We start from the raw sequence: 144,179 nt of genomic DNA on the forward strand, positions 1-144,179 counted from the left end.
AATGTTACAGAGACAATAATGTAGGCAAAACACCCACACAGATAAAATAAAAATAAATACATCTGAATATAAAGAGAAAACAAAAAAATAAATAAAAAGAAGTCAAATTATCCTGATTTGTGGATATTATGTGTAAGAGACCCTCAAGATTCTAGCAGAAAACCACTAGAAATGATCAACATGTTCATCAAAATGTTATGTTATAGAATCAACATACAAAAAAAATCTGTACACTTCCTACATGTGTGCACACACGGACGTGCGCATGCACACACACACACACATATACACACAGACACACACACATACACACACATGAAGCATAATAAGGAGGTATCATAAAAAATGCTCCCACTAATAACATCCTGAAAAGAATGTCTAGGAAAAACTCTAACCAAGGAGGTAAAAACTGTAAAATTAAATTATTAAGTCTCTGAAAAAATAAACTAAAAGATGGGAAAATGTCCCATTCTCATAGCTTGGTGTAGTTAATGTTGTAAAAATATCCATTTTATCAAAAGCAGGTTATAGATTAAATGTAATCCCAATTAAGATATCCAGGATGTTTTTTATAGAGACAAAAAATACCATAATTCATGTCATAAAAACTTTCTGCAATAGCAATTCTTGGTTGCCAACTTGATTGTATCTCAAATTAACAAAAGGAGGGCTTACCTGTGACATGGAAATTTCTGGCTATGTCACGTGATTCAGGACCCTGTGATATTTTGCTGAAGCAAACCCTTGAGAGGGCATATGATGTTCGAGAAAGTATAGTAGGACCAAACAGGCAGTGACAGAGGACTTGTGTAGCTTGCCGAACAATGCTTAGTTGCTCTTGGCTGAATTGCACTTGAGAGAGGCACAGCAGAGAGCTTCTCTGGCATTCCCACTGGTTCTGGTCACTCAAGCTGCTGATGTGGTGGAGGCCTGACTGTTTCTGCTGGATCCTGCCACTGTTGTTGCTTTGTATTTGGCAATACTTTTTGAACTGGACTGTTGGTATCCTGATACTACTGAACTGGACAGCTGGCATCCTGACAAGGAAGATTGGAATTGCCCTCAAAGAAATATTTGGTCTATATCCATATTGTTTTATTACCCATCTTTTCTCCCTTACCTTTGGATGGTGGGCAAGAAGGTGGATTGAAGTGTTTGAGAACCCTTACTATAGTAGGTTTTGAAAAATCAAAGCCTACATAACTGTGAAGTATTTCTGCTTAGTTTGAAGTGGGTCTATCTACTTCTAGTCTGGATCTTTGAAATGAGAAGTTGCACATTTAATCCAGATCTTGAGGTCAGAAGACTGACCCTAATCTGGGCCAGGCCTTCTGCTAGAAAACCTATATAAATACCTGGAAGAACAAAGTTTTTGCTATCTGCCTGCTTGCCTTTGTCTTGCTAGCAAATCAGTTCTTTCACTGCCATTAGAACTTACTTCTTCTGGATTCTACCTTATACTGCAGACTAGCTAAAACATCAGAATCATGGACTGAACAAATACTGTATTCTTTGACCTTCTGCTCATAGGCAGCCATTATTGTATTAGCTGAACCACAGTCTGTAAGTCATTCTAATAAATCCCCGCTTTATACATATAAAGAGATTCATTCTATAAGTTTTGCTATCCTAGAGAAATCCAAAACAGTTCCCAAGTAGCCAAAGCAGTGAAGAGCAGAGAGCAATTCTAGAGGGGATGCTTTCAAGCTGCATTACGGAGAGCTACTAAGAAAACTACAGACATAGAAATAAATGGACCAAAATGGACCAAAATGGTAATCAAACTATGCATACCTAAGATCATATGATATTTGACAAAGATGCCAAAATCCCACATGGAAGAAAGGGATGTTTTAAACAAATGGGGCAAGGAAAACTAGATGTTCACATGTACAAGAATGAAATTAGGCCTCCATACATTGCCTGCACAAAAATCAACACTACATGCCTCAAGGACTTCAATGGAAAACTTGAAACACTGACAAGTTGTAGACAGAAAGTATATCTTGCAAGATGCAGGTGCAAGAAAGGACTTTCTGCATAAAATTCCATTCATTCTTGAATTAATGCCAAAAATTGGCAAACAGAACCTCATAAAACTAAAGGTTTCTGTGCATCAAGGGAAATAATCAAGTGAAAAGGAATCCCACAGCGTAGGACATCGTTGCCAGCTATTTATCCAACAGATGATCAAAATCCAGAATACACAAAGAAATCAACAAAGAACCAAGAAAGCAAATGAATTAATTGAAAACTGGGTTATAGGTCTAAACAGTGAGTTCCTAAAAGAAGAAATAAAAATAGGTAATAAATTCAGAGTGTGCAACATCCTTAGCCATCAGGGAAATTCAAATTCCATCTTCCTCTAGTTAGAATGACTAAGACCAAGAAAACATGTGACAACACTGCTAGTGAGTTTGTTTGGAGAGAGGAGCCTTCATTCATAATTGCTTGGATTACAAAATGGTTCAGGCAGTATGGGAAGCAGTATGGAGAATATTCAAAAAGCTAAAAATAAATCTACAGTACAACCCAGCCAAACCAACCCTTGACATATATCCAAAGAACTAGATATCTTTTTTCTTTTATGGGATATTTTATTTATTTACATTTCAAATGTTATCCTCTTTCTCTGTTTCCCCTCTGGAAACCCCTTATCCCATCCCGCCTCCTCCTGCTTCTATGTGAGTACTCCCCCACCCATTCACTCCCACCTCTCTGCTCTGGCATTCCCCTACACTGGGGCATCTAGCCTTCCCAGGACCAAGAGCCTCTCATGCCTTTGATTCCCAACAAGGCCATCCTCTGCTACATATGAGACTGGAGCCATGGATCACTCTATGTGTACTCTTTGGTTGGTAATTTAGTCCCTGGGAGCTCTGGGGTGTTTGATTGGTTGATACTGTGGTTTCTTGTTCTTTCTATGGGTTTGTAAACCCCTTCAGTTCCTTCAGTCCTTTCTCTAACTCCTCCATTGGGGACCCTGTGCTCAGTCCAATAGTTGGCTAAAGATCTAAAACAAAGATACTTGCTTAGTCTTGTTCATTGCTACTGCATTTGCAAGAGTTAGGAAATGATAGTAGTTTAGAAGCCTGCCTTAGTTAGACTTTTACTGCTGTGAACAGACACCATGACCAAGGCATCTCTTATAAGGACAACATTTAACTGGAGCTGGCTTACAGGTTCAGGGCATGGCAGCATACATGGTGCAGCAGAGCGAGAGTTCTACATCTTCACCTGAAGGCTACTATGAGAAGACTCACATCCAGGCAGCTAGGATGAGGGTATAAGTCCACACCCACAGTTACATACCAACCCAACAAGGCCACACTTCCTAATAGTGCCATGCTTTGGGCCAAGCATGTACAATCCATCACAATGTCCTTCAACGGATGCATGGAAATTGTATTACATGTATCCAATGGAATTCTATTGAAACACATTCATAAAGGAACATGAAATCATGACATTTTCAGGCAAATGGATAGAACTGAACCTACTACCACCACTTCCCCAAACCAGTGTAAATGTTCCATTTCATTCTAAATATATATCCTTACACACACAGATAAGTGTAGCTCTCAACAACCATTAAAGAAGCTGCTCTTGGCAACAATCAGAAATCATTACAGAAAGCCACAACTGGTCAAAATACAGAGAAAAACTCAGCATACAGTGGCCAAGATCAATCAGTAAATCCCCAGCATGACTCCTACACTTCCAGCTCAGAAAACCTCATTGATGGTTGGAGGAAAACTTTTAAAAATGCAAATGCAAAGAACCAGGACACAAGTTTGAGCAAGTGTATCTCACACATCACAGGGATGCTGTAGCTACTAATCTCAACAACATGATTAACTAAACCAGAACCACAGAACGACCAACCAGTAGCCCTGGCAATGTAAATAGGAGAAACTTTACAAGGCCCCACCCTATCTCTTACACATATTTGTACACATCATAAGCACGCATTGCTGGAACACTAGTGGACAGACTCCAGAAATGACAAACATATAGCTGCAGTTAATTTTCTAGGAAATTGTTGAGATAATTCACTGGAAAGGCTCCTCTTATCAGTAACTATGACATAGTTCTCTTTAGAAATCCCTGGGGGTATTGTTTTTCAGAACTTAGGTACTACAAATAGTATGTTAGGGATAACCTTTAAACTTCATTATTGTAGATATAATTATATCATATCTTATACTTCTGTTTCATATATGCCTGTGCACATTGGCCTTGCCAAAATCGCTCTCACATTTGAATAGCTTTTTGTAGATTTTTACATGTTGACTATTGTAAAATTAAAAAGTTTCCTCTTGCCATTCTACATGTATTTTATGAACAATTATGTGTGCACGCATGCGCATGAATACACACACACACACACAGCCTGCTTGAGCTAGTTAGGAACTCTAACATAAGGTAGTATTTAAAAAAGACAACTTTGAGATTTGCTCTGATTATTAGAATAAAGGACTCAGACTTGTCATTAACTGTGGTGGTATCTGTAAATTTATTCAGGTTGCAAGAAATTTAGTTCACTAAAAATGTATTAAAGCTGCACTTTAAAATTTTTCAATTGTTTTCTATATAATTAAACATGTTTTCTTCTCTTCTGTAACTGCAACTATTCTGTCAATATTTCCTTTAATATTAAATCAACTTGGCACTCCTGAAAGAAAATCTCACTTGAAAATGTTGTTTTTTCCATGTATTGCTAGATTGAATTCACTAAGATTCTGGGTCTGTGTCTGTAATACACAGGCCTCTAGTTTTCCTTTACATTTTTTGTGAGCCTTTGGTAGTGAGGACAATATATTTATAGTGTTTCCTTATTCTTTTTCTGAAATCAACTTTAGAATTTGAATTGCAGCTTTCTTAAACATTTTATTGCATTCAGCAGTGAAGAAAGTTGAGCCTGTGCATGAGTGTCTGTATGTAAATTTGCAAGTACCTGTTATGCATGTATGTGTGTGTGTGTGTGTGTGTGTGAGTGCAATATGTTTATATGAGCATGTGTTTGTGTGTGAGAGCATGTGATTGTGTGTTTCTGTGTGTTAAACTCAATCCTCCAAAAATAAAGAAAACAGGTTTTCCATGTAAGCATAGATTTACAATTTGCATTTACAAATAGCTTCAATGTATATTGTTGTATTTTCACAGCATAACATGGTTAGTTTATTTTTTGTTATTGAGTTTCCAAGTTATGTAATAGTAACCCCTTTATCATCCTAGGACTTGCAAGTTTTTATGCTTTCTTTAATGAATTTTATTGATCTTTTAAAATAATCAACTTTTTATTTCACTTATATCTCTATTTCATTTAATGTTGTATAGCTTCTTTTTTAAACTGTTTATTATTTCTTTCTCCTACATCTTTTTCTTGGCTATTATATGAACATTTTCATCACTGTCTTAAAATATTTTTCACTTCTCACAATAAGCATTAACAGCATAAATATAAATTTTCTCAGCACGAATTGGCTGTACATTTAATAGGTCTTCTATATAGCATATAGTGTTTAATATATTCTTTTTTTTCATTTCAAAAGATATTTCATTTCAGAAAATGATGACAAACGCAGTCAAAATTCACTGAGAGATGGAATTTTCTGTCCTGTCAAGAACTGTGATCTGCAGAGTCCTCCCTTTTTCCTCACACATTCTTGTATCGCCTAGCATTTTGAGATTTGGCTGGGCCAAATAGTGATAGTTACTGGAAACTCTATCCCAGCACTGTTTCTTAAAAGCAACTGAGGTTCATGGAAGGGCTCTGACATCACAATATTGTGTAAATAAGTTTTACTTCATCATGTTAAGTCAGCGTCAGTGTGGTCAGGACACAGAAATAACTATCTAAAGGAGAAAATGCAAATACAATACTGTAATAGGAAACTATCATGAAGCTACAAGAAAGAAGATAGCACTGTGCTACTAAGGAGACCAGCATTTAGACTTGATACAGGGTATGTAGAAGGCTGACAGGATTACAACAATCCAGATTTACCAGTCAAGACAACAAATTTCTGCAGTGTAGGCAAAAGCCTATCTTAGGAGTGGCACAGACTTGGTTTTGGGTTCCACTGTGGATGTGAAACCTAGAAGATGCCACACGCAAAAGAAGAAATCTGTTTTTAATGTAGATATTCCACAGATTGTGGGAAATTGTCTTAGCTCTGGTATCTGAATGAATCAACCTATGGTCCTGATTCTGAGTTAGCCTACAAGGTATAGAGATGCTGACCTTCTTGCCAAATGCTGCCTTAGGCCAAACTACACTCTGCCCTCTCTGAGACATAAAAAGAAGTGTCTCTACCTAGTCCTGGCAAGGAGGAGCCAATATCAGTGCTTGCTCAAATGTTAAGTAGCTAGGCAGAGGGGGATGGCACCCTCACATTTTCCTGGGTTGGATCAGAATAAAAACAGAGGGAAGATTATGTTGAATGTCATGTTTCTTTGTTAGACCCAAATGGTTCTCATTTTAAAGCATAAATCATGCATGCTGTTGAGGGGAACATAGAAAATCACAGAAAGGGAAATGATTGATTCTTTTCATAGAATTCCCATTCAAAAAGATAGAAAAGCCAGTGAGGATGGGCCCGGGTCAGGGTGGAATCAGAGTATAAGCACAACTGCTTAACAGAAAATGAGAAACTACTGAAGCAGATACTTTGTCCCTGTTTCCCTATTGTCCTTCATTCTTTCGGTCATTTAAAAAGATGAGAAGGCACACCAGCCAGGCAGTGTCAGACCACAGAGACGAGAGGCTGTGCCGATGCATGGATGTCTACAGAGACAGAAGAGAGGAAGATAAAGGGACAAAGGAGAACGTGGTTTTGAAAGACTGAGTGAAGACAGTAGGTGAACCTGTGGGAAATCATTTTAGGACTTCTGGCAGACTAAGATGTCATTTTCAGACTTCGGAGATCTACAGTTGGCTAAACAATACAAGTTATGTTACTGTGAGCTTGAAGCTGCACACTCGGTTTGTCCAAAAGATGATTCACTTTGAAAAGAAGACAAGAGTCTAATTTTTCTTAATGAACATCTTCTGATTTTGAGGATACGCTTTTTGAAAGATGCAGCCAGCACCTAAGATGCGGAAAAGGCATGCAGTGTAGGAAGTCGGCCACCTACAAGGAAGATCTGTAGAGGGAAAAAAAAAAAAGAAAACCCTCCAGTTCTGCTAATTTAGTCTGGTCTTGTACTAAGGTTTTCCAGCTTCCGTGCCAGGCTGCTGAAATGGCAATATAAATAAGATGTAATTACTGGTTTGCCCATTGAGAATTACACTCCTGCTGTGATGAAAGGAAAGCAGCAGGAAAATCACAGGCCTAAAATCCCAAGGTCACAAACCCAAGGACCTACTGAGGTCAGAGTGAACACAGAGGGGTGGGGGGTGGGGGGCTGCAGACACTGTGGCAACACAGGATTGAACCCATGCAAAGTCACAGAGCCACTCCCGGTTCTATGGTTCTGTTCTTACCCTGTGACCCCTCAGACTCCACATGGCCAATTCCCCTCTGAAACTGCACACATAGGTTATGAGTAAAATTGCTTAGATTTTTCTTTATTATTTATCTTTATAAATTTTAATTAAAATAGAAATATTCACTTTCTCCCCTCCTTCTTCCCCTTCCGGTCTCTCCCAACTCTCCTCCCTTGACTCCCTCCCACACCCTCTCACTCTTAAGTTGGTAGCTTATTTGTCTTTCATTATCATTGTTACATACGTATACATTTATGTGTATGTAAGAATGTATATGTGAAAATATATAGATGATATATAGATATATACATTATACAGATGCAGATGATGTAGATATTAATATAGGTGTAAATACAGATGAAGACAGAGATAAGAGATATAACCTACTGAGTCCATTTAGGTTGTTTGTGTGCATGGGGTTTCAGGACTGCCAATTCTGCACTGGACAAAGGTGGCACATATCTGGGAGAGGTTAATTCTTTTCTCAGAAGTTATTGGTTGATTGTATTTCTTTGCCTAGGGGTGGGACCCTGCAAAAATATCCCCTTCCAAATGCCATTGTGACAGTCTTGTTTAGGTAGTCATTTCTAGGAGTGACTATTTCACATCTGATTTTCTTGTATTCTGAAGAAAAATTTCGTAGTGGTTAAGTGTTTAAACCTTTTTAACTATGAGAATTGAGGAACGAAAGGATGGTTAGAGACTTCCATGGATGTAATATATATTGCTTCCATGGGCTTCCACAGTTCTAAGCCAATACACGTATTTCAGATGAGGAGTTTGGCCTGGGATGAAAACAGGCTTTCTGCCTGTTCACAGACTGGTTAATAGCAGGGCCAACATTTAGTATGAAGACTCCCTTGTTACCCGTTCAGGGCCTGCCAGTTTCTGTTGATTCCAGTGTTCCCAGAAATCCACACTGAACACTCAAAGCTTTTTGAACTTAAAGAGAGCCTTACTTGCAGTTCTTGTCTTTGCTGTTTAGCTGAAAATCCACCACACTAACTGTTGTTCCAAAGCCAAGGTTGCTGTGGCCTATCAAATACACTTTCTCCTGATTTGCTGGAGAGGGCTAAAAGGTCCCCGTGTACACAGATAAGTACTGGAGAAGCCAGGAATGTTAAACACAGCAGATCTTTCCAAAGAGAGAAGATACTCTCAGCTGTTCTCCAGGAAGACTGGGGAAAATGTAACTTGGTAATACTTAACTCACTGTTGAGTCAGGTTCCACCCATATCAACCAGAATATTATGCTTATCCCAGACCTTTTCTCCTTAAAACCTTGACCATTGTTTCTAGGCCATAAAACTCATCCTTGTAAGAGATGACATTTCTGTTTTATACATTTAATTCTAGGTTATGTTACAAATTTAATTCTGTGTTATTTTAGGGCCAGACCAACTCCCAAAGGGATTTTGCTCACCTTTGCCATTCCGTCTAGACCCTTATCTTAAGCATTGCTTCTAAGTTGCCCAGGGCCCTTCTCATGCACAAAGTCTTAAGTACTGCAAAGAGCTTCCATATAAACAACCCTGAAGCTTTGACATACTCATGGGGAAAAGTTAATTGTTATATGAAAACTTTTTCCAAAATCATGCTGTGCTTAAATTTGGCAAAAGTATACAAGATGATATCAGACCCCAAGAAGTCTTGGCCCAGCACCAGTTACCTGAATTGGACTGAACTGTGCCTCATTCTTCCCTGAACCTGATCATTTTCCTACCAGCTGCAAAGCCCACAGGGACCTCCTACAATTTCAGAGGCAATTTGGAGAAGGTGAATGCCTATATATTTTATGGTAATCTGAGGTGTTATATGAGCAGAACATAAGCCTTTGATCTACACTAGCCTAAGGCTATATAATCTTTCTGCCCACTTCTTATTGCTAAACATTTCAAATGCAGTGGTGATGTGCATCAACCAGAATACAAAAATGTGTTAAGTACCTTAGATTTTTATGACTATTCTAAATAAATTTGGGATTTTTGGAGCTCAATGAAAAGTCACCAAAATACAAATTTGCAGGAAGGCTCTTATGGAGAAGACCATGACTCTTCAGGTTGAAATAGATCTCATGGAAAATAGAAGGGATCCAGGTTAAGAAAGGATTTCCTCTTATTCAGCAAAGGTTGACAGTGCTGGTAAACAAAGATGGATGAACACTGATGAAATTTGAAAGAAGCCTGACTCTCATATTGAGATCTTGTAGTGGAGCTACTACATAAAAGACATGTTACACCACTTCTAAAAAGAATAAACAGAAAGGAAAGAATGCAATGGCTGGCCTGGATTGCTTTAAAGTGTATAAAAATCGTAAAAATTAGTCCTTTTTGTATCCTTCTCTGAATGTGGTGCTGGAGTTATCACGGTCACCTGCTTTGACTAATAGTGTTGTGACAAGTGTCTGATTGATTGCTTCAGCAAACCAGAAGACAAAGAATTGTCTATACATTAACAAAAAGTCAGGAACTGATGGGAAAAAATTAACAGAAAAAATAGGAAATAATGTATACTGTGCAGAAGCACATAGAATCATCAGGTACTTCAAAGTGAAAGCTCAGGCCCCTGCTGTGCAGATGTCTGCAGATGTTGGAGAAGTGGTTGTTTCCAAATGGCACTCAGTTTGCCGTTCAGAGAACTGTCACAGTTGTGAGTAGTCTTTATGACTATTGCTGGTTATAAATAGTATCTATGTCTGTTTTTAAGCCACAGGTGTCTACAAATACTGGAAAAAGAAGAGGAGATATCTGTTGATACTTGAGAGCATTGGACATCTTGACTGCTGACCCTTGGTTAATTGACACTGCTTGCTCTTGGGAACTAGTATTGCTATTGCTCCCAACAATTCCCTGTACTTGCTTAGAGATTTCAGTAAAATCACTAAGGAATTATACATAAATGCAAAGTGCTTTTATGTTTTCTTAGCCACCAACATTACATTAACCATGCTTCAAACATCTTGTATTCTTTAACCAAATCTTTACACTTGTCTGCTGTTATTTACTGATTCAGTCAACAAGTTCTACTCAAAAACATTTGGTGGGCCAAGATCTGTGTGTAGCATTTACTACTAAAACTGATGGGGTGGGGTGAGGGGCATAGGTCAACGGGACAGCGAAATGGTATTTTCAGTAGATTTTTCTATTCCATCATGCCACGTTCTGCTTTGCAATAGCCAAATCTAATTTCAGAAATTTCACTACCACAGAAGAAAACACACAAGTCCCTGCAAAAATCCTTCCTTCTGAGAAAGGCTGAGGTTGGGAGAGGAATGGACCTCCCAGGATAACTGATGGGTGTGGGGCCCTCCTCCCCCCAGCTGCTGCATCACTGAGAGGGAAGCTTCATCATTCAAGAAGTCCCCTGCTCTGTTATTAGCACAAACCCTCACACAAGGCTTCATTATGCTCTGTCAGTGGGTGAGGTCTTTATCCAATTGTGTGTTGGAAAATGACCACTGTTGTACTGCAGATCCCCATACCTGTCTTTTTATAGGCAAAGCCCACTCCTGAATCTTTGGCTCATCCTCTGGCTACAAGAATTCATCATACCAAACAAGCTTGCCACATGCCCTGGATGCAAACCTGCTTTTCTCACAGTAGAAGGAGTTACCAGTGACCCAGTTTGTTGTTCTCTCTCTCTCTCTCTCTCTCTCTCTCTCTCTCTCTCTCTCTCTCTCTCTCTCTCTCTCTCTCTCTCTCCTCAACCGTGTGCATGACAGCAAGTAGGCATCTATTTCCTCATCCACTTCAGTTGCCTACTTTGCCAAGTTTTCTTCACACTCACATATATCCATGAGATATTTATTGTCATTTATCACTACATCTTCCTTACTGAACCTATTCTATATTTCCAACTGAAATTATTTCTATATAAACTGATTTCTATATAGGCTTATAAAAAATGAAATGCCAGGCAGAGATACAGCCCAAGAGGCAACAATTTCTGTTGTATAAGCAAAAAAGACAGAGTTCAGATTCATAGAACCTGTGTAAGCTGGATTGGGGGAGGGAGTGAAAAACAGATTCCCAGAGATTGCTCACAAAACAGTCTAGCTTAAAAGGTGAGTTCTATATTCAATAAGAGCCCTGTCTGGAAAAAACAATGTGAACAGAAATAAGCAACACAGGATGACACACAAAGTGGATTTCAGCCCTCCGCAAGTGCAAACATGCTAGTGAACCCATGCAGGCACCCTTTATACAGCAGGCACTCAGAAAGAAAGAAAATAGATACATATAATGTTGATGATACCTCTGTTCCTACACACTCATTGCTCTCAAGGAAAAAGTTTAAACCCTGATTTCCCTATTGACATTGTTAGAAATTCTAAATTAAATCTCTAAAATAAAAATATAATCTTTTTAAACATATCAACTATTAAACTTTAAAAATATACATAAAATTGATAAATTTACCAACAATCAAAATTTGGGCTGGAGGGATGGCACAGTAGTTAGGAGCATGCACTGCCCTTACAGTGGGTCCAGGCTCAGTGCCCAGCAACACTGCACAGCTCAAAACCACTTGCAACTCTATGTCCAGGATTAGTGTCCCCCTTTTCTGTGGACACTGTGTTCACATGCACTGCCCCTGCAAAAGACACATGCATACAAACATTATATGTATTATCTAAAATATAAAAATGTAAGCTTGCCATTCAGTAAAAGCCACTATTAGAAATGTCTGGGATAGGTTAAAATATGAGTATGTTTTCTAGATATATAGGAAACTCCCAACAGCTTAACAGTAAGAAGAAAAACAAGAAAGTTGACCAAGATTTATACAGATGTTTTCCAAATGAAAATATATCTAAAGATAATAGATAGATAGATAAATAGATAGATAGATAGATAGATAGATAGATAGATAGATAGATAATAGATAGATAGATAGATATAGGTATACATAGATAGATAGATAGATAGATAGATAGATAGATAGATAGATAGATAGAGATATGAATATTTTGTCTGCATGTACATCTGCATGCTAGAAGATGGTATCAGACAATTGTGAATTGCCAAGTGGGTTTTGGGAATTGTATTCGATATCATTGGGAGGGAAGTGAGTGCTCTTAATCACGGAGCCATCTCTCCAACCCCATTGTTACTACTTTATTTATTTTTTATTATTAATTTTTTTTTTTTAGTTTCATATTTAACATTTGAATTTTTTTTATTTGATATAATTTATTTACATTTCAAATGATTTCCCCTTTTCTAGCCCCCCCCACTCCCCGAAAGTCCCGTAAGCCCCCTTCTCTTCCCCTGTCCTCCCAAAAATAATCCTCTACTACTGGCCCGTACGGGGATCGAACCCGCGACCTTGGCGTTATTAGCACCATGCTCTAACCAACTGAGCTAACCGGCCAGATTATTAATTTTTAAAAATAATTATTTTATTTATTTAGAGCCCATATATTGCCCCTGTCCCAGAGTTCTTCATCCCATCCCCCTCTCCTTCCTTCCTGAAAGGGTGCTCCTCTGCCAACCCCCTTGGCCATTCCCCTTTCCTGGGTCATCACATATCTACAGGATTAGGTACATCCTCTCCCACTGAAGGCAGACAGAGCAGTCCTCTGTTATATATGTGCTGGAGGCCTCAGACCAGCCCATGTATGCACTTTAGTTGGTGGCCTATTCTCGGAGAGCTCCCACGGGTCTGGGTTAGTTGACACTGGTGGTTTTCCTATGGGGTTGCCATTCCCTTCAGCTCTTTCAATCCTCCCCCTAACTCTTCTGTTGGGGTCCCCGACCTCAGTCCAGTTTTTGGCTAAATGTATCTGACTTCATTTCCCTTTAGAATGAAATCAAAGAAGATGGAGAGATCTCCCATGCTCACGGATTGGTAGGATTAACCTAGTAAAAATGACCATCTTATCAAAAGCAATCTGAAGATTCAATGCAATCCTCATCAAAATTCCGACACAATTCTTCACAGACACGGAAAAAGCAATTCTCAAAATCATATGTAAAAACAAACAACCCAAGATAGCCAAAACAATTCTCAGAAATAAAAGAACTGAGAAATCACCATCCCTGACCTCAAGCTGTACTAACAGAGCAATAATGATAAAAACCACATGATATTGGTACAGAGACTGACAGGCCTATCAATGGAATAGAATGGAAGACCCAGAAATAAACCCACACACCTATGGACACTTGATATTTGACAAAGAAGCCAAAAATATACAATGGAGAAAAGAAAGCATCTTCGACAAATGGTGCTATTCTAACTCGAAGTCTTCATGTAGAAGAATGCAAATTGATCCATATTTATCACCCTGCACAAAACCTCAAGTACAAGCGGATCAAGGACCTCAACATAAAACCAGATACACTGAATCCAATAAAAGAGAAAGTGGGAAAGAGCCTCAAACTCATTGGCGCAGGGGAACATTTCCTGAACAGAACACCAATGGCTCAGGCTGTAAGCTCAACAATTGATAAATGGGACGTCATGAAACTGAAAATCTTCCGTAAGGCAGAGGACACTGTTAAAACTTTCTAAACAGAACTGCAGCCCACACTTGCCTCAGATTTTGGTCTATTGATAAACATCTCAAAGGAATAGTTAGATCTCAGGGCTGCTTTCTATTGTTGCCCCAGAAGTGTGTGGAACAGCATGGAATTCTCAACAGCTTGCTTTCTTGTGTAGTCACATTTCTGAAATAACTGGGCTTTCTTACCCCAGAGGATGACTTTCATAAGGATAATCTCAAACTAAAATTGTATGGGATTTAACAAACAAATGTGGAATGATTTTACTTTAAAAAAAAAATCTATCCTCAAATCTTTGCTTGCTTTAATCTTGACAATCTAAAACCTTGTAACTTTTGTCCACAGTACATGGTGCACAGGGGTCGAAATTCCAGGGTGTTACCAAACATATTTAAAATTCCATTATTTTTATTAGCACAGACTTTTTGACTACAGTGGTACCCCCACCTAGGTCAGTCTGGGAATGGATCTTTCTACTTTCTATCCTTACTACATGAGCACACGCTACACACTGATATTTGGAGAAGTTGACAGTAAAACAAATAAAGACCAGACCTGTTATGTAGAAGTGAAATTATTGACAGTATTAGTTTTCTTATACTGTTAGTTTTCATAGCGCCAGCGCCTGCCAAAAACACAGCCAACTATGTAAACTGTTTAAAGACGAATAAACTGTGGTGTCGGCCAAGTGCCCAAGAGAGTGTCCATAACATGAAGTTTCCCAGAAAGTACAGTTGATCCCTTAACAATGCCCAATGAATGCTAGTGCTAGATATAGACAGACACAAATATGACCTTGCTGTTCTTGTGGGTATGCCGAATTACTGGCTTCAGTTCTTGGTTTAACCTAGGGACATAAATTTGCAAGAAATGTTACTATGTTGTCAGATTTGTGGAGAGAAAACCCAAGGACTGTCCACGTAGCATGGGCTGCTAATGGTGTGAGCTGACATATAGTCAGAACTAGATTAGAATGTAATAAATGTATGAATATCTTTAAATAGTGATTCCTGGCCAACCAATGACCAAGTCTTTCCTTCTTTCCTTGTTTATTTACACTTACAGGATGTATACAGTTCAAGAACTTGAAAATCCAGTGAATTCAGAATGATGTTCCCATGTGTACAAGTTTGAAATTCTTATGATTTCATGAAACAGTTATTTTATTGTGACAAGGGTCTTTCTAGCTTGTGATTTCCCACCACTATATGGATCCCAAGGATCAAATTCATGTTTTAAGCCTTAGTGGAAGCCACCTTTACTTGGTGAGCCTTCTCACCAGCTCACATTTCCTAAATGTTATAATAAATAGTAAAAAAAAAAAAAAATGAAACCGTCAAATGAGAAAAAGAAAAGTAAAAGTTGGATAAGTATTTTGCTGAAGGAAAAAGGCAGGTTAAAGGAAAAATAAAAAAAGCTTTTAGATAAGAAAGGATATAAGATTACAAATTAGATACAGCCTAAAATAAAGGATTGTTCCAAAGTTGAAAATATAAGATAAAGACAAAACTAGAAAGTTAGTCATAAAAATACCATAAAAGGTAAAATTTAAATAAATATTAAGACTAAATTGACTATAATTAGAAGTCATTGAAACTCCCAAGGTCAAAATTCAATACTTTAATACTGATATGGGGGCCGAATTTCTGTTGTGAACATCTCTTTCTTATAATATTGTTCTTTTAGTGCCCTGGAATTGTTAAGGGCAGAGCCTGGGCTCCACAAGTCTGTGAAATTAGAATCAGACACACACCCTCAACAGGCCAATTAAAGAGACAAATAATAGTGAAACAAACACACACACACACCACCACCAGCAACAACAACAAAAAAAAGCACCAACAGATACAGAGATGAGATTCTTTCTGATGCGAAGAGGAAGAGTAGTAAATAACTCCCCTCTCCCATCCAAAGCACCTCCCCACAACTCCTGCATTGGTATTTTAATGAACAAGAGACACTAATTGTTAAACTTCATTGAAGACTTCAGTTTCCTTGGTCCAAGACCCTCCCATTAGATCTTCCACATGACCTGTCCTTTATAGGAAACATCCATTATCTCTTTATACAGTAAGTGTTCAACATTCTATAAAAATATGGTCAAAAGACTGCTAAAGGGAGCCACAGTATTCTATTATAAGGAAACTTTAAACCTGATAACTAAAAAATCGGACTTGATTATAGAATCTTTCCACTGAGAGTTCCCAGACATTAATATTTTAAAAAACATGGGCTGCATGCAGTTGCTTTGATCTATTGGAAAAAGGAGAAGAGTGCCAAGGCTCCCTTCAGCCTAGAGGGAAAGGCCACAGTGGTGCTTCTAGCCACCTCCTGTGCTCTAGAATATCAGGAAATAAATCCTTCAGTCCATACATTTCACCTCACGTTTGTGCTGAGTTCTTTGAAAACACAACTTCATAGATTTCAGAAAATCTGAGCAACGTCAGCTGCCCTGACAACAGCACACTCCAATTGTATTTTCTTATGGACAATTTGTAGCCAGATAAAATTTCATTCCCTACCCAATCAACCCTACAACTTTAGAGTTGCTTACCATTTTTTTTTGAGACAAGTATAGGAAGCTATTGAATTCTATTTTACTTTGTGGTTTTAGTTTGCAGTTCTAGGTTGTGGCCATATTTATGAAAGGTGATTTTTCTTCCTGCCTAACATAATTTTTCAGTCTAGCCCTGGTTCATGACACCTAAATATGAGCAAGTCACATCTCTAATGTATAGACCTGTTTAGAAAGTTCAGTCTTGTTGGGAACTGGCGAGCTTAGCTCAATGCCCCCAGCTGAGCTGTTTGCACAGGTTTCTTGAGAGCAAAATATCTTGTGGCTTAGCTTGATTCCTGCCTTCCTGCCCGCCCCATGTGGTAGGGACTTCCCAGGTGCCTGACCTATGGCTATAAGTGTTTTTTCCTGTTCCCTTCCCTGGCCTCTATTATATGTATATATGTATGTATGTATGAATGTATGTATGTATGAATGTATGTATGTATGTATGTATATATGTGTGTATGTATATATATATACATATACATATATGTATATATATATATATATTGCTGGTCCCTCAGTAAAGCCTGGGGCATTCTCCTTACAGAATGACCTGTGTCTGTTTTTTCTGTTAATCCCCCAGGCCTACACCCGATACTCGGTACTGTGGCGGGGCACAGGCGTTGTCAAGTCTAAGTTACAATTGCATTCTGTAAAACATTTTAACCTGAGTAGCAATTATGACTACAAATATTAAAAATTGTGACCTTTATTAATGTGTGTGTTCTTTTATATGGTTCATAGATATACAGATAGATTCTTAGTAGAACTTGCAAATGACAGATTCCAACAGTTCAGAGAAGTTTGTGATTTGTTTCCTGTGGTTCTGCAGCACAGAATGGTGTCTACTTTATGTTTACATCTTCCAAGTCCATGGACAGGTCACTCATTAAGGGAAGACTGCAAGTGAGTGAGTGTGGATGGATGGCCAATGAGGAAGGGTTTAAAGGCTTTGCTTAGAGAAAGTGCTCAGAGTGTGGACTGCTCTTTCAGACAGTCACTGGCACCCATATTCTCTCTTCTTAGATGACAAATCAAATCACTACGTCTTCAGATGATGCTACCATTTTATTATTTGAAATTCAATTCATACTAAGTCCAGATGTTCCTTGGATAAAGTGGAGTTATATCCCAACACAAAATAAATTGAAAAAACCTTAAGTTGTGCTCCACTTAGCACAAGCCTGCCATCTGAACACAGCACTGCAGAGCACCCGGCCTGACTCCAGGCCTCTTGGGAAGCTCAGCACACAGAAACACACTTTGCAACAAGGAGGCAGTACTATGCCCAGCAACAACCTGAAAAAAGATGACAACATTTTCATACTTCATGTGCATTACTTTCAAATCATCAAAAGTTAGGAAAAAAACTAAATTGGTAAGTCAGTGTCTATCAATTTATATCTTTTCCTGTTGACTGTTATGTTAGCATATTGCAGGACAGGTTAGGGTTCTAGAGTGCTAAGAGTCCATCACCCTCAAGAGTGGTGAAGCATGGTAGCAGGAAAACAAGGGAGGCTGGAACCACTGAGAGCTCACATCTGAAACTGCAAGCAACAAGCAGTGGGGGGAGGGGGAGAAAGGAAGGAAGAAAGGGAGGGAAAGAGAGAGAAACAGAGAGACAGACAGAGACAGAATGAACTGGGAGGATTTTGAACTCTCAAATCCTGATTCAGTAAGGCATTTCATCCAGCAAGGCCACACCTCTTAAGTTTTCCCAGACGGTACCAGCTCCTGGGGATCCAGTGTTCAAGTGTCCCAGAACAAGCAGAACATCTCGTTCAAACCACAAGTTACACTGCAATAAACTGCGTGGCAAACTGAAAAGTCTCAGTTACTTAATTAACATAAATCAAGGTCAGTTCTCACACCGATGTCCTGGATGGAGCAGCACTCAAATGTACTTATTTCCAAGATCAGGCCTCTCCAGGGTACATACATGGCTTAAAGGGTATCCCAAATGGGTGCTAAATGCTTGGAAGTAATCTACAGAGTCACATGACCCTGCCTGTGACAAGCCAGGCAATCTGGAAGCACATAGGACTTAATGAGTACCGGTACCTATCACAAAACTGAACTATCAACCGTCAACCAGGGCCAGAAGCATCAAGAGCCTTCACCTATGTCACAGAGACAATTATGTATTTTAAAATTAGCTGTGTCCTCATTTTAGACCACAAATAGTTTAACAATGAACTAATTTTTTTTTGTTACAAAATGTATTGCAAACACTCTTATCCAAAAGACACTGCTAAGACAAATGTCCCAAATTAGTAGAGGAAGGCTATTTAACCAGCATCAAGCAACCTATGCGTTCATGTCAATTTTCCACCATATCTGGTGGGTAATAAAATCAGATTATTCCCCTAGCAGTGGTAGGCCTTGCCTTTAATCCCAGTACTCAGAAGGCAGAGACAGGCAGAATTAGAGGCCAGCCTTGTTTACATAGCTCATTTCAAAACAGTCTGAACTATACAGAGAGACCCTGTCTCAACACACACACAAACAAACACACACACACACCCTACACACATACCCTATACACACCATACACACAAATAAAAATAATCATATTTCCTGAGCCCTGCCTACTCTATGATCTTTGCCATTACTTTACCCTTGAATTCACTGCAAGTTCTCTTTACACATGACCAACTCACTTATAGCAATTGTACAGTTAAAAATAACATGTTCATACTTTTACAAAAATTACTATTTTCTAAGTTTGTATGATTCACTAATATCTACCTTTCAGCCAAAAGAGTTACTAAGTTCTAGTCTTTATTTTTTTTTCCTTTTCTTTCGACATTACTCTAGTTTTAACTCTCCTAAACAGTATTTATCCCATTTCGTAGACCAGTCTGAAAAGATGTTGAAATGATGTTTTGGTCAAATCAGTCAGCCAAGCAGAATGAGCAAAGCCATCGGTAACCAGGGTAACCATGAGGCTGCAGTAAACATGTCAAGGCCACTCTCAGCCTTAGCATCTGAATCCACTCTCTCCACTGGTTGCTATTTTAGAACTGTATTTTACTTCAGAGTTAAATGGGAGCTTTTAAATAGTTTTTAGGCATAGCACTTTTTGAAATACATATAAATACTCCCTGTTTTTTAAAACACCAATTCATTTGGTATAAAATGCCTATTGGAAGTCTACCACAGGTCCCTCTGTGAGCAAATCGCTCATAAACTGAATAAATAAGGAGAGGAGAGATGCCAAGGTCTTGTTAGAGTCTTAATGTCCTACTCTCTCAAACTTGGACAATATGTACACAGCTCTCTATTCTCTGTTAGGTTCAAAGCATCTGCCCCACCCAAGCCTCTAGTAAATACTGGTTCAAACACAATAAAATTTTAGAAATAAAAGCACCTCCCAACTACTCACAGTTAAGCACTTAGTCGACTTCAGACTGGGTGGCCAGCATGCATGAGAGGCTCCAGAACTGGAAAGACTATTGAGGGAGGAGGAAGCCTTTGTTTCTGCCCCTGGGAAGCTCGGGGTCTTGAGAGGGAAATGTAAATGGAGAGCTCAGAGAGTTCCCATGGAAGCTTAGTGGCTTACGACGGTGTTAGCACTCTGCTTTAACCTCTGAACCTTCTCTCTTCTTCTTTTTTTTTTCCGAGACAGGGTTTCTCTGTATAGCCCTGGCTGTCGTGGAACTCACTCTGTAGATCAGGATGGCCTCGAACTCAGAAATCCGCCAGCCTCTGCCTCCCAGAGTGCTGGGATTACAGGCGTGCGCCACCACTGCCCAGTTTGAACCTTGTCTCTTAACATGTGACTTGGCTTGGTGGGTGCTCAGCTTGGCTGGCAGAGCTTGTAATGAACACTGAACCTGGACTCTGGAGACATCTCCCCGAGAGTCACTGAGCAAAGAACTAAAGCTGTAAGTTCTTCTGGAAGCTACACAACCACTTCTGGATGGCCATCTTTCCTTTCTAGAGTGCCCACATGGATTTGATGTGGAGGGCAATGACTTCCCAAGGGCCCATGTCACTACCCATCTAGAACCACTGCCACAAGCATCCAATCCTCACAATAATACATGTATTTCCCATTCCTTGTCCTTGAGGTTCAGAGATGAGTGTACTGATAGCTTAGGCAGTAGTTCTCAACCTGTGGGTCATGACCCCGTTGTGGCCCAATGACCCTTTCATAGGAGTCACCTTAAGGCTATCACTAAACACAAATATTTACATCATGATTCCTAACAGTAGCAAAATTACAGTTACGGAGTAGCAACAAAAATAATTTTATAGTTGTGGGTTACCGCAACATGAGGAACTGGATGAAAGGGTCACAGCATTAGGAAGGTTGATAACCATTGTAGAGGATGCTGGGTCCCTTTGGTTCGGTCAGATAGCCAAAGCACAGGAAAGGGTGGTTGTGAACATGTGAGCATGAAAAGCAGACATTCCTAAAAACTATGTCACTTCGGTCTCTCTCCATTTACAACAACATCATTAATTAAAAAAAAAAAATGCAGACATTTTAACTATCAAAGTCTCAATCTTCCAGTTTCTATCTTTTTAACCACAGTAACTTGTCTTTAGTTTTATACCCATGAGCCTTGTGATGAGCTCTCACAATTATTATTTATTTTTTTCATACACAGTAATTCAAAAGATTTTCCTTTGTAGACTCCTATGGACCTCCTTCTGTGGTGGGATAGCTGGAACTTGTGCATATCAATATTTAATCAAATGTACTTGTATCTGACCCATTCTTTACAAGTTTTATTAATAACACATGCTAGCAGTCTTTACTGAACTTAAATGAGAAGACTACACTGTAGGTTAGAATTGAGGACAAACCATTTCATTAGCATTAACTGGAAGCAGGCCCATTCCTTTGAGCATAAGGTGTTTTAAAACACTGATAAAGAGCACAGCAAAACATTTTTTTAAAAAGAGCTGTTACAAATCATCTCTGCAATCTCCTCTTGTACTAGCTTTAAAGAAAAAAAAGTGCTCAGGAATAACTAAAAGGAAATTCAAGGTTTTGCATTCTCACTCTGATAGATCCGACTCTATCATCCGTGGATTCTAGCCACAAGGTGGAGCTGTGATGTCATAGTTTGCAAACACAAACCATGTAAACCCTGATGAAAATACTTTAGTAAAACACAATGTAAGAGGCGAACTTAATTTTGAAACTATATTCTTTTGCCAATTAACCAATTATGTACCACTGGTGCTCAGGGTGAAATGTGGTCCCACTTGCTTGGTGCTGCCCTGGCTCTAGGAGCTACCACGTGATTGGCTTCCCTTGCTCTTCTAAGAGATCCTATTACAGTCTCAAAGTTCACTGAACAGCACTGTAAGGAACGCTTTTAAAAATTATTTTAAAAGTTATTGTGCAATTATGCACAGACCAGTTTAATATCTACCACAAATTTACAGGAAAACTTCTCTATGCCTTAATTCTCAGTGACAAAGTTACATTTACTTGTGAATGAGGCTTTGGAATGGTAACCCTTGTGGCATGCTATGCCAATTTTTTTATTCAATATATTTTTATTTACATTTCAAATGATTTCCCCTTTTCTGGCCCCCAATTTTAAGTTAATGACTCATGCTTTTTACTATTATATAGACAGAAACTCCCAAATTTACAAAGAATATTAATATTCAAAAGAAGCCACTTATTTTTCAGCGAAGACAAAACATGCTAGTTGGTTTCTTAATGTACAAATAAACAAATGTGAACATCGTCAATTGGATAGCACAAAAACTGAACACAGGGTCCTGTACCTCTACGGCAAGAGCCCATCCAGTGGCCTCTAAGACCAGTGCACAGCTCAGTTTTCATTTTAGAAGCATGTGTCCATGTAGTTTTGTACTCTTTTATTACTTCTTAATTTGAATCCAAGCTCATTTCTTACACACACACACACACACACACACACATACACACACACAGCTTCTGTGTTCCTCCGATGTCTTTTTAATAGCCGTTCCAAGTCTGTACTTGCTCTCTGAAAGGCCACAGCAAAACAGTGCTGACAAAACCTGCTTGCACCATGTCCTAAATAATTTAATTTTCCAAAAACAGCATCTAGTGAAAGGAAGTTATTTACACAGACTGACTCTCTGCTGTGAACAGCAATTTTAAATTCTATTAGATTTGTTTGCAATTTAAAGAGATCCGGTGTGTAAATGGTCCCAAACTCAGAATGAATGACAAGTCCAAACACTCACACATAAAATGTGCTCCGGTGCTTAGCCAGCAGGCAAACTAGCAGGAATGTGGGCTGCTTCTGTCACTAAAAGCCCACTTACTACATCTATGTGTGCTTTTCCAGATTTTTACTCTATGAAATTACCAATAAAATGCTAGTGATTTTAAAAGGTAAAGCATAAGAGCCTGAAATATTAGAATATAATGATCTATCCTAGGGGAAAATACTCATACTGATTCCCATGTGCATGTTAGCGAAGGCAGACATGAGGTGTGTCTAATGAACCTGAGTGAGCAAGAGGTACCAGTTTCAAACAGGAAAGAAGAGGAAGAAATAAGGAGAAAAACAACTTGGAACAAAATAACTATCATGAGGATTTGAAAGCCCTCTCCTCTTACACATGTAAATGGTATCTTTTTACATTTTCTTTCAATAATGCCTAAATGCATTTTCAGAGCAAAAGATTTCAGTTGTAAGGAAACAACAAATAGCACAACAACCACTTACTATTCCAAGGTCTCACAACTTTTTGTTCCTCTCTAGAATATTTCACACACACACACACACACACACACACACACACACACACAGAGAGAGAGAGAGAGAGAGAGAGAGAGAGAGAGACTGATTTTTTTTTTTTACATATCCAGTATTGCACTCCATCACCCTGATGTTTTCCTCATACACCTCTCTTGCAGAGACATCTGTCATTTTGTTATTCCTGAAAAGAATGCATGAATCATGGCTCCGGGAACTCTTCCCATCAGGGTCTCAGTAGTCCGTTTTTTCTCCACCTACCCTATCCTACATTTCCCCATCTTCTAACTTCTATGATCTACTTGTGGGAGGTTTACTCACTAATTATGATTCTAGGATACACTGTGTTCACAAAAGTGAGATGAAAAATAAAACCAGAAAATTTGCTAATCTGCTGTGTTTATTCAATTTCTGGAAACATGGCTGACTCGACACATAGGAGCCAACGCTTGGTATCTGCCCCCTCTGAACAGTGTAGCATGTGTCTGAGGCTGGCCTGAAGAAAGCAAGTCCTTTAGAGTCTGGTGGACCTGGATGGCACCACTGCCAGACAAAAACTACATACTGTGAACACTCTGCCTGAAGTGCGATTAAGTTAATAAATCATTACTAAAACTCTTCCTCAATGTGGTAGATCTACTTGGGGTGTTTATAGCCACCAAGAAGAGAAGAAGGAGGGGATCCAAGTTCTTCACTCCTCAAATCAGTCTCCCAGTGACTGAGAGTAAGCATGAGAGTGGAATCACCATATCCTCATTGTTTGAAACAGAGCCTGGATCTTCAGAGACTCAAAACTACAACTAGACAAATATGTATAGACTGATTAAATGTATTGCTTTTGTCTGCACTCTGAGAAAATGAGTTATATCATCTTCCTGGTCACTGTAAGATGACCTGTCACTGTAAGAGTAGAAAAAACAATACGGCTGAATTTAAAATTTAGGTAGTAACTGAAATACTGTTAAACCATCAAGGTATATGAAATAATTACAGCTTTCATATCCAGATAAGCTTTCAGACTAGTTTATAATATGCTCACTTCTAAAGAACCACAAATAATACAGAAAAGCACAATGTTTGTTTTAAATTATTTTATTTTTAATTATTTTCTAACACACAGTTAGAAAAATGAATTTTGGCACCGTGAATAAAGACTTTCTTCAAGTTTAACCTTTAAATTAAAAAACCAGTAGCTACAATATATTTAAACCTCATTCAGAGAAATATTAAAAATTGAAAAAAAATTTGCTGTGGGAATTTTTAAAAAGTAGGGTAGAGGAAAAGTAATAACGAGACTAAGAATGAGGAAATAGATTACGGCGAGGGAAAGAAAAGCCCCTCGTCTAGGAAAAAAAGAGACCAAATACCAACTACAGTCAAAGGTAAGGAACAGGCTCAAAAACTATTTTCCTGATATAAAATTCAAGTACTTAAGCTTAAAAAAATACATAGTATAATTTACTACTGATCTCAATGAAATTGTACTTTTTCCTTACTATTTCCTATTATTAGGGGGAAATAAACCAGAAGGAAACCAATGCTGCTGACATAAGGCCACGTGGAGTTGAGGCATGGAGCGCCTTGTAGAGCAGAGACTCAGCTTCCCCTGAGAGCTTGCCCCGGAGGAACACAGGGGCCCGATTCCAACGCTAGGCACATCTACCGCACACGCTAAGGTCTTTCCAATGGATAGGCTTTTTTCCATTGGCGATCTGCACTCGGTTTCTTGAGGAAAATCTCTGTGCAGTATTTTCTTTGGGTTTCCTTTCTAATTGCTGGAAAAAAGACCTACACAGAGGTCAACGTGACTTAATAATTACATATAAATTCAGTAAGCATCAGAAGCTCGCAGGCTTCCAGATTTGCTGATTTTCATTTACAACCGTTTTCTATACTTCCCCCACCGATAAATAAAATCATCTCAGGTTCTTCTTAAATAAGAACATATTACCAGGCTTATTACCATTTATGCCTTTGTATGCTCTTCATAAATTGTCATTATTTTCAGAGACAATTAAAGCACAGAAATAAATACCAACTTTCACTTTTTTCCTGTCTTTTCTTCTTCAACCTGTGTTTTAAGGCTCAGAGCAGACATTAAGAGACATCACATACTATTATATAAAAGTTTTCAAATGCTTGGCCCAAAGTGACGTTGTTCTGCTGACATTATTTAAATCTTCCTCTCGTCTTCTCAAGTACCACTTCAGAGACATGTTGACGCTAGTCATCCATCTCAGAGAGCCATTCAGTTTGAGTTACGCAAATAACTTAGGGATCAATAAATGACACTGCAATGTATCGTGTTCCATTTTTAACAGGAAGTCCTTCGTGCAAATGTGTGAGCCTCCCAGGATGCATGAAGCTCCAGCCTTTCCGTGGGGACTCAATGGAGCAATTATACCTTAGAAATTTGCATCCACCTCCCTAAAAGAAAGTAAACACAAACACATTTTTAATCACTAGCAACATTTAAACTCAGCTATCTAAACAGCAAGCAAAAACCAAATAGCAGCAGAGCCTTTTCCATAATACCACAGCTCCTAAATTTTTTTCAGATATTTGTCATAATTACCTGAAAATCTTCTCCTACATTATTCAGAGCAATGTTGATGGTAAATGTTGAGGCGTCATGGTGTGGACGGAGCGAGCGCTGTCTCTCAGGTGAGTACTTTACTACAAAGTTCAGCAGTGCAAACCCCTAGAAGATCAACGCAGGAGACTTGCTTAGCAGTGAAAACACAGAAGAGCACTTTCACACCTGACCTGATAGGCGCGGAACAGGCAGGGAGAGCGGGACAACTACCTTTGTATAATATCCTGCGAAGACCTTCAGTGTGACAGGAGCAATGAACTCGCGGATAAAGTGAAGCCAGACATTCTCCAGATCGATCTGCTTCATATGAATATCATCAGTTGGGACATTTTCATAACCACCAGATATACGGCTATCCTGAAAAGAACATTAATATATTAAGACAGTATGTATTGGTTAGTATCTTGGTATTGGTTTTGATCAAGAATTGTAATAAAATGAACAGCTGTTTGATTATGTTGTGCCACCTGTTTTAGTTGCAAGAGGATCTCAGGTACATTTAGGTAACACAGCTTTGCACATGACATGATGTGGTGAGATGAGCTTCAGTCGGAAAACACTTTTCTACTTATTAATTGTAGATGGTGTTTCAGGATGAAACTGGGCTTTCTAAGTCTTCACACCACCACTGCAAATAGCTTTACAATCAGCCTCACGCTAGATCCCACTGCGTGCTCTCTGGACGAGAGCCTCCTCAGGCCAAGGCTTTCAGCAACTGTCCATCATGTCACCATTGTCCGAGCACACGTTCTCCCTCATATCTTGAAAGCATGCCTTCTTAATCAGCTAAATAACTGTGAGCCACGCTGGGCAAATGCAATTAGGGCTCCAAACTATCCCACGAAAATTCCACTGTAATGTTAAAGAGCAAGCTGTCCCTGTGGCTTCTTAAGGAGACACACATGGAATCAATGCTTGTATTACTTCCTGCCAAGTTTCCTAGCTGAATGTAAATAAAAAGCAGAATTGCAGATTCTGCTGCACTATTTCACACACACAAGAGTACAGTGTGCTGGGAAAATAAGCACAGGGAATAAAAACTGCCCTAGGAACACTGATGAGTGAAAACACAGATGGCCTCATCGCGTCCAGTCTGGGGGCACGGGTCCCTTGTGGCCACACAGTGGAATTACTCCCACAAATGAGAAAGGTGAGCTCAACCAGCTAGCAATCCGTACAATTAGGCTGACAAGTTCCTCCATGGCTGATTCAACTAGCTCAAGGCCCCAGAGACAGGAAACAAACAAAGCGCATGCCCTCTGCAATCTCTGAATATCTCCCCCTCCCCTCCCCATTTTACTCCTGCCTGCACATTACAACTCACGTGATGCTTGCCCCCGGACCACTTCCCATAATGCTCCATTTCTTCTACCAGCTCATCACAGGCTCGTTCAGAAAATATGGGAAACCAGAAGACATCCGGACAAGGCTACAATACAGCGTGTCATTAGAAGGTAGAGTAACACCAGTAATAGCTCTTGATATGTACGTGTTTTTAAATTTTTTCTTCACTAGAAAATAATTTTATCATTGCTTAATTAGTAGTGTGCTTTCTTCTTCTTGCACCATAAAGCAAAGGTTTCACCATAGACCTGGGGAAACTTCCTCAGAAACAAATCTGAATGACAGTTTTGAATACTGAGATGTAGTTCATTTTTAATAGATTGGAGTAAAGACTGTTTAAGGAAGGGAATCCATTGTTTTTCCAAGACAAGGTTCCACTGTACCATCATCCATCAATGGCACCCAAGCTCACCCCAGCTTCAGTGGCTGGAGGCAGCTGTAGCACCTAGATGCACATCTGCATATTTCAAAGACAGTGGGGTCTGAACGGTTGGCTCCATTAAGAAAACTAAAAGTTGTAGGTAAACCTTATGAATAAATACTAAGCAATACTTTCTCTACATTTAAATTTTTCTGCTGGAGTATTGGTTAAGCTTTTGAGGAAGTTACAGGAAAACCATTCTACAAATTAGAATTACTAGTACTACAAACCTGCTCGACTATATTTTCAGTGAAGATCTTTGAATAATCACGGTTTATATATTTTTCCTTCCAATCCTATAAAAAGAACACATTTAAACAAATAACTGTTCCATATGTAAGTATATACATTTAAAAAATATTCAATTAATTTATAAGTTCAAGAAACTTTATATTTCAAGAAAGTTTATATTTCAGTCCTGGCCTGATTCTGTGCATGGGTACACCCCATGAAACCAAGCCTTTTATCTATAAATTTTCATGTCTCAAGCTATTAAAATTGAACAATATTAAAATGGTATGCAATTTTTATTAAATTAAGCATGTTGTGTGTAAACATAAAAATCAGAACTGGGAATGTAGCTCAGAGCATTAAGGATAGGAAAAAAAACCTTACATTCTAGTTGGGTTGGGCCAACATTTTTAATTTGTTGATGTTAAACTCCCTAATGTTTTATATTGGGCACTAACACAAACTCTTCATTTGAAAACATCTTTCTAGTCATTAAGTCAATTATAATCTCACTTATCTGTTGATTCTATTTTCTCCTTAAGAAAAGAAAACCATTTCCAGTTCTACCTCATTAAGGTTGAAAATATACGGGTAAAATAAGACAAATATACTTTTGAAATACCAAATTATATTCTTTTTTTTTTTAAATTCAACAGAGGATTCAGTGTTCAAAGTTGCTTTTTCTGGAATTCTGCTATTTTTCCCAAAATCAAAGACTACTCCTGTTAGGAGGTTGGAGTCTTTGTAATTTAAAACTCACTGTTGGCAAGGGGAAGAGATCTTAAGAAAGTAACAATGACCATTAAAGAAACCTTTCTTAATGGATAGATGTGCCAAGGCTACTGATGAATGAGGTCCCTGTAATTCAGAACCAGCAGCTATTACTCTCTGACTCAAATTTCTTCAACTCAAGAGCACATTGCCTTTGGGAGAAAGCTTTACTCTGCATTATCCTCTGGTTATCTTAGTAAATATTTACAAACCTGTCAGAACACTTTACTAAGTATTATGACACTAACTTTAATTAAATCCTGGGTGTTTTCCCAAACTAATTTGCGATATTGTGTGTGTGTGTGTGTGTGTGTGTGTGTGTGTGTGTGTGTGTTTGTGTAGGTGGGGGTGGGGACACAGCTAGGGATGAACCTAATACACCTGCATGCTAGGGGAGAGTTCTAACCCCAAGTCACTAAGTTCTTTTTTTTAATCCCCTTTTGAAAATATGTATATTTTATTCTTATTTTTTAAAATTACACTTAGTACTGGGAGAAAGCAAAGAAACTGATAAATTTCTTTCCTTTAAGATAATTGGTCTTGATGTTAAAGAGTTCTTGGTCAAGTTTAGAACTATTGCAGACCATAAAATGCAATTAATTTTACCCATTTAAAAACATTTATGTGTCAATATTAGTGCACGATTCATGCCCATTTAGTATAACAGGAAGATAAGCAAGATAAGCAACAAAGGAATTGAACGTGAACATACCACGGGATTTTCAAAAATCTGCCAGAGGTCATTGTTGAGATGGGAAGTGTTGTAATTAGCAGTTGATAACAGGCGTCCAAATTCATGTCTGTTAGAAATGTACATAAATACTCCCTACATACCAAAGAAAAAAGGCAATATTAATCTTAAAGTACAGAACATTTAATCATGGGAAAAATACATAGAATACATTATTTCAATTTTCTTAATTCTTCATTTGTAAACACACATTTTAATTTTTCATAAACCATGTATTACTTAAAATAAATACTGTTATCAATTCACACAACACAAAAAACCAATGAGTTGACTAATGAGTCAACCCTAAGGGCCAACTGAAAGGAAGAGGAAGACGGGGCTTCTGGGCTGCTCTGTTACTTTCTCAGTAATCCTAGACACATGTGGGGAAGGCAGAAAACATCTCAGACATCAACAGGCAATCAAGCATGTCTTCTTTTTCTCTTCGTTTCCTTTCAAAGAAACACATATTCTATGGGAGCTCAAGATGTCACAAGTTCTTGCTCAGTATGGCGTTCCTCTATGGCTCTGCCTCAGCACCCACACAGTTGTGTAGGCACTGGAAGGCTCTACGAGGGACATCTTGCTCTACACCCAGTCAATTTGGCAGACACCACTGGGTCAAGGACATCTCTTTGCACCTGTTTTTGTTATAAAAAGGATTAGTGGCAAACAAACACATCAGCAAGTGTCCAAGTCTCATCTGTAATGGAGATGTACTTTAAACCTACTTCCTTCTCCTTTCCACAGCACCCCAAAACCTTACAAATAAGTAAAAGTATCTGAAGTTATTTCTCTCACCTGCTAATTATGAAATACGAATTACTTTGATCAACCAAGAGCTCACCTTCCAGCAACACTCCTCCAAAATCCCACAACACACTTACAAGCAGACAAGAATCCCATGAGTGCCAGCATTTTACCATTCAGTGCAAAGGAGGCTCTTAGGGGTGGCTCTACTGCCACTCGACACAGCATATCTAATGATTACATAAAGAAAACTTAGTAAAAATAAATAAAAATGACACCTTTGGGGGGCTGAGCATTTGGAATGTTTCCGGAGTAGGGGAGTCTTTTTCCCTTTGTAGGGTCTAAAATGAAGAGAAGCATCGGGTCAGTCGGTCTGCACACCCATGTGTGAGGCATCTTGGTAAATAAATACAGCAGCTCTGACAAAAGCTGACAATGTGACACGCCCTTCCTAGACAACATGCAGAACAAGCAAAGCTTCCAGAGCACAAGCCTCCCTCCCCCACTGCTTTATTTTAACTTGTTCGGTGAAACACATATCGAAGCTCATTCCTTAGCAAAACTTCATTAGACACATAATTAAGACAAAGGGGAAAAATAAGTAAGAGGCCATTCCGGATGCGCTGTTGAGTGAAATCAGCCAAACATGAGCACACAAATACAACCAGAGTCCTGAGGGCGCTCAGTGAGGGTGCACACAGATACACAGGCAGTACAAACACACTGGAACACATGCCATGTTAAACTAAGGAAGAACACTTGCCAACTTTTATGATATTCCTAAGGCCATGACTGTTTATATACACTGAGGACAAAATAAACAATATATGAAACAGAAAATGATATAAATATGTTTTCTGAATTAAAACATATTTGTACATTTTGAAAATTTATTTTCTATACGCATTTATGTTTTATTGTAAAAGTACATTTCTAAAATACTAATGTATCATCAACTCCACATATATTAAATATACTCTTTTTATAGTTTAGGCAGCCTGCTTCGTCAGAGTATACCATCACTAATATTATAGAGTACACTCCAAAAAATATAGTCACTGATTTCACAAGAAGAAATGTGTAAAGTAAGTTTCATTCAAATTAATATTAACTAAGCTCGATTATTTTTACTTAAAAATTTTCAATATGAGTAAACAGTATTCTTAAAAGAACAAAGCTTATTCTTAGTTCTGCCTTTCTTAAAATCTTTTTAGGCTGCTTATGAGACAAGCCTAGTCTAACATTTAAAAATCAATGTGACAAATGTTCACAAATTGTTCTCCATAAAACATAGGATCAAAAAAATTGGCTAGTATTTACAAACAAGGGAGAAAGGGGCACCACATACAGTGGCACGCGGACGGAAAGCCAGCATCGCGTCAGAAGGCCGCAGGGAGCCGCACCGTGGAGCTTACCATGTCTCTAGCATTGCGGCAAAGAGCCATATCAGGGTCCAATTTATCACGAACGAAATAGTTCCTTTCATTCATCTCTGATCGGAGTGTCTTTCCTTGAATTAAGTACACATTAGCCATGTATGGGACATTCCAGATTCCTCTGAAAAACAAAGAATATATTCCGAAAATACCACACATACAAAAGTATGTTTCATGCTTACATTTTTAATAAATGCTTTGTACATGTTCAGGTTTTGCACATATAAATTATTCAACTGATGATATGATATGATGATGTTTGACAAATATGAATTTTTGTATATACATACCCTAATGAGGTTTAGGAGAAATTATCATCCCTAGATAGACTTTCAGTTAGGTTATATCTAGCTGTTGTTATATACCATAATTGTCACAGCTATGTCACGATACTCTACTGTACAGAATGTTTTCTGTTTAACAGTGAATATCTGATAGTGAAAGCACTCATACAGAAGCCAAGGTGTGCTGACATTAGCTGGTATAGCTCCCTAGAGCAGATATCAGAGCCAAGACACATAGGTCATAGAAGTATTTATACCACAGGATTTTGTATACACTATGACTGAAGGCGTGCATCCAACCACAGTAAAAATAAATAAATAAAGAATAGACATAAAAATAAGAACACTTTGTGAATGGTATTCGCAAAGAAATTCACTGAGCTTTCCTTAAATTTGTGGGGAAGAAGCTGAGAGGAGACACAGCTGCAGAGTAAGTGTCTGCACCATCCCCACCCCATTCTGACAGGGCTCCTCCTATAGGAACAGTATTAGATCTTGAAGGCCCATGTCCATCATGTTTAGGAAGCAAGAAAGAAAAATCTTGACCAAGAAAGTGTAAGACCTCATTTTGTCTTACTTAGATGAGAAAATATAAACAATAAAAGGCCTTTAGAGTTATATAATCTGTCATATAAATTCAAACACTAACATTGAGGAATACACAGTGCTTCTTTCTAAGGCACAAACGCAGATATGGCACTCATATGTGTTATCAATCACTCCTTCCTCAAGCCCAGGAACTAACCAAGGTCCTTATTCTCTTCACTTTATCCTACAGATAAATCAGACAGGAAGCCAATGTTTATAAAGAAATAATAATTTACTCCAGTCAACATGAAGGCACTGTTCTGCATTTGACAACCTTCATTTCCATCAAATCCATGGATAGTATCAAATATACGACTTATATGTCATTTTAGAGTCAATAAAAGTACCTGAAACAGAGCTGCCTTACTACTGATTCCTTATCTACCGTGCTATTAGATAACAAAACCTTCATTCTATTTGCATCTTTCAGATGTAACTCTAAGTCGATCTTTATCTTCAGAAGGAAAACACCTTGACACATCTACAATTTTCCCAAGGAAAATATGAGGTATTTAATCTAAGGGCACTTCTTTTTAGATGTCAGAGTATATTCCCCTTTTAAACTGAGCTGATGAGTAATTAAGACCAAGCACTTAGGACTCAGGCATGCTAGCCTACCATCTGGAGCGACATTCTTGCCTAGCATTTCCTTAACAAAAACTCTTTTGATATCTGACAGACTAAGTTTTTTTAATTTTAGAAAATGTCAGCTATCATCTAGTAACTATGTATTCCTTGTACATTTGTACTCTATAGCATGTGTATTTTTGGAAACATCTGAAAGATGACAATTGAATGTCGGTGGCTTCTCACCTTTTCATGCACACACTCGCTCTTACACACAGAGATGACAAAACAAACCAAAAGCTACCACCATCACCCACAACATCACCTCATGCAATTGGGAATGCTGGGAAGTTCTGGTTTTCTGCATTATTATTTCTGTATTTGTAAATTTTAAAGATAATAAAGACAAGTTTTATTGGAGCTATTACATGCATCAGGTAAACTAAATTCTTTTCCAACTTTTAGGAAAGAGCGCTACTCCTCTCTATACTAGATGAGCACACATGGCAACCAAGTATTATCCTCTAACAACAAAGTTGTCCCATTTATCATGTAAATTGCTTTCTGTCTTAAAATAGTTTTATGTAACTGTTAAGTGATCTCCCCGTTCGCAAATTTATCCTAAGCAAAATGAAGACAGATAAAGATGATTTTAAGCAATATTAGTAAGATCATATGTCACTACATTGTATATGAAAAGGTGAACCAGGTAACTCACACTCTGTTCCCCTGAACAATATCCACGTAATCTTCAGAGCGGGCATAGTAGCCATCAGGACTCAGTGCTCCCCAGAAGTTGGACCACAACTTTCCGTGACGTGTCACAAGAGGAGCAATGATCTTCCTAAGAAAGGAAACCAACAGCATTACTAACTTTCAAATGTTCATTGTAGTTGTGTATTTTGCAAGACATATAACATGATGAAGTTCATTTAACATAGTACAACAAACATAACATATACATATAGGCACATATATAATACACAAATAAAAAATTAATCTCTTCATCTTTTCTTTAACAGATACACATTTCCAGTCATGCTAATTAAAAGGCCCAAAAATGGAAAATTTATTGAAAATGCTAACAGAATACTGAAAAACTTTTTAACAACATGTCAGTGACATTGAAGAAAGTGAAACTAAATTGTTTCATTGCGTTTAAATTAAATTCTAGTTTAACTGGCAAACTGAGCACTCCTACAGTATTAAGGTAGCCAGTGAATATTTGTTGACTGAAAAACAACACATGCAGATGGGCTGAGACACCGATGAGGCAATGTTCCTAAAACAAACCCTAATCACTTTACCATCTGTCTCCAGGATTTTAGGACTTTTAAAGCTGGGTTATAGTTGTAAGCTGGCCTGGCAGCAATAGATATGTCAGCCTTCACTTCAGAACACAAAACAGAGATGTTTGCCTGGAACTAGAGAACTGAAAGTCCCTTGGAAATTAGAGTTTGAATTTAATTGCTACCATGACGGTGGTGAGACATGGGACAGGGAGAGAGAGGCCTGCAATGTATCATAGCCCCTAACTTCAGATGAGATTATAAAGGCAGAGAGACCTTGAAACTCTTTTCCTCGGGGCCTCCTCTCCTCATAATGTACCAAAGGATGTTATGAGGCAGCAGACAGTCCTGAAGAAGCCCCTGCATCTGATGTTGAACCACCCAGTGTACAAGTCCACAGAGTCAAGTAATAAGCTCTACTCTTTATAACTTATCCTGTCCGCGGTGGCCTGATTTTTATAGCCATTGCAAATACAGTAAGACACTGTGACAATATTCTGCCTTAATAGCTATTTGGAACGGAACGTGGTACCTTTGAGACAAACACAGCAACAAGCACTTACACACATAAATGACAAATTAAGGAAAAATATGTATCATGCCCACCAAGTTTTTTATTTTTTAACTATTTACCAAGCATTAGCCCGAAGCACATGGCTTTGTATTGTAGAACAACTATAGCACTAGAAATAATGCTATAAATGAGTTTTATGGGAATTCATGGAATGATGATTCAATGTCCATAACTGACATGAAATACTTTGACAGTTAAAAAGACAAAACAAACAAAACACCTTATAAATTGTGATCTCAATTGCTCCTCAGGTGTTAGACTGAGAAACCTATAAACCAAAGCATGCTTGCTGTGTGCCTCGGCGTTTTTTTAAGAATTGAAAGCATGTATGAGGATACAATCTGGGAGAGATGACTTCTCTTATAGCAAAGAAGAAAATGGGGAGCAAGAAACAAAGAAAGAAGAGAGAGTTGACAGATGCTCAAGGTTACACATCCAATCCTGAACTTGTGACACACTTGCATCCTCTGCATCTCAGACATACCATTATGCACACATTTCTCATGGCAACTTGAGAAACAGAAGCAAGACCCACAAGGACCATAGGTAAACTTCTGTTACTGAGAGGGCCATGCACATAGGGACCTTTGGTTTTATAGGTCTGTAAAGAGGAAAGGAATAAAAAAAGCAACTGACTTCCTCTTGAAACAAATTGTATTTTTGAGATTATTAAAGCCTTTGATTAATATTAAGGGGAAGCTATATGTAATATCTGGTATGAATTAATTGTTATACTAGGACAGAAACTAATAATTAAGCAACTGTAACTACCCAAACTGTCATAAAATTAACTCATCTGTGTTGATGAGTTTTCAGTCTCAATCCAACAAAACAGCATCACCAAGGAAAAGCCTTAAAGAAAAAAATTTCTAGATCAGGTTGGCCAATGGGCATCTCGGGGTGTTTAGTTGTTAACTGAGGTGGGATGACTCAGTCTATTACAGGTGGTACCACTCCCTACACAGAGAATCCTGGGTAGTAACAAAATAGAGAAAAACTAGCTAGAACAAGCAAGCAATTGTCCAAGAACAATTAGACTTTCTCTGCTCTTGACTGTCCACATGACAATTTGTTTGTTTGTTTGTTTGTTTGTTTATTATCAAGACAGGGTTTCTCTGTGTAGCTCCAGCTGTCCTGGAACTCACTCTGTAGACCAGGCTGGCCTTGACCTCAGAAATCCGCCTCTGCCTCCCAAGTGCTGGCATTAAAGGCGTGAGCCACCACCGCCAGGCCACGTGACAATTTAAATTCCAACCTTGACTTGTGCTGACTCAGGTTATGACTCCTTGTGCCGAGTCAGGTTATGCAGTAAAGGCCGGATCTGCTAACTGAGCAGCTCTCTAGGGGCGTGTCTCCATACACAGGGTAGATTTATGCAGCATGGCAGACTCCCTGTGTACTTCTGTTGACATTTCAGTTCCTACTCCTTTTTATTACTGTGAGAAACAACTACTGATGCATACAGACAGCACAAAGTGATCCATGAGGACCAGGGAATAGCGGCAGACTCGGTAGTAGCTGCATTGTAATGGTAGGATTCAGACCCTTGTAGCCACACTGTCTTTATTCCATTTCATTTCGAGTCAGCGACAATCAGGACCACAGTAAATGCAGCTACAGCTTGCTATGGAATGATGAGAGTATCCGACATGTCTGCTTTTAGAACTACAAGTCTATGAAATAACTGATACACTTCATAAAAGCCTATATTTAAAATATCTACAAATGATTAAAATTAGAAAATTTACCAGTCTTAGATATATTAATAATATAATTAAATGTTGCTTATATAAAAATAGACCAAATACCATTAAACAACCACTTTTTGACTGAAAGCACTATTAAATACTTTTGTCTCCATGATTGCTAAAGGAATATTTAGTACAGAGAGCTTACAAGGTACAGAAGACAGGTGACTGTGACTCACCTCAATTTACTACAGTTAGATAGCATGCCCACACAGATGTTACCTTATGACTAATGAATTCATGTTAAATCTTAGTACCTGTTTTGTTCAATCAAGATTTTTAAAGTCCTTGGGTTTGTCAAAACAACATCTGCATCCACACTGAAGTAGTAATCACACTTTTCATCCTGACGGCAGTAATCCCTGATGTTGAGAAGGAAAATAAAATAAGCATTCAATAAAAATTCTTGTTTGGAGATATTAGCATAAAGCAAACATAAGTAGGAATGCTCTGATGTTATTTTCCAAACAACACTGCATGATACTAAACATCCGCAATTCATCAATGCATAGGTATATATCACTACAATCTTAGAGCAAGTGAGAAATATATTTTAACTCACTATATATTTTAGGGCATAAAAACGTATAGGAGCCATAGGGATGGCTCAGTGTATTATAGTTCTTGCTGTGCAAGCATAATTATGCCAGAAATATATGTAAAAAGCCCAGCATGGTCCAACAAGATGGCCTGTATCCCAGGATTATAGGGACATAGACAGAGGGGGGTGACTGTGATTGACTGACTTCTAGTCTGCCTCTACGGAATGAGAGACATTGTCTTAAGGGGATAAGGAGAGATAAGGATATTTGATGTCCTACTCTGGCTTCTGCACACATGATAGGTGAATATACTTATGCACACACATATACCATACATACAACATATCTTGTAACAATGAGAAAATGTGAACCTTGTAAATGCTTTCTGAATGGGAAAAAATAAATTATCTCTATTTATTTATATTTGAAGTTACTTTTTACATGCAAACACATAGGCACACAAAGTGAAATACCATATCTAAATAATTTAGATTTTATGTTAGTGGTTAATGTTTTTGCTGTTGTTGTTACTCTCTGTCTCTGTCTCTCTCTGTCTCTGTGTGCATGTGTGTGTGTGTGTGTGTGTGTGTGTGTGTGTGTGTTAGAGAGAGAGAGAGAGAGAGAGAGGGAGAGAGAGAGAGAGAGATGGAGATTAATCCCAACCTTACACATGCTAAGATCATTGTACTACAAACCTAGACACCATAGCCAGAAGCTGGAAAGAACCCAGGTATCCCTCAATGGAGGAATAGATACCAAAAATGTGGTATATTTACACAATGGAGTACTATTCAGCCATTAGAAACAATGAATTCATGAAATTCTTAGACAAATGGATGGATCTGGAGAACATCATACTAAGTGAGGCAACCCAGTCTCAAAAGATCAATCATAGTATGCGCTCACTGATAAGAGGATATTAGCCTAGAAACGTGGAATACCCAAAACATAATCCACACACTAAATGATGTCCAAGAGGAACGGAGGAGTGGCCCCTGGTTCTGGAAAGACTCAGTGCAGCAGTATAGGGGAATACCAGAACAGAGAAGTGGAAGGGGTGAATGGGAGAATAGGGGGAGGGAAGAGGGATTATGGGACTTTTGGGGAGTGGGGAGCCAGAAAAGGGGAAATCATTTGAAATGTAAATAAAAAATATATTGAATAAATAAAAAAGAGGAATTATAGAGATGTGCCTTAAGTATTAATATTTAATACATGATTGCATAGAAGGCTTTTTATGATAGTTATTTCCTATCTGCTCACTGGAGGTGGTGATTCTCTTTTTCCAAGAGAGCCTGTAATGTTGTTAGCAGAAATACCAGGGATTGAGGCACTGCTGATACCATGATGACCTATGAATCTTCCACATACTATAACTTCTGCATTTAGTATTCTTTTGCCTGCTTTATCATTCCAATGCTGGTCCAACTTGCTACTTTCTGCTCTTAAGTACATTTTTTCAAGGTAGGTGCCAAGCAGGACAGTTGATGGGAAGACTTATAGCAGTTATTTAAATCATCAGAGTAAGTATGTCCTGAATGGATACTCAAGGGATTGTCTAATGATTGAGTTAGGGGTATAGGCACTTCTGACTGTGATCAAAGCCCATCCCAAGCAGGACCCCTAGCTAGGAGCTGGACTTGCACAGTAAAAGGCATGAGAGTCAGCAACAGATAAGAATATCTCCCGAAAAGAAGGCATGCTATATTTGCCTTTTTACAAGCAGCTTTTAAAATGTAGCCTGGAGTAGCAGCTTGGCATGACGTTTCTATGAGCAGAGTTTTACACAGAATACTTCTGTTAGAAGTATTAAAAGACTTCCAACATTCTTCAGAGTATACATTAGCCATGTCACGTAGGATCCCTGCATTCCCCACAGGAGCTCTGCTACATACAGGGCCTTCTAATGGAGAAGTTAAACGTAAGTCATTCATATTAAAGCCATAATATTCATTTATCCATTGTTTTGTTTCTATCTTTATCTGAAGTTGAACTCATAAGTGATTAAGTATTTTGATTTGGTTTAAAGAAAAATCTAATAAACTTCTACTACAGCTGTCCCGGGTGACCACACCCATGCAGAACTGATTCCTACAGCTTGATCTGTGACACACAGGACTCAGCAGTCTTGTAACTTTAATAGAATAGTTTTGAGACATTTTTTCATAAAGTTCATCTACTTGAACATGAATTCAGCATGCTTCATTCAGACTTACATTCCCATGTTCCTGGCTTCCGCTTGACTTAGGTTTTCCTCTGGTCCTACTATTTTTATAGTGCTGATGTCGTGTTTAGCTTTGTCAACAAACACTTTGATGTCCTTTTCATGATAAACTTCCTGTAATGTAGAAAAGGTGAGAGAGAAAACACTCATGTTTTATACATAAATACAATACTTCACATTTAAAGTGAATAGTATGACTCACAGTTGTTCAATTAGAAAAATGCACTTAACTGCTGATTAAAACGAAACCACACAACAAAAATAAAATTGGTTTACATCAATATCCAAAAAGAGAAGGGGCTTTAAAAATACTTCAGTATCTGCTCCTTGCAATATTACTTGAATCCTAGTCATTCAAGAGAATTTGAACTGAAGGGAGAAAAAAATCTTGTTGTCTAACAATCTTAAAGATTTGCCATAAAAAATCTAGAAAAGAGGGCTGGAGAGATGGCTCAATGGGTAAGAGCACAGACTGCTCTTCCGAAGGTCATGAGTTCAAATCCCAGCAACCACATGGTGGCTCACAACCACCGGAAAAGAGATCTGACGCCCTCTTCCGGTGTCTGAAAACAGCTACAGTGTACTTACATATAATAAATAAATAAATCTTTTAAAAAAAAATCTAGAAAAGAAAGTCTATTACCTATAATAGAGATTAGCCTATTATGAATATAAAGTCTCATTGTGCAAAATAAAATGTAAGAACAATCTCTGAAGCCAAAGACAGCAGTTAATAATGATACACAACACAACACTGTCTTCAGTAAAACAGAAACTGACATATTCACATTGACAGTCCGTCTGTGGTGGAAACCAACAATCTAGCGTGATCTAGCCATATTGAGGTTCAGGTGCACACACTTTCCAGCACCAGACTGTGAGGAGATTGTTATGAGCACATTCTAGTGTGCCTTCTCAAAAGTGCTGTCACAGCACGGTAAGGTCAGTTTTCACATGAGGCTGCCTGGCACAAGATTAAAGAGAATGACAAACAGAAATGTTAAAGACTTTAAGGGCGTTTGAAAGCCAGTAAATAAATGTAAACAAAAAGTACAATACCATGAAAGTAAAAAGGATTTGTTTAAGTATCTATACGATGATTAATTTTGGATGGCAAATGTCTGATATTTACTCTGAAAGTAGTCAAGATGGGTTTGTCAAATTTTAAAATCGTCTCCAGAAAAAAATAAATGATTCTGAGTCATCCAAAAGAGAATAGTTAAAAAACAAAAACAAAAACAAAACACGATTACCGCAAAAGTAGAAAATAGCATGCATCATATGTTAAAAGAAATAACAATATCAAATTCCTCTGGTGAAGCGCATGCCAATTTGGGATGGACAGAAGTAGGCTCTCTCTAGTTTTAGTTCTACTGTTATGGTATTATGCTAGAAAATCAGCAATGATTTTCAGCCAGAAACCCACTGAAAAGAAAGCCCCAAACCCTCTCCAATGCAAAGGAACACAAGCTCTTCCACACACCCTTCACAGACACGCTGTATGAAAATGGCTAATATTCAGCCATTTTGATTTACAGAAAGTGTCGACTTCATGGTGCTCAGTCTAATATTAGATTCAATTTCCAATTCTTAGCATAGAATGGAAGTAAAACCGTACACTTGGTTTTAGATGCAAGGAAAGTCACTTCAAAAGAATTCTCACCTGCAACACGCAGAATGAAATACTTACTTTATTATGAATAAAGAGTTGAAGCGCTTCTTTGGGATAATCCAGTGTTAACAGTAAGTTCAGGAATCGAGGTAGGAAGGGGGTTGGTTGTTCAATAAAAACACCTAATGTTACCTTTGGATGGACCTACGTGTTATAGCAAATACAAAACCAAATTATAATCAGTATGACTTTAAAATTCTACTCGAATCTTAAGCAGTACCACAATAGGGGAAAACCACAACAACTACAACACAAACACACTTGACTTTCACATCAGCACAATCACTAAGCTCGCATCCATCACCGATGTCCTCTACCACAGCAAGTTGATTTCCATGAAGCCAATCAAGGTGATTTTATCAAATCCTAGGCAACAGAGCTAAAGTCAGAGACATCTTCAAGGAGCCCAAACAGCTGAGCAAGCTTGATACCACACCTCCAGTCCCACACATGGGACGTGCGGACTTGCCTCCCCTCATCTCTTCAAGTCTGTCCCTCCGGTCTCTGAATATGTGAGCATGTTTGCAGGAAGGTGAGCCTCCTCTGGGCCTTATTTATCACTTCGAACACTGAGTACTGGACGTGTAACTAAGTGAAAAGCCCTGGAGGGAGCACACCCACCTTCTAGGGGCTTTCAGTTTAGCGGAGGAAATGAGTCAAGAGTAGTTCACAATCAATGTCCGAAAGCCTTAGAAGTTACTAACCATCCTACATTATACAAAAGCAAGATGGAACTCAAGAGTAACGGAGAGCCATTAAAAGTTTATTTTAATTTTTTTAAAACAATGGCAACAATAATTAAATATCTATCAAACACTAAAAGTACCTAAAATATGCACCTATAGAGCCACTAAGACGAATCCAGCACTAAAGGTAGTAAAGGTGTTTATGACCCATAGGGCTCACATTAAAAGGAGAGAACAAACTCTTGCAAGCTGTCCTCTGACCTCCATATGTGCGCACAGAATGTGCACACTAGCATGCACACAAACACATGCACAAAGCATGAATGAATTAAAATATAACAGAAATATAATTTTACCCAATAAAAATGTGCTCTGGCCCACATCTAAACACATGCTAAATCTGGAATCTTAACTCCTACAAATATTTAATTTCTATGTCTCTATTGAATGATTACTACATTTTGATACTACAGACTTTTATTATATTTAGGAATGAGTTGTTTTCCTTCTATAGCATATTGTATTAAATTGTAAGTCAAGCACAGCTTAGGACAAAATTATTTATATATAAAAAAATTACTGATATATTGAATTAAAAAAAAAACTCAACATGAACATTTTATCCTTCAACCAGAAAGTTTATATTAGAAAGGAAAATCCAAACAGAAGGAATTGATTCTCCTTCCAGAGGACAACACCGTTTTCTGCAAAAAACATCAAGACAAACGTTTAAACATCTCTGTGGTGCAGATTCATTCAGAACTGCTCTGGCTCCCTTTCCAGATAGGAAACATTTAGTTTGTTGCTTCAAAGTCTGGCCAAAAAATCCTCACTTTCAAGTGACATAGAGCTCTATTCAGAAGTTACTAAATGCAGACAATTTACTTTTTATGCTCCCTTCAGGCAGCAACGAGAAATGAAGCATTCATTTGGGGAGTCGTGTGCTGTGTGGGGACCCTGCCGCTCCACAGGTACTGCCGGCACACAAGTCCCAGAGACTTGATTTTTAACCTGTGCTGCTTTACCTCCAGGCATGCTGAAAAACTCAATTCCCTAAACTTTCAGCTGTTAGTGGTTTCAAAACAATTCAAAAAGACAAGCCAATAGATTTTCTCAGTCACCGCACTTTTACAGTATAAATCCATTACCTAATATCCAATGGACAGAATAAAACAATTTGCCTTTTTCCTGAGTCCCTGCATTTTATGTCAATGTGGATTTTTAGTATAAATTCATACAAATAAATTCCACTTACATCTACTGTAGATAAGTCAATTGTGTCAACGTCACAAAGAGCACAGCCATTTTCCTGTGTCCATGAATTTGGAACATAGTTTCCAAAGTAATTCAGGAGAATCTAGTAAATGCAAGAAAAACAGATGAGCAAAAGTCCTTACCCACCACGGTGTTCTCACCCAAGACTCACAGCTCCACAGAATTCCGTCTGGACCTGGCATATCTCCACAATCACACTAACATTTATCAACAATATATACACATTAAATAAAGCTTTCTTCAGATGATGAATCACTAACTGCTGCAAACTGTGTGTAGAAATGTCCCCATTGTTATAAAACATGCCAGTTTTATATCATGTATGACTTGATATAATTTGATGTAAGGAATAATAATAAAAAAGGACCACTGCAAAAATATGCCAAACAAAAAACAATTAAAGGAGCACATAAGACATTTTAGACCAACCACAATAAATCATGTGTTAGTTAGTAATTTAGTAATGAGATAAGTGTGTTTAAATGTCCAGCACAGATACCTGCAGTACATGCGGCAGGAGTGATGTGATCTCTCCCCAACACATCACACAAAACAAACACTGAGGAAACTTGATCCCCAAAGGGACATTAAGCAATTTCTGGAGCCATATCTGCCAGCCAGGCTTTGGGGTACTGCTCAGAACACTGATGCAGCATGGGATTAAAATGTCCAATCCACAAACTGCTCGTTCACCCATCCGACAAGGTGCCTCCTCCCCGACTTACGCCCCTCCCTTCTGTATCAACTGAGATTAACTGCAAGATGGCACAAGAAGCAAGCACACCACGATTGAGCCCTAACAATATCTCGAAACTCTGAAACTGGGACATTGCAGAAGCTATTCTCTAGGTGTCTAAGTAACAAAGTCACTACATGTTTGCAGTCTTGATACCACAGAGTGTCTGCTGTAATCACACACCACCATGAGAATGCCCATTATGCTTATTTTAATCATTGTTTTAAATCTTAGTAAAAGATCATCAAAAGAAAAAGTCAAATGTATTCAAGAGAGAAGAGAAAATACAGAAGGAAGTGCCCAGGAGGGTTTTTTTTTCCAGCTTCTCTTGGCTCTGAAACGCAGCACAGATGGAGCGGACCTGGCCGCTTCACCAGAGCCCGCCCTTCCCCAGCTCTGTCCACATGTTTCCACTGCACTGAAAATGTTAGTCAGAGGCTGCTGAATCCAATAAGCTCTGCATTAGGATAGGAAAGCCTTTGTGCTGCTAAGATGCTATAGATACAGCTACACTGAGCATCTCTGCAAACCTAAGACATGGACAAGCTCCACACCACAGCGGCATTTGCTTTGGGTGATATGGTACCTCAGAAGGCAGGAGTCATGTGGCCATGATAGCCATTATGAATTTTCAAGGGTCAGTGTGGCTGAGCATGGGGGTGTGCCCCTTTAATCCCAGCATTCCTGAGGCAGAAGCAGAAGCAGATGGATCTCTTCCAGTTCAAGGTTAATCTGGTCTACAAGGCAGGTTCTAGACTAGCCAGGACTATACAATGACACTTTCTGAAAAGGGGTAGGGGGACAATGGTGACATTTTAAATGCATGACAGAAACAGACATAGAAAGTACTTCTGATTGTCAAATAATAAAAGTGACTATTAAAGTAAGACATGCTTATATAAAAATGGACTCCTTAATACATGTTACTTTTAAAGGACATGAAAAATGCAAAGCAGGAAATGTAAAATTAGACACATTAGAAAATCCTCACAACACATGACTGATAATTTAGAAATAACATAAAAATTTAATATTAATGCCATGAATCCATCTTCTAGATCTTCTATATGAATAAGAAAATGGTCAGTGGTTCCTAGGGGTGAAGCAAAAGCCATAACTTTCTGTTTTCAGAATTAAAATTTCATCTTGTAACTTTCCACCTCCGTCCTTTGTTTTCTGAACAACTGAGACATTGAGAAACAGTCGTTTTGATGGGAAATGTCCTCGTGTTTGTCATCCATAGCAGACTATCCACCTCCACCCAATTCCCACACACCAGGGCATCTGTTTTCCTCCTCACTGGAGACATTTCCACTGGCTGCTGTGGAAGGTGTGGAAAGCTGCTTCCAGGGCGAGGCCGCCCTGGGCTCCTGGGCACTGGGATCTAGTACTTTCCTGACTCTCCTTCAAAGCACTTCCAAAGATGATGTCATTTGCACTTGATGTAGACCTATCCTGAACCCATACAGCTATTCTTGAAGGTCACAGTGGCTACACATTATGATTTGGGGGCATGAATTAAGGTCATTTTATTATAAGTCAAAAGAATTGAAGAAATTGCTTCTTTTCATGGGCATTACAGGTGTTTATCCAAAAGTTTCTGAACAATTTGGGGAATAAGGCTTGCTCTCCTGTCCTCTGGCCTTTACTCTTCCTAAAAAAGTAAACACTACAGTGAACTTTCAACCTATAGAATTAAAGGTCATAATCTTGCTAAGAGAAAATCCTGTTTATTTTAAGCCAGATGCTATATTGCATAAAGACAATGTAAATACATCGTTCCTACTAAAGTTTTCACATATGTTTTAAGAGATGATGAACCACGCATTTTCTCCACACTCCAACACGGAGAAACAGATGGAGAACTGAGGGCGAGGGGAACTCACCTTGGTGGGCCCGTTTCCATTAATTGCCACTGGCAGTGTTTCATAAAATGTATTCTTCACTCTGCTTTTACCATTTTCAAACTTTAAAACAACTTCATCTGCGTTAAAAAGAGAAACAGTTTTGTCAACTTCGAACATATATAGGTCTATGGATTTCTAAGACACACTACCCCATTTTTTTTTTAATGCATAGAAACTATCTCTTCCAAGTCCATAGTTAGCAAACAAAAGCTGGCTCCCCACCAAATGCCTCACCACTGAGTTGGGTGGTGAAGTGGTAGAAGATTGCTTCACTGGTCCCTGACCTGGTTCCTAGCCGTGTGATGCCAGCACACTGTCACAATTTATCTTCCTGTAGTGGACCTAGACTGTCCTTGAAGGGTTATTCTAGAAACAGAAAGCATTGTGTGTGTGTGTGGTGAGCGTGTGTTCCCAGGTATAAGCAAGATTCCACAGCTGACTGGGCACTTGATCAGATGGACAATTCGCAGCTGACCTTCTGTGAAGCTCCAGATAGACACAGGAGCATGAGAGACACTGTGTTTCTACTTCAGGCTTCTCTCCTCACAGTTTTAAACACTGCACGCTTTCAATCCCTAGAACCTATTGACAGCACTAGAAAAGACACTGAACTCTAGCACATTCCTAATTTTTAAAATGATAATGCATTCTTAGAAAAAATATTTTGACTTTCAGTACACAAATTAATGCACTGACATGTCCTACTGGAGTATATGTATCTCTAAAAAAGTAATATAATCAAGGATACTCACAAGTATCTACATGTGCATTATTTGTACAGATGTGCTCAAATGTGCAGGCATGCACATATTCTGTATCTATGCTCACAAATATACAAGTGTGTGCACAAGTACTGTTTAAGTAGCCACAAGTATGCAGTTGTGTACGCCCACACAAATGTGCAGATGCACAGGTGTGGACAGATGCTACCTATATACTCATGTGCAGGTGTGTGCACATGCTCTGTATGGATCATTCACAAGTGTGCACAAGCACACTGTACATGCAAACATGTGTGTCTGTGTTCAAGTGCACATATGTGCTCATATGCTATGTGAAAGTGTATTCACATATGCACTAGTGTACATGCATGCTTTTTGTGAGTATACACACGTGCAGGTGTTCTATACCTGCATATAGTCTTAAGGGTGCAGGTATTATGTGCACACTGAGAGTGTACTCACATATGTGTAGGTGTGTGTGCATGTACTTACCTAAGTGCTGTGAGCACAGGAGCTCTATGGAGTGTATTCCTAAATATGCAGGCATGCACATACTCTGCACAAGTGTACAGCTCTTCAGATCTCCTCTTACTCTGTCACAATCCACTCACGGATTTTACCAATTGACTTTCAGTTTACTAGAGGACCTCTAACCCTTCCAGGAGACTCAAGACCCAGTGAACTTGACCCAAACTGTGTGTTGTAGAGATGCAATTAACTCACAGCTTCCCATCCAATCTAAGTGACCCAAGGCCAGCACTTAATTTTCATTCAGGGAAGGATTTTTCTGGACTATATGGAAATATGTCAGATTCAATTCAGTACTTGATGTTTTGAAGATTTTAAGGCTGCTGCCTTGGCTATAGACCCCAATGGTCTAATGCAGGAGAGAATGCTGAAAACAGGCATTCACATATATGAGAAGATGCAAGGGCTTCTGTACCTGTAGCTCCATTCAAGGCCTGGAAAATTTTGCATTTATGATCCAGTGTGATGTTAAAAGCTTCCTAAAGAATAGGAAAATAGGAAACACTGAAAATTACAATAGAAATAGCCAACAGCACAGTCATATTGATATACGTATCTTTGAGGGAATTTGCAGCTTAAAATATTTGTTCAATGTATTATAAAAATATCCAGATGTCTCAGACAGACACCACTGTACACTTGACACTTGCACTCACACAGATCTTGCATCCCTAGTAACAGTGTGCAAGACTCCCAATTCTAGAAAAATTACAAATTATATTTACGGTGCACAGAAAATGCACAAAATGTTACCTCATTATTATTTAAGAACATTTTTTTCAAATTACATTTGCTTTTAGTCTGACTTGAAGCTTAAACCAATTTTACAAACATTTTCTATAAAGCATGCGGCAGACTGAGTTACAACAGTACTCAGAATTTTAGTATGGCCTATGTATGTGTAATGTGCAGTCACACGATATTTTGTCAAAGCAATGAAAATGCACTTCCTGACTCTTTCTGAAAGGCTCACTAGGGAGAGCCCATGAATTTCAATGGCTTTCTTTGTAAACTCTCCTGAATTTTATCTGCCTAGAGTATGCCTGTAAAGACTAGGGTTCCACCAGTTATCTAGGCTATAGAGGACACAGGGAAAATATGCACTCCCATGATCCCCATATCTCTCTCTCTCTCTCTCTCTCTCTCTCTCTCTCTCTCTCTCTATATATATATATATATATATATATATATATATATATATTCTACAAAGGAAAAAATAAATACATAGACAATAGACCTATGTCATTAGGCCCACTACTACTTTTATGTATTCTATTTATTCTATTTGTGACAACTATAGTATTTTAGTTAAGAAATAAGACACTCTCTGCCTCTCTAGAATCTCAGGCCATAATCTCTAGAATTTCATGATCAATTCATTCTACAATCTACATACCTTCCAAAGCAATCTTTTTTCTCCCCTTTTTTTGATGTGTGTGTGTGTGTGTGTGTGTGTGTGTGTGTGTGTTAGCCTGTATGTGAGCACACATGTATGTAGAAGCCAGAGGTCTACACTGCCTATCTTTCTCTATTGCTCTCTACCTTCTACGGAGGCAGGGCTTCTCACTTGACTGTGGAGCTCACCAACTGAGCTGATTAGACTAGCCAGCTTGCCCAGCAAGGGACGGCCAGCCTGTTTCTCAGCACTGAAATTACAGGTGAGCCTGCTCAACATTTATGTGATACTTAGGATCCCAACTTGGCCATCAGGCTGACACAGCCAGGGTTTACCCACTGAGACATCTGTTCAGCCCCTTTGCCAATGTGCTTAGCCTTCCTGATGGCTAGAAAACCTATGGAAATTTATCTTCACAGGACCGTGTCCACTACACTGTATCTACAACACCAGCTACTGGACAATCTCCCTCAGACTTCAAGCGACAAGTCTCACAGAGATGTGCATTCTACTTTAACGTATGTCATCTTTCAAATCAAAAACTGTCTTTGAAGTGAGCTTATCCATTTGCCATTTCAAAGTTATCAAAGTATTGCCAGTACAGCTGTATATAATTATAAATTACAGCACTCCAGAGACAGAAACAGGAGGGTAAGTGGTTCATGGAAAACCTGGGCTACATGGGACCTTACGTGAAAATAAACAGACAGACAGATTCCTTTGTTATTTCTAAAAGCACTGTCATACAAATTTGGCATAATTGACTGGTATTGTCTTGATTTATAGTCTCAGAAATGTTGCTGTCTTAACCTCATTCTGATATTTAAAGACCAGGCAATGAGGCTACAGCCAGTGGCAGATACGATGGCAGATGTCGGCCCTGAATTTTCTAGTTGTTCAATGTGTCCTTCCACAGAATACAGCAAATACCAGGGTCTTACTATTTTCCTCTCTGATGAACCCAGGTTGGATGAGGCTTCTGACTCAGCCACTGAGAGACAGAGACAGAGAGGTCTCATACCCAAAGTAGGGAAGGAGACCAAAGTCACCAGCCCATGCTTATTCCACTGACCTGAACATTTTTAACTGTGATGGTACAAACACAATTTGTAATTCAGCTTCCAAAATCCTTTGTTTCTCTGACCAGTTGGTTGAGGACAATATAAAAATCAAAGCAGCCAAAACAGCAAATGAGAAATCGCAAGCTATTGCTCACCCTCTTCAGTGGGTCGATGTAAATTTTAGTGTAAAAGAGCTGGTCGTCATCATTATCCTGCAGATCCCACTGCTGAACCAGGCGGCTGATGTATGGGGCATAGCCAATAAAGCCTGCAACGCACAAAACCACAGCAGAAAGCTCAGATCCAAAGACCTATCGTCAGGTCAACATGTCAATGTTAGTGCCGTTGGGGCAGCTGACAACGTTGGAAAGTCATGAGGTCTAACGGTATGTATGCTTTAGTGGAGAGATAACACCCACTATAAAACAAAGCAAGCTAACCAAAGATGCTTCGAAGGCATGCATTCCTGAAGTCAACTGACATATAGGAACTAACCTCCAAAGGTTGCTAAGGGAAGGCTAACTAGGGAGGGGCAGGGTAAGATGGCATCCCCTCGACCTTGTGAATCACTCTCCTGGGACCCACCGAAAAGAAAAGGAGCTACTGCTTCTGAATGAAGGGAATGTCTCCTGCTGTGCCAAGATTCCAATGCAGGCAAAGAATGTAGCTTGTCACTGCCTACAAAAATCATGAAGCAATTTTCTATCTAGGGAATGTGGAGAATTTTTTCCATTACTTGAACCAGTCTTAATGTGCCTGCTAGACTGCTTCTCTGGCTAGCTTTTATATGTCATTGTCTGGAAAAGGGAATTCTAAAATTGGAGTGTTCCCCCTGGCCTTCGAGCCTATGCAATGAATCTGCCAATGGCATGTATCTGTAAAGCGCAGAGACAACAGGAGCACTGTGCAAGTCTTCCCGAGTTTCAGACATGTAGCCAGCAGCTCCGCTTCGCTCACAGGCAAGAATCACCGCACAGAGACAGAAAACAGTTTAAAAAAAAAAAAGACTTATTTTATGTCTGTGAGTAGTCTGCCTGGTTGTATGTGTGCAGTGTGTGCAGGTGTTCACACTGGCCAGAAGCCAGAGTCAGATCCCCTTGAACCTGAGTTACAGACTTGTGAGCTAGCTGATGTGATGTGAGTGCAGTGAGCTGGGAGGCAGTGGGAGCGTTCCCACAGAGAACCTCTCCAGCCTGCCGATGCATGTTTAATTACTATGAGTAATGCTCTAAAATAAAATAGTAGTAGTATAACATTTTTAGTGGCTTATAGTATTATCTTATAAAAAATTATTTTCTTCTTCTAAATAAATAAATAAATAAATAAATTCTTCCTTAAATAAGCAACACAAAATTACATTCATACGCATTCTTAATGTATTTTTTTTCTATTGGTGTGTTTTAAAACTGAATGATCCATTTTCGATAGGTCCTGACTCATGACGTTTGAATCCCTCACGGGCTGTCTCTGAAACCACACATTGGCTGCTCGCACTCACGGTCCTTGCCTTATCGCTAACAATTATGGCTGCAGGTAGAAGCTTCAACTGACTTCTAATATCTGTCATCTCCACAGTGCCATGAGGCCCTCTGAAATTTCCCTCAGTGGCTTTTTACTGTGCAGATGAATGTGAACCACAGGATACATGCCACTTCCAGGAAAAAAAAAAATTCAATACAAAATACAACCTAATCCAAAGCTATTCACTCCCAGGGAACAAATGTCCTCTATCTATGAGGTCTCACGCCTTCTGTCTGTGTGTTTATAATTATCTCAGTTCAAGGACATATTCCATAGTCATAATGTCTCCAAGGGCAAATTTTCTCGTATCTTTAAGGAGTATATGTGACTACTGTTATTTAATCTGTGATGAGAATGTTATTTAATCTGTGATGAGAATGCAAGACTTAATCCTCACCTATAATGTGGAAATTAGAACATCCACACTGCATAGATACACAGCTAGCCCACAGAAAATGGTTTTCAGGTTGTAGCCTGTGCATGCGTTTTCAGAATGTATCCTAACAAGATCATGCTTGTGGGGTTGGGAGACTTCCGTCTACAGGAGCACCGTCCATACCTCCAGCATTCAGGTAGCGTTTCCCAATGTGCACAACAGGGTACTTGTCCGCCAGCCGCTTATCTGGCCACAGCAGTCCGTCTGCTGCAAAGACAATCTTATGATTTGTCTTTTGGAACTTTTTAAGAACTTCTTCAGGACCACCAGCAAATACAACATCAAAACTGTTTTTAAAAGAAACAATCAAGTCTCAAAATGCATGTTTCAGAATTTAAGCACAAAACCTAAGAAAAATAGCCCCCAAAATAAGAATTTAAAATGCATACAGGATTAAAACATGTTTAGAGAATACATCAGGCAGCCTCTTCCCAGCTTGTATCATGTGAACTACATTGGACAAATGCAATCAAATTATGACATATTTTCCATTATAATATATAGTAATTTGTCTCCAAAATAACAATTATAAGTTAGTGGGCAAATGTTATAGTTAATTTAAATTAATGACACCAGCGTAAATACTTCCTAAAGTCTCCATCTTAACAGTCAAATATTTCAGTGACATTCATGGACAGGAAATTTCAGGGACCAATTCATTATTACTCCTGATAAACAGGTTTTGACTAATATGTCTCACACTGCTATCAGAATACACGTAATACTTTATAGTACGGAATCTTAATTACATTCTCAATCTTAATCAGATCCATAAATTCAAAGCAAGGTAAAATTAACAATATAATTTAAGGTCTCAGGTTATATCAGGTGGGGCTCCCACCCCACCCCGGACTTTATTTTTCAGAACTAAGTCACAGGATCCTAACATAAGAGAAAATTAATTGTAATAACCTCGATTTGACCTCTCTGTAGAATGCCCTACTTATTACAATGTTAAATCTACCAGTATCTGGTTTTACATCAGAGCAGCTGAAAGCCGATGTCTGCCGGACACTAAGCTTATGGTAGGTGGCAAATATGAAGGGTAAGCTCTAGAGTCCTGCAAAGGGTTGCCGTGGCTAACACTGCAGATGGACTGGGAGTCACACATCCCGGAAGGACACGGCTGCTCCATCCGTGCTCTCTACCTGTATCTGTGAGGAGCCGGATGTGCACATGTAAGAGTTAGTAAGAGTTAGTAATGTATACTCTACTGTGTTAAAGAACTTAGCAAAACTACTACAAGCTTATGTTTTCCATTACACTCTTGGCAAAGGCAATACCTGCCCCTCTTCTACATTCGAAAGCTTTAATAATGACCGCACTCATGTGTAAGTGGAGCACAAGGCCATCCTGCTCAGAAAGTACCAGGAAAGGAAGGAAGACATGTCATGTGAGCAATTCTGTCTAGGACACATAAGCACCAAACCACACCCTGTAAAAGGGAAACTGCCTGCATCTCTCTGCTCCTCCCTTTGCATAGGGAACAAGTGCTTACATCTTTACAAAATAGAGTATGTGGCTAAAAACTGGATTAAAAATTGTATAACTAAATTCTGTAACTCTGCTAAACAAATTTCATACTTACTAATTTATTTTGAGATAAGACCTTCACTATATAGCCCAGACTGTCATTAAAATTGAAATTCTCCTATCTCAACCTACAGGAACTGGAATTACTCATAGAACCCACCACTCAACAACACTACCCCCCCCCAATTTTTTTGAAGTGATATCTTAAAATTCTGTTTATATAAGTTAATTTCTTTTCGCTTGAAGCTGTTCTAGAAAAATTAATCAGTGCCTTATATGTCTATTATGAAATACTGTACTACAAAATTAAATTCTGTTTATGAATATCCAGATAGGCAGACTGTCAGAGGAAGATTGCAGATTCATAGGCACATATTAGAATATGTTTCTTTTTTCTTTCTAGAATCAATAAGGAAGATGCTCTTGGCACTACTAGCAGCATAATCACTAAGTCTATCCGGGTGTGCAGTGTTCTAGCTGCAATCTGATTCCAGCTTTGCTGCTGGCCTTCAGAGTACACGCACACCAGTTAACTGACCTAGCTTAATTTCTCATTTATAAAATAGAGGGAACCTGACTGTAAATAGCAATTATTGGTTAACAGTTACTAACACACTGTAAGTACTGCATACCTAAGAACACATGATGGATGCTGGCTATTAACTGGAGAAGGCTGCTTAGAAAGCAGGACATGGGAAAAGGCGTGCACGTGTGTGTGTGTGTGTGTGTGTGTGTGTGTGTGTGTGTGCATTATAAATAAACTTTAAAGAGATTCTGAAATCTCAAAATTAATTTTTGATGTGTTTTTAGAATTAAACAAGCTAATCTGATTTGCAAAACAAACTAAATACACATCATCAATCCTGTTTTTACCATAGGTCCTTTATTCAAAAGTAATTTTGTTTCTTTGTATGATGTGAGTGTATGTGTGTGTATGTGTAAGAGAGAGAGAGAGAGAGAGAGAGAGAGAGAGAGAGAGAGAGAGAGAGAGAGACTTAAGACTAAAGATGAGGGCAGAAGCTCAAACAGTCAGACGGAGAGTGAGCCTCAGGAGGCCAAGAGAGTTTCTGAACACAGTTAAAAAATGTAGCTTGGTGGGTGAAAGAATCATGATTTATAGTGGATGGATGGATGAATGATGGATGGATGGATGGAGGGGATGGACGAACAGATGGACAGAAAGACAGATATAGTCTATAGAAAAATTTCAAGTAACACCACATACTCAAAGGTTACAAATTAGGGCAGGGGCTGTGTGTGTGTGTGTGTGTGTGTGAAACTCCACGTACATCCTTGGCCTCAGGTGAAGGAAACCTAGATTTAATCCCTAGTTTGGCCAAAAGAAGTTACAGATGCCATTTGGAAAGTGAATGTTTTTCATCTTTGGAACTCCAGTGAAGGATAAAACTGTATTTTAGACTATTAATAAAAGAAGATATGATGTTTAATTTGCAAATTTAGCATTTCATAAACATCACTTTTAAAATGCAATTCTCTTAAGGTAAATGAGGAGAATATTATTTTCACATAATTCAAAGTATTATTTTGACTTAAAATGTAAAATATTTCCTCTTCTGAGAAAGGGTCTCATGTAACCCAGGCAAGCCAGGGACATGGTATGAAGACCAGCGCTGGCATTACTCGCAGGCGCCACCACACTCAGCTAAAAAAGGTATTTTTTCCCATTTCCTTCTAGCAGGTGTCATTTCTGTTTGAGTTCCTTGGGTGGGAGATGTCTTTCTGCCTACTTAAAACTCCTCAAACGGAAGAAAGTTTTTCTACTTAAAATTATTTGAGCCACAAAAAATGTACAATAAAAATATTTTTTTCAAAAGATGAATGCACAGTAGTCATAAAAATAATTCCCACAGGAACTCAGTCCATTTAAATACGAAGAATAAAATAAAACTTTTCCACATTTAAGCATGGTAAATATTCCCAAGTCCTGCAAAACCCATAAGAGTGAGCCCAGACATGTCACAGTTCTATCTCCAACAGGTCATTGAGACTTTTATGAGTGTTTGTCCTTCTGTGTTATGTTTGTGTAACTTCTACCACAGTGACCCAGACTGGATGAAAATTGTCTTTCATCCTGGACTCAATGGTTTCCATGACAACTTCCATCGAAATCCTTTTGCAGTGTCTTACTGATTCCACCTTCTGTCTACTACTCAGTTCCTCCAAGAAGAAAATGACCCATATTAATTTACATCTCTACAGACTCCATAGGCACCTTCCCAGGTGCCACCCTGGGATCTGCCCCCCTACACACACACACACACACACACATACGCACGCGCGCACACACACACACACACACACACACACACACACTCCTGACTTGAGAGTCTGAGACTCTCCTGAAGGTACCACACCCCAGAGTCAACCAGTAGTTTCTACCTGTGGCCTAAAATAAGTCACCAAATATTTACACTGGCCTGCAGAAGACAGCTCAGACTCTAAGGCCACACAGTTTCTGTCAAACAACTTAATTCTGCCAAGCTGGTACAAACACAGTCACAGATGTCTTCATAAGCAAATGTAGATTTCTCAGTAACAGAACAATGCTTGGTCACACAAGACCCAGTTATGGATACCTGCACTGTACAATAAAACTTAAATTGATCAGACTCACAACAATAACCTTGATTTACTATCCTATTCAGAAGCTAATATGAATTCTTTCATGTAGGGTCAACTATGTCTTCATAATGAGTATCTCTCTATTTAACGTGGATTTCCCAGCTGGGCCAAAGCCATTTATTTATTTGTTTTCAAGGCATATTTCCAGTGTCAACTCCTCTAGACACCAACGCGACAGGAAAATAGCATTTCCTTCCACTTACCCCTCACTATCCTTCAATTCTCTTTCCTACCTAGATATCCATTCTATTTTATGCACCTAATCAAAAAGCCCCTCCTATTCTAGGCTCCATCTTCTTCCGTGTAAGCTGGACCCATGTCTTTAGCATCTATCTAGCCCTTAGCTGAGGATTTTCAAGACATTTAGTAAATGCCTCTTGAACAAATGAGTGAATCAAACAGTAAATGAATTAAACTATATCCACACCAGAGGTAAAAGCTACTGGATTGCCCAGAAGTCTCCCTGAACCTTGTTACTCTTCCCTAATCCAAAACTTCACTGATTATTATATGCATAGAATTAAACAAAAATTATAATTATCTAAACCACAAGGTACAGGTTGAAATAAAGTCTAATGAAACCGAAACAGCCCATACCTAAGATCTATGTATCTTAAGTTTCCCCTCAAATAAATTTTGGTATTTCCAGAGATAAAACCATGATGCAACAGTATGGAACTATGGAACCATTAATACCTGCAACATACACACAGATATACACGAAAACACACACACACACACACACCATTTTAACCAGTTGAAAATGCTCACTCAAGTGAATTTTCAAACTAAAGTATAAACTATTATTGGAAAAAATCAAATAAATATCAGCCGTTTGGGATAGAGGAAAGGGAAGTTGATGTGCTAAATAAAGTAAGTTGTTCTATTAAAAGCCAAACATTACTTGATGAATGTACCCCCCAAATGAAGTTACACATGTGGGGTATGAAAATTACTACTGATGCACAGAGAACAGCCAGAAAAATAATGTAGCAAATCTCAGCACTACATGCTCCTCAGCACAGCTACTGCCAGACCTGGATCTCCCCTTGTTTCTTAGTCCCTTAAACTGCAAAATGATACAATGAATTAGATGACAATCCCCATCTCCCTTAAAAATGAGAGTTAGCCTTACCTCTGAACATAAGAACTTTCAAAGCTGGCAAGTAATCTGTAAAAGTGAGAACTCATTCACTCAGTTAAGAAAGAAGTAACCTTTCAGATCCCTTATGTTAGTTACAACATATATAAAACATGTATAAAAGAGAAAAAAATCAGAAGGAGAATTTCTGCCCTTGTCAGTTGTCAGTACCCACAACTAGTATCTTATTTTGAACACAGAGATATCTAACACTATCTAAACTAACTAAAGAAGAACAAATTTCAAGTAGACAGTTTGGCTTGTGAATACATATTAAATACATACATACTATGTGTGTGTGCGTGTGTGTTTGTGTGTGTCTGTGCATGAGAGAGTGAGAGAGAGAGAGAGAGAGAGAGAGAGAGAGAGAGAGAGAGAGAGAGAGAGAGAGAGAGAGAGAGAGAGAGAGAGAGAAAGAGTCCGGTCCCTGCTATTACATATATGTGAAGCGGTCCATCACGGATGTTGGGATCCATTGTGTCTACACGTAAGCTGTCACTATTGCCAGGGAAGAGGCTTTACCAAATAAGCCTGCTTTTCTTGATAAAAGTACAGGTTTGCTTTTAAAACTTTGTTCTCTACCTGGTCCACTGACACATGGCTGATCCTGACAATACCCAGAGCCTTCAGACCTTTCCCAAACACTCTGTCCTCTCTGCCAAGCTGAGTCTTAAATACAATCTAAATGAATCAGTCTGACTTGTCTCAGGAGATGGCGTCTTATAATGCCCTCTTCTGTCTGTCAGACAGAACTAGGTCCCTCACACTGCCAACTCCCCAGGAGAAATCCTCTGAGTAGGGGAGAACGGAGGCTGGGAAGGGAAGCTCAGAGGGAAGCAGGGTCCCGAAACTCAAAGGCTCGGCAACCTAGAGGGCATTACTAGGTTATTCACAGATGCTTGTTCACAGGCAATCTGCCTCACAATCAAAATCCAAATTTGCTTGTGCCAAGTTCAAACTCAAGGATATGAATACTAGAAATCCACATTAAACATTTAATTTAGATATTATATGATGAATATTATATATGGTATGGATATATCAGATAATGTAAAAAAACTTCACAGTGCATAAGCTATACCATACCTGCCATATCACAATTCATCTTGCAAGAGAAGGAGCATACAAGAAAATAAAGCTTGTGTTTGGAGGATCTCAGAAAATCGGAAGTATGAAAGTGCTAAGTGGTGATGGGGATGGGACTCTTTTATGTCAGAGTTGAGGCCATCCTCACATATACTTCTGCCTAAGAATGATCATCCTTAGTTTCATCTGCAAATAATGTGTTTTTGCATTTGGAAATTGAAAAAAGAAGTATTTAGGATAATTACAATTATAAAATAACTACAATTATAAAATTCAACAGGATTTAAAAATGAAACATCAGTAACAACACTATAAAAATGAAAAAGATACAAGACAGTATATGGTGCAACATGGTATTTTGAACAGATGTTAAATATTTCAAGACAATAAGGCATTATGGAAAAGGGCATCTGTGGGCTAGGGAGATGGCTCTGTGGCAGAAGGCATGCTTTGGACATGTATCCCTTTGGATTTCAGCCAAGCTCAAAAGTAAATAAACGTACAGAAATTTATGCACCAAAAGGCTCTTTGTTCTTGACTGCACAGGCTCTTATATGTCTGCTTTATATTTGCATGTTTAACTTTATTAAGCATATTTGATGGTTGGACGGAGCTCATTTTGTTGTCTCCCTTAATTGCATACTCAAGCATGATCTCTGCTGTGCTTTTCAGCCAAGAGTAAAACGAATTCCACAAAAATGTTAGTCTATACTGTTTTCTCATTAGTTCTTATTATAACTCGCCATCATTAATATTACAAGATTGGTGCAGATTGCGATTTTTTTCATGCATAATAAGTTTATTTTACATAGAATAAAAATTCCCACTAACGAAAAGATTCAGCATCAAACAATCTTGCTTTTAAGTCGGGGGCTCAGAAGAAGCAGCTGCTCACTGGAAAAACTTCAGTTACATGTGAGGAAAATACACTCTTTACAATGAGTCATTGTCAGTAAAATATTTCAACATTTAAACTTCGATTAATAAATTCAGTCTTTAAAGGTACTATAATACAGATTGGAAAACTCACAGGACACTTTCCTTACCACTCAGTAAACAAGATGACCAGATCGTCCTGCCTGGCGTAGAGGTCCATGGCTTCTTTCATTAACCTCACTTTCTGGCCCCCTCCGATACTGTTCATCCCATCACCTCCTCTCCACTCCTGCCCCTGACCAAGAACCTAGAAATGAAATCAAGAACTCATCCTGAGCTAAATGCCAATGGCAATCGCAGCATAAAAAATGTCAACAGAAGTTGTGCCACAGTCCTTGTAAGCCATTACTTAGTTATAATTAAAGCACAATGCTAGAATGGAAATTAATGCACAGGAGGGTCATAATTCTACAATGCTATCCACCACTAAGACACCATTCCAAATATCTCACAAGTTGATTTTTACCTATAGAAGTGGACTCAGAAAGTTTTTCTCATCTTATTTTTGTTTTTCAGACTTGAACGGAAGTGAAGAAGCCCTTGTAGTTTACTTGTCTAATGTGATAGGAAACCTACAAGGAAATTCCTATACTCAGAGACTTCTAGGCTGGCCTTTCAACAAAGGGCCCACAGAAAGCATCAAGTATATAGGACCCTTATGTCTTTGGCAAATCTTACATTTGTATTAGCCTCAAAAGCTTAATAAGAATTACCCAAGGCAAGGGATGAAGGACTGCTAATCTGGGCTAAACCAGGCCCTGATTTTCCAGCCTCTGCCTCAGCCTCAGCCACGTCACCCTGAACTGTTAGGTAACTGACACCCTGACTTTGAGGGAAAGAGAGAGAGAGAGATGTAACCAGCGTGCCTCACTCCCAACATACAAGTTAATCTGGAGAACGAAAGGGGAATGGAATCTAAATGAAACACAGTGTAAAGAAATTCAGTGAACCCAGCCTCAGATGTTTTACTGCTTACAGGGATGTCTGGAGTAAAGACATCCAAACAAACTGAGGCTAGTGTGGAACTGGATTCAAGCCGGGGCACGTTGGCTAAGGGATCAGTGTTCCAGCTGAGTGACCCTCAACCTCTGGAGTCTCCAATACTGAGCCCATGGAGGCAATCACATCTGAGGCCCAGCCCAGCCAAGCACAGGGAGGAGCCAGGCTATTCTGCACATCAGTCACATGGACAAATGGTGAAAGCAAGACTCCTGGGTCCACTCAATGACTCACTGATCTGACATGCATGGGAGAATTTTTCTGTCTAGATCCTTCGAATAATGAAGATCTCCCCAGTACAAAGTATACGCTGCTTTAGAAACCGCTGGACTACAGAACAGAAGGACGGAGAGAGGACCCAAATCTCTAGCATTCAAATGGGACTGGACTCTCAGACACGATAGATTGTAACTGTATACTCTAGGGCAGGTTTTCCTCAAAAATAAGTAAAATTTCCTCATAATTATATTTATCTCACTTTGGTCATGCAATTCATCAACAGCATACCACATACAAATTTTCCTAACACTTGTACACTAGCGACTTTCTATTCTCTCTTCACATCCAGCCCTAAAGATTAGCCCATAGGGCTCCAGGCCTATCTTACCTTATGCGTTTGACTTATACACCATTTTCCATCAAGGCATGCTAACAATATTTCTCATTTACTTTCTCACTTCTCCTCCTTAAACACGTAGATGTTATCACTTGATCTCTTTCCAGCAAAGCTCAGCCACATTAATACTCTGCATGAAAATCCACACCTCGTCATCCAGAGGCTACGAAATGGGTGGCCCTGTCCTCTGCATCATACGCTAAAGAGCCCAGTTTTTCTCAAGGTAGGAGCAATGTTTTCAGTCTCTCAGATACTTCCTCATGCTCCTCTTTGTAGAAAAGAAATGACTGGCACACTCTTTGTATCAAAAAATAAATAACCTGGATCAACGAGCAGATCTCACAGAAGCCAGTTTAACACTCTATCAAGGGCTCCAAGTCAACTCTGATCATCTCCATGCAACTGTGCCCTGTAGACAAAACATCTAAAACACTTGGCAATGTTCCAACAAATGAACCCAAGCCAAACAAAACACAAAAGCAACTGTCAGTAGTGCACCCCCAAAGCTCCTTTCTCATAAAGACACCACGGCAGGCAACCAACCCCTTTAGTCAGTGAGAATGTTTACTGTCAAACCCTGATTACACTGTATGTGTGCATGACCCTCCAAAGGAAGTCACGAGGGTTACATATACACTATTTCTATTGCTTACAGAACATGTTTATATAAACCACTAGACAATATACTTTAGGCACATATTCCAACAAGTCCAAAGATTGAAAGACATCTCATACCTTCACAGTATAATTGAAATACTTGGCTGAATTCATAAATCTGTGGAATCCATCATTTTCTTTTGTTGCTACAGTTATGACTAATAATTTATCTGAAAAGATAAAGAAAGAAGGTTTAGCAAAACATTAAGTGCTGTTTCTCCATAACATTATGGTGATTAAACACTTCATATGGGAATGCTTTTGTTCAGTTAAATGAAGAGCTACTAAAATAGGCATGCAAAATGGGCTGCATTACACGGCAATGATTATCCCATGTAGTAAGAAACTATTTGACTGGTAAAAGAAAGTTCATTGGAGGCTCAAGGAAAACAGGTCCTGAATAGAGTATTTCACATATAGGAGACGAGCCTTCACAAAATGCCCAGTTCATCCCTAAGACTCTTCTGGATGCCACTCCATCGCCAGCTGTACCGTTACCTACAAACTGCCCCAGACCTGAGGCATACTCTCATGGTATCTCTTTGGCAAGCTCTGTTCACTCTGCATCAACACTCACAAAGGAGGACCTAACCACAAGGCTAATTCTCAGTCTCTAAAAGAAGCTGAACAAAATGAAAGTAGACTATTTAAAAAAGTCTTATTTTTCCTCCTATGCATAAGGTCTTATACCAATAGCCTTAAAAGACATCACATTTATATCATTTATTTATTCTTAATTGCTTAAACAGTAATTAGATCAAAAGTCAGAGATGCTAATAACAATATCAGCAAATATGCATCTTTTAATTGCCTTTTACAATAGCTCTTGAACTTATTATAGGTTCTTCTTAGTGGACTAGGGATATGTTTACAAATACATAAAAGCTACTGTAGACAGGTGGGACAATATTTATCAGGCAAAAGCATGCTGGAAAATTCATAAATGTTGCCTCCTCCCCAGCAAGCAGTTAGGAGTGGGGCATTCCTGCGCCCATAATCAGGAGGAGTCATGGAGGGAAGACAGCTGAGTTAACACCTCAACACTGTAAGCACCAAGCTTTCCCACTTAATTCTCTATGACCTAGTGATACAAGAAGACCAAGAAGGTCCTGCATGACCCCTAAGTCATATATAATCTTTCATCATAGGAATAATGCATCATAGGAATTAGTTAACAAACCAGGGTAGTTCTTCATATCAAATTCTGAAAATATTTTACTACAGAAAGTAAGTATAATTAACGTAGATAAGCTAAACATTCATTTTCCAAACCAAAAGGAAAAACATTTCCATGAAGTTAAATAATGCATTTTTAGATTTCTGTTAAAACAAGGTATTTCTTTATAAGATTTTTGGTATTCAAAAAAATAAAATGTCTAGTATTCAAAAACATTTTTTTTTGGTATTCCAAATAAAATAAAGCCATCAATTAATTAATGTCATGAAGATGTGAGTGTGGTTGTTTGAAGAGCCGCCACGGGATCATGCATTTGAATGCTTACTCATCAGGACATGGGACTGTTTAGGAGGAGATGTCACTGGGGTGGGCTCTGAAGTTTCAAAGGCCCATCCCAGGCCCAATGTCTGTCTCTGTCTCTCTCTGGCTCTGTCTGTCTCTCCCCACCGCCTCCAGCCCCCTTTGCCTGCTTCCTGAAGATGAGGGTGTAAAGCTCTCAACAACTGTTTCAGCACCAGGCTGCTCTGCTTACTCCATAATGTCTACAAACTAAGCTATAAACCCTAATTAAATGCTTTCTTTTGTTAAGAGTCGCCTTGTTAGTGTTTCTTCACAGCAATAAAACAGTGACTAAGACACTGAGTAAAGGTATCTTAAAGATATCATTAAATTATTATTTTTAGTGAAAAAATTTTTTCCAGAGGTGGAGAAATGGGCAAGGTTGACCACCTGAGCTGGATTTCCAGAAACAGGGGATGCTGGGAGCATCAGCAGCACAAGCGCCTGTAATCCCAGTATGCCCCACTGCAGAGACAAAAAGTAAAGACAGGAGAACTTGCAGAAAGAAGCTCCCAGCCAGCAGGCTATATGCAGTAGTGTTGCCATCTGGTCTTTAAAGATTTTTTTGTAAGCAAGGGTAGTTATGAAATCATTAGAACAATTTAAATTTAGGATCAAATTCTCTCCTACCAGACTGTATCTTAAGAGTTGAGATGTCCTCAATCATTAACTACACCATGAGGTTATTCATGCTATGTAGTATTCCGTGGATTACTAAACTTTGAAAATTCATTTTCAATTGATGCAAAAGGACATAAAATTGTACATATAATTGAGTACAAGAATTTTTCATGTACATATATATTGCATGTATAAACATTTTGACTAAGTGGATTCATGGACAAATGATCCATATGATATTTTATGATATATATACATAAAATATTCATTTTCAACAAAATACATTGCACTACCTGTCATTCACAGATGAGGAGAGGAAGAGTTAAATAGGATAATTGATTTTGCTAATATTACCAAACAAGTTATTTGCAGTACAAGGAACAGATAGCCTCATTTGGCAAAGGCTCTCAGAGCCAAAAATAAACGATAGAATAATATATATGATGTAGCAGAGGTCTGTCTTGTCTGACCTCGATGGGAGAGGCAGAGACTTGATGCTCAGGGAGGGTGGATGCCCGGGGTGAGGCTCTCTCAGAAGCAAAGGGGAGGGAGGATGGGAGAAAGAATTCTAGGAGAGAGGATCTGGAGGGAAAGGTAACATTTGAGATAAAATAATTAATAATAATAATAATAAAGAATGATATGTGTGCAAAAAAGGAATGGTAAGCCAGAGGTTTCCTGATTCAGAAAGACCAGAATGGGCTGGTCCTCTGTGGAAAGTTGGATCCCAGATATTGTCTACTACATTTTCAAGAGGAACAGCCCTCTTGAAGAATTGCTCTCTGTGCCTAAGTTGTCCACTGTGGTTCAAGTTGAACACCTGATTTTCTGCCAGATTTTGGAATGGTGGTAAGGAGCTTGAGTATGTCAGAAGTCCTCAGTGAAAGCGGGGTACTAGGTCACCAGTGAGCTTCACACTTTGCCAACATCTCATGCATACTGGCTGCTGGGAAACTAAATTCATCTCGTTTAACTACAGCAGGAAAGACTAGGAGACCTCTGCACAGCTCTCCAGAGTCTCCAAGGTTGCCCTTGCTTTGTAACACTCTGAGGATCAAGCCCAAGTTATCCTTATGTCTCTGTAACTTGGACTGAACCCTCAGTCCTCCAGGTGCATCCCTGACAGGCAGGTGTCGAAGGAGCCTGAGGCCTCAACAAGGCCAACTGGTTAATTATGATATGATTGCTCACCATTTCAAGACTCAGAGTGCAAGCTAGCCATGCAGAGAAGACTGCAGACAGATGCCAGAAGCAGAATTCATGCAGAGGGCAGGCATGTTGCAGTCTTCCATTAATAGTCACTTCCTACTCATGTAAATTACCTCAGCAACAGAAGACTAAACCCTCTTCTTATAAAGGGGAAAAACTGATGGTCTAAAGAGAAAATAAGACTTGCCTAAGATCCTGTAGCTAGGTAGTAATCAACTTAAAACTAAATTTGGTATACAATTTACATAAAATTAAGGTTTTGGGGGGCTTGGGGGTTGGAGAGATGACTGAGTGGTTAAGAGAACACAACTCCAGCTCCAGGTGATATGATGCCCTTCCTTCCAGCCCCAGGAGCATGTGTGCAATGGCATATAGTCACAAGAACAAATACATAGAAATAGACAATAAATCTAAAAAAATGTGTTTTCCCAGCTCTTATAGCACCATTCTGTTGCTAAGTACCGAGCTACAACCAAGTCTAACTGCACTGTAGGTGGCTAGGGGAGAACATTTTATTTTGTGAAATTGTTGGAAGGAACTCAAGGCAAACGTGCCTCCAGAGCCAATTCCCATCGTAATTTCAGCGAGAACAATGGGAGACAGGGGAGCGTTTTCATCTGCACTTCCACACTAAACTGCATGAGGTAAGACAAACTATGTGGGGAGCTGTGCTCGTAGTGGGAATATGGGTCCGCTGTTCACCCATTCGCTTCCCCACATCCTGCTTGTAGTTACAGAAGTAGAAAGGTCCATGGACAAACCAGGATAAGCTCATCACCACAGCAGCGTGCATACTGTGGGATGGGAGGGCGGTGTCCCTGGCTACTTGCCGGAAGCTACATGATCAACTGTCCTACAGGAGGACAGTATGTTCTAGGCAAACTCTTCTGGAACCAGATTGAGACAAACTGCCTGCACCTTCAAGAAATGATAGACTAAAGCCATTACGACGGTTCTTCCCAAACACTGCCAACCAAAGCACACTTCTGCACACGCACTTCAAATAAAAGTGAACACGCACTAGAATTAAAACTTAAAAATGTGTATCAGATTCGCTCTTTTCCCTTCCAGACTATTTTTCTGATAATACATTTCTATATACTCATTTGTTTTCCCCGTTATTGTAGGTAGCCACATGGTGATTGGAAGACAAAGTAACTTCCATGGAGCTATGGGTGCTTAAAGGCATTTTCAAAGTATGTGAGTAGATTTTATTGCAAATAAAACCAAAATTAGTATATTATATAGTAAAAGTGATTATTAGGTAAAGATTGAAACAATAAAACTCTATCCTACTATAAGATGTAATACTCAATATGTGGTTGACCACATACTTTACGTCAATAATAACAAATGATAACAAGAATGAGATTAGTCGGCCATAGCACAGTGACTAGTTTAGATAAGCTTATGCTCTTGCTGTACCAATAGCTACATGCTTAAGATTAATAAGACTCGAGCCGCGAAACTTATCTAGCCTGTACAAAAGGCACTCCATTCAGAACTACTTTGTAAGAACGCCCCACTCACAGCCAACACCCCCTCACCACTCCACAGATCCACACTTGTGCTGAGTAACTTCACTTACTCAGATCTGAATGGTAAAAGACCCCAAGCTCAATGTGATAAGTGATAGGAAGAAAAAAATGAATAGTAATCCCTTCCCAGAAGTAAAAATTACACAAGCCTGGACGGCAGCCATAAACTATACACAGAGATCCAGGAAGTTCCTTCCGGAGCTTAAAATGTGAAAACAAAGTTCAGACACCAAAGAATGGGCGAGCTAAAGGACTGGCAACTCAACCAAGCAAAACCTGAGTTAAAATTCTGAAATAAAACAACAACAGAACAAACAGGGAGAAGCATTCACTATGATCATCTCCTACATGGTATTTAATCACAAATATAAAATCTGCATTAAAAAAAAAATCTCAGGAGGCTGAACACAGACTCAAAACCAGCCAATACACACCAAGCAAGCAAAGAGAGCGCCATCTTAAGCAGGCAGGTGACATGCACCAGCTCCTTCCCAGGTGTGAAGTCACAAGACACTGGTGAGCTATGTCAGCAAGTGGTGACTGTGTGCAGTTTGACCAGGGTGGCAAGAGATCTGGAAGTCATGCCACGTAATAACAGTTGAGGGACTGAGATGGTTCTGTACTCTGATCAAAAGGAAAGAGTAAGAAAGGAACCAACCACCTTTTGCACTAACTCATTTAAGAGGGGGAAAAACTAGGTTTTTTGCATAACTTTAGAGAGTTGGCTGTGAGAGGAGTAATTAATTGAGGATGATGTGTCAACCACAGAACAATAAGATGTATCCAAAATAAACGAGCTACATGGGGAAATTAATGTGTTCTATCTCTTAGATCCAACAAATACAGCACAACTTTCCAGAATTTGTAACAGCATAGTTGATACCTCCATCTATCACAAAACGTGAACACTAGATATAATTCGAATGTCAAAGACACAAAATGCTGCCAACCACCCGCCCGAAAGAAGGAGTATACATTAATGAACTCCAGGGCTTCGGAGACATGAACAGTCACAAAAATAGAAAGATGTGCCAATGACAACTTCCTCTGAGCAGAATAGAGCAACACATCTGCTGGCCAAATGCTTTATCAGAGACTGGGAACCGCCATTCTGAAATCTGCAAGCAGATTAGAGAGCTTGCTGAAACACATTTGAGGCGCTGCTGTCTATTCTGTATTTTACCCAAAATATAAATATAATAAAAATATCCCCTGTGCTCATTCACAGGGAGCACCATTTAGGGACCAGGACAAAAACCCCACAGATGTAGATAGCATACATTCCCATCAGCTCACACACATGGAAGAGCTGCCCTGCAGCAGGGGCCGCGTGCAGCTGTGCTGGGATTAAGAGACCATGCTCCAGGAGAATGGTCTGATTAGAAGAAGAGGCAGAAACATGTGCTGTTGAAACTTAGTGAAAACAAAGCCCTAAACTTCACTTATCATCTTCAGTTACAAGGGAATAGCTATTTCCTCTATCCTGCCTTTCTAAAAGAACACTACAGAATTATTTTCAAGGGGCTGGACTGCCAAGATTACAATGCTGTCTCTTGGTTCTTAGAGTGCTTGTTTAGCATGCTCAAGCCCTGCCTTGATTCACAGCATAACATAAGGAATAGCCCTGCTTCTGGGGCTTCTCTGCTTCCTGGTCAGCCCCCTACTGTCAACAGTCACAGTGTCCTGCTCTCCACCACAGATGGAGTAGCTCCTCCTGCCGTTTCTTCTCTGCCACGACGGGCTGAGGTCCTCTGACAGCACAGCTAGCATAACTAGGTTATCTCTTAAGTTGCATGTGTCAGGAATGCTGTTACAGCAACAAGAAAATTAAGGAGTTCGGAAGAGAGAGACTCAGGGTTCTCAGCGTGTGATTTAACTGTCCGTGTAGTTCACAGCCCTTAGAAACTGCTCTGTAGAAGGCTTTCCAACAGACTCAGGGAAACCCACGAGTACTGTAAGCAGGGAATGCTGGCCGAAACATGGGCTGTAAAGACTGTTTATGAGGTTTCAGGCAGCAACAAAGACTACTGAAAGTTGGGCTGGAGGCCACTCAGGTTAGATTCTGACCACGTTCTCCCTGTCTCCTGGAAATGGGAATGAAGCTGAACTCTAAAGCAATGAACTTATTTATTGGACAGGGTAAATTCCATGATAGCCTAGCACTCAGTCTGAGGCATGACAGTTACTGGCTACTTTTGATCAGGTTTACAATGAGTGTGCAAAGCAAGAGGAGCAAAAACATGTGCATCTTGGAAAGGAAGGACTGCCCTGTGCCTCCTGATTCCATGAGGAGGGACTGGTATGGTTCAGGAAGTGCCCATCTCAACTTACAGCAGGCAAGAGAAGCAACAGCAGAGTTCAAGAAGTATAGTTTATCCTGGCTATAAACTGAGAAGGAAATCAAAGAGTTTACTACCATAGAGTACATACACAAGTATAGTAAATCGGGCAGCCAAGAGATACAAGAATGCACGGCCTGTCTCCAAGTAAAACACTCTTTGAGTGATTTTATGTAATCCTCCCAAAAGACACTTTGTTGACCTTAGTAACTTGTCACTCAGAAGCAACACCTACACTGGAGACCACTTAACCTTATCCCGAGGAGCACAGACAGCACCCTCGCTCTCACTGTGTGTACTTTACAATTCTTAAGCTTTTCTTTGAATTTGGCCCTTTTACTGCCTCCCACCAGTCACCAGTCACCAGTCCCTTTATCATATTCCAGTCGTGAAGCTGGAACCCAAGGTTCTCACCCATCCCAAGAAGCCATGGGTGCCACATTTAGCCTTAGTATGGCTTACCAGTCTCAAATCTCCCCACTGTGAAGCCCACAGGAAGCAAGGCAGCTAACCTTCTATTATCCAAAATGTGCTCAAAAGACCAAAGTCCAAACCACAGACGTAAACACTGACCTATTTTCATCTCATTGACGGTTCTTTGTCCTACAGGACATCTCCCAGTTAATGATACATTCACAGAAATGACCATGTTATTCATTCGTGGAACACTGGAGCTCTGGGCCCCCATTTTCCCTTTTGACTTTCTATTCCTAGGGACTACTGAACCCTGACAACTCAGTGCTGGTAATAATAATTTACCAACTGGTTCCCAAATCTCAGGTATGACCAATCTGTTCCATTCATACACTGTCCATGTCAACTGTTTCTCAGACATGACCATGTGTCAGAACTACCCAAGGCCTCATTTAAACACAGATGCTGAGTCACAATTCTCCTCACTTACTGTGCATAAGGAACTGCTGAGGAACAAATTTCTTGCACCAGGAGATACTGATAAAGTTGAAATGGGGATCACATTATAAACTAGTAACCTAGGTATGCCATCCAATATCCACAATGAGATGTAACAAGACATAGGAGGAGAATAATCTGGATTATTCCACAGAAGAAATAACCCATAGGTGGTTCTAGAAGAAAGAGTAAAACTTAAATAATAAGAAATAGAGGCAAGAGATTCTCATCATCTGTATTCAAAAAATGAGAAGAAATGGTTCAATGCATTCACTGAGAGAAAAGGCATCTGGAAGCCAAGATGAAAAAGACCATGCACAGCTCTGAAGTACCAGGCGCAGACAGGGGGAGATGAGGAATAAACATTCTATAGACGCCAGAGTATCATCAGCCTCTTCAATGCATGTTAGGACCATGTGCCAGACATTGTCCTAAAGGCTGTATTCCAAAGGGAATAAAAAAGAAAAGAGATCCATCTTTGCTGGCAGAGGAGCAAACACGAAGGACAATACTCTGGTAACTTTCTGCTCTAAGTCACATGGACAGGAAACACTGAAAGTCATGGCCGCTCTAATGCTGCAATTCTGAGTTACACAGATAGCATAACACCGACAGGGGAGTCTAATGCGGAGGCAGTGCGCCATGCGGATAACATGCTGGAAGTTTTCTAGTAAGAAGCAACAATCAATACAAAGTATGTCACGGTATCTGGCTTTGGAAAGGACACGACAGGCATATATACACATGGGCAGACACTATCAAGCAAGAGAAGATGTGGTGTATGGAAGCCTCAGAACTGCTTCTAAACTGCAGAGGGCCTCACAGGTCACCGCAGATTTTAATCTTGACATCCGATGCTTTCAGAAGTTTGAGGACAGGGATAAAATGCAAGGCCAAGATTAGTATCTGCTAATCGCAATAACAACATTCATCTATTATTCATGACATCCAATTTCTAAATGTTCTATTTCACATCAAATATGCTGCCCTAAATAAAACATATTTGATGTGACAGGATCCCAGATTTGAGGCCAAACAAAATGCTTAGTGCGATGTAATGCAGCTTTCTCAATCATTATGACAAATGTTTATCAGGAATGCTTGGCTTCCTTGAAAGAAACAAGGATAAATTCAGGCACTGCTGGCTAGGATTGGGGGAGCAGTTACAACACTCTAGGCTAAAGATCATGATTGGAACCAAGCAGGACCAATGAAGAATGTGAAAAGCAACTAATTTGGGTGTGTTTTGATATATTAAACTAAGTTTGTGACGGAGAGAAGAAGGAATTCCAAATTATTTAAGATGACTTGCCCAGAAAATGGCAAGAAAAGGTTTATATTAAAATTACTTACAATGACAACATAGATCCTAAGAAACCGAGAATGTGACAGTAACCTGATAGCTTTTCTTTTGTTGATATTCTCTTGTTCCCAGGAGATTCTCAGACAAAAACTAGCAAGAAACCAGCAACAAGCTACTGTGGGTTTTACTACTCTGTGTGACAGCGGTGACTGAGTTCACCTCAATACTGAATGCTTTTCTATACTTCTCATTAGTTTGAATTTCACCAGACTGAGCAATCAGTATGCAGAGACTTTTCCTCATTTTAAACTAGAGTAAAATAAACAAGCCATTGGTGTATTATGTAAATTCACCACCTTAAGTCATTACTAAGACAGTTCTTACACGGCTTGGAATAATACATCCACTGAAATTCACTAGTGAGGAATACCCTGCAGGCAGAGAATGCAGAGGAGGAAAGGCTGAAGGGCTCGCCTTTAGCCCTCCTTTCCCTGGTCCCTCCATTCTTTCCCTGTCTTCTGTGTAGACATATTCATTTACTTTCTTGCTATGATACATTAGAAACAAACAGTATGCCACATAGTTGTTCAAATACTAAGATGACTCCACAAGAACACAGCAAGGCATTAATTAGTCATAAAGATGACACACATGTAAAGCAGATGTTCATACAATAGCTCTATGAATGCAATCTAACATCTGTGTATAAATCCACAAAGGGTGTACACACAGGGTAGAATGCCCATACCCCTCCCTCCCCCCAGCACTGGCCAGGCTATGCAGTACCAGGCATTCAGCAGTTAAGCTCCACAGCATTTTTGGAGCAGAAAATGAAGGCATCGGTCACTCTTGTTGGAAACCGTAGCCAATATTCCCACGTGGCCAGATTCACAGGAATCCTGAGAATTGTGAGCTCTGCAAAATCTCGTACAGTACGGGGTCACCCTGCCCACTGCTATGAAGCTGTTACTCATCCAGCCGAAGCTCTACAGCCAAGCAGCGCTGTTAGCTCCCAGTATTTCCTCAGAATCAGTGACCTCTCCCAGTAGGCCTTGCATGCCCTTAGTTCCAAGAGTTCTCAAAGACAAAACACAATAATTTTCATTATTGAAATGAAATGACATTTTTATTTAGTGCTAAATAAAATAATACCAGTTAAAAGGTGTGTGTGTGTGTGTGTGTGTGTGTACACACACACACACACACACACACACACGTGTGCATGTGCATCTGTATGTGTTTCGAGTAAAAATGTTTCTCAAATTCATAAATTACTCTTCTTTTTCTCTTACAACACATTCCCACTACTGAACAGAACTGACTGTGTATCAGTCCATAATTAGAATATAAAAAAATATAACTTCTCTGTGACCCCTAATCACCACATGAGAGGAGCCCCAGATGGACTATTTTTCACATGCTTTCAACTTTTAATTTCATTTTCCTTGCTTTGCTTTTGTTTTTCTGATGCTGGAAACTGAACTCAGGACTTTGCATATAGGAGGCAAGAGTGCTACCACCGAGCTACGCTCCTGGGCCTGGGTCTTTAACATCTTAGTTCCCAGTTTAATATCTGAAGGGTCAGGGTACCTGATGGCACAAGGAAATGTTTAAACCTTTGAAAGTACCTTTAAATGTACTGTAGCAGAACTATTACTAATAATATTTAACGCACATCATTTAAAAATTCTTTTACGGTTTGTTTTTATGTCTAATTGGGGGTGTGTATGTGAGTACCGGTGCCCACAGAGTCAGGCTTTAGTTGTCCCTAGAATTGGAAATACAGGCAATTGTAGGTGGTTTCTTGTGGGAAATGAACTCGGGGCTTCTGCAGGAGCAATATATCCTCGTAAGTGCTGAGCCATCTCTCTAGCCATGAACTGACTCTTGCCACTGATTGCTGTCACCAAGAAACATACTTTCTGAATCATTAGAAATAACACAATGGCCACTATCAACCTTCAACTTGAAGAGGTCCAGGATTCCCTCGGGGATCAAGTCAACTGAGGTTAACTTAATTGATTAGGTAAACTGTAAATAACACATTCCCTGGACTGGAATCCTGGACTATGTAAAAAAGCAGGAAGTGATTCCTGACTGTGAACACCATGTGCCCAGGTCCCCTCTCGCTATGGTCTCTGAGACACCCCCAACAAAAGAACTGTGACTGGAAGAAATGCTTTCTCCCTAACAGACTTTCACACAGCCACCAAGGGGAAAGGTGTGAATCAAAACAGCTTTTTCTTTTTTCACTAAATAGAAATTATGTAATGCGATCAACTCCCTTTTCTATCAGCAAACCTGCCTAGGGCCAAACTCACTGCCCGGCGCACTAATCCATCCTCCACTGGCGCCTCTCAATCCTATTTTTTTTCTCTTCTTCTTTTCAATCCCTTCCAATTATTTCTCCCTTCACCCATTAATGAAAGCTAAGGCTAAGGCACATCAACATCACATCTAAACATCCCTTTCAAAGTGCATAAGCTGCATATTTTGCAGAAAAGATCACCCGGCACTGCAAAGCAGCCCAGAAGAATTAAAGGGATATTGGGATATGGGAAAAGCACTTTTAGGGAACATAAATGTCCCGGGACTTCGCTTAAACAAACCAAACCACACAAAGCAATGCCTGTCTTTAAACAAATTTTAATTTGTAATAGAAAACAAATACAAGAGAAATTCAAAATAAACCCTCCTGTTACTGTACTGCAGTGGAATATGAGGGAGGAGCAGAGTTAGTCTCTCAGTGCATGCTAGTCCTGCATCAGAGCAGATATGTCTACCCCTTTGGAACAGCCCTCTGCTGACTCAGGGGAACCTGAGCAATGATCATGTAGCCCTGGAGCCAAACTCCCTGGCCTGTTTCCATGTCCCTTGCTGTGACTGTGGAAGCTTCCAGGGAATATAGCTTCTCAGTACTGTCATTAAAGTTCCCAGAATGCTGTGTCCCAAACTCACGGTATCAGTGGCCAGCAGCAGCTGTTCCAGATCATCCCAGAGTTTTACACTGAGTCCCTCTGCAGAATCTCTGTTTCATCAGTCGGTTCTTTTCATCCCTAGCATACAACTAAATTAAGCCCTTAGATAATCAGAGACAAAAAGGCGATATACACTTTAATAAGTGATTCCTGAAAGTAAAAAGGTCACCAAAGCTTCTCAGAAAGCGCTACTCACCTCCACAGCAGAACGTTAGAGCAGGCATAGTCCATGTTTGCTTTGTGAAGATTAAAGTAAATTTAAGCATTTAACTGCCGCGCACTTATAAAATGTAAAGATACTTATAGCCTATGTTTCTCTCTCTTGTGCATGTGCATTGCCTCTGCAAATTCTACGAGAGTCATGTGGCCAGTCCTCTCCTTGCCACCCAGTCCCATGTCTGACCCCATCATCTCCTCCCCTTGTCTCATATTCTAAAGGACCTCACAGCAACCACTCTGGACCTGTTCTTCACACTGTCGTCAGGAGAGAGGGAGCCTGCAAAACTACTTTCAACTCAAAAGATCTCAGCAGTTTTTCCCTCGTTTTCAGTACAGTTCAGGCTCTTTGATATGGTGTCCCCTACCTGTCTGTGGGTCTGATCTCTTAGCACCATAGCAGGCCTACTAGTTGGGCTACTCCACAGACACATGTTGGGCAGTTCCAGGAAGTTGTTACTTATGTTCTGCTTTTTCAAGCCTCTTCTCCCAGAAACAATGCAGCCCCAGTCCACTTAAAACAGTGGTTCTTTCTCAACCTTCCTAATGCTGTGACGCTTTAATACAGTTCCTCATGTTATGATGAGCCCCCAACCATAAAAGTATTTTTGTTGTTATTAAAAACTGTAATTTTGCTATTATCATGAATCATAACAAATACTCATTTTTTTCTGGTGGTCTTTGGCTACCTGTGAAAAGTCCTAAAAGAGGTTCCAATGAACAGGTTGAGAACCACTGGCTTACAAGAATGCAAATACGGAACAAAGCCCTGAGGAGACCTGAAATGTGCAACCCTATCATTCTTAGACCATGTCATCAACACACACACACACACATACACACACACACACACACACACACACACACACGCATGTGCGCACGCACGCACACGTACATGCACACATACACATGCACACACATTCTTTCTTCTTGTCATTGGCATTAGCATTCACTCATAGAATTCTTTATTGTACTTCCTCCACTCAAGTAGATTGTGTATTCCAGTAAAATAAGACATCTCCAGGCATTAAGGGAGGTGAGGTCCTTGGTCCTATAAAGGCTCAAGGCTCCAGTATAGAAAAATTCAAGGGCAGGGAGGCAGGGAGTGAGTGGGTGGATCGGTGAATACCTTCATAGAAGCAAGGGTGGGGGATGGGAAAGGGGGTTTCAGGTGGGGACCAGGAAATGGGATAACATTTGAAATGTAAATAACGAAAATATCACAGGAAAAAAACTTGGAGGGAAAAAAAAAGCCTCTTATTCTGCTAAATAGAAAGTTGAAAAAGATAAAAAAAAAAATCATTACAAATTCCAGAAATAAACCAGTATAGCAGTATAGGTCAACAGAATGATTCCTGAGTCACTAAACCTTTGAACAAGACACATACACACAATGGAATACTACTCAGCAACAAAAGAGTTAAAGAATCATCTGCAACCAACTGTGATTACATGGGAATCGTCATTTTAACTGAAACGAGCTGGCACAGAAAGACAGAGCCCGGGACTTTGCTCATACTAACTGACCTAAGCCAACTGCTCTCTTAGACCTAGGGAATACAATCGCAGTAACCATAGGCTGAGGGCAGGGAAAGGAGAGGTTGCTCAGTGGTTACTTAGCAACAGTGAGACAACAGCACACAGTCCTGGGGTGCTGCTGCTGCTGCTGCTGCTGCTGCCTGCTGCTGCCACTGGTGGTGGTGGTGGTGGTGGTTGTTTCTCCTCAGAGAAGTCACTCTAGTCGCTATTTACTAAAACTTCACAAAAGCTACTGAATAAAATGGATGCAGTTAAAAAAATTAAATAATGAGCCTAGAATCAGTACTGTTTTTGCACATTGGCGGGTGAAGGAGTCCAGTGACCAGATAGTAAATTAGTCTTTCTCTACGGAGGCTTCCACTTCTAATAAGACAGTTTTTAGAGACCAGATAAAATGCCATCAAAAACTGTTTCATGAATGTACTAACAGAGGACTTAAAATTGCTAAATGGGATTTTAAAAGACAGAGCGCAGGGAACTATGACCCAAAGTAGATCCAGGCAAAAGCAAGCCTTGCTGACAACCAAGACTCCACTGTGAGGACTGGCTGAGGGAACACAGATATACTTGGAACCACCACGAGAAGCACAGGATGCAGGCAGTGTAATCATCGGGAATGAGCTGAGACGATGAAGATTTCTTCTATCTCAGCACATCTGCCAATCAGGACAGGCCATTCTTCCTTGGGAGCCATGCTGGACCATACAGGATCCCCCACCCACTTACACATCCATCAGTGCTTATCCACAGGAACGCAGCAGCACCTACCACTCAGAGCAGGTCCCTGACACACATTATCATTTGTCCTTTGGGAGAGCATCAGCCCGAGACACTGGACTTGAGAGGGGCAGGAATACAAAGTTATCAAAGTGAAGGAGAGCAATGCACCCCTCCCCCAACATCCCCCTGCAGCCCTGACTGTGGGGAAGGCAGCTCTGGGATGTCTGTGCCAGTCTGTCTCTCCCCCCTCCCTCCCTCCCTTCTCTCCCTGACCCTCTCCCATCTCCCTCATCTTCCTCCCTCCCCACCAAAAGAAAAAAGTAAATAGAGAAATTTCAGATAAAATTCCCTGATCCTGAAGACCTAACACTATTTGACCTTTCTGAAATCTCATAAGCAGAAGAGATTTGACTCTGCTGCCTGGTGTCAGATGGAGACAGCTGTGAGGGAGTTTAGAAACAGAGATTAATGGATCTGATCACACAAACCTCCTAGCGAAGGCATTTCTGAGACCCAGCAGCAGAGATGAATTCAGATCATTGTGGCTTCAGACTGTGTATTTAAAGGCCTTAGCTGTCTGAGACATTGACTAATGTGCGCATAAACTTCTACTGAAGATGAGTAAGGCAGATGCCAAGGAAATAATCGTGCACAGCAGATCTGAGTGCCTGGACTCATCAAACCTATACACGACTCAGGAGGAGATTAGTGAATAATCGTAGGTTTATGATCATAAATTCCAAGGAAATCTGGGCTTAAAGAAAAAAACGGAGGAAAAATCATATATAAGAAGAATGACAAAAAATTTAAGTTTTGAAACTAAGTAATCAGCATCATCAAAAAAATGACATCTCCACTGTTAAATTTATCTTTTATTTTCTTTGCGTTCTTCTAAAAAATGCTGCCTTTATAGCTTAGCTTGTTAAACCCTGCTGAGATCCTGTATATATTCGATTATGTGAACATAAGAATAATTTCACTATTTTTAGCTTCCACCTTAGAAAAATGCTAACTAGAATTATATTTCTTAAAATGGTACGAAAGTAATAGAGCACAAATTGGGCAATTTCTATTTGTAGGCACGCTTCTTCTACAGGTATTGTCATAGTCACTGTTCAAATAATTGCCCAGGAAGCAGCATTACTGTTCGGGAACGATGAGAGTTCAGAGAGGTTAAGAAGCTTGTGCAGAGGATAATCTGCTCACGTGGGACACCTGACGGCTCATCTGTTCATCTGAGAGCTTTATCCTCTTAACTACCGCTCTACACTGTTTCCACACAGTTTATCTTTCCACTACTATGTAAGCAGTTTGTAAGCCCTTGGCTTTCAAATACGTCATGTCATGTATCCCAGCATCAGAGGCAACAGTGTGGCTACTTTAAATTCACAGTTAGGGTTCTATCAGTGTTTTACAGTGAGCCCTCCCTGGCTAGTCTCAGAAAGCAAGCACACTCTTCTGTAATCCTTCGGCATTTCTCTTTGTATGGCAAAATAAATGAATACCATCCTTAAACCCACGGTAATGTTAAACAGGATGAAGGTGAAATGAATACAGCGTTTCACATCATTCACAGGACAGCAGGCTTAGACCTCAGTTCATCAGAAGTGCCAAGAGACATGTGAATCGGGACCCTGTTCGCCGTCAAACAGCCATGTAGGGACCGTGTTATCTCCCTCCCTCCGTCTCTGCTAATCATGGAAGCAGCCAGCTGATCTCCTGTGTGTGTGTGAGTGTGTGTGTGTGAGAGAGAGAGAGAGACAGACAGACAGACAGACAGAGACAGGAGAGACAGAGAGATGGAGAGAAAGAGACGGGGAGAGTGTGTGTGAGAGAGACAGAGAGGAGTGTGTGTGTGTGTGTGTGTGTGTGTGTGTGTGTGTGTGTGCAAGAGAAAGGGTGTGTAAGAGAGGGGGAGGGAAAGGGAGAGAGAAAGGGAGTGAGAACACTGCCAGGGTCCACCCACAGGAGACCACAAGCTGAATGCTATGGACTAGCGAGAACATCTGGAGGAGTACATTCATTATGGTCAGTGTACAATGCCACGGTATCAATTATATAACCTAGATAAAGTCCTACAGTGAAACTGACCAAGCCATATTTCTACTTTGGACAGAATTAAGGGTTCAACTTATGTAACCAAAATGGATTACAAAACCCCATCAATGGCTTCTGATTAACGTTCTTCTCCGTTGTCTGGGCCTTTTTCCTTCACACTTGAAGATTTCTCTGCTACTCCGCTTCTTGTCACCTCTTCACATGAACATTCTCCAGAAGGTTTCCCTTCAGTGCAAATGGACTCTTCAATTCATTCACATGTGGGCGATTATGACTACTGAGAAAAATGCATGTCTTCCATCTATGAGGAATTGGTTTACTTTCATTTTCAGTGTTGAGGAAGACACAGGTCCTTGAACATGGTAGTCAAGCACTCTAATACGGAGCCGCTCACACAGGCCCATCAGAATCCAGGCCTAGTTACAGGAACGGAAATACATGATCAGTGATAGTTCTTCCTTATCTAATGATCATGTTTTAAAACATAAACTTCTTACTTGATCCCTCACACTCCAGCCATCCTACCCCGTCATCCTAAGCCATTCATCATAAGTTGTACAAAAGCCTCAGTTAGGGAAAAGCCATTATTAATTGACCTATGTGCTGAGCTTAGCTATTTAGGGCCTGTCACTGTGTAGGGGAACACACTTGGACTTGAAGAACATAAAAACATCAAATATGTAATACCTAGTAGCGAATAGGTTAGTTAACTTGTAACAAGGGAGATGGATCAATAAAATGCAAGCCCCCAAACTCGAGGGCCAGAATTTTGTTACACTGCACCCATATTAAAAACTTGAGTGGGGGCTGGTCAGATGGCTCAGCGGTTAAGAGCATTGACTGCTCTTCCAAAGGTCCTGAGTTCAAATCCCAGCAACCACATGATGGCTCACAACCATCCGTAATGAAATCTAATGCCCTTTTCTGGTGTGTCTGAAGACAGCTATAGTGTACTTACATATAACAATAAATTAAAAACAAATAAAAAGCCTGAGTGTGTATGGGCCACTGATAATCCTACTACTTGAAAGAAAGCATGAAAATCCCCCTGGGTAAACTGGCTGGGTAAAATATCTGAGCACCTGAGATTCAAGGAGAGATCTCAATAAATAATGTAGAGAGAGATCTAGGATGATCTCTAGCTTCAATACCTGCCCTTCACAAACACACACACACATACATGTTCATATGTACCCACACATGTACACCTATGCACTAAAGCATCTACCCATACACTAAAGCATTTACCATTTTAATGAACCAGATATTTCTTTAATATATAGTATATTGGGATGACTAGTGTTAATATTTGCTTATTCAACAAATCATGGTTAATTCCCAAGTTCTCAAGGTCAGAGTGAAGGGGCTTAAAAAGAGGGAGCATAGGGTGTTAGGGGAATGTGGCTTGGCGGCGTGGGGGGAGGTGTCCAGGTGGGCCCTTGCCTGGGCACCTCTGCCCCTGAGGGACCACACACACACACAGGCATAGTATAGAATAGAGTTTATTCAAGTAGGGGATGGAAGTTAGTGGTAGAGAGAGGCAGAGAGAGAGGGAGGGAGGGAGGGAGGGAGGGAGAGAGAGAGAGAGAGAGAGAGAGAGAGAGAGAGAGAGAGAGAGAGAGAGAGAGAGAAAATAGAGAGTGGAGTGGAGGCCGGCCATGACCACGTGGAGAGGGGGAGCCCAAGGGGCAGAGAGGTGAGAGAATGTGGGAGAGCGGGAGAGCAAAGAGGGAGAGGAGGGGCAAGTAGCCCCTCTTATAGTAGGCCAGATCCATGGGGCGGGGCATACCTGGCTATTGTCAGGTAGGTGTGGGGTGGAGCTTAGACAAAACATCAACACAGAGTTTTTTCAGTTTTAAAGTATCCTAACAAAAGAGTAATTCTGCTTTTTCAAAATTTACATTCTTTCCTTCTGATTATCCTAGTTGAACTTTTTCCTTTAATTTACCTAAAGTCATTTTGGAGAGCTAGGGGGTTAGCCTAGAAAGAGCAAGTTTGGTCCCCAAGTGTGGGAGGCAGGGTGTGGTCCTTTTGGAAACAGTAGATAAAACAGTCCAAAAAAAAGGGGTGGGGGGAAGAAGAGAAAATGAAAGGAAAGACAAAGCTGTCCTCCAAGTTTTATCGATAAGGTTGCTACTCTCTAGATAACATTCAATTGTGGATATGCAAACACAAAGAACAAATACTGCTCAGACAGCAACTCAGGAAGAGCTCAGGGAAGGCGCTGCATTCTAAAGGCCGGAAGGGTGATCTCTACACCTAGCAGAGCACATGCAAGCATGCACATACTCACTGGAGAGCACACACACACACACACACACACACACACACACACGCACGCACGCATGCACGTTTTCTCCTATAAAATTAAAATGATTTCTTTTGAACTTATGGTGCTAGCACAATAAATGTCATCGTATTTTTAAATTACAGGATAAATCTATTTCAGAAAGAAACTAACGAGAGTAAATTTTTAAATAGCCTACACTACATAGGTTGACTTTTAGCCACTCCAGGTTTATCTGCATCATCTTTGTTCATTATAAATTTTAAATAGGAAGGAAACAACAGAATACAGTTCCTTTAGAAATGTTTACAGTATTGAAATGTACTGGATTATCTAATTCCTCTGAGAAGTCAAAACATAGCTTCATAAGAACACTAGACTGTTTTCCTCCGTCATATGAAACACTTAGAATATTTTAAAATGTAAATTTAATTCTAGTTATTGTTAGCATTATCTTACCTCTAAATCAAAAGCTCATTAGGAAAAAAAAAAAAAGCCACATCACATTTCAGTCAAATCCCATGAGAGATACAGTTACTAGGAACAAATACAAACTTCAAAATACAAGCCCACTGTGTATCTCTGTTCTCTTTGACCGAATAAAATAGTAGCAGTTTTCCCTAGGACTCAGGGGAAAACCCAGATCCGCAGATCAGGTCTGCTGGAGTGGTTGGGCTCAGGTTACAGAATGAAGGGATCCCAGGTCCCTGCCTCCTGGCACCAGCTGTCCTCCTGGCCTTTGCCCTCAAGGCTTTTTGATTTCTTCAACTTTACATATGAATTATTTCCCTATCATGATTCCTACAATTTCAATGTAAAAAGAACTGAACCTGCTGTGAGTTTGTGTGACTTTTATCTTCCCTCCACATAAAGCAATAAAACATAGACAAGACATTCAATAAACACTGGAACAGTGTCATATCCAGAGTATCAAACAATGGGAACGGTGGTGCTGTTACCTACCAACAAAAACTTTTATTAGAGGAAAACATACAGTTTAGCTAATCAATCAGTATTTAGTAAAGCATAGAATCACAAAAGCCTTAGCACATTATACTTAGCACTCAAAACCAAGAATTATAACAAAAAAAAAAAAAGGCTTTACCAGCTCCTGTGGACCACCACACACATACATGCACACCTGGGCAACACAACTGGCCCTGAATGGTTTTCTGAAGAACACAGGCTAAGTGGGAAGGGAAGAGGGTTACATATATCTGGGGAGAGCTGGGACAGAAGGTGAACAGGATCAAAACATGTACAGACTTGAAACTCTCAAATAACTAAGGAAGGGGATAAGGAACTATATGGGCAAAAATTAAAAAGTAGATAAATAAAAGCACAAATCTCTCTCCTACTGAAGCAAATGGAGCACGAAATGGGTAAGGTTGTGCTAACAAGTAGCCAAGAGGCTACAAATATGACCAACTATCCACTGGTCTTTTTCAACCTTGAATGGAGTCCCTCCAAGGACTGCTACCTTGGAAAGCATTAGTCTCTGTAAAATCCTCTGCTGGGAAAAGCAAGGAGATAAAATTTGGGCATGGATTTTCGGAAACCTGTCACATGCCAGGAACATGGGGCTTTAAGGACACCGAGTAAGTCAGAAAACACTGAGACAACTCTGTCTGCTGTGTGGGTCTGCTCATTTCTTTGCTTTGGTGATTTTCCAGATTTGGGTTTGGTTTTGTTTTGCCCTTGGTTACCTAGTAAAGTCACTGTTTAAAAATTTCCAACCTTCTCTAAACTAAACTAAGAAGAAAAAGAGAACTGTCTTCTAGAAGTGGCCGGCAGGAACTAGCGGGCCAGGATGAGCAGGGCATTCTGGTCACAGCCACAGTGTAGGCTGGCAGCCAGGAAATACCAGCTGGAGTGGGAGCAGAGACCTCTGGAGACAAGAGGTCTCAGAGCCGGTGTGGCCAGGGCTCAAAAACCCAAACAACCAACCAGACAGTCAGCCCTCACTCAGCACAAGGTCTTGCAAGGCTTCCTGGAAGAGTGAATTAGTCAGGTCATTTGGGTTTTGAAAGACGTGATTTAAATTCTCCATTTGCAGAATGTTTGAAAACAAAATAGATGCTGGTGTTTATCATACCTAAAGAATCAAGAAGAAAAGTTTTTAAATGCTCCAGGAACCTGTTAGGAACTGAATCTAGAATACCAAAAATAGAAGGCATATATAGTAACATGGGCATGTAATCCTAAGGAGACAGAGGGAGGAGGGCCAGCAGCAGTTTAAGACCAGCTGGGCTATATAAGTGAGATGTGGCCTTAAAAGGTGGAAGGGAGTACCTAAAGGAACTAGATTCCCCTCTGTGCAATAGATATTAGATATTAAGCAATTAGTACCCTAAGACCTTATATAAATGTTGGGTCCAATCTAACTAAACCAAAGGTAGCATCAAAAAATGTGCCCTGGGCCCTAGAGGGAAGAGGAGGGCTTCTAGGTATGTCTTCTGCCAATCAGGGATGCTGAAGCATCCCTGCATCCTTGGTGACTGCCTGAATCCACTCAGTTCTTTCACGCATTGCTAAGCCTGCAGAACAGTCAACAATGGTGCACCATTCAGTTCTGGGGAGAACAATACCCACTAGGAGCAATTTTCAGGCAGAGTTTACTGGAGAACAGGACTGGACACTGGGCTGAAAGGGAAGCTTCAACCAGCCCAGAAAGAACATAGTCTGTTCTAAGGAGGGGAAAGTGTTCTTCCCAAGGAAATGGCCCCAAGGCCAGCTGATGTTACCCAGTTAGACTTAGAGAAACGCTTTCTTTTCACTTCTGGCTGAGGAAGTTTAAAGAGTCCCGGGGAATCCTGGGATTAAGGGTCATTCGTGCAGCAATGGCCAAGGTTGGATGTCATGAGTCAGTTTTGTCTTCCACAACCCTCTGCAGCCCAAATTATCTGTAAATGTCAGGTGCTCAGGAGAGGGATTAGCTTTCATGAGAGCCATGAGAGACCAGTGGGAGGTGAGGCTTCACCTGTGGGGAAACCAAGAAGCATCATGTCAATCTGTCAGACCTTCCTGGCAGCCCCAGAGAGGGGATACCAGAAACAAGGTGGAGGTGACCCATCCTGAGAGGGTGTGACCTGGCAGGTAGCTAATATCTCTTCCGTGTATCTGAGTGTCTCAGGCAGGGACGACAAGAACGTAAGAACCGTTTATGCTGAGGTAGATATGATGGCTCCCAGCTACAACCCTAGCCAGTCCTAGAGAGGCTGAGACAGGAGAAATACAAAGTCAGGCTGAGCTACATAGTCACACCCAGCTCTTCAAAACACAAAAAAAAACAAGTATTTGAAAGCCCCTTTATTCCATGCAGAAACAGATCTTCACCTGTCTGCCTGGAACGTAACCGCACTATTGAAATCTAATGAAAAGCCTCTTTCGCTTTGTTTTTGGAAGAAACCTTAAAACTAACTGGAAAGTAAAGGCAGAACTTCAGCAAAATCTGACACTACAACACTGTGGGGGAAAAAAACACCAAAGATAAGTTAGCATGATAAATGGATGCCTATGCATCTCACAATAAGCTAAGTAATAATAAAGTCAACACATAATGCACAAATGAGATGTAACTTGAACTTTGTCCTACTTAAACTGGAGCTGGTCTGACAGCTCCTGACATGCCCTCAACAGCCCCACTGAGTAGCGTGTTCACTAAGGATCTTCCGTGGAACTATTCACAGAACACAGAACGTGTTCTGTCGGTTGCATTAATGTTTGAAATGTGGTAGTTTGTTTGTTTTCCTCCCTGGTGAAGTCTCTGAATACAGTCATTCATCAGGAACAGAAACCCACAGGCAGAAGGGAAAGCTACTGAAGGCGAGGGTCGCTCTGTCCTGGCGAAGTGTGGAATGTCCCTGTCACTCAAAACCCTGCACAGATGCTGGCACTTTTGAGAGAAGTGGCAATCAAAAAGAACGGTGAAAGGAGAGATGTCCGTGCTGGCTGCTCTCAACATGAGGGGAAATCCTGTCCGTGGCCTCCTTAGCAATGTCTCGTCAGCTGCTCAGCATTCTAAACCTACACAGACTGATGTTAAGCTAAAGTTCTGGTGACTATATAGAAATAGTATATGAACCAACAGAGTCACCACGGGTCCCTTTGCACATAATCAAACCTCCTTTAAGGAATCCAAGAAAATCTGGATGTGGGTAGGAACATGAATGTAACTCTTATGTTGAGAGAACTGTTGCAAGTCATAACTCAGATAGATGTATAAATACTCCAGCTTAAATTATTTTTTTTAAAAATAGGATATTCATGTGCTATAGAAATGCAGCTACAAAAACTTGATTTTCCCTCTATCAGAACATAAAAATAATGGAAATCTAGCTTTTTTATAAAAACTACCTATCTCCAATAGGAGTGTGTAAGTGAAATTATCCTGAATGAAAATATATTACAATGTATACAATGTTACTATATTTTAAATCATAAACTGCATTTTTTTTACATGAACAGTAACTTATTTGAGTTACATTTTAAAATTATGAAGCATTTTGGGTATAAAAAGTATCCTTGTGACCCAATGAGTAGGGTAATAATTTAACAGCGTACCAAAGACTGTCAGCAACTGCTAAACAAACCAGGCTTTCAAGGCAGTGACACTGCCCATATTCAAGACCCCAAGTAGCTACTTGGGGTGGGGGGTAGGGGGTAACTGCAATGGTAATAGCTTTGAAAGTAACTCCTTTATTTATAGTGTGTTAGAGGGAAAAAACGTAAAACACAAACACAAAACCGCTCAAGTCACTTGAAAACACAGTGCTTTCTTGATTCAGCCTGATTTACTGCTGCAGTTACAAGAGATTAAAACTTCTGACGGACAAATATACTAACTAGTTCATTCAAGGAACTCAGCCAAAACCCATCACCAAGTCCCTCCCTTGAATAAAGTTCTAGAATATAAAGCTAAAGAAAAATGTGTCTCCTTCCCACCTCACCAAAATAAAGATACTTTGTTTTTAACTACATAAACAGTATTTACACCAAAGTATATACCTAGTTAGAGTCAAATATTGTATTTCAAAAAGTACAGAAATCACTGACAACATCTAAAATGAAAACCAGGCCTCTGGCATGCCCAGAGCCAGCTGCTACTGTCGCAAATGTGTCTCCTTCCAAGAGAGGACCAGTCTACATGTGTTACAGCTGCAGTGAGAATGTCATCCTCTACAGCGAGGACCCACACAGGGCAAGACAGAAAACATTCTAAGACTGTGTAGTCAATTCCATCTGTGGCGAAGTACTCAGCTCTGCCTGGGAGCACTCAAGCCACCACAGACCATGTACCAGTACATGAATGTGTCTGCAGCCAACACAGCTTCATGTTCATAAAGTTTTCACGTGCTATGATATAAGACTCTCCTTCTGATCTTTTCCATCCATCCTAAGCGGTGGAGTCTGGTTGCTGAAAGGCCATACAAAACACACAGCTGGGTTTGACCGTTTGGATTTGGCCTGTGGTTTGCATTCTGTCCCTGGCTGAGGGGCACATTTGACTTCAGTCTTGCACGGATACCACTATATACATAACCCATGAACAGCATACTTTCCCTGTTAAACAACCATCTATGTCACTGAATCTCAGTTGCTATTTCTTTCCCAAATACCCAAAAGTCCAACAGAACAGTACCAAGGGCAGGTAGGGCACAGAGAAACAGTAACAGTACGGAAGGGGAACAGGCTCCTCTTACTGTTCCCAGTGGCCTTGTGGGAGGTACAAAACATCCCAAATCTCAACTCTGGTCCTCTAACTTGTGCCATACAAGCAGCTGAAGGGAACAGTGAATACACCATCTTTTATTAGGAGAAATCGGGAAGGGGAAGAACACAAGCTACGGTAAGGAGCGGCTAACGGCAGCTTGGAAATAGATCCTGGCCGATAGGACACGGTTAAAGTGCTCAGTCTTGATAGCAATGGTCACAAGGGAGAAAGAACACTGCACAAAGTGAGCTGAAGGCTGGGAAGAGGTGTGGCTACTAACCTCAACGGCTGCATGCTGCTTTTCATAATTCTTAAAGGAGTCCTTAAGCTTTACAAGATAAATGGTGACTCTTTTTGTGGTAAAAGGGCCAGACATGCATTCTGAAGACTGTAAAACTCTTACTTCATATAGTCTAAGTCACTAAATTATAAACACAAAGCAACACAGGTTTGAGCTGCGTAAGCTGACTGTGTTAAGTTATAAAAGAAAGAAAAGCAAAACCAGAACACAGCAAGTAGGGTCTTCCCAGCAAGTCCTCCAGGTCTCAGATGGGAACATGCAGGAAAGGACCAGAGTCCAGAGCAGGACCTTCCTTCCTTCCCTCCCTCCCCACAGCCTCTCTGGGGACTCACTGTCTCGATCTCCACCCTGAAAATTGCAGGTTTGCATCAGCAGATAGGGACAAGGCTTTTCTTCCTTCCTCAAATGTACCATAGCAAATTAAAGAGCTTATAAATGAACATTGTTGAAAAACGCTGGTCTGAACAAAAATGTCTGAAACCATCTCTTTCAATTTTGCTCCACACTTGGTTTTGGCCCAACGGAGTTCATAAAATAGTCAAGGTACCTCTAAAAGCACACGCTAGTCTGGATCCAGGTCTAGCATCCGGACTGCAGACACTTGGCAGGAACATCCACCCTCTCCTACCTCTCGCATCGAGTACAGAAAGAAGCATCAATGTAAAAACCTGACTGAAGACCTCTGCCAGGGAAAAGCTCCAAGAAAGAAAATTTTGATAAATGCCTCGAGGACAAATGGGGACAAATGGTTTTAACTGAAATCTTTGCTACATTCTCTCTGAGACTGAACTACTGGAGCAGCCAAAAGACATCCAGGGCAGCACACAGAAGACCTTTCAGTTGCCGTAACAAGCAGGACATTGCCAACTGAAAGCCAGGAAATAGATTCGAGAAGCACATTTACTGTCACAATGGAAAATTGCTAGGAAAACATAGTTTTTAAAAAACTGAAACCTGTTGTCCCAACCACTCATCAAGCTGAAGTAGGAGGATCACATGAGCCAAGAAGCTTCAGAAAACTCTAAAAACTCAATGGAAGGTCAAAGGAGGACCTATTATCCTCCCTATAGCACTGTAATGTCACCTTGCCTCTAGGACACCTATTTATCTCGTGCAGTGATGCTCAGGCCTGGATCATCTGTCTCTCAAGAGAACTGACCCTCTGCTGTTCTTTTGTTCTCATATTCAGAGCTGGGTGCCCCTGGCATCTAGTAGGTAGAGCTCAAGGAAAAAGCTAGACATATAATTCGTGCAAAGGGGGTATGGCTCAAATTATCAACAGGGTCCATTCCTTTTACATGGAAGAAGGAGCTCCTACTGTAGGGGGTGGGACTGCTTGTGAAGGCATGAAGACAATCTGAGGAGTCATCTTCAGGTACCAGCCACATTTTATTTGACACAAGATCTCTCCTTAGCCAAGCAAACTTTGCCAAGCTGGCTATATTGGGTAGTCAGTCAGCTCTAGTCAGTTCTGCCTGAGTCTGCCTACCATCTGTCTCATCATCATTGGGAGATTGTAAGCACAGGACACCATGCCTAGCTTTGAAGTAGAGCCTGGGGATCCAGAACTCAGTTCCTCATACACTTGGGACACGCACTTTACTGAGTCATCTCCCCAGCTCTGAGTATGCTTTTTACTGACCAGTTAGAACACATTGACAAATAATGGGGTGATCTATGCTCTTCTTAAAGACCTACTCATCTAGACAACTTAGACTTTAAAGATTATTTACATATTTAAATAGAACATTTCAGTTGTACTACTTTAGGGATAAACTCACCACAGCTGATAACAAATCTGACCAAATTACCAAACAATGCATCTTCTGCCTTTATTAGCTTACTGCTGAACACGTAAAAGTATCTACCTCAGTGTCTGACCAGAATGGCTACTGTTCACCTGGTTCCTTTAATGCACAGAACATTTCCAACATTTAGCTCATAACTGAACTCTGGACCCCACGTACCACAGAAACCATGTCTCAGATATTAACCATGGGTTTTATATGGAAAATGTGCGTATCTGAAATCCCCTGCCCCATATATTACAATGCATTAAAAATTTAACATCCAAGTCCACGAAATGTAAAAGCTTGCACAGGGAAGTTGTTTTGCTTTGTCATGTTTTAACCTCAAATTTAAAGGTAGCAGCCTGGCGTGGATACACTCTGAAAAAAAAAGTAAGAAGTGGCATTGAAGTGGCAAAAAATACACAGAAGCCAAAGCCAAACTCTAAAATTAGCAAATCCTAGAGGTTATTTTTACTTATCAATAAAAGTTTGTTTGGGTGTTTTAACAAAGACAGTTTTCAGAGTAAGTTTTTTTTATTCTGTGTCTCTATTTGATTTTCTAGTATTATCCTGAAAGAAATACCTTTGATAAGTGATTTAATTTAGTTCGAGATCAGAATACTCATACCGGTTCAGATTTCCCTGTGACTGATAGAATAAAGGCAAGCATTTCTGCAGCCAACAAAGCGATTACTGTTCCACGGAACCAGGTGTTTCTAAGCGCTTAAGTTTCACATATTGCGCCAAGAAAAAGACAAAAAATACGATGGCTACAGGGACCAGCTGGACTTGTGCCAAGTGTCACCCTCTGAATTGGAATCCCAAGGTGGAAATGTTTGCTCCTGGTCTTAGTTTCCAGAGAAGCAAAAACAATCTAACTAGTTATTGAAGAATGTAAAATTATCGCAGCCACCCACTCACCACCAGAGTACATCAGGTCATTTAAACGCAAGGCTCAGTTCCAGGGAGTTGAGCCCAAAGCCCAGAAGTGGAAATGGCCAAAGAACTCCCCTATGCGAGAAAGCACTGCAAGTCCCGTTGAGACAAATAGGCGGCGGGGCTCTCCTCTGGCTGAACCCAGAAAGTTTTGTTCACACGAACTTGCCTCCAACTACTAGCTTTCGTTCAGCTTCCGAACATCGGCCAGGGCCAGGGCTCAGGGGCGCCCCAAAGTGTAACAGAAGGAGGACTGGGTGGGCGCGCATTGGGTCGGCTCTTAGTCGGGTCCCAACCGCGGCTTGTAGATGGAGGCAGGATAGCAAGCTGCTTCCCGGGGCGCAGGAGAGAATGTCCCTGTCAATCGCAATGCACGGAACCCCGCGGTTAGGTCCCGCAGGGATGAAGCTCGCAAAGAGGAAATATGCCCAGTTCCCTCTAGACCGCTGCTGGAAAACGGCAAGCTAAGCTCACCTGCAGGGATGCGCGCAAGCGTCTCCTCCGCCACGCCCAGGCCGGCCGCCCAGGAGAGCAGGGCGAGCATGGGCATCAGCCGCCCTGGCCTCGCTCCCTGGTCCCCCATCCGCCCCTGAGCCCGGGAGCAGGAGGCCTGCGGCGAGGACTTCTCGCGAGACGCGGAGACCCCGAAGAGCGCCGGGCCAGATACGGGCCCGGGACTGCAGCGGAGGGCGGACTGAGAGGACTGCGTGGGTACCGAAGCGCTCGGAGTGGACTGGCAGGACTGCCGCGGAGCTGGAGTACACAGAGTGAAGGACGGAACCGGCGGTGCGCGCGGCGCGGGCTTAAGAGCAGCCAAGGAGGGCGGGGCCGGGACCGGGGCTGGGGCGGGGGCCGGGGGCGGGGCGATGCTCCAGGACCCCGCGCCCCTGGCTCTCCAGGCTGCGTCCCCACCCTCCAAGTCGCCTACGCCTACGTGCACTGCCTCACGGCCCAGACTCCACGGAGATTGCTTGCGGTTCATGCGCTCCTCTGCTCTCCCCGCGTTCCAGAAGCTTCCTGGGCACGCCCTGGCTAGACCTCCTTCTCTAAGGAACCGGGCGCTCCCGGAGGTGAGTGGTGACTTCGGGACTTCAGCCTGCTTGGCTGTGTAGCCGCTTGTCACACTCCTAGCTGTTGCTTCTGAACTTAGCCATCACCCTGTGGAGGAAGGCCGTGCTTCGATTTTATTCTGTAAACAGAAACTTTTCATTGTCCGGTGAACATCTCTCCCGCAGCTGGTGCCAGGGAGAGCCTTAGACTCTTTCCAGTAATGAAGCTTGTAAATCTGACGGAGTCCAAGCCCAGCTTGTGCAACCTGGGGTTGAGCTTTACAAGATCTTCCTGCCAGGCGCATGGAAAGTTACTTCCGAAGATGTAGGGGAGCTGTTCCTGGGCTTTTGATTAGTATGTTTATGCAGATTCATCTGCCCTGTGTTTTCACACTTTAGCCTAAGATTTAAACTGAACTGTGCAGGGGCAAAAGTTTTGACAACTTCATCTCACACAGTCCGTGGATGCTTAAAAAATGAAGAACGAATCCAGTTGACTACATTCTAGAAGCTTCTACTTACATCTTCCTGAAATGAGAGGAGAAAGGAAAGACTCATTCTAACTCTGAATTTTTAAAGTTCATGATCACAGCTTTTGAAAAATTAGCATAAATATTCAAGAGGGATACTAGCTAACAGATTGAAAGCAGGTGGGAAAGTTCGTAAATATTTAGAGTGTGACATTTAGAGGAAAAAAATCTTGAGACTGAGCCAGTTTTTGTTGTGTTTTGAAGGTCTTGGTGTGTCTGTCCTCCCTCTTTTTTTTAATAAAGGAAAACTGGGGAAACCTCAGACATGAGTAGAAATAGCCAAAGAAATGGAAACTGTGACTGGAGAAGAACGGAGTAAGGAAGAAAGAAGTTAAACTTTTTTTTTTCTCTGAAAAGGGGCAGCTAAGGGATGGATTCTTTTACCAGTGTGGGTGGCAGGTGCAGCGTCATGAATCCAGGCAGAGGCAAGTAGAACCAGCCCTCAGAAGAGTGGCTGGTCGTTTAGCTAAATATGTTTCCAGAAATCAAGACTTATGACTGCCAAGTTCCTTGAACTTGATTTCTTGCTTCCCCGAACCTCTGGAGTCCTCAGCGTGCCTGGGTAGTGATGGAATTTCCATGTACGCTTAGCCGTAGAGTCTACCAGTAATTATTGGTTACCATGACAGTCCCATCCTCTGTTGAGTCTCAAAGGCCGAACTTAAGAGCTTCTTTAAAGCAATAGTCTGTGAGATCTTCAAAATAGCCTGACGCTTCAGTAACAGCCTGAAACCAAATCCTTTCAGCCCTCTCAGCTTTCCAAGCATCCTGTCTGCTGGGGTTGTCTACTCCATGCATGTCTACTTGCCGTGGGAAACACTTAGCATCTTCAGCCATCAAATCCAGATCTTACACCTAGTTTCTTTATTAATGATGCTCTCTAACTTACATGGCTACGGATTTTTTTTAAATCTCTGCTCTCAATACCACCAACCTAGAGGACTGTTACATTTCCCTTCACATTTTCTCTGCCTTCGTCCATTCATTCTTTCCTGCTTTAGTAACACACCTCTTGGTGCCCTGGCTCAAGCTTTTTACCACTGGCCAACTTTCCCGTGGCTGCTTCCTGTTCCCAGATGGTGGCACTCTGTCTTATGGCTACTTCCATCATACTCGTGATTTTTGTTTTCTTCCCGAAACACAAAGATTTCACAGAACCGGAAACAATCATAACCCATTTGCCTACAATTCAAATTATTTGCCTAAAATATAAGCCACCTCATTTTGTATCTTATACTTGGTTGGTTTGGCTTAAGTCATCTCTCACCACAAGATGTAATATTTTAGTTTTATTCTCTACTTTGGATAGCACTCTCTTCTCCTTTCCTACCCCTGACTTTCCAGCCATGTCTTCTCACAAGACTTTCAGAATCAAGTGCTTCCTGGACAAGAAACAAAAGCAAAATTATTCTGTTCCTTATTGGATTCTGATGAAAACGAGTAACAAAATCAGGTACAGCTCTAATAGAAGGGACAGGAGGAAAACGAAGCAGGGTCTGTAAGGATTCACACAATGGCAAGACTGAGGGTTTATACTGAACCATGGTTGTCGGTCAGTCCTACCAGATGGAGTAATTTTAATCTGGAGACTTTCTCATGTCTCAATTATGGGTGTGGTTTGTCCAGTGATAAAATGTATACCCCTTTAAAAAAGCAAAAACAAAGATTGTATAGCAGTCATTGTCATCAGGTTACAGGACGAGTGTTCTGAAGAAAATAAGTAGGTGAGGTTGAAGAAAGTGCAGAAAAGATAACCAGGAGTTCATTGATTTTGTAATCTAACTCAGTAGGGAGGGCCCTTAGTCCACAGACCTCATCGATACCATAGTCAAGGTGCCAGATATCTGGGATATTGTTATTATCATCTCCAACATGCATTGACTGAAGGGCCAATGCTTTCCACATAACTCTGGACTATAGGAAGTCAGGTTGGCATGCTCAGAAATGGTAAGATCAGAGGAGAAAACAGGAATTAGCCTGCATTCCTTAGCTCGTGTTATCTTTCTGTATAAAGACTTCTAAAAAACAACTCACTCTTCTTTCCTTGAACTAACTAGCTCAAGGTAAGTTCAACCACCTTAGAGATTCTGTGTATCTTGTCCTACGAAACAGCTGATTACATAGGGAGCCTGCCTGACGTTCTCCTTTGATCTGAAAAGTCCTGTGAATGTTTTAGGCAGAGCAGACATAAGTGTGCTTTGAGGTGAGTTATAAAAGAATAGAGTCCAGATGCTAGATGAAGAACCATGGGTCAGGTGGTGGTGAAAATCAATGCAAGAGACAGATTTAAAGACTGAAGCCCAGCAGAAAAGGCCACGTTGGCCCTACTAAATCAAAGGCAATTTCTCAATAAGGTTTACTGTACAGGCAAAAAAAAAAAAGTGATTGTCTGTATGTGGGTGTAAGAGAAAAACTGACAAGGAATATTTATTCAGTGAATATTTGTTGGGTGAATGAGAAGTAGTGCTCTGGGAACATACTTCATGATGGGTGGAGAGGAACATTATAAGAAACAAACTAGAAAAAAAAATAATAATCAGACAGCCAAGAAATGAAATGAAAGAAAGCAGGCCCTTCTGGAAAGGGAGGGGCAATAGAATCAGTAGTAAAGGAAACTGATAAAGTCAGACAGACAAAACTGATCCAAAGAAGACTTTAGGAAAAGGAGACTGGTCAGAGTGGTCAGGATACACGTTTAAGATCTTAACCTCAGAAGGGAGGCAAAACCACACAGTGGAGAAGAGAGAGAGAAAACAGCAGACTGTTCCTGTGTGACTCCATCTAAACCCTGGGTTTCTTGGGCATGTCAGAGTGCAGTTTTCCCTCACTGAAGGATGGCTAAGTTACCACAATGCTGACTCTGCTCTTCCAGTATGAAAGGTTTGGAACAGGCTCCGGGAGCTCCAGCAGTGTTCCAAGCTGTAATCTAAGGGAAGATGATTTCCCGGGTGGCATACATATTTTAGAGTTGAATGTCTTTTTCAGCCAGTAAGAAAATTAAGTGAGCTGCTTAGCATATTAAATGATTAGCAAACAAAGTTCACATAATTATTCCAGGGAACACTGATTCATGTTCTGAAATTTTTAATTTACTCTCATTTGTAGTTGTCATTAGAGATTAATAAGCATATATTTTTCTATAAGAAATCTCAGTTCTCATTCCAACACTTTCAGATTAAACGTCATTTTTTTTTAAACCTTGATTACATTCTTCAGCCATCTTATATGGAATCTTCCCTAGGCAGATATGAGTTGTGAAATCCATGTACATTGGAAAATGATGTCATATTTAAAATGAATTCAGCCAAGTTAAAATAACAAAAAGAGGCCAGGACCACAGAGAAAGCCAAATCGTACATGGCATTCTGAGAAAATGATTCTAGCAGATGCTTTCTGACTAGTCACAATGATTAGGACAGAGCTGTCTGTGCTGTGAGTCACCCCCCAAGCTCAGCAGCAGACATTTGTGGTGTCTGTGTTTGTCATCCAAATATGTTTCAGTGAAGTCCAGAGCCACAACATATCTGTTGACACAGATAACGTTAAAATGCTATTAATTGTGACCAGCTGTGGGGTAGTGTCACATTTTTGTGTTCAACAGTAGTTTCTGATGATTTATTTATGGTTCTTTTGTTTTTAAATTTTCTCATTTCCTTACTTAAGTACTACCCCAAGGCACAGGAAGCTGAAGTGTCATACATGTGCTACACATATATGGACTGGACATTGTGGCTTAGTCTTGATTAGGAAGGAAGTTACATCATAATCAGAAAGAATAATTAAGAACACATCCCTTAGATACTGCATAGAGTTTTAGAAGAGTGGGCCTGAAATTTAATATTTTATTTTTAGCATTGGAGTACCTGAGTGCTACTGCAGATATGTTGGGTCAAAGAACATCTTTGTACAAATGAGTTATCTCTTTATGAGTCTCAGGGAGGTTGTTCAGTCACTGAACCTGTTCTGTGACCCAGGGCCTGAGTTTTATTTATCCAGTATTAGGATGATTTCTATTGTTCCAAATAAGTACTCAAATCTGTGGGAAAAAGCCACAAATATAAACCAAATGCATGAACATACTATGTTAGAAACAGAAAACCATGACTGTGTCCTTCAACAGTGTCAGAATTTGTTGAACAAAAATTAATTCACAAAGGATGGCAGATAGGCCCATTTTCTTGACAGCCAAGTATACTGTCTAGTTTTCTAGCAGCTGGACACAGCTACAGTCATTTGTGAAAAGGGACTTTCTCAATTGAGGAAACTATCTCTATAAGATTGGCATGTTGACAAGTCTAAAATGCATTTTTTAAAATGAGTGATGGATGTGGGAGACCCCAGGCTGTTGTAGATGATGTCATCCTTGGACTAGTGGTTCTGGATGCTAAAAGAAAAGGCTGAGCACACCACAAAGAGCAGGCCAGTAAGTACCACTCCTCCATAACTTTTGCTTCAGTTCCGGCCTCAAGTTACTGACCAGACTTCTTTTGAAGAATCACTTGCCTATACAATAAAATAGTCTCTTTCCATCATAAGCTGGTTTTGATCATTGCATTTATATCACAGCAATTGAAAAATCTAAGAAACCAGCCCAACTAAATGCATGTTTCTTCTTGTCAATCTTAATCACTAATATTACTTCTCAGACCACACTTTCCATATCACGGATATATATCAGGTACAGAATGACTAAAAGCGTTAAAGAGATTGAAGCAGAGTTTAGGGAGTTTCAAAGAAGCTTGAGAGTCAGAAGCTGGCAGACTAACAGGGATGCAAGAACATATCTGCAGGAAGATGAGAGGGAGCCAGGTCAGGAAACTGCTGGAGATGCTGCTGCTCTTCCTGTTGCTGCCATTGAGACAGACAGATGGTGAACTCAGAGCTGAGCTGCAGGGGTTGGTGTGAGACTGTGGTGGCTATGGAGCTGAAGGGCAGGACCCGATCCAGATGAGAGAACGGGCACACAGTTGGATACCAACTCTAACTAGATAAGACGCAGGACTGTAATTGGATAGCAGCTTAAATAGGCTGTGTCCACAATGCTGACCTCAAGTCCCTGGGTCAGCGAGGACCTCTCAGGTTGTCTACCCTTTGATGAACACACTGGGTGATCATGTGATTGGGCTGTGGGACTCTCACCATGGGAGTTTTAGGTGTCCTTCACTTGGGGTCCAAGTGAGGTAGTTTCACCTTTCCCGGCCTGATGTTCAGTGAGTTCTTGGGCCCAGTTTTCCTAGTGTGATTTTGATACTCTCTTGTGTACTAGAAGTCCCAGTTTTCTTTGATATCAGGTAGGGGAGGAGAAGAGAGGAGGGGAGTCTAGCAGTCTGTGATCTAAAAGGGACTGTTTCCATTTTTCTCACTGAGACCAGGCTGTGCACTGCTGTAAGTCACTCTACGCTGTGTAAAGCGTGGCTTTTCAGACTGTGTCTTTCCCTGATAGACTCCATTTTACAAGCAGCTTTTGATTACTTTTAGATGAGGTAGAATAGCAGTGTATTTCATGGATACATAAAGACTCCCATTTTCCTGGATCTACCCAACAAGCACAGACTGGCACTTAACGGATGCAAAAAGTAGAGAGCTACCTGATGGTAAGAATAAAACTCCAGAAGAAAATAATAGGAATTGATAAATACTATTCAATAATAACTTCAGTATTAACAGTCTCAGTTACCCAACCAAAAATTACAGATTAACAGATTGGATGAGAAAATAGAGTCCATCTTTTGCTGCATAAAAAAATACACCTTCCAATCTTGGCTTGACATACCTTAGAGTTAAAGGATGGGAAAAAGTTTTCGAACAAGTGTAATAAAGAAACATCAGAGTAGCTGTTTTAACATCTGACAAAACAACCCCAAGCCAAAACTGGTCAGAAGAGATATTCATTAAAGGAAAAGACCACTAAGAGGACATTACAATTCTAATCATTTGTGTATCAAACACAGGGATAGCAGTATCATGAATATCATATTTAAAATCATAGATTGCCTCCAACACAGTGATAGTGTGTCACTTCAGTACTCTACTTTTATCAATAGATCATTAAGACAAAAACTAAGTAGAAAAACCTAGATGCTAAATAATACCATAAATCAAATGAATCTGCACAGCCCATGGCCAGATTGGTTCAGCACAAAATTCTACTAGGCAGTCAAAGAACTAATACCAGTACAAAAAACAGAAAAGAAAGGAACACTTCCAAACTCTTTTTATGATTCCTGTATTACCTGAAACCAAAATTAGACAAAAATCAGAAATAAGTAAATAAATAGAAAAGAAAATAATAAAGAAAATTATCTCCTAATTCCTTTAATGATCATATATTCAAAAATCTTCAATAAAATAATTGCAAAGGAATTTAAAAGCACATCAAAAAGATTGCTCACCATAAGCAAGTTGGCTTTATCTCAAAAATCTAGGAATGGCTTAATGTATATAAATAAGTTAATGTAATCCAACACATTAACAGATTCAAAGCCAGAAATCACACAATCTCTTCATTAGATATAGAAAATGCTTTTGACAGGAGCAAATATCCCTTTATGACAAATGCAGTAGAGAACGGAAGGATGCACATGACTTATCTGGCCATAATTAAGGCAATGTGCAATGAGCCTGCAATCAACACCATGTTAAATACACTTAAAAACGCAAAGCATTTCCATTAAATCAGGATAGAGACAAGAATACCTGCTTTCATCATTTTTATTCAAAATAGTGTTTGAAGCCTTAGCTAGAGCAATAATACAAATGAAGAAAATAGAAGAAATACACATGGGAGACTGGAGAGATAGCTCAGCCAGCGGTTAACAGCACTAACTGTTCTTCCAAAGGTCATGAGTTCAAATCCCAGCAACCACATGGTGACTCACAACCATCCATAACAAGATCTGATGCCCTCTTCTGGAGTGTCTGAAGAGAGGTACGGTGTACTTACATATAATAAATAAATAAATCTTTTTTAAAAAGAAAGAAAAAAGAAATAAACATAGGAAAAGAAGAATCAAAGCATCCTTAATTTCAGATGATAGAATTCTATGCATAAAAGTCTAGATACTCCACCAGGAAATCCTACATATGATAAGTGCATTCAGCAATGGAACAGGTTACAGAATAAACACACAAAAATCACTAGCCTTTGCATGTACAAATGGAAATCATAACAAGACTTCAGAGAAACAACCTCATTTGAAAAGTTAAGATATCATGGAAGATTTATAATTAAAGTAGTGAAACACATATAATAAAAACTTAAGCATATTGAAAATACCAGAAGATGAAAATTTTTCTCATGCTCATGAATTGATAGATAAATATTGCAAAAAGGTCATCCATTTACACTCAAGGGCAATCCTTACCAAAATTCCAATATACTTCTTCATAGAAATTGAAAGAAATCTTAAATTTTATTTGAAAACAAATAAGAAAATAAAATGAACAAAATAATCTAAACAGTAAATGAATAACTAGAACCATAACCATTTCTGAATTTAACTTACACTACAGAATATAAATTTAATGATATAGGTAAACAGATATATTGATCAACAGAATAGAATAAAACACCCTATCAACACACTATGGCTACCTGAATTTTGGCAAACAATTTTAAAAACACACTGAAGATATGATCTTCAACAAAATGGTACTCTAAAGTTGGATGGTTACATGAAGAAGAATAAAATTAGATCCTTTTCTCTCACCTTGCACAAAATAACTCCAAATGCATCAAGGACTTTCAGCTAAGACCTGATACCCAGAATCGGGTAGGGGAGGAAAGTAGGGAATACATTTGTACTTGTAGTAGGCCTGGGAAAGGTGTTTCTGCCCAGAATCTTGATAGCACAAACATTAGGACCAACAATCAATAATTGGACTGTGTGAAATTAGAAGTTTCAGATATGACAAAGGAAACCACCATCCTAGTGAGGATGGAGCCCACAGAATGTGAGAAATCTTTACCAATTATATACCTGACATAGAAGTCAATTTAAAAATATACATATAACTCAAAAAAGCTACACATAAAGAAAACACACAGCCTAACTTAAAAATGGGACATTGATCTAAACAAAGACTTCTCAAAAATGAAATACTAATGCATTAGAAATAATTTTTAAAATATTCAACATCTTCAGTCATCAACTGGAATATCAACTAAAACTACTTTGATATTTTATCTCACCCCAGTCAGGAGGGTCAAAATCTGTATGGGTTGTTTCTTTTTAGTTTGAATCTTTGGTTTCAAGCTTTTAGATGAAGCTTTTTAGTTTTAGAAGGTCCACTTGTCAGTTGCTGGCCTCCATTCTTGGCATATCGGATCATATTCAGAAATTCCTTTCAACATCTATGTCTCCTAGGGAACTCCTCATGCTTTCTTGAAGCACATTCAGTGTTTTGTGTTTCACATTTAGGACTTTAATTACATTTGGAGTTAGTTGGTTTTTCTTGTGTGTGTGTGTGTGTGTGTGTGTGTGTGTGTGTGTGTGTGTGTGTATGCATTCCATTTACATTCACAGCTTTTATGCTCCTTTCTTGACAATATCCCTAAAATATTAAAGACAGTGGAATCCTAATCACGTTTGCTTGACTTGTTTTACCCCTAGAATCTAGAACCTATATTATATTAATGAGAAACTGAAGAGCTTCTAGATTCAGCATCTATGACAAAGTACTTTCTTATGCAATTTCGTTTAAAAATATTCATCATAAGCCCAGATTTCTACTAATTCATCTATGAAAAATAATAAAGTAGAAGTTGCACCTGTATTAAGATTCTTCAAGACTGACAGATAAGAACTTCTGTTATAGGGTCTTATAAGATGGCCTATCAGGCAATGGTGCTTGCCTCACCAGACGGAAGACATGAGTTCGACTCCCAGAACCCACTTAAAGGTAGAAGATACAAATACAACCATTGTGATTGTAGAGACCAGAATGTTTCAGGTCAAAAGCCAAGTTACTTGGGCTACCTTTAGCAGCCATTATGGTCATTCGTTGCCAATCACTCGTTCACTTAGTATCTGTCCTTAGGTACATCTATTTGCAATGGTCAAGACACCACCAGCTTCCACTGACCCGGAAGGCTAAGCATGTCATCAGATAGCATCTAAGGCCTGTAGCAGAGATTTCCCCACATTTCTATAACTTGCCTGATATTTCCACAAATATGTTTTTTAAATACCCTGAGTAATGACTTGTATTACCATGCAAAATTATCATGACGCTTCCATGTTCAACATGATGTGTTGTGTAAAATGCACCCGTCTTCACAGGCCATGGCCATTCATATTTGGCTCCAGAATAATCTTGGCCTGTTTGAGGTAAGAGCTGTGTTTTCACACTGAGTTATCTCGAGCTAGAGTTACCATTGTATATAGTGCCAAACAATGGACTCCTATCATGGACCTCCTGCAGGCCTTTCTCAGTGGCACCTATTTTAGTCCTGCTGCTACTGACCGATTAACTTCATGCCCTGTCACTGTTGATGGTATAGTAGCCCTCATCCTTTAAAGTTTATTCTGGCAGACCTGAACATAGCATACACTGACTGTATTGTTTGATTCAACAAGAACAGTGTGATGCTCATAATCCCATTGTCATGCCCTTTGGCAAACTCTCCAAGAATGTCACCCTGAAATGAATTACTACTCAACGTGGAAAAAAGAGACCTATCAGTAACGAAAGTAATTATAGATAATGATACTATAAGATACACTGAAAAGAACAGAAGATGAAATATTAAAAGTTACTAAGCTTTGGTCTAAGACAAATGACCATTATTCAGATGTGTAGCATGCAAGTGCTAACACCATTCCAAGACTGGAGCATGAGTTCTGGGGGTATACATTACAGGAAATGCCTTTGCGATGGAACTGAAAAGGAGTATGTACCTGAAAGGGTGTGTCATTTGAGAAAACGCTGTAGTATGGCCATTCCAGGCCCAGTCTGCACACAGCCCTTCAGAAGCCCAGGCCGTCTCCTTTTGAATACTTTCCATTACACGTTTCTAAAGCCATACTTTCCATCAGGTATAATTTTCTGTATTACAGGCACAGATGGCAGAGCTCAGAGCCATTTGATACTTTGTGAAGCTCGCCATAATGAGCATGCCGCTTTCTTGCTCGAAGCACATGGAGCTCAGGAGCTCCTCGCAGACGCCTATTTTATAGGGTTCTCTGACTTTATCATCATACCACTCCAATATCGAAAAGCTGCCATTTGGAAGGGGCCCTCTAATTTATCTCTCACGTAATCACAGTGCTTTTCTAAGTAACTGCAGTGTTACTTTGTTGAAGCATGTGGGCATTCTTCGCTTTATTTTCTTCTATGATAATTAAAAAAATCACAATTTACAGATAATTAACATGAATTTTATCCCAAGGTAAAAACTACTAAGTTCAAAGGATAATCAGCATCTGCCCGAAACACAGGTATGACCTATAAAAAGCATGTGATCCCTTAAAGCAGGCTTTAAAATAAGGTTCAGTTTTTCCATGAAAGCTTTAAACTCATAAAATGGAAAATACTATGAAATTAATTCCTTTAATGGCTCATTTGACATGTTCAGCTTTCAACATTGAATATCCATTGCCTTACACAAAACAAATAGCATTTATAATGTTCAAGAAGCAAAAATGCCAAAAAATGAATCTTATATAGAACCTTAAATATGCTCTAAGTTTTTTCTCACTAAGTTGTTTTCTGTTTTTCACTTTATTATTTTATTGTTATTTATTTATTTATTTATTTATCATTTTTTTAATTTTTTTTACACTCCAGATTTTATTCCCCTCCCGGACCACCCACTGACTGTTCCACATCCCATACCTCCTCCCCGCACCCCTCCATCCCCTGTCTCCAGGAGAATATCCCCACCCCACTCCTGGTCCCCACCAGACCTCTAAACTCCCTGGAACTGCCAGTCTCTTGAGGATTAGGTGCATTATCTCTGACTGAACCCAGACCCTGCAGTCCACTACTGTATATATGTTGGGGGCCTCATATGAGCGGGTGTATGCTGCTTGGTTGGTGGTCCAGTGTCTGAGAGATCTCAGGGGTCCAGGTTAATTGAGACATGTCCTCCTACAGGGTCTCCCTCCTCCACAGCTTCTTCCAGCTTTTCCCTAATTCAACCACAGGGGTCAGCAGCTTCTGTCCATTGGATGAGTGCAAATATCTACATCTGACTTTTTCAGCTGCTTGTTCCGTCACTCGGAGGGCAGTCATGATACGTTCCTTTTTGTGAGTGCCCCATAGCCTCACTAATAGTGTCAGGCCTTGGGGCCTCACCCTGAACTAGATTCCACTTTGGGACTGTCGCTGGACCTTCTTTTCCTCAGGCTCCTCTCCATTCCCACCCCTGCAGTTCTTCTAGACAGGAACACTTATGGGTCAGAGTTTTGACTGTGGGATGGCAACCCCATCCCTCACTTGATGCTCTGTCTTTCTACTGCAGGTGGACTGTTCAAGTTCCTTCTCTCCACTGTAGTGCATTTCATCTAGGGTCCCTCCCTTTGAGTCCTGAGAATCTCTCACCTCCCAGGTCTCTGGTACATTCTGGAGGGTTCCCCTACCTCCTACTTAATGAGGTTGCCTATTTCCATTCTTTCTGCTGGTCTTTAATAAAGCTTATTTTATTATTTTTTTAATTTTTTTCTTTCAGTGTCAGCACCCTGAGGAGTGGGTTTCCTGGTGGTATTTTTGCACACGTGTTCCTTGGGTGATCCTCCGTTCTACTTCTCTCTTGCCTCTTACAGCCCCTTCCTCCACTAGCCTACCTTCAGTTCTCGCATCACATTTATACTGTTTATTCACTCATTTTTTTATTTTCTCTCCTAACCTTCCCTTCAGACTTCTTTTTCTCTTTTTGTGATCTCCTTTCCAGTTTTACAATACACACGAATGCACATACATAAAGATTTTAATACAGAATGTGCATATGAAATAAAATATTCAGCATTTACCTTTCTGAGTTTGGGACACTTTGCTTAACACAATGATTTCAAGTGTCTTCAATTTTCCCAATAATTTTATTTTTCTTTACAGCTGAATGAAACTCAATTGTGCACGGGTAGCCATTTCTTTCACCCTTTCTTCTGCTGATAAGCACGTAGGCTGGTTTCCTTTCTTAATTCTGTGAAAAGTGCTGGAAAAAAAAAACTCACATCAAAAAATAAAATTGATCCACAGGTCTCACCCTGAGCAAAAATAAATTGAAATGAATCAAAGACCCTAATGTAAAACCTAAAATACTATTACCAAAACTGGAGTCACAGTCTGTACTTCCAGAAGTCTGGTTCAGACACTTGTCTTTGAGGAGTCAATCAGAACAGCCAAATTAATTGTAAAAGGCTGAAGAAAGAAGATGTACTCAATGTGAAGACATTGGGTGGAAGGATAAAAGACACAGTGATCCTCTGCCAGTCTATCTTTGTGGATCTGAGATGAGACTAAATAGAGGGCCAGGGTTACGTGCATCTCAGCCGTTCCCGTCACTGACCTGTCTTTATCTGAGCTCCCATTTTTCATCAAAGTCATCTGATAACTTCTTAGAAATGTGTGAAATCTTTCAGAGAGGCAAGATCACGCTCTGACGAGTACCAGGCTTCCACCTTTCTCTTCTCTTAATATGAGATTCCTAATAGTAATTATAGTTTCTTGAAGCCTATTGTTTTAATAGCTATTTAGTCAGAGTAAGATACACGGTGTCTCTTTAGAATATATTAGTTTTGCATGCTGTGTTCTAGCCCAACCTGATAAACAAGGCTGAGCTTAGCACACCTATGACATATAATCATTGTGACTACCAAAGGTTTCATAGCCTGTGCTCCTTTCCAGACTGGTGAGCCTTCTACATCCTAGCTTGCCTGAATCTTTCCTAATCCCCATATGTAGCGACCACAGGCCCCAGGTTGGAGTTAGCCCAAGATGGATGGCTTTCCCTAGCCTGTCCTGGGGGGAAAAAAGCCTGAAATGGCCACCAGACCTATGCTATGGAGCCCAGATAGGGAGCTAGCCTGAGAGGACCCCCAATCCAGTACAGTGCAAGCCAAGGAGCAGGGGGTATGCCCAAGATGAAACCTGCCAAGTGCCATGTACCCCCAAGACCACTCCTGAGATGACCTCAGACGTCTGGGCTCAAAGAACCTGGGCATAACTTAGAGGAGCAGTTGTAGGTGACGGGAAAATGGGAGAGAAAGAGAAACAGGAGGATGTGGGTGCAATAAAGAGAGGCAAAACTGGAGACTCAAGGAAAGCAAGGAACAGCTATCCTTGTAAGTAACCAGTGATGCCATCTGAGATTATGGTAATGTCGTGGCCTATGCTACCACTGGAGGCCACATTTGGGTCCATGGCCTTGCAGAAGAAGAGATCTGTTACCACCAAATGCCAGAATGTCAGATGGGCATCCTTAGTCTGGACTGCTGCCTGGTGACATGTTGTTGTCTGAGTGCTGTGCAGAATTGGGCCCACCCCACACCCAGGGCATCAAGGGAGAGCTGGCCCTGGGGCCATGAGAGCAGGAGAGTAGATCTGGCTCTGGTTGCAGAGGTTGCTTGTGAGATAGCTTCAAAGGCATGAGAGAGGAAGAGCCAGTGGGTTGACCATTTCAGACATCTCTCAGGCCCAGATCCAAGGTTTTGAGTTGGCCCACTTCAACATCTACCAACATCGATGCAACACTGGAGTGCATGAAGGAGCTGGTCCTGCAGACCCAAAACTACAGGATCTCCATGATACAGGGCAACAACATGATAATCCAAAAGGAGTCCCAATGAGGTTACAATATTGGTAGAGTAGCGGAAGCCAAAGGCTTCATTCCAGACCAACAAGCCATTGAAATGAACATTTGCAAGCAAAGATGTATAGACAAAAGTGTATACTGTGGGACACTGTGGTATGCTACAAATTTTACATCAAGTTTTTTCTCTATTACCATCAGTATGAGTCTTAGCAGTCTGTGTCTTTCATTTCTATCATGAGAAAATAAAATTATATCCTCATACATAAGCTAGTTCTTAGCTGTTACTTGTTCCTAAAGCAAAGGCAATGTTGCATTTAAAAGGACCATGGAGAGCCAACACTGTGGGTCCATGCTTGGCCCTAAGCAGTCTGAACATGGTGGAAGCAAGAAATTAGGTGATGGAGTGAAGGGAGAGAGAAAGAAGCAAGCTAATAGTTGATGGAAAGATGGAAGAGGAAGAGAAGCTGAGCATTTGTGTGCTATGAAGAGAGGCAGAACTGGAGCCATGGAGTCCATTGCTGTTCTTGCTTCTTGGGAAATGGTGAATCCCTTTGTTCACCAATAGTGCCAGCAACAAATGCAAATGCTGGTGGGCCTATGTCTTCTTCCTTTGAGAAAACTGACCACTGTGTGAGCAGCTGTGTGTGCAGCTCACAGAGCTGCATCCTACTCAGGAAGATGAGCAGTACCTGCTGAGTGAAGACCCACAGGTGACTTGACGTCATGTTATGGTGACCTCTCATCATTGGCCTGTTTGCTAACCTCTCTAGTTGGTTGTGGTACCCATTCAACCACGAGACTGGAGGAAGAGCTACAAATATGAAAAGACATTAATTTTCATCTACTTGCAAATGATATAAAATACATAAGAGACCCCAAAAAGTGCACCAGAAAACTTTAGAAATGATCAATACATTCAGGAAAGTGGCAGAACACAAAATCTGCTTTCAAAGATCTATAGCGTTTCTATGTACCAATAACAATACATTGAGAAAGAAATTGTGAAAGCAGGTTTACACACATACACACACACACACACACACACACACACACACACACACACACAAAACCACACACACACAAAGCATGTATTGAAGAATAAGCTTATGCAAGGAGATGAAAGAACTCCACAGTAAAAACAGAAGACACCAGAAACTGGAAAGATTTTTTACGCTCAGAGATAAATAGAATTAATATTGCACAAATGACAGTCCCATCAAGAAATGACAAATGGGATTACATGAAATCATGAAGCTTCCATATAGCAATGGAAATAGACAGCAGAATGAAAACACATCCTAGAGAGCGGGTAAAAAATTGTAGCCACTGAAGCTTCAGAGGAAGACTAATGTCTAATGCCAAAAGAATTCAAAAGTTTTTCAGTAAGTAAATGGGCTAAGGGAATGAACTGGGGGCTCTCAAAAGGAGAAGTGCAGATGGCCAATGAACATTTGAAAAAGTGTTCAACACCCTTGTTTTGCAGGAACAATAAAAGTCCTTTCGAGAAAATTCCTTTAGGTCAAAAGAATAAAATCTCTGGCCTGGGTAGAGAACAAACTTTCCACTGTGCCTGCTAATGAATTGACAAGGGAGGCCTCAAGAAGGGCATCCACCTTACATCCTACTAAAGAAGTAGGCGGGTTAATCATAGATAATTCCTGCCAAGAATGTCCTGTTCTCTAGCACAATCGCTCACAGTGCCACGGTCACATAGATTTGTAAGTCTGTCTGCTCTTCTGAGTTGCTCAGAAAAGCATAACTCGTCACTTTCTTCTTTCTACCTCCTTCCGAAGCATAATTTCCTTAAAACCTTGGGCGTTGCTTTCTCTGAAGCTCACCTGTGCACTGGGCAGTTTGTCTTTCTTATGGCTGGCATCCCTGTCAGTTTGAATCAACGCTATGGTTTCTCCTTTCTCTGCATCTTGTTCCTCCTTCTGGACTCAGAGTTTGCCTGTCCTGGTGTTTTTCTTTCAAATGATAATAGAATTATTAGCTTCCATTTCAATATATTATATAATCATATTATTAATGAAACTTAGAAACCTGATAAGAGACTTCAATTTCCAAGGTAACATGTAGCAATTCTGTTGAGATTTCCCCAAATTTCTAGTCATACTTAGCCATCAAGAAATAGAAGATGAAACTGCCTTGAAATTCTATCAAATGATGGTAAGGATGTAGGAAAGGGAAATCCTGTTCACTGCTGATCAAAGTACAAGCAATGCACATACCATTGAAATCAATAGGAAGGACTTATAAAGGCTAAAAACAGATTTATCATTTTATAATCCAGCTATGCCATGTCTGAGTATATATATTCATGTATGAATATAAAGTTAGAGTCCAGATCACACTGCTTCTTAGGCCGTGACACCTACAGAAGCCTCTTCTTTTCTTGCAAACAGTGGCAAATACCCTTCTGATGACATTTTCTAATTAGCAGACTTCCAGTTGCCTAGATTTCTCACTCATGCCATCAAAAGTGGTATTGATGGCCATATAATCTACTCCCCACCCTCCTCCTGGCCTCTTGTCTAAAATATCAAGCCTGGCTGCAAGATTGTTCTGAAAAAATCACTCCTATCCTCACTAAATATAAGAAGAGACCCACTTCTGCTACAAGGACCTAGATTCCTTTTTTCAGAACTTACTGCCCTGATGTCTGCCTGTGGTGCTGGGCCTGAAAGCCCCTCACAGTCCCTGCCAGGCTGTTCTCTGTCTTTTTATGCCATTAATAAAGTTTGGGGAGACTTTTCAACCCAAACAATTCTATTTCCTACTACAGAGTTTCTTTCTCACTCATGTTTACTCCTTCTCTGTAGATAATTCATCAAAAACTCTAGTATATCACCATGTCTACTTCAGGTTTGGGATAGCTAATATTGTGTCAACTTGACCTTTAGGAAGAGAGAACTTCAGGTGAGGAGTCATCTGCAACAGATTGGCCTATCACTGGCATGTCTGTGAGACACTTTTTAAATTAGTAAATTATTAATTAACTATTAATTAATGAATTACTAAAGATGTAGACCAGGTAAACCCATTAGGAGCAGTGCCTTCTGTAGGCAGGTGTGTCTGTGCTGTAAAGAAAGGTAGCAGAGCAAGCCTTAGGGAGCAAGCAGGTAAGAAATACACCTCCATGGTCTCTGCCTCAGTGTCTAGATCCAGTTGCCTTCTTTAGCTACTTCCCTGGATTCTCTCAGTAATGGACTTTAATCTGTAATATAGAACAAACTCTTTTATCCTTAAGTTGGTTTTAGTCTATGTTGTTGACTTATTTATGTTATGTGTTTGAGTGTTTTGCCTATGTGTATGCAAGTGCACCTCTGTGTGCATTGCCCTCCCAGAAGAGCCATGAGATCACCTGGAACAGTCATTACAGATGTTTGTAAGCCACCATGTGAGTGCTGGGGATCAAACCTGAGTCCTGTAGAAGAGCAGCAAGTGTTCTTAAGCACTAGGCCATCTCTCTAGGCTTTTGGTCATTGATAACAGTAACAGAAAGCAAACTAGAACTGTAATCAACCTGGCAGACATGAAGATATTCTAAAGAGACACTTGTGTCTTGTAATCTATCAGATTATCGGAAACAATGGACTCTGAAGAAATGTGACTTCCCCCACCCCACCCCAGAAATCTCATTCTTGGAAGAGGGAAAGAAATATGCCAGAGGGAAAACCTGCCTATCTGGGAGAAGTTCTAATAAACCTGTCAGGATGAGACCAGAGACCAATCAAAGACAAGTCAGTGCTGGGCAGGTCCACAACTTCATGGAGCTGCTTAGATCTATGTAGCCCTGGCCCTTTTCAGGACCTGAAGATGGACTTGAGAGAACTTACTGATCTACTTTTTTCTTTTCTCAATATGACCACACTAAATAAAGTTCATTTTTCTGTTTTGTATTTTTAATTTGACCCTTGATAGGCTTATTGATGATCAGTGGATGGACCTAACCTGGGGAACAGGCTGTGACCCTCGAGCTCAATAAGAGAACAGGACCCTTAACTCTGGACAACCAGAAATCCAAACCTGATTTGGCCACTTAATACCTGTGATCCATGGTCTGTTTATTTAAGCTTCTTGATTGGGTTACTATGAAACAAAATGTCTCACTGAGCATACAAAGGTGCCCATTGGTATAAATATGTCAACCCGAGACTAGTGAGTTCAGTCTCTGTTTCTCTTTTTCTTTGATGCCCTCAACAGAAAAATAAACTGCCATTACTGCTGTCTTTGAGCAGCAGGTGCCAAAAGACTTGCTCTTGTCGTACATTGGGTCCCACATCATTCCTAACGCATCCACACCAAGCTAAAGCAGTTTCTACTCAGGTTGACTCATCTTGACCTGTATCACCTGGGAGAACAACTGCTTTGATAATTTAAGGAAAGCATAGATTGCCTTAGGAAGAATGCACGAATGAGTACATAGCCAATGTTGACTACTCGGAGAGGAAACTGAACGTTCAGTAAGTATCCAACATGCCAATTTGTTCAAAGTATGTCATTTTAAGTAGATAAAATTCTAGGGTTTTCAAGGTTATAGTTGGGAAAATGTTCAGTTTCCCTAAACAATTTTTTATGATTTAATTTTATTTTTATACACTTTCTTCCTTTTCAGAAATCATTAAATATTTTTGTTTATTTTTGTTTGTTTTTGCTTGCTTGCTTGCTGGTTTGCTTTGCTGGTTTGTTGAACCTGTATATTTTTTTATTCTCTTGCCTCATTTTCTATGTGTTTTAGTCTTTAGGATGAATGGAAGCTCTCCACTGAGGTGGTCAAATCATGTCTATTTCCTTTCCTCCCTTAGATCGAATGCTTACTCCTAGACCGAGCCTTTATCCTGAACCTTGGTGGACAGATGGAACTGCCTTCTTATGTAATTATTCTTCCCTGGAGTGTGGGTAACTCCTTATCTCAGATGCCCAACTTATTCTACTATTTTGGGAGTGTTTCTAGTTCCTTCTCAAGATGAATAAACATGTTTGGAGACTCAAGACATGAGAAAGTTCTGTTCTGTCCATACTTATATTTGGAATACAATTGTCTTGAAGACGGAGTTCTGGAATGGTTGTTTTCTTCCTCCAGAATCTTAAATTAAGAATCCAGTCAACAGTGACTTTGATCAAGCCTGTGTTTACAACATATCCTCTTTCCTCTCCCCATCCTCCATTCCCCTTCCTCTCCCCCTCCCCTCTCTTCTTTAAAACCTGCACAGCTCCTTTACTGTAGAATTCACTAGCAGTGACAGAGAAGGTTCGCATAGTAAGCACTTGCAACCGACTGCTTCATTTCCACTGGATTCTGTTCTTAACACTGCTCTGCTCTGCTCTCTGCTTTCTTTTCTACACTGATCCTCTGATTTCCTTATCTTCTCCGGGTGCTCTGTTGGATTCTTTGCCTTCATGTTTTTGCTTCTTAGAAAATCCTGTAAATTTATCTACCACTCTCAAAAGTTTGGTTTCATAATTATAAATCTAAGTCTTTCTTTGTGTTCTGAATGCTCATCATTAAATAACAATGGTTTCCTTTTAATTATCCAAATATATGGCTTGAGTGTCATATGCGAATATTGTTATTCTTCTTGTATTCCCTTACGTGCCTGCACTTTTTTTTTTTATCTTCTAAATCTTTTGTGTGCTTTCCCATGAACAAAATATTCAGGTGAATATATACTGCAAATTCCCCAATTATTCTTAACATACAATAATTATTCCACAGTCTATAGGGTGCACGTCTCTACTGTTCTGAAATACATTCAAAGTATTTCTGGCCCACATGTTCTGTACAGAGGGCAAAGCAACTTTTCCACTGTGTCTCCATTGCATAACCTGATACCTTAAATTCACAGTGGAATGTTAACTTACAGTTAACCAGGTTTTAGCTTTCGGAAACCTGTGAATTAACGCCTAGTGACCAACATATTAAACATATATTCTTTTAAAACATTATTACTGACATTAGTTTAGCCACTGACAATGAATTTAATATTACCAAAATTTTCATGAGGAAAAAGGAAAACAGTAAGCAATTTTATCAATTAAAGAGTTTTCTAGATCTCTAAGAAAGCTCCCTTCTCTTCTCCCTTGTCTGGTATCTCTATACATCCAATCCTTTTTAGATTCTTGTCTCTCTACAAGGGCAATTGCTTATATTGTGGCATGCATGATGATAGCCAGAGGCTCACAAGATATAATCAGCTGCACAGTACAGAAATCAGCAAAGGTTTAAACAATTTTCAGACTTTAATTTTCTAACATGACAGAGGAATGGCAAAGCTTCTGAGTACCCTCATACAAGGCTTGCATTTTCCTCTGAGGCAGGGACATGCCTGACTTACGTTTTTATTCCCCTAAAGCACTGGCACAACGCCTTGAAACTGCAGGCATGTAAGAGCCACCTGATGAATGAATGGGTACATTTACTTCTCTCTTTCGCCTCATATAAAGACCTGATTCATTGATTCCTTCTTCTGACCAGGCTTTCAATAATTAAGACATATCTGTTTTACCTCCTGTGTGGGAGCTAATAAAACAAGATGCACCTCATGTAATGTTGAAACCTAATCTATAACATTGACGTTATTGTAGTTGCATCTCCCCATTTTCACATTTTTTTTTATGTCTTTGTATGTGACCCTCCAGGTCTCCATTCTTTTTGCTTGCAATGTTGGGAATCTAGAGCTAAGCAGATGTTAAAGTCTTTTAGAGAGAACTGGCGTCTATGCACTGTGCATGTTTATTCCTCTGGAGTTCCACTGGATCCCACTTTTGCTTCCTGGAACATTGAAAGTCTTTAGGATAAGGAAAGGAATGGTGTCATTTTTCAGTTTTACATCACGGTTTGCTATTTTTTTAAATCCAAAATTGAAAATGAAAAGTAACATTTGAAATAAGAAGCTATAATTAGAACAAAAATGTTTTTCTATTGCAGCACCTTTATAATCTAATAACAAAATCAGTAGCAAAGGAGAGGAATTGATACTCATAAAATTGCTCTCTAGCAACTATAACATTATGGTATTGCTTCCTGGCTTTATTGGAAGTCATAGTAGTATTGTGTTGGTGTGTTCATAAAACTGCGTGCTTCCTGGCTTTAGTAGAAGCCATAGCAGTATTGTGAAACAGCAGTTCCTCATAAGCACTATGATCAGCAGCATGCCTTACGAGTTTCCTTTTGTCATTTGCTTATTATACACTAGTGGACATTTTCCCAGGCTGTTGAGTCATGAGAGCTTTTAAAGGACAAACTGTTGGCTCTTAGGGATTAATAAAAATGGATTGGGAGTATCTGCAACACATTTAAATTTGTCTTACTTTTGTCTGATACAGACAAGCGGACTTAATCACAAATGAAATTGTATTGTTAATTACTTTCATGAAACCAGATACATTTTAAATGAACCTAGTGAAGTGAGTGAAATTCAGCAGAAAGATATTTGCAGAGAGAACTTTTATGTCAATCATCTTCTTGTATTTCTAACCCAGTGTGTGTAGTGAAGAGACGTGTCTGCAAGCCTGGGGATCCAGATTCTCTGTGCTGCCAACAGTGGGTAGACCAAGATCAGTACCTGGCAGCCGAGGTTCTACGGAAGAAAACATCTTAGAATGAGTCACAGAATGACATCCTATTTATAGTTAAAATAGTTTTTGTTTAACATACCAGACCATTTACAGATAATAAGGCAAAACACAACATAGGTTGTAACAGAAACAAAAGGTTCTGGGAGTAAGGCAAAAATAAACTTCACACTCTCTCACACACACACATATGCACACACACACACACACACAAACTGGAACAACACAAAGCTTTTAGTTAAATAATAACCTTGTTAAGTGCTTTTTAATACTATTCAAGGGTATGATTTATGTAATGAAATTTAAAAGCTTTTGTGTATTGGATTGTTTAAATCTTTCTTCACAAAATTTCTCAGTAAAAAGTAATGTGGAGCTTCTAGGTTTTTAAAAACATAATTTATTTATATTTAGTTTTTATGTGTATGAGGTTTTTAAATGCATATATGTCTGCATCATGTACATGCCTGGTGCCAATGGTGTAAGAAAGGATGTTCAGGGCTGGAGAGATGGCTCAGCGGTTAAAAGCACTGACTGCTCTTCTGAAGGTCCTGAGTTCAATTCCCAGCAACTACATGGTGGCTCACAACCATCTGTAAAGAGATCTAATGACCCTCTTCTGGGGTTTCTGAAGACAGCTACAGTGTACTTACATATAATAAATAAATAAATCTTTAGAAAAAATAAAGGGCATTCAAATCTTTTGAACTGGAGTTAAGGATGGTTCTGAGCTACTATGGGCATGCTGAGAACTGAACCTAGGTCTCTCTGAAAGAACAGTCAGCATGATTAGCCACTGAACCACATCTCCAGCTCAGCCTCTAGGTTTTCAAAGTCCTCCTAATTTAATAGGAAGGGTTCTTCCAGTCCCTGTGCCTACTATGAAGACATACAATTGCACTACTAGTCTATAGACGTCTGCCTAAGTGCTGTACACTTGTTTATCCCGCATTGACAGAGCAGGACCATAACTCACACAACATGAACTGCTGTAATGACATCACCACGGCTCAAATCCAGTTGTGTTAAAAAAAAAAAAACACAACTAGCAGGTTTTCTAGAGAGAATATGATTTTTAACTGCATCCATATGCCAGAAACCTCTAGAGCTTGCATAACATTTTTGTTACATGAATTTTACTTAGTATTGTCCAGAAGCTTAACAAGGTATAACCACAGAAGTGATTTAAAGTCAATGTTTTATTTTTCATTTTTAATCAAACACATTGCTGCACTATATCGCTCATGCAGATTTTCCTCATATAGGGAGGGAAAAATAAAGGGCTACAGTGTACTTTAATGAAAACACATTGCTACAATTAAAAGAAATGAATGTTATTTCTGGAGTGACCTCAAGTGCTGGTCTACTTTAGAGAGGAGGTTTCTATCAAGCACCTTCGTTTACTCTTGCTCAGATTTGTTCTTTACAATAGTGTGAGAAAATACATTCTATGTATTATAAATTATAGATTTGACTTAAAATCTAGATATCAATTCCAGTTGTGAAATGATAACGGGGTCACACAATAGTGAGAGACAGATACCCTCCTAATAAATTCACCAGCAAGGCGACCTAAGACCGCATGGCTCCCTCTTGGTCAGGTGATTGCTGATGCTTTCAAGGTTACGGCTTTATAAAAGAAGTCCAAAGTGACTTTGTTGTGTCAGCTGAATAATAAAGCTATATTTTTGGCTTCTGACAGTGCAAAGAATCTGCTATTGAATTTGAGGTTCGATCTCCCTCACCAGACTTTGCCAGCGCCATGATTTGGCATCATTGATGCTTCTGTTAATCACTAAAAATCATTTAGGAATTTGATGGTCTGTGAAAGATGAGGTAGTTGTGAGGCCAAATTTATGCTTCAAGAAGTGCTGGCTTTGAGATGAGACCTCATCCTGCTTTTGTTACCTCCTGTGCCCTGCACACATGACAGGCCCAGAGACACACCACTGCCCTTCTCTCTGCCTGACCATCCCTGAGCAAATATTTGAAGTGAACCTGAACCATGACTTTAGGTGATTTAAAACTATTCAGTTTTTCCACAGAATAACCTGAAAGGGACATGATATTTTTGGAGAGACAGAAGCAAAGTGGAAGTCAGCACATACTTTTCTGTTTCCACTAGTTGACCTGTAGTAGTCGAAGCTACTTTGAGTGCTACCTACAAGGGGAAATATTATTTCATTTTTAACAGCTTCAGTTTGTACACATTTCCATTTTTTGTTTATTTTCAGATTATATTTTAACAACAACATTTCTTCTCTTTCCTTCCTCCAAATCCTCCCATATCCCCCTTTACACTCCTTCAAATTCACGGCCTCGTATTTCATCTATTGCAATTGTATTCATGTATGTATGTATTCATTCATTCATTCATTCATTCATTCATTCATTCATATATTTCCACAATTATAACCTGTTAAATCCATACAGTGTTACTTGTATGCGTCTTTTATGGGCCGACTGTTTGGCACTGGGCAAGCAGTTGGTGTCTTCTTCCTTAGGGAGGGCCACATCTCTCCTCGCAGCTTTCCTCAGTCACCTGAAGTGTTTTGAGTAAGGCTGAGGCCTCAAAGACATTTCCCCAAGGGGAGAATATTGATACAGTGTGAGAGTCCAGCCTGTAAATGGCCCAATTCCTGAACCATACTTTTAGGTCACATAGCAGATTAGAAATGGACAGACTACTTTTCATGCTGTACACATAAACAATAAGTATGTGGACTCTAAGAATCTGAAAAAAAAGAAAGAAAACTTCTCTTTAACTTAGTTCATCTTCAGGGTAAGATTTATCCATGCCATCTAACTTCAAGATTTTTATTTGTTATTTACTGTTGCTTAGAAGAAAAACCAGATCATTTTTCATGATCACAGACCCCTATTTTGTTGCATTTTCTAAGGCAAACTTTCCTTTAGTTTTCCCTAGTACAAGAAGAAAATCTGAATGAATGGTGTATATTTACTAGCAACCACACAAAACAAGGATTCTGTCTATGAGATGCTTCAAACATTCATTTGTTCGCATGACTATATACTTCCCATGAATTCAACTGTTAAGGAAGGGAGGTAGAAAGGAAGGAAGGAAGGAAGGAAGGAAGGAAGGAAGGAAGGAAGGAAGGAAGGAAGGAAGGGAGGGAGGGAGGGAGGGAGGGAGGGAGGGAGGGAGAAAGGGAGGAAGGGAAGGAAGGAAGGAAGAGAGGGAAGAAAGGAAGGAAGGAAGGAAGGAAGGAAGGAAGGAAGGAAGGAAGGAAGGAAGGAAAGAGAAAGCAAGCCTTTGTTCTCTGTATAATAAAAAGTTAATAGCTGTCTCTGTGAAAGTTCTGATCTGCAGTTCCTGTGTCCCACCATTCCAGCTGCAGAGGTTCCTGCATCTGTCTCAATGAATTTCCCTAGTTATTCTCTGCCTGCAAATGCAACCCCCTCCTCCTCAGTGGCCTTTCTTCTATATTTCTCAATCCACCCTGACTTGTTTGCACTTCCTAGAGACACTGCATATGCTGTAGACACTGTGAGTTATTATAAAATTACGTGTCGCCTTCCTTGGTGCTGTGTATCCATCTACCTAGGCCAGAGATTCTTCCAAATTTTTGTTGTAGAATGCCTTATATACTTGAGAATTATTAAAAATTCAAAAAAACCCTAATGTGTTTGTGTGAGCTATTTTCATCTATAGTTATCATTTTAAAGTTAAAATAGGCAATATATGAGCCTGGGCATGTACTTCAGAAATCGGACATTTAATACCAACTATGCCTAGGTTCTTGGGTTTGCTTTTTTGGCACCACAATAAAATTCAATATGATAAATTGGAGTACTTTAATAGTATGTACCAATTTAAAACAGCAATGTTAGCATTTTACTATGAATAACTTTGTGTGGTCAATAACTATGCCCTAGAAGTATTAGTACAAAGATTAGAAAATGTCTTTAATATTTAGCTTAATAAACACACCTGGACTTAAACATCTGCATTCATGCTGTTGTGATGTTTAGAGTTGATTGAAGTATGCAGAGAGAATCTTGCATCATAAAAATATGTAGCTGAGAAAAGATCACTTTTAAAGCCCCAGGAGAAAAATTGTAGGTATTTTCCTATAGCCTCGGGGTGGACTATTTTTACATAGCAGTTTAGGGCTCTGAGCATGTGTATTTTAGAAAATAAGCCACAGACAGCAGTGCTGTTCATATCTCCAAGTCACCAGCCATATAGTGTTACTCTTTCTTCCTTAACTGTCTGAAACAGACATGGAGAAATACTGCTCACATTCGAGTGGCGCAGACACGGAGCCTGCCTGTCCGTCCGTAAGAGAACTTCTCACATTCGAGTGGCAAAGACATGGAGCCTGCCTGTCTGTAAGAGAACCAGAGCATTATAGCTATGCTTTGTGCACCAAGCTATTCCTTACAAGTTGAAGAACAGACTAATTTGGGTCCAGGGACACAGAACAAACAAGAGAAGAAAGCAGGGCTTGAGAGCCCAGAGAGTTGTCCCAGCCCACAGGGGTTTTCGACAGGGGACCCTAGAAGAGAAGGGCAGAGAAACAGAGACAGGAGACGCAAAGAACGAGGCCAAAACTAATTAACTGTTCAAGGCCTCCAAAACTGTCTTTTCTCAGGGAAATTATACAAGCAGGGAAAGAAGTAAGGCAAGTGGGATCCTTCACGTAGCCCAGTCATTCAGCCAAGGTGAATCTCTGGCAGCTGTAAGATGTTTCCTTCTTCTGGGAGGGTACAATGACCATTGACCACCCAATCTCTCCAAGGTCTGTAGCTGAGGAGAAGACAAAACCTAAGCCTATCTTTAAAATGAACTCTAAACATAAAGTAAGGTCAGTTTGGCTCCTGGCAGAGAGTCAGGATTTTGAAGGGTGTGGGTCTGCGGTCACAAAGGGCATGAAAGACTGGCAAAGGAAATGAAAAATAGTAGAAAAAAGGGGGAAAAGAGCACATATAATCAAAGGTAACGTGTGATGTGTTTTTGTAATGTCAAGTCTGGACACAGATGATTGATGTCTGTCAGAAATATATATATAGTTTCATGCCCCATCTATCAGGACATAATTTGTCATTGGCTTTTGGTACTGAAAAGATCTGGATGTCAGCCATCTTCCCTTCTGCTAAGTGAACTACCGTGTTCATGGTACAGTTTCCTTGGAAATTAAATTTTTGTTTTTGCTTTTATTTCTTTGTCCAGTGCAGGCAACTTGTTACTGGAATTTTGTTATTGATTTCCAGATTATCTGCTAATTTAAAAATGACTCCCCAGATGAGAAAGCTACAAAGTCACTATTACTTCTATCAATCAACCAAAATACTAAGGGCAATGCCTTCATCTTATAAACCCTGACTATTTTCTTTCAGTATCCACCACTCCCAATACAGCTGCAACAGCAAAGAAAAGAAAAAACCTTGATTAACACCATTAATCCTTTCCAGAGACTACTGTGATAGCTGCAGGTTGGCCATCTAACAACCTTAGACTTCCTTTAGTTTTCTTCTGGAAAGAAATGTCTAAAACACCATAACAGATTCTTACTTCCCCATCCAGCATCTTTCTCTACTAGCAACTGATTGTTCTGCATGGGGGTTGTGGGGAGATTCGACTTGTATCAACCTAGGTTCCTGGGCCTACCTCAAAGACATTTACTGGATGCTTAACTGCCAGCTCCCAAAGCAAGGCAGGTTGGGAGGAAAAATAATGCCAAAAAATTCTTAGTGGATTTGAGTTCTGTAACAAACCAGGAACCATTTCTAGTTGAAAGGCTGTCAAGAGTTTAAGTGCAGAGAATGAGGGTGGAGATAGAATGCTGTTCACATTCTATCCTCATATATGTAGTATGAAGTATGTTCAACATAGTCATGTTTCTTATGTTCAGTGAATATTTCTGGGTAGCCAACTGTGATCCCAAGCACTGATCCTGTCTAGGAACACAATAATCTTAATGATGTCATCTCTGTCCATGCTTTTAAGAGGTCTTCTTTTAATATTCTCCTCATAATGACCCTCATTACATTTTGTCAATGTGGCCAGTAATTCCACATAAATGACCTTTTTGTTTAAATCTCTGATTATTACCAGTTATACTATATGAACAGTGAAGATACAGTATAATCATTGCAGGCAACCTTTTCAGACTTGGGGTGTTTCTTTAAAACAACAGATTTATTTACTTTGTGTGTGTGTGTGTGTGTGTGTGTGTGTGTGTATGTGTGTCTATGCCTGGATGTATGTGCACATACATACATGTCTGCAAGGTGCCCTTAAAGGTCAGAGGAGGACATTTGAAACCCTGGAACAAGAGTTATAGGTAGTTATTATCTACCTGATGTAGGTGCTGGAAATCAAACTAGTCGTCTGCAAGAGCAGTAAGTGCTCTTATCCACCGAGCCATTTCTCTAGCCTCCTTAGAGCTTGCCACAAGCAAGTAAATAAATTATATTTCTGATAAATTGTGTTCTGAAAATAAGAATAACATGACTTTGGAAAACTGGAAGATAGTTTTAAATTAATTATTCCTTTACTTTTGAAGTTACAAAGTGTCAACTTCATACTTGTACAGTGTGCAAAGATCACCTCAGGATAGCGAGCATTTCCACCTCCACAGACACTTTGAATGTTTGGTTAACAAATCATAATCAATTATTTGTGAAGTATAGTGTCATATTCTAATACACATATACAAAAGCACTGATGAAATCGAGGTAATTATTATCTCTATCTCCTAATCATTACTCTGTGGTTGGAGACACTGAACCCCTCTGTCGTCCCCATTAAAAAGCCTAAGTCACTGTGGACAGTTCTAAGCTGGGCTGTAAGATGCTATAGCTTCTTCTTTAATTGGTTTCTGGTAGCAGTTAAGCAGTCTCTCATTGCTTCTCCCTCAACATCTGGATCACCACTTTTAGAATAACCTTCCTCTCATTTTCAATTTTGGATGTTTGCTGAAAGAAAATAGCACCACCATTCAAAGAAACATTTGCACATGCGAGCTTGTTGCTACATAATTCACCATGACTAAGATATGAAGTTGGGTAACTACTCATCAATGGATGAGTGGAGGAAGAAACTATGGCTTGCATCACATATCAGAATATTATCCAGCCACAAACATGCTGGCATTGTCAGCAAACTGATATAACTAAGAACATTGTTTTAAAAGACATACTGCAGTTCTTTATCTCCTGGATGAAAATTTTCTTGACAGAGGGGCAAGGCATGCTTTTGTTGGGTGATTACCTCTGAAGAAAAGAAGAAAGCTTCCTTGAGATAGGGAAAGCGAAGTGTAGGATTGTTTTCTCTCACACACAAGTAAATGGGAAGCCAGAGCACTTTCAGAGGAATTAACTCAAGGTGCTAAATCCCTGACAGTGGACTTGTGATAAATGGGGTAAAGGATTCAAGTCAGTCAGAGATTCTGGACCAAGCTGAGTTTTGTAGTTTGAGGAGTCGTGATTCACTTCTAAAAGATGGTTTCCCAAACAATACAGCAAAAACAGAATCTAGGGCATTCCTCTAACCAGTCTTGTTATAAGTAATTCCCTACCAAGAATAAATATTTAGTTTAAAATAAACACACACTTTCAAATGGACACATTTGTAAAAACTCTAGGGTTTAACAGTGAGCATATGTGTACACCTAGACAGATGATATATAGCTGTTCTTATTTCTTTTTAATGGTTGAGTGTGTTGTGGTTTGTTTAGTCTCTGAAGACTCTAAAAACAATCTTGAGTTTGGAATGAATAAATTATCATTTAGGAGGAACAGAAATGGACTCTAATGCTGGAGTTTAGAGGTCTGGTGGGGTGGGTGGTGGGTGATGGGGACATCCTCGTGGAGACAGGGAGTGGGGAGAAGGTATGGGAAGTGGAATAGTCAGAGGAAGGACCAGGAGGGGAATTAAATCTGGAGTGTAAATAAATAAATAAATAAAATATTAAAACCAAAGAAAAGAAAAAGAAGAAAGAAAAGAAAAGAGAAGAGAAGGAAAGGAAAGGAAAGGAAAGGAAAGGAAAGGAAAGGAAAGGAAAGGAAAGGAAAGGAAAGGAAAGGAAAGGAAAAAAAGAAAAGAAAGAGCTGGCTGAGACTTAAAGAAACATAGCTCCTAACAGTTTCCTTACTTTGCTTCTCTGACTTGAAGAATCTTCCAAAAGTTTTGTCTGTGACTCAGCAGTAGGTTCCGATGACTTAATGCTTCCATTACCCAGCACAAGGACATGACTATTTAAGTGATCTCCAGTTAGGGTAGCAGCAGCCTCAGGAGAACTAAGCGTGTGGCTTGGCATTCATCTATAGTTTTTCCCTCTGTCTTCAGATATTTCTTGGTTAGTGTGCTTTGACCCTGTACAAAAGCCTAGCCACACATATCTTGCACTCAGCAAAGCAAACCTGTTCCTACATTTTTACATCACTGCTCCATCAAGGTCTAAAAATCCAGTCTTATCCATCAAAGTCTCACAAGAACGCTGCCATCAAAGCTATTAAGTCATTGTGGAATTAATTCTCTAGAAACAGCAAGGGAGAGTAAAGAACTTCCTGCCTGAGAGGCACACACATGACATTCACAGTGGAGTATCATTCAGTTGCAGTGTAAGCATTTGTTATTTTCAGTCATGTTCATGCATTTGTTGTATGACAGTTTGTACATTAGCAGTGGTAATAGTTTTTTTTTTTTTTTTACAGAAGAAGATTGCATAATTTATATTGGAAAATAACAGTGAAATCAGAAGTCAGGAGATATATGTATGTGAATTAACTGTGCCCTGAAGTTCATTTCCATATAAGTAATAAGTAGAAGAAAAAGGGACCTGAGTTCTACACACACACACACACACACACACATACACATTCACACATACACACACACTCACACACATACACACATACACACATACACACATACACACAAACACACACACATACACACACACACATACACATTCACACATACACACACACACTCACACACATACACACATACACACAAACACACACACACACACACATGGTAGCCCACCTGTACTGTCTTGATTTAGAGCCACTTGCATGATTCAAAAAAAAAAAGAGAAAAGATTAGCAAAAACTCAAGTTCAGTTGGTTTAGAGGAAGAAGAATTGAAGTTGGACTGTAAGAGATATGAGTGGGGTTTGGGAGTCACTTGCCTATTTATTGAGTTGAGTGGTAGAATGAGCAGAAGAATCAGGCTTGTTTTAATATTCAGGGCTTGTGTAGAAGGTTATACCATGGGCATCTTCAGTGGACATTGGCTGAGAGACTCTTCTCCGATTTCCCTTCAAATACCACCCGTTTCTCCTTCTTTGCAGACAGCATTGATCTTCAGTGATTGTAGGTGTTTGTAGGATTACAAGGCTTCACAGATAAATTCCTAAAGGAATATTATTGGATTCTCTCCCAGTTAGACTGGATTTTCACTAAAGATATTTTAAAAAGGAATGGCTATTTTATTGTGAGAGTAACTAATATTTTTACATATTTTCTGCAACATGCCTGCATTAAAAACTGATGTGTGGGACCTGACGAGATGGCTGAGTGAATAGCATGTACCACTCTTTCAAATCACCTGATTGTCTTTTCAGCTTCCATCTGGGTGGCTTGCGCCTGTCTGTAAAGCCAGCTCTATGATCGGGTGCTCCCACACTCCAAGGACACATATTCCCCCATGCAAAAACCCTCCTCTATGTATTTACAGTTGAAGATAATAAATACTTAAAAAGTATTGATGCCTGAAGTCAACATTTATGTATGTACTTGTTAAGAGAGAGGTTCTAATTATGTAGCACAGGGTGGCCTTGAACTCAGGATTCCTCCTGCCTTACCTTCCTCAGGCTGGGATTACCGGCATGGGCAACACACTGAGTTTGAAATTTGTCATTAACTACATGTCTTATAGTCCACATAGCAATTTTGCTAAAATTCATGAAAGCAAGAGAGTATATTTTATTAGCTTATATGCAAATTGGTGCAAGTTTCCTGGAGGTTTGATAATATGAGCAGGTATTTGCACATTTGATAGCAGGACCGATTCTCCTGGGATCTGATCTGATACGTAACCCCTGTGCAATGGACTTTTGAACCCATATGTTGAGAATGACTACTTTAGTGATGGCTCCATTCACACATACAGCATGTACATATATAAATTCAGTTTTCAAAAGCATTTGTGGTGACGGGTGAATCTTTTGCAGTTGTGCTTAAAGGTAGGCTTCCTCCAGTTCAAACAACATACATATACTTCATGTTTTACATTCAAGTGACCACTGAGTTGTCTGATAGCTATGGGGTAGCATTACTTCATCTAAGAAGCCCTGCGTACTAGTCCATATCTTGTAGAATTCTATTTCCTAAGATCTGCTCTCAGGGTAAGAAACTGTCTGTGCCACGCATGACATAGGTAATGGTGTCCACTGGTAGGAGGACGGAATAGGTCATTGGCAAAAGACTTGATCATATGTTTACTTGTCTGATACACCCTTCTAAATAGCTAGAGGGCTCGGCTACAGATATAGAAATGATTATTTATTTGCGTGAAATACACTCAGATTTTCCTGCTTTGAAATTGCCTACACACACACACACACACACACACACACACACACGCACGCACATGCACATACACACAAATGAAATGAAACATACCCTTTTAAACTTTTTAACTAAAATTATGATTTGTGTAATAGTTACCTTCAACAAATGTTATCATCATCATTGTTAAAGATCATTACAGGGGCTGGAGAGATGGCTCAGCACCCATATGGTACCTTACAGCCACCTGTAATTCCAGTTCCACAGCATCTGATGACTTTTTTGACCTTTATACATACACACAGCACTCATATACACAAAAAATAAGTAAAAAAATCATTTTAAAAAATCACAAGTTGCCGGGTGGCACTGGGGCATGCCTTTAATCCCAGTACTTGGGAGGCAGAGGCAGGTGCATTTCTGAGTTTGGGGCCAGCCTGGTCTACAGAGTAAGTTCTAGGACAGCCAGGGCTATACAGAGAAACCCTGTCTAAACCAAAAACTAAAAAATAAATAAATAAATAAATAAATAAATAAATAAATCACAAGTTGGAAACATGTGTGCTTCCTTTTACAAAGCCATGGGGTTTTTTTTCTTCATACAGTTGGTTTGTCTGCATAGCCTTGAGTTGTCAAAGTCACCCTCAGAGCTCCCAGCACCACAGGGCTCTTTATAGCAGGGATGGGATGAATCTAAAAGAAATCCAAACCCAATGGCTTCTTTCTCAGAAGGGACAAGGTGTTCTTTGGTACTTCTTAGGATCCGCATTAAAGGACCAGTCAACTGAGTGAGTCACTGGGCAGGCTTCAGGCTTCGTGTGTGGTTCCCCACCAAGTGACTGAGACAGACAACTGTGGTGTCTGGCTTTTCTCACTGCCCAGTGATAAACTGACTTCCAGAGCCCCATGAAGGAAGAACCTAGCAGTTGCTGAGATCAGCACTTTGTGCCGTGCCCGGGTTGAACCGCCCACAGCAGCGAGAGAGTATTTATGTACTGGCGCTAGTGTATTTATGTACAGTGACCTCATGAGTACCAAAAAATAAAATCGAAAGCTAAGAAGAAACTCAAAATACCAGTGTTGTAAAACACATTGTGTTAAATGTTTCAAAGCTCTGAGGAAGTCTTGATCTTATATTGAGGTAACGGGAAAAACAAAAACCAAAACCCAAAAAATAAAAACAAATAAAAATAAAAAAGTAAGCAAAAGAGAGACCTGTGGTTATTCTCCTAGTTTCTCCTGAGTTTTCAGGGTACTTTGGACATATGACCTCAGTCTCTTTAAAATCCTTCATTGTAGATTAGAAGGTAGCTCAAGTGGTCCTAAATGCCTCTTCTAGGTTCAATTCCTTCCATCTCCTAGATCAGAACAGATGGAGTCTTGGCTGAGAAAATAATTGTGGTTCACTGATGAAATCCGCAGGCCTGTGCTGCCCCCTACCGCACAGCGTCATATTCAAGTCTTCCGACACCAAGGGTGGGAGGCCTCAAATCCAGGTAATACTTTGTTCTTAAGTCACTTCTCCCTAGTACCCTCCCTTTGTGAATTCCTTCAAACATCAGCAATATGAAAGACAGTACAATTTCAATTCTGTTGTTAAATGTCATGCAAGAATTGAAACTCTAATTATCCTTCACTGTTAGTGAAGAGAATTTGGACAAACTTGCTGAGAAGTTGTTCAGTGAAGACATCCTATAATTTGACAAATGGACTTTATCTGAGGCTCAGTTATTGTGGAGCTGGAAAATTAAATGAATCTTGAATGAATTTTGGAGGAACGAAAGCTCTTAGAAACTGTATCTTCTATGTGAATCTTGGGCAAGGCTGATTAACTTACAACTTCTTCAAGTTAGTGAGGTTGGAATGGTATACAGGTCTAGAGCTCAATTGCAATTTATCTTGGGCCAGCTATATCCACCTCAATAGCTGTGTCTTGGCCACCTCAGTGACCAAACATCCTGTGACCCATAAAAGCATTTGGAGCATACTAACTTAGCAGAACACCAGCTTCTACCAACTCCAGAATTAACAGCACAACAGAGCATCGGAAAACATGGCTCAGGCTCTGTGCTGTGCTGTAGCCTGCCTCTCTGATGTCCCCACGAGTGTGGCTGAAAAGGGTTATGATTTGTGACTTTCTTGCTGCTGTAAAGCCCCATGAAACTGCTTCAGCACTGAACACGGAATTCGGAGTTACTAAATCTGTGTTCACGATTACACATATTTAGCTCTATAGTCAACTCTTTCTTCTTTGAGGTGAAAGAGTTGTGTTTCAACATCAACATCCTGTTCCATAACAGCAGTATCAGAAATATTAAGCATTTAAATGGTCTAGAATGTAAGAATGTGATGCTATCTCAAATCGAAACAGAACTCACATTCTGCAATAATCCACAGACCCAATGCAATGACTTGATGCTTATGTTATAGAATTTTCCCTACATATCTAGAACTTCACACTGTTTTTTTTTTAAACAGTTCCCTTCTATGCCGGTACAATTGTAAACTAAATAATCTTAAAATTCTCTTGCTGTAGGAAGCCTAGAAAGTCTGGCTGCAGTATCAACCAAACATATTGATGACAAAGTAAAACTCACTTCTAAAAGAGTAAGAGTTTAGTAGGGGCTAAAAATGAGAAGCAATCTCAGTGTCCAACTATCTGCTTGGGTGTCCACAGTCCTCTTTAACAAATAGGGTAAAACTTACCCTATCTCTAATTCACTATACAGGATAAGGCTGGTGGTCGGCCGTGAGTTCACCCAGGTGTGGTCTTAGAACAGAGACTCTCTAACAAAACAAAAAGCCCTAGAGGTACACACTGATAAAGAGGGTGAAATTCATCCATTGCTAAGTGGCCATGAAGATAATTGTGTATGATACATATAATGTATTATATCATATCCTACTATATTATAAATATTGTATTTATGGGCAATATTTTATATTAATTATGTATAATTAATAATATGTTATTATCCTTCATACTACAGGAAGGAAAAATTACTTTCGGAGAATTTAAAAACTATATATTGCCCTCATTGTTTAGAGTTTCATATTTAAAAACATACACTATCACGGAAAGACTGTTCATTTGGTACCCTGTGGGGCACTAGCAGGAATGAAACTGAACGCTGAAGAGAGCATGCCTCACACAAGTCCTCCTGTGTGCCCCAGGCCCTGCCCAGCTGTATTCTAGCATTTCAAACCACAGGGAAGCATACTGCAACTCTTTTTCTGCTTCTGTTTGTGTCATTAATGTGCAATGCGACCAAACATTACCCAGAAGAATAGAGCACAGTGGTTAATGTATAACCTTGTGTGGACGGTAACATGTAAACATGCAGAATTCTCAACTTGGTCTTCTCCACCCTGCAGCAAACATCTCATAGTGCCTATCAGACTAGCCTACGGGAAGCAATGATCGGGGTCACTATTGAACAGTAAAAGCCTCCTAATGATCTATACTAAATAAACTGGACAGTGTCTGGGCTTTGCGCATTACTATGACAAATAGCCAGTCTTCGATTTTCTTTATGAGTGTTGCCAATTTGGCTTTTAAAATGATAACTACAATGGAATCCAGTTGCAGACACATGTGCTGCACAATTTATCCTATCTCCAGCACTTCCAGGTACTTTCTGTGCCATGTGATGCAGGAAGTCTTGACAGTTTGTTTGGGACAGCAGTGTGTGTCATATGCTCCTTGTATGTACTGGTACTCCAAAGAGCCAATTTCTACTGCAGTCATGAGAGATGTGTGTTCTAAGGATCTGTCTTGACCACAAACCCTTTCAAGCAGTATTTAAGTAATTGTTTTATATTTGTGTTTCCATTTGCTTTTCAGTTCAGTCCCTAAATGTAGTAGATAATCAATTAAATGATTATTAATGGGATAAAATAGTGGAAGGATCGGCCCATGCTTACTGGGTACTCTAATAATATTTTACAAACATATGATAATTTCTATCTTTCTGCACATACTAAGGGGACATCTACCACAAGCTCCTCTTAACCATGCCCGGCTGATGCCAGGTGCCATATTACTCACACACACCTTGCATGAATGTATCACTTTGCTTCTATATTCTATGAGATTTGCATGGAAGACAGGCCAGGAGGCACATGGGAAATGCATTGTGAGTTATGGGGAAAGGTTCAAGGGAGATTGTCAGTGGAGCGCTCAGCCACACATGGGACTCCTGTGGCTTAGGGACCATCACAAAGAGGGGACAGATCAAGTATGAGACCAGAAGATTATGGATAATGGGGTCAAACAGTGTCTTATGGCATGACAGGACTACTGCATTGATGAATTTTTAACAATTGTGGTGGACTATACAAGATCAAGTCAGTTGATGTTCTAGCTTGGAGTGGACCACCTAAGTTGTTATGGACGATTAATCTCCATAGGGTAGAGATCCAATCTTCTTTAAGGGTGTGGCCTATAGTAGGTTAACTGTACTCTAGTGAAGGGTCTCACACCTAGGAGAGCATGGGCAACATAAATTGGAAAATAGGTCATTTAAAGTGTAAATAAAAAGATGGAGATGAAGCTGAGGTTGCGATGGGAGCTGGGGAGCTCTGGGAGAAGAAGCTTGGGTAAAACAAGTCAAATGAATAAATAGGAAGCCCACAGAGTAGGAGAAAATATTTTCCAACAATATGCATAATAAAGGATTATGAATGAAACAAACCAATGAAACAGATGATGTAATTAAAAAATAATTAGGGAGAAACATTTTGAACTGCAATGGTGTCCTGCCTGCAAGACATGCTAGAGGCCCAAGTAACTAGCAGATATCTCATTTAACTTAAAGTCCACTTCAAGAGAATGGAACTCACAGCTGACACTGCCTGGGTGACCAAAAGCCTGAAACCAGAGAGTTCAGGGACCTAGGGGGAGCCAAATACTATTCTTCATTTTTTTCATTTAAATATTCTATATTTTATATAGGCTCACAAAAAAGTAACAATAAAATAACCACTAATGACATTTTGCTATACTCATAGATCAATGCCTTACCCAGTTATTATCAGAAAAAGGTCACCCTGTGTATAGACCACAAGAGACCAAGGTTTGAAGTGAAATATTTTCTACATGACAGGGAGCTCTCCAGAGATCATAACATGGTCTTCTAAACAAACCTGCACAACAGCAAATATTAATGGACAATCCTTCCTGGTTGGGGGAAATCTCATAGGACCTCTCCAATAAAGGAAGAGCTCCTGGCAACTAATGGTACCTAAAAGAGAGATAAACAGTCTTTTCCAGCGATAAGCCCCTAATACATTACCCAGTTCTTAGTGGTTGACCCTAAAGTCATATACATACCAAAAATGCTAACTGGATTTATCAAGCTGTGTTTGAGTGTGTCTGTTGACTAAGGAAGAGCATACGTGTTTGAGAGGGAGAGGGAGGAACAAGGAAATTGAAGGGGAGAATATGAGGTAGAAATGATAAAATATAGAACTCATATGAAATTCTCAATATAACAAAACAAGTGTAAAAAATAGACAAGAGAAAATGAAAGTGGACCTGAAGTAGGGGTGCAGGGACGTGGAAGTGGGTCTGAGTAGGTGCCGGAATCTAGTAGTGTATCTGAAGTAGGCATGCAGAGATGTGGCAGTGGGTCTCAGGTAGGGGTACAGGGACATGGAAGTTGGTGTGAAGTAGGGGTGCAGAGATGTGGAAGTAGACCTAAGAGAAGTTAGTGGGAAGGGTTAAGGTGGATATGATAAAAATACACTTACAAAATTATCAAATAATTGACAAAATATTCAAAAGAAATATTAGTTATTACTGTACTTGCAATTGTTACTGTGCTTATGTAACTGATTATTAGTAAATCTATACAAGAATGCAAAGAGCTTGCTTAGTAAATAAGAAATTCTCTAAAAGTCTCTCTAGAAAGCATACAGATTTAGTCAGAACTCAGAAAACAAAGTAAAACATCATCTTACTATTAGTGCTATCACATATTTATTTAAAAGTCTAAGAAACCTGAGAAAACAAGAAAACACTCTACTTTTTTCATTTACATATTTTATTTTAATTTTTTATTTATTGAAAAGGGAAGTAAAAACACTTTATGATAAAATTAAAGATTTCATGGAAAATATTTCAGATAAAGACGTTAAAATTGACAATTTTCATGGAAAATTAAGGAGTAAAGTGGTAGACAGGTAAAACATTACTAAATTAATTAATATGGGATAGATATATTTTATGATAGAATTGAAGATTTACGTGGAAAATATTTCTGATAACATTGTAAAAAATGTAGAAAAACATGTTAGAATTGATTATCATGGAAATTTTTATATAGATATCTTCAATCAACTTAGAGTTATCTTTATGCCTATCATTTTATCTATATAATTTTCATGATAATCTTTAATTTTAACATGTTTTTCTATATATTTCTACAATTATATCAGAAACATATTCCATGTAAATCTTCAAGTTTATCAGAAAATGTTTATAATTCTACTTTTAATCAACTTAGGAATACTTTTATGCCTACCATTATTATATCTATATAAAATTTTCCATGATAAACTCTACTTTTAGAAAAAAGTTCTGTTTATTTTCTTTTAGTTAAGTAGGTTGTCTTGATACAATGAAATTCTACTGAGTTATAGACGCTGCATGAATTATGTTAAAGAATTTTGCTGTTAGAGAAGTATTAGCATCATAAACACTGAAGTAAGGAGCAGAGAAATACAAAGTATTCTGACCCTCACTGTCAGTGTGATGCAACTATTAGAATGGGGTGTGGGTGGGCAAAAGGACAGGTTTATACCTGAGCTCTCAGAATGCTGGTTATCTGGTTTATATGCAAAATACAAGATATCATACAGAAAGCATGTATGTCTAGTTAAAAGTAGAGGTGCATTCTAAAATATAAGGTAATTAGTTTTTAGTTAAGAATTTGTGATTTTTTTTTTTATAAAACTCAACAGCAGCAAGTAAATAACTGAGGAAAACAATCTTTCTCATAAAAACATTAGTATAATTAAAGCTGAAGCACCTGTCTGCTAGTTCAAAAAGATCGGTTGGCTAAATCTCTTAGGATAGCTCAACCCAAGGGCACTTAATCCTTTTTTAATAAACTGTAAAAGAACATATATATTAAAAAACACCACATTCAATCTATGTGGAGGTCAAAAGGAAAGGCATGAAACTCAATAATCAAATCAGTGGGTTCATAAAAACACTGTCCTTAGTGCAAATAAGTACTCTACTCCTCTTCCATAGTCCTCATTGCTAATCTGGAGAAAATAAGGAAACAACATATTTACTGTGTTCCCTTACTGCTTGTATATAATGAGTTGTTTAGCATGTACAGCAACCACCAGTATTAAAGCAATGACAGGATTTATACATTCAGCATTTATAAACGGTTCATCACAAGGACATCCTGGTCATTAGATGGATTTCAAAAAAAGAAAAAAGAAAATATCAAACAAGATTCAAAAATACAATAGGTAATTCCAGACATCAGGATACACATAGGATATAAGGCATGTGTAAATATGAGAGTCCACACTAAATCTGCTGAGTACGCAAATGCACAAGGTTTGTAAGATGCCAAGGCCTTATTTGGCTGTAACCCTGATCAACCTTTCCCTCATCCTACCTTCATATACAGGTAGTTTCACATTGCCCAGTTGAGGGTATTAAGAAATATGCATAGAAAATATAAACTGCCTATAAAGACAATACATTTTATTTTGTAATAAAATAAAATTCCCCACTAAGAACTTTATCAAATTTTATGCACATTGCAGAATGATGTTCTGGTGCACGCACACAAGAAACATTTTCTTTGCACATTAAAGCACATTATTTCTGTGCACCTTTTGGCTCCTGAAGATAAAGAGTAAGAGTATCAGTCCTCTCACCTGGAATCAAGTTTGTCCCGGTGAAGAAGAGAGGGACAGATAGAGATGTGTTATGACCTTTTAAGTTGAGAACTAAGGGCTTCCTTTGCCCATAGCTCACATGCCTACAGTTGTAATGCTTGTATTTGTATATGCTTATTTGGCTAATGAAGCAGAGACTTCAGAGTACCAAGAAGCTAAATACTCAACTGAGACACATGTCAAGCCAGAGAAATACACTTGCTAATAACTGAAGGCTATGTATAAGCCGAATGCAAATTTCTCTAATTCAGTCTTCAACTGATGATTTATTTGATCTTCTATATTGATTGATGTCGCTGAGGAGGCGGGTGTTCAAAGTACATGAAGTCCTGAAATTGGAGAAAGAATTATATTTAGGTTGAGACGAATGGCAGACGATAGAAATAATTATATTAATGCATATAATAGCCTTTACAATTTATCAAGGGAACACCCAATTCCAGTAAATAAATCTAATGAAATATTTATGAGCGCAGCTAATGTGTGAGAATGCAGATAGATAATAAGTTTTTCATATTCAGCACCAATTAAAATATTATCATTAACTGAAGGAAAAGCTCGTGGAAGCCAACGGATGATGGAACGTTGGTGAGCATGATTGCAGCGAGCGGACACGCAAGAGAAAAGGGGGCAGCTGCTTTGTGGTTACATTATTATATTAATTTTCACAGAACATCTGTTTTGAAGTAGCGAGAACAATAACCAATAGGAAATGAAACTGACTGCGCCCACTGTCTGTCTGACACCTTCCAGGTGTGCCCCAGCAGACTTGACTCAGCGAAGAACCATCACCCTGGAAAGGTCAGTATTTTTGTCCCTGCTACAAATGAGTAAAGCCAGTGCCAATCATGTGCCTAAAAGTGGCACAGACAGAAGCTGTCCAGGTTTCAAAATGAATTTTCTGCTATAGAGTACTGCGTCCCATCATAAGGAATGATGCTCTCAATGCCACAGTGAAAAGCTTACAATGAGGAAACAAGAGCCAAAAATCATGGCTTTCATCTTCACATCCAGGGCCAAAGGGAAGAGAATCTCGAAGTGGTCCGCGTTTCCCATCGTTGATAAAAAGCCATTCCACTTCCTGATAATACTGCCAATGTTAGACACACCATCTAGAGAGTTGATCTGCAATGCCAAGAACAGGGCTTTATGAAAAGCAACAAAGGATGTGTTTCTGTCCTTTTCATAGAAGCAGTTTGTGCAGTGATAATACATAATGCAGGACCAAACATAATTTCGAGTGAGAACTTTCATGTTAAGTGTCTTGAAACTGTTTAGTAACTGAGCTGAGATATACCTTAAAATCCTCAACCTAGTGAATTTTCCTAATCCTTAAATACACCCTTTGGGGATTTCTGTCAGAAGGTATAGTTTGAATTGATAATTAAACTCTTTTCTGTAGTAGAGGAAGATAATTTGGGAATACAAAGTCACTTCCAACCAAGGGAAACTATAAGCAACACTAAGGGGTCTGTACCATACACGCAACACCACTCACTACAGCCTTTGTGGGCCACGTCCACCCTATCTTAGCAGAGCATGGTTTAAGAATGGACTGCAGCTTCTAATACAGAGATATGGACACTTAACTCAGTAGCAATACCCCAGACACAGCTCCTAATATCACTCATAATGGAATTATCACACAAAACCCACACCAGGAATCTGGTTTATTGTTACATTCTACAATACTATTAATAAGTGAGCAATGTTTCATTACATGGTGATATGAAATAAAAACTAAGGAGAGCTCTCTGTTATCATAGAAATAGGAGAAAGAATAAGGTTAGTGTATACCAAGCCTTGTCCTGTTAAAGGATTTGAGAACACCTCCCACTTCCCAAACCTCGGAGCTTCTTTTCTAACAATGTTTGGCATTTGGGAATAAAGGCAAAACAAAATGTCCTTCTTTATTGAGAAAATATTATAACATAACCCTATCATTCATTATATCCATGTCCTTATGAATATACTAAGGGCTACATTTCTTGGACTTTTCCATTTCAAAATACATGCATGCAATCTAGAAATCATTAGAAAGAAAAGAGATGGCATACATCAAGAATAAATTGATACCATCGTGCTATTTACTCCGAAAAGTTTTTATGTTCTAAATGGAAAAAAATGTTTTTAAATGCCACTCACATTTTGAAAAATGTCAAGTAACCATGAGGAACCACGTGAAAAGGGTAGATGTCAACTCATAATTAATTCTTTCTTCTTAGGACCTGATTGATTCACCTGAAAATCCGCTGAAGGCCATGGTGGGGTCTGATGTACAAAGTAGGAAGGGAGGAGAGTAGAAGCACTATTTTGACATACATTTACCTCAAAAACAGAATCTGAGCCACAGCCGTAGGTTGCACATGGACCACGCACCCTCATCACATTCTCTTTCTTCTCGTTCTGGATGCTATAAGAGGCTCTGCATAAGTTCCAGTGTTCTGAAACAAAGCCAATGGTGACCCCAGGAGGACATTGTACTTCCAGCTGTGTATGAAAGTGACAGTGGTTAGGATGCTGTAGGTGCCCACTGCATACCGGTGTCACTCTCGCACATGTCCACACATGCACTAGTCCATGTGCATCACATACACACACACACACACACACACACACACACGCACACACACACAAACACACAAACACCTGGAACTGTTCTTAGTCATTCAAGGGCAAGGAGAATTAATGTCAGGAAGGAAAGACTCGCGTTTCCCTGGGGCCATTTGCAGGGTTGTATTTCATTCTGGGACAAAGAACAGGCTTAATTACCGCTCACATGAATAATGGCTCTGACAATGCAAAGTTTAGCAGTCTTGTCAGGATCATGAACTAGCCAATTTAGTCGTGTGTGTGTGTGTGTGTGTGTGTGTGTGTGTGTGTGTATCCAATGTGAAAGTATGATTGCTTTCCTGATTTCTTCTGCACTTTCAGAAGGATGCTGGGAGTGGGTTTTATACAATATAGGACACACACACACACACATGCACGCACACACACACACACACACACACACACACACACACACACACACGACTAAATTGGCTAGTTCCCTAGAACCAAATTTCTATAAATGTTTAAGCCTGAGAGATTAAAAATAAAAAAAGAGCCCTCAAAGGTTGCACGTTGTCTGACCTCTTGCCTTGCACAGGAGCAGCAGAAGCAGCAACATGTGCACCGAAAAGGCCTCTGCATGGTCATGATCTCTCGGCCCAGGCAGTCAGTGACCCGGAGCACGAAGGGTCGTAAGCTCCGATAGGCATTCCTGGTAAAGTCATCTGTGTCTTCAGTTACGATATAAACCATCTGGTTCATGTTGTTCTTGATATCATATCTGTTATTTGTTTCAAAACCTGTCATCACTAAAAGTTAGAATGAGAAAAGGATCTTAAGTTAGAACCAGCTGAGCAGACCTCAGACAGCCTTTGTTATTTAAATGAAAGAAGAAAAGGAAGGAGGAGAGATGAAGAGGAGGAGGCTGAAGAAGAGGAAGAGGAGGAGGAGAAAGGAGACAGAGGAGGAGACGGAGAAATAGTAGTCGTTGTAGTAGTCGTTGTAGTAGTAATGATAGTAGTATGATTGGGACTGAAAGCCAAAAAAATTTTAAAAATTTCAGGTGAAAAGGTGAAATACAACCATGTGAGCCATTAAGCATTATCAAAATGTCAAACTAATGTTAAACTAAGTTTAATATGAAATTATTTTAACAGTTTTCCCACAAAAAAGTAATAGCTAATACAATGTTCCTGAAATACCAGAATTCAGAAAATGGTAATAATAAAACCAGTTTAATGGAATCACACATGGGACCATGATTTAATCAGCTCATTAAATGGATGAAATGACTGGAGACATGGTACTTGCAAACACAATAAATCCAGAATGGCCAAAGCCCCTGTGCTGCGCCCGGAGGGGCACAGCCAGCTCCTACCCTAAGTATGTGGGGATCTTCACGGAGCTGAGAACAGACCCACCTTTCTGCGAGCATCGTTTCAGATTTCTGGAGCAATAGCCAGGTGAGAACTCAGCTGGCTTAGATTCTGTTTTCTCTTTGCCACTGACTGTAGTGAACTGTGGGGCTCTGGCTAGCACAGCCCACCTCTCCCTCCTTCTTGAACTTATCTAAATAAGGTGAATGCAAAGGAAGGGAAAGGGCAAAGGCTAGAAGGGAGCTAACCAGGTAACATGTAAGTCCTTTCCAAGAAATCATCCGTGTATGGAGTATCGGTGGACAAGACTATATATATAATTCACCTTATTGTTTTTATGAATATAAGGTAACAGAGAATAGTCTTTTCTCTTTAAATCACTTTTAAAAAGCCCACCAACATAAAATAAGGGACTAGATATGAAGTACCACAAATTTCCATCTCATTAAAATACCACTAATCAAAACACAATGTGAATCAAAATGAAATTATACATACATTCCAGAGGCTCAAAATGCTGAAGAACATGTATGTTGTCCAACTGTAGGGACAGAACAAAAGCAATTAGAAGACAGAAAGCCAGAATTAATATTTAGTAGCAGGAGAAAATAATGTGATGACACAGCATTAAAATGTATCAGTCAGGGTCTGGGGAGTTAGCTCGACTTTAAGAGCACTGGCTGGCTGTCCAGAGGAAGTGAGGTGGTTCCCACAATGTGCATAATTGCTCACAACCATCTGCACCTCCAGTTCCATGGGATCAGACACTCTTTTTCTTCCCTATGGGTACCAGGCATGCAAGTGGCGCACAGCTACATACACAGGCAAAAGAGCCATATGCATGAAATGAAATAAAAATAATCAAAATGTATCAATTGATGCCAAGCATCTCCTTGAAAATTGAATGGAATGGAATTTTAAAAAGCGCATTCAGTCGAGATTACCTCATCTGCATCCACCTAGATGGATATTAGCAGAAGAGTCTAAATAAGAAAAACAGTTTCACATTAAAGGACAGAGCTGATTGACGCCAGGAAGCCATCTGTTTGCCACACCGACAGCACGTTGAGGAAGCCACAGCCATGCTTAGAGGCATAGGTCGTCTCTCCATCAACTTCTCTGAGGTGGTCATGTAGTAGCAAGTCAGGATGGCCATTACAAATTTATCCACTAAAACTTCTCACAACAACATTATAGGTTGACCATTTCATAGATAATAAGAATTGAAGACTACAAGGTTAGAGTTAGTGAAAGTAGAGAGGAATAAAAACCAGCTTTGTCTGGCTCCAAACTTCTTTCATTTTCACTTCATTTAAAGTCAATAATTCCTGAGAGGGAAAACAGAAGTCATGAAATATGTTTGATTTACTCTCAGAGAAAAAGTGGAAATTGGCATACCTTTTCCAAAAGATTTCAGATTTTAAAATCATTTGAAATTTCATTGGGTACAGAAATGGGGCTAAATGATTTTCATTATAGTCACTTCTGAAAGCCTTTCAAATAACGACAGCATCTACTGTGTTTGCTCAAGCAACTTTAATAAGAAATTTCGTTCATATAAAGTTCAAATTTTTCTATTCTGTTGACCTTCATATATCTGCAATATACTGCAAGTACACAACAGCGTACTTGTGATTTTCAACACATAAGACTAATAGGTTCCTTTCCCACAAAGAATTAGAAACTGATACAGCAACTCCAAAAACGGTTAGTTAACTACCTGGAACACATTAAATTGAGGTGCTGTTACAATTAATGTACTTAAAATACCTCCTTTCCCAAAATCAAAACAAGATTTATAAATTCAGAAGGCATCTCCGCAGTTTGCTTTATCTTATTTTCACCAACAAGTTTTGTTTTGCAGGTTTTAAATATCATTTGTATAAAAACTGCATATCATGTCAGCGTTTATTCTAGCACCATAATTTACGAGTACACAGAAACTAAGGAGTCACTGTGCCTTATAAAAGGAACGTGGATTTTAGTCTGAAGCAGCATCTTATACTTACTTAGATTTACATGCTTGGGGGCTCAGGGGTGTTGAAGAGAATCCAAGAGGTTGAGAAGAAGCCATGGTTTAAACATTCTACAGTAGTGTCCTCTCTTCTTATTTTGTTTATCTTTTTTTTTGTTTGTTTGTTTTTTTCAAGACAGGTTTTCTCTGTATAGCCCTTGCTGTCCTGGAACTCACTCTGTAAACCAGGCTGGCCTCAAACTCAGAAATCTGCCTGCCTCTGCCTCCCAAGTGCCGGGATTAAAGGCGTGCACCACCACTGCCGGCTTATTTATCTTAATATGTGTATTTTCTTTGTAATTAAATGGCATAGCATCATGTTAGTGACTCTCTTATTTTTCTAATTTCTTTCAGAAAGCCATATTGAATTATTTAAAAGTTATTTTTGTTGCTTCAAGAAGAACGAATGTGTCCTATGAACACATTCTTGTATTCATTGTCTACCTGCAAATCCACCATCACCAGCCTCTGCTGTCTCCTTGTTTGTTCTAGCCAACATCATGTTCCCTTTCCTTAAACCCTGTGGTCATACTTCGTAGAAAAAAAAATGCTTTGGATCTGTTAGAGTACCTGAGCTAAGTATTCCAGACCAGGAGGGCAGTTGGGCATAGGAGCTGGCCCTGGCATCCACATTATGGGAGCATGCTGATTCGTCAGAGGATATTTGCCAGGCTGGTACTGGATTGGATGGATGCCACCGATGGGGTGGTACAAAGGGATGGCACCGGGTTGCTGGGGAATGTAGTATCCCATAGGCAAGCCTGCAGGTGGAGGGGCAGCTGGTCCAGCAGGGCCTGTGTTCTCAAACAGATGAAAGCAGTATGCATTATCAGGTAGTGTACTAAAAGTTAACATATTTTTTTACATGACAAAACAACCAGGCAATATATTTTTAAAGAAGATAAGTCCTGCTGTTCTCTGACTGAGTTCCCAAATATCAACCATGTACTTCACATATTGGTTCTCCTGATCCTCTGAAAACTTGTGATGTCATGATCTAGATCTAGAAATAAAGTTTGGCACAAGACAGCCTCTCACTGCCTGAGGTTTCTTCTTTGGGGATCATAAATGTATTTCATTGGTTTTAATGGAGTTAGCACGAGGTCTAACATACAGTTATCATTGTCATTTTGCAGCTTATCACAAAGGAGCCCTTAGCCATCTCTGCTGGGTTGTCTGTTTCAATTGCTTCTTTTTGTCCTTTCATCTGGTCCTCAGGCACTTTCAGAGTCAGTTTTATCTTAAGTGTTGTTTCCTCATCAGACTACCACAAGTAGAGTATTCCCTTCCCTGGTTCTAAACTGGAAACTCCAAGGTCAATTGCAAATCTAGCCTGCTCACGCTCTTTGTAGCCTGGGGTGAGTACCCTTCAGGGATACCCAGGCCATCAATCTCCTGCCATCTCTCCTAACTAACTCCACCCCAATGGCTTCACTCTCGTGACCTGAGCAAACCTCACAAAAGACAGCACCTCACCAGCCTTTCTTATAGGTCCCAGCTGGTAAACTTGGAGTAGGAGGATTAGATGTTCAGTCCAAAGTACTTATCAATATTCATGGCCAGTGTTCCACGTCCCACCACAATCCACCATCTGATGAACTCTGTCTCTGTCATCATAAATCATTCAAGCTTCCAGGAACAGCATTTCCCAATGTTTTTTAAAGAGGGGTATTTGGAATAATAAAAATGCTGCAAAATAACTAATGCACAACATTGTCCTCCACCAGGTTTGCTGAGGTCATGCTCGCATCAGAGGACAGGTGTACAGAAAGACACAAACAACGGATCTAAATTTCAAAACTTGGTTGTTTAAATGTACTACTTTCAAATGTGTAAGACCATCATTTTGGGATTGTTTCTTTAATTGCACCACAATATAGTAAGTGTTTCAAAAATAGCCTGGAGTTTTCAAAACAGAGATTCCTAGCCCAGTTTCCATTTATCAAACACAATGTCCAAGTCAAAACAATGAAGAAAAGAATCTCGATTTCTTCCTTCTCTAAATGGATAATTCAGTGGGCTTTGTTGTTGTTGCAGCTGCTGCTGCTGCTGCTGCCGCCACCGTTGATGTTTTCTCTTCTAGCAAAACTTAACTACAATCCCCACTGACTAAATTCAGATGATTTTTCATTCATTAACAGCCACTCTTATTTCTTCCTCTCTCATCTCTGGAAACCATTCCCTGTGGTTTGCCTACCCCATTTGTCCATTCTTGGGAGTTTTCTTGTGTTATTAATGTCCTTCTCTGATATGTCTTATCTATGCCTTTATCTTGAAGTTTTTCTACAACAGCTTCAGAATTTGAGGTCTTACATTGACCTAAAATCCAGTGTGTGTGTGTGTGTATGTGTGTGTGTGGTATGTGTGTAGTGTGTGTGTGTGTGGTATGTGTGTATGTGTGTAGTGTGTGTGGTGTGTGTGGTATGAGGTATGTGTGGTGTGTGGTGTGTATGGTGTGTGGTGTGTGCGGTATGTATGTATGTGTGTGTGTGGTGTGTGTGTGTGTGGTGTGTATATGGTGTGTGTGTAGTGTATGTGTATGTGCTGTGTGTATGTGGTGCATGTGTGTGGTGTGTGTGTGTGTGTGTGTGGTGAGAGAGATATAGGTCTAATTTCATTCTGTCATGTATGAGTATCCATTTTCCCTAGCATCATTTGTTAAAAGAGCTGAATCCATTCATACCCAGTGTATGATTGTGACTTTGTTGAAAATTTGGTGGCTGTATCACTGTGATTTTATCTCTGAATCCTATGTTCTACTGGCTTATGTGATGGCCGGTGTTGGTTGTCAAGTAGACACATTTGGGAAAAGGAAATCTTCACTGAAGAATTGCCTGCATCAGACTGGCCCATGGGCATCTCTTTGGGCCATTTTCTTGATTGGAATTTGATGTTGATGTCAGATGGTCCAGCCCACCGTGAGCAGTGACGTCCTTGGGACAGTGGACCAGGGATGGGACCGCATAGCCTTTGTACAAGGGCAGTGGTACTTTGCAAGCCAGATGCAATGTGCAGTGTTCTTCCAGTGTCTCTACTTCAGCTCCTGCCTTGAGCTCCTGCTCTGGCTTCCCTTGATGATGGAATGGATTATGAGCTATAAACTGAAACAAACACTTTCCATTTCTAAGTTGGGTTTGTTCAGTGTTTGAGCTCAGCCACAGAGAGCAGTCTACATGTCTGTTTTTGTGCCAGCATCACTACATTTTTGTGACTACAGCTCTTTAATACAATTTGAGATTAGTATTTGGGTATTTTCCTTACTGTTTTTTCCCCTGCTTAGGATTCTTTAGGCTATACTGACTTCTTTTTGGTTCTGTGTGCATTTTAGAATTATATGTTCTAGTTTTATGAAGAATACAATTGAAATTTTGTTGGGGACAGATCATTTTTAATAATACAACCACCTTTACACCAACAACTGCCGATTCATGGGCATGAGAAGTCTTGTGTCTTCTTTCACATCTTTCCTAACTTTCTTTAACCTTTATGCTTGGGACTTTTATTCTACTGTGAAGGGAGTTTTCCTTGGCAAATTGGTCTATACGGAGGCAGCTGTTTTTTTTTTTTTTATGCTGTTTCTGCATCCTGCCACTTGCTGAAAGTGTTTATTAGGTCTAAGTGCTTCCTGATGGAGTTCTATGAGTTCTTTAAGTATAGAATCATGTCATCTGCAAATAGGAGTGCTTAGAGTTTTGTTCTTTTTTATTTATAGTCTTTATTCCTTTCTCTGGTTTTATTGCTCTGGCTAAGAGTTCAAGCACTGGGCTGAGTAAGAATGGAGAGCATGGACACATTCTGCGTTTCAAATGAGAAAACTCACTCATTTGTCTTCTTATTTGGTATAATATAAATTATAGATTGGACCTATATATCTATTATTACATCAGGATATGTTTCTTTTATTTTTAGTTTCTTGGAGTTTTTATCATAAAAGAATGTTGAACTGTCAGAAGCCATTTTTCATCTATATTTCTGCATTATATAATTTACTATATTATTAACTACATTACATCAATATCCCTATTGCATTATAAACAAGGAATAGGAACACTCACTAGGCGATTCTGTGGAGAGATGTAGATCTAGCAACTCTACTGCTATCAACTATTTCAATTCTTAATTTACACACACACACACACACACACACACACTCCCAGGCATAGAAGCAAAGTGGTCTAGTATTAACCAACACTGATACAACCTCAGACCTTGAAGAAGTTTCTTTGAAGGAAAAATAGGGGGAAAAACCATTTTCTGCAAAACCAGTTGTGCAGGGTATCAAATCCCTGCAATTTAGACATTAGTGTTTGAAGCTAAATGAATCTGTGACATCCTAACCTATGATAAAAGCTTGTTAATAAAGTCATGAACTACAAAATCAATTTTCTAATACCATCTCAAAATGATGCAATGAGGTAAACATTACTTTATCTAGGGAGCATTAACCAAATCAACCTTAGGAACCAGCTATTTGACTGAGGGTAGAAAAAGACTTGCACACTCATTACTGCCTCATGTGTTTTGGAGCATATTAATACTTGTAAGAAAAGCAAATGGTTATTATGAAACTCTTAACTGCCACAATCACAGAGAGATGCATAGTATACTATGGCATAACAAGAGTGGGTCTTAACCCATGAAGACAAGATGAGCTATGGCATAAATGCTAACTCATTCAACCTGGCTCTCCATGGCAAGGGATGGTCTTATGGGAACACAGGCCAGACAAAGTAGGCTCAGCTGTACAGAAGTTATGGCTGTGTGTGGAGAACTCACAGAGAAGCTAGAGAGCAGAGCAGGTAAGAATATGGGCAAACCGTATGCTTTGTATCTACAGCTTGAACTCTTCGCCGTGAGGATGCAGAATAGATGGTTTCACATTTGTAATCCCTAGCATACAACATTACATCAAACAGGAGGTGCTTGCTAGCATCCAGATATAAGGCAAGGAAGTTTAACTGTGTCAAAGAAAAAAAAATCATTAAAACTGACATTTTTAAAAAAAATGTGTTGACTCACTAGTGGGCTGATTATTAGGGAATGATTCTAGTGTTTCTCTGTTTTGAGCTCCTACATGTCTCCGAAGCGTAGAAAATAGTAGGAATATGGGAGTAATATGCCAAATTTGGTTCAATGATTATGTTTGAGGATAATCAAACATAATGATATGTTTGAGATTATGTATCTATGCAGAGAACATGGTCTACAGGCAGTTGCAATTGAAGATCGGAAGTGTAGTGTGCTAAAGTAGAACAGGATAGGATTTATAAGTACCTTAAAGTACACAAAACTAGTCAGATTGTCAGGATTACTTCATGAGAGGGTATAAAAAAGAAGAGTGGGTGAGAGAGAGAGAGCCAGGCAGGACTCAAGAGAATGTCAAAGAACACTGAGAAAACCAGTTTTTAAGGATAGAGCTCTTGATTCTAGAAGTTAGGTGTGGTTCTTTCTCCAAGTCCATGAAATAAGACCCAGACTGAAAGATATATTTACAAATACCTTGATCCTATATCTAGGTCTACTTTGACTACATCATAACTAAAGATAACCCATTATTTTAACCTACGTTAGGCCTTGTGGCTGGTTATCAATGCTCAGGTACCATGTGTCTTTCTCCTCACATCTTCCCAGGCAAACTCCTGCCTGACTCTACCCCAGAATTCATTCTCCTCCACGTTGTCCCACCTCTTATTTCCTGCCTAAGCCATTGGTCAAAGGCTTTTTAATTGACAGGTGATGCATCCATAGAATGCACAAGATTGTCTCTCTACACTTGATAAAGACTGAATGTATATATAATTAAATGATTGATAACTGTAATTTAAAATGCTGTTAAGTTAAATTTAATGAGAACAAAGATGAGTATCTGTAAAGCAGAATGAAGGACATTCTGAGTTTAAGCTTATCATGAAGAATGTTCTGTAATTCCTATAAGAACTCTTATAAGAGTGCTCACCTGAACTAGGAGTCAGGGATCCTTCCTCAGATTCTCAAAACCGTCATTTAAAGAATACTAATCTGTATAGTATGTAAATGAATTAATTACCATATCTTGTATCTTTTCTATAAAAGCACTTGAGGTAATAAAAGTTGATGACCAATAGCCAGAAGAAAAGTAGAACTTAAGTTAAAGACTTATTCAGAACAATAATTAAATTTCTAAAATTTTGTACCAATTTATATAAATGAGTGATTTTAATTATAGCTATGCATTAATCTACATTAAAAATAAAGAAGAAAATACATGGAAAAGTTATGTGTAAGAAACTGGTATATTATGTTTCCTTCTGAGTTGAAAATTGTCTATAATGGTTTTGACTGTTTCTGAAGGAAAACAAACTGAAACAAAACAATATATGTTTAACTTTGCAAAAACACATATCTCACATTAATTTACAGAGAACGCTAGGATGAAGCTTTCTCCCAATGCCAGTGTGAGAAACTGCCTATGGGATTTTCATTTCTAATAACTTTTAGTGTTACCATTGTTTTTTATTTCAAAAGTCCAACTATTTTGTCTTCTTAAATAGATTCCATGTAACCATAGTTTATTTATTAACTATGCTTTTAATAAACAATTCAGGACAATATTTTTGGGTGGAAAATACATTCAGAGCTACAATGGAAATTAAATTCTATTTGAATTTAAATAATTTCATTAAACCAAAATTTGCAAGTACATAATTTCTGGTTTCGGTGAATTAGAACACAATTCATACCATAAGAATTGACACTTCCCTGAGTTGTTGGTCATGGAGATACTACAGGCTCCAAAATAAAATAAGTTATTGCCACCGCTCTTGTCGGCACAGTCTTATTGTTTAAAACAGAAAGCACACACTTTGAATATAGATGTAGACACAGAAACTAGGCTGGAACTGAATGAGAAGCTTCTTCCTTGTTTTTCACAGTGCCAGAAGTACTATGCAGGCTGCTGAGATGGGGAAGCCATCGACCAATGTTCCTAGTCAGCTACCATATTGACTTTCTAGGCAAAATGTGCCATTATAAAGCAGAGGTATAATTATGATGAGGATGAAGGAGGCATGGTGCAAAAAGACATCCTGCGGACACAGCACAGCTGTTGCTTTCATGAACCCACAGAAGCTATGGCTATCTGCTCAGGAAACGTCACATCTGCTTGAGGAATAATAGCAGTTAATGGTTGCTGGGAAAGAGGGCATCATTTTCTTGTAGCCTATGTTCCTGCAAGCAATGGTAATTAAATTCTATGGGACACACATGCATGTACATGCTCGTGCCCCCCCCCCCACGGAGACACCAAGACACACAAAGACAGGGTGATAGAGAGAGACACACACAGAATCACAAAGGCAGAGAGATGCACAAGGAGAGACAGAGACAGGGAACAGAGAAAGATACACACAGAAACAGAGACAGACAGAAACACAGAGACAAGATAAAGAGAGACAGGTACAAAAGCAGAAAGACACACAGGGAGAGACAGAACAGAAAGAGACAGAAACACACACAGAAAGAAAGACAAAATGACAAAGACAGGAAGACAGAGACATAGAAAGACAGAGACAGGGAGACAGAGAGATATATACACAGAGAGAGCTAGAGAGAGACAGAGAAAGGATGTCAGAGATAGGGAAACAGAGAGATAGAGAGGCAGTAAGAGATTAAAGTAGGAAGGGATTTTCTGTGATGAAGGGTTTCAGCAGAAGAGAGAGGAGTGACAGTTGCCACATACAGGTGTGAAGCGGTCAACTGTTTCTAAAGGATATGGTGTAGCCACTAGGCAGAGAACACACGGACTTTGCACTGTTGGTGACATTTGGCATTGGATCCATATCACCTGGGACTAAGCCCAGGGCCTTCATTTTCTAGACAAAGTTTCTTATGATGGAGCTAAAGCCCTAACCCTGCCTATTTTTCTGATATAGAGAAAACCAAGAAGCTTGCATAGTGAACAGAACCCGATTTTATCAGTGTTTG

The 144,179-nt window shown here is 39.7% G+C and overlaps 2 protein-coding genes and 1 non-coding gene across 6 annotated transcripts in view; all 3 read right to left on the minus strand.

Moving 5' to 3' along the window:
- Nucleotides 1-12,791: 12,791 nt before the first annotated feature.
- On the minus strand, nucleotides 12,792-12,865 carry Trnai-aau (transfer RNA isoleucine (anticodon AAU)). Its single transcript has one exon. It is a non-coding gene; the product is annotated as a tRNA-Ile (tRNA).
- Nucleotides 12,866-24,425: 11,560 nt separating this feature from the next.
- Nucleotides 24,426-89,961, minus strand: Plod2 (procollagen-lysine,2-oxoglutarate 5-dioxygenase 2). 2 transcript variants are annotated; one of them, XM_052187644.1, is made up of 20 exons: nucleotides 89,374-89,961; nucleotides 61,002-61,093; nucleotides 58,762-58,898; nucleotides 51,436-51,599; nucleotides 49,511-49,623; nucleotides 47,314-47,377; nucleotides 45,628-45,725; nucleotides 42,986-43,087; nucleotides 41,063-41,188; nucleotides 39,365-39,486; nucleotides 36,864-36,968; nucleotides 33,714-33,839; nucleotides 31,536-31,677; nucleotides 30,399-30,461; nucleotides 29,353-29,466; nucleotides 27,869-27,934; nucleotides 27,198-27,302; nucleotides 26,084-26,230; nucleotides 25,853-25,978; nucleotides 24,426-25,704 (listed from the first exon to the last, which is right to left on the minus strand). In XM_052187644.1, exons 1-20 carry the CDS (start codon nucleotides 89,879-89,881, stop codon nucleotides 25,549-25,551), a joined length of 2,676 nt encoding a protein of 891 aa, XP_052043604.1. In that variant the 5' UTR covers nucleotides 89,882-89,961; the 3' UTR covers nucleotides 24,426-25,548. The 2 variants fall into 2 exon arrangements, with proteins under 2 accessions (XP_052043604.1, XP_052043605.1); XM_052187645.1 differs by lacking the exon at nucleotides 30,399-30,461.
- A 38,465-nt stretch (nucleotides 89,962-128,426) lies between these two features.
- The window catches only part of Plscr4 (phospholipid scramblase 4), a 31,346-nt gene continuing 15,593 nt past the window's right edge, over nucleotides 128,427-144,179 (minus strand). For all 3 annotated transcript variants that reach the window (XM_052187647.1, XM_052187646.1, XM_052187648.1), the window contains 6 exons: nucleotides 136,788-137,011; nucleotides 134,702-134,744; nucleotides 133,410-133,636; nucleotides 132,603-132,764; nucleotides 131,241-131,399; nucleotides 128,427-130,603 (listed from right to left, as the gene is read on the minus strand). In XM_052187647.1, coding sequence (XP_052043607.1) covers nucleotides 130,553-130,603; nucleotides 131,241-131,399; nucleotides 132,603-132,764; nucleotides 133,410-133,636; nucleotides 134,702-134,744; nucleotides 136,788-137,011 — 866 coding nt within the window. In that variant the 3' untranslated portion in view covers nucleotides 128,427-130,552. The remainder of the gene's footprint in view (nucleotides 130,604-131,240; nucleotides 131,400-132,602; nucleotides 132,765-133,409; nucleotides 133,637-134,701; nucleotides 134,745-136,787; nucleotides 137,012-144,179) is intronic.

Source organism: Apodemus sylvaticus, chromosome 7 (genome assembly GCF_947179515.1).
Source record: "Apodemus sylvaticus chromosome 7, mApoSyl1.1, whole genome shotgun sequence".
Lineage (NCBI taxonomy): Eukaryota > Metazoa > Chordata > Mammalia > Rodentia > Muridae > Apodemus > Apodemus sylvaticus.

Bases quoted from the DNA above. Each gene is read 5' to 3' on its own strand.
- Plod2 (XM_052187644.1), bottom strand. From the start codon at position 89,881: ATGAACCGCAAGCAATCTCCGTGGAGTCTGGGCCGTGAGGCAGTGCAC. The intron at 58,899-61,001 runs GTATGAGATGTC...TTTCATTTCTAG, and splicing joins ATTTCAATTATACTGTGAAG to GTTCTTGGTCAGGGGCAGGA. The intron at 25,979-26,083 runs GTAGTTGTCCCG...TTGATCTTCTAG, and splicing joins TCGCAGGATATTATACAAAG to GGGTTTGCACTGCTGAACTT.